The sequence below is a fragment of the Rattus rattus genome, chromosome 5 (assembly GCF_011064425.1).
Source record: "Rattus rattus isolate New Zealand chromosome 5, Rrattus_CSIRO_v1, whole genome shotgun sequence".
NCBI classification, from domain to species: domain Eukaryota; kingdom Metazoa; phylum Chordata; class Mammalia; order Rodentia; family Muridae; genus Rattus; species Rattus rattus.
In genome coordinates this window covers 131,940,791-132,042,461 of record NC_046158.1, presented here as the reverse complement: position 1 = coordinate 132,042,461, position 101,671 = coordinate 131,940,791, and the positions used below count along the sequence as shown (strand labels likewise).

The window sequence follows — 101,671 nt, the reverse complement described above, 5'->3', positions numbered from 1 at the left end:
TAAACCCAGGAGGCAGAGGTGGGCAGATCTCTTGTGAGTGGAGGCCAGCTGGGACTGTGTGGCAAGTTCCAGGCCAGGCAGGGCAGGATAGAGAAACCCTGCCGAGAGAGAGAGAGAGAGAGAGAGAGAGAGAGAGAGAGAGACAGAGAGAGACAGAGAGAGAGAGAGAGAGAGAAAGGGATAGCAGATTCATAGACAACTGTGGCTAGCAAAACCCTGTCTAGGGGGAGAAAAAGCCAAAGTCAGTTAAAGGCTGGTGTGGCTCAGTGGTAAAGCACCGGCCTTGTGTACAGCCGTGCTTGAAGCCTCAGGATTGAGTCAGCACAGCAAACAAAGTAAAGCAAGCTAAGGTTCCGAAGACAGGGGCTTCTTCAAGGAAAAACATTTTAAAGATAAACTTGTTATAATTTCGTTTTTGTTTTCCTTTTCCTTTCTCTTTCTTTTCATTTTGCCCGACAGGGTCTGCGTAGCCTTGGCTGTCCTGGAACTCATTATGTAGATCAGGCTGGCCTCAAACTCAAGAGATCTACCAGCCTCTGCCTCTTGAGTGCTGGGATTAAAGGCTGCGCCACTTGTACCCAGCTGTTTGTTTGTTGTTTGTTTATTTATTTATTGAGACAAAGTCTCATGTAGCTAAGGCTGGCCTAGACCCCTTCGATCATGAAGCATCCACCTCCTGGGTATTTGGATTACAGACAGCTCCCCTCCCCCACCTATGAGACTAACCAGCCACTGTCTGATTAGATTTAAGTACTGATCTGCACGGTGAACCCCATACCTAACACTATCATCAGGCCATAATGATATATCTATATATGTCTGTCTCTATCTATCTATCTATCTATCTATCTATCTATCTATCTATCTATCTATCTATCTATCTGTCTGCCTGTCTGTCTATTTATTATGTTTGTCTATCTATCTATCTATCTATCTATCTATCTATCTATCTATCTATCTATATCTATTTATATATGTCTATTTATATATGTTTGTCTATCTATCTATCTCTATATCTATCTGTCTGTCTGTCTATCTATCTAAAATATCTATCTGTCTGTCTGTCTGTCTATATATAACAACCTGTGGTCATAGACCCTGGGAAAACCTACGACTGCTACTCTGCTATACAGGCACAATATTAAATTGACTGCTAATGGCTTACTGTTATACACATAGGTTAGTGCATTTCTCAACCCTCGCCTGAGAAGTTTCTATTCACAACAGATGGCAGCTGACACAACTGGTCAAGGCACAGAGAATAAGAGACTGCAGAATGCTCAGTCCTAAGTAGAGCATCTTCATCACGTCTCCTCCCACGGCTCGGGGACCATTGTGGAAGAGGCAGTGGAAGACCGTGAGAGCAAAGGCAACGGCCAATGACAAGGCACATGTTTCCTAGACGCAGCAGGGCAGCTGCACACATGAGCTCACAGTGGTTGTCACAGCAATCATGACACCTGGACAAACTTGTCCCAGACAAAACTCTCAGTGTAGGAGGGGAGGTGGCATCAAGCCCCACCCCTAGCTGAGAAGGTACTGACCGTTGATAGCTGCTGGGAGAGGGAGAGTCAATTTTCCTTAACAGTGTGGTCCCTGGTGGGGAAGACCGCGCGTCTAAGATTATATGAGGAACACGAGTTGGACTAGATGGGCTAAAAGAAGGATAGATCCAGAAGTAGGGCAAGGGGTGAATATGCTAAAAACATCCTGTGACATTCCCAAAGAACTGATACAAAAACAAGATAATAACAAAAACAAACAATACTAAAAGGGCCTTGTACTTTTGTACTTGTTAAGTACTTTATCTTTTTTTTTTTTTTTGGATATTTTATTTACATTTCAAATGTTATTCCCTTTCCCAGTTTCCCCACCATAAGCCCCCTATCCCATCCTCCTCCCCCTTCTTCTATGAGGCTGCTCCCCCACACAACCACACACTCCTTCCCACCTGCCTGCGCTGACATTCCCCTACACTGGGGGGGGGTCCAGCCTTGGCAGGACTAAGGGCTTCTCCTTCCATTGGTGTCCAACAAGGCCATCCTCTGCTACATATGCAGCTGGAGCCATGGGTCTGTCCATCTGTACACTTTGGATGGTGGTTTAGTCCCTGGAAGCTCTGCTTGGTTGGTATTGTTGTTCTTATGGGGTTGCAAGCCCCTTCAGCTCCTTCAACCTTTTCTCTAACTCCTCCAACGGGGACCCCATTCTCAGTTCAAAGGTTTGCTGCTAGCATTCGCCTCTGTATTTGTCTCACTCTGGCTGAGCCTCTCCGGAGACAGTTATATCAGGCTCCTGTCAGCATGTACTTCTTGTTAAGCCACACTCCTAGTCCCTATAAAAGTCCGTTTTTTTCCCTTTTTGTTTTCCAAGATAGTTTCTCTGTGTAGCCCTGGCTGTCCTGGAACACACTCTATAGACCATGCTGGCCTTGAACTCAAGAGATCTGCCTGCCTCTACTTCCCAAGTTCTGGGAATGGTGGCATGAGCTACCAACACCCAGTTGCCTAGCAAGTTCTTAATAAACTAAAACTGAGTGACATGAAGAATAGGAAGGATACTGGGGCAACCAGTCTAGGCGAAATCCGTGTCTTCAATGTGAGAACTTGGGAAGGTTCTTGATTACTATTTGGCCTTGGGCAGACCCTTTCCCATCTGTACCTTTATTTCCCCATCTGTACAATGGGAACTCACCCTATGGGGTGGGGCTGATGTGGGGCTTAAGAATATGAAGCACTCCAACACCTGGAATGCGGTTAGCATAGCAGTAAGAGTGGCGATTACTGTTGGTGTATTTCTTACATGTCTGTGGTACCCAGTTCATACAGCTGCCTCCTAGATGGGGCCACGCGTGAAGGTATATTCAGGCTCACACATGGAAGTCTTTGCATTTGCGTGTATATGTACTGCCTTGATAGTTTTAATGTCAACTTGACACAAGCTACAGTCATCGGAGATGAGGAGACCTCAACTGAGAGAAAATGCTGTCCTAAGATAGGGAAGCCTGTAGGACATTTTCTTAGTGATACTTGAAAGAGGGCTCGGTCCATCGTGGCTGGGGCCATCCCCAGACTGGGTCCTGGGTTCTATAAGAAAGTGGTTAAGCAAGCAATGAGGAATAGGACAGTAAGCAGCACTCCTCCATGGCTTCTGCATTAGCTCCTGCCGCTAGGGTCCTGCCTAGTTTAAGTTTCTGCCTTGGCTTCCCTCAATGGAGTGACTCAGGATGTGTAGGCCAAACAAACCCCTCCTCAAGTCACTTCCGGTTGTGGTGTTTCATCACAGCGATAGAAACCCTAAGACATGTGCCGTGTGCACACCTGAACGTGTGCATTGCAGGAGAAACTGTGCACAGGAAAACCCCAGGTCCTTCCCCACAGTGAGTGGGTAAATAACACAGCTCCCTCTTTCCGGCTCTTCTCTACTCTGTGCTCATCCCTAGACTCCTTCGTCTCAACCCTGCTGGGGTTTCCCATTCTTTCTGGGACCCAACCAGATCTAGAGGTCTTGAGGATCTCCCTGGGATCTCAAGTCAGGCTACAGGGAAGCGGCTTCCTCAGTTCTGGGCAACGAGCTGGAGAACTTTTACCATGAGAGCAGACACACCCCTGGGTGTGAAGACCCTGCCCACAGTATGGACTCCCTGGTTTTTTGCCCTGTAAGTTTCAGTGATCTTAAGTCTCGGGGGGGGGGGGGGAAGCTGGCTCTTTTTCCCCTCCCCTCTCCCTTATCGAAATAAGACATTTGAAATCATATTATTTTAGTGCACGTAGGTGTGCATGCCACAGTGTGAAGGTGCACGGGGAAGTGGGAGACAAATTACAAGAACCGGTTCTCTCCTTCCACCATGTAGGTTGAGGTCCAAACTCTGGTTTTAAGGTGTGGCAGCCAAGTGCTTTTAATCCAGAGTCGGCTTGCTGAGCCTCTCTCTCTGAGACAGAGCTCGTCATAGCCAAGACTAGTCTTTAACGTCTAACTTTGATTTGTGAATTTTGTGCAGGGATGAACGCATGCTCCAGCACAATGAAAGTGTAAGAGGACCAATGGTCAGGGGCTGGTTCTTTTCCTCTGCCACTTGGGGCCCCAGGTCATCGCACTCAGAGGCAGGTGCCTCTACCTACTGAGCTGTACTGCCTGGCTGGCGGGCTTAAACTTCTGAACCTCTGGCTGGAATTATAGGCATGTACCACCACACCCAGTCCTAAGGGCTAGCTTTGAAAAAAAAAAAAAAAACACCCCGTTTCCTTCTACCAACTTCCGGTCGTCTGTTTTCTGGTTGGAGTGGTGAGCTGTAAGAACCCGAAGATTATTCACATGAATGAAGCCATGAGAACATTGTCAGGACACGCCAAGGGGCATCTGGATGGCCTCGGGTCCACTCTACGGCACCCACTGGTGTTATCTCCCATGTCTCTTCTTTCTCTCAGAATCAGGGCTTCTCTTTGTGTAGCCTCTGCCTGCCTCTGCCTCCTGAGTGCTGGGATCAAAGGTGTGGGCCACCACCATCTGGCTCTCTCCTTTCTATCCATCCCGTAGTCTCTGCCCTGGCTTCCTGACCTTGTTTATTTTAATGCCCATTAAGGATGATGACACTTTCCTGCTCAGAGTTCTCCCTAGGGTCCCCGCTGCCTTTAGAATAAATTCTAAGTTCCTCCCTTGGTCTGGCTTGGTGCAAGGGCTGTTTATTGCTCCCCATCTCCTCCCACAAGCTTCTGGCTTCTCTCCCTCTCTGCTGGACCCTTTTCCTCTTTTGGGCTAGGACTCACTCTTGGAGAAAGTAATGAGAAGTGGGGGCAGGTGGGGGGAGCTTTCTCCCCTCACTTTTTCTGTGTTTACTTGGAGTCTCATTTCTTCTGTCTCCCTCTAAGGTTCTTGTTACCATTGGTTTTAGTGATGGGGCTCGAGCCTGAGTTCTGCCTCCCTCTTCTAGATCAATGCTCTACTGAGCTCAAGTGCTAGCTGCTGGATCAAAATAATTAAGAAATTTGACAAATTATTTTCTTGAATCTAAGCTTGTGGGTACCCCATGGATTTCTGACTCTTTTTAGATGCATTATTTGATGTGTATCAATGTTTGGCCTGCATGTATGTAGGATGTGTGTGCGTGGTGCCTGTGGTGGTTAGAAGTGGGTGGTATCAGGTTTCCTGGCCCTGGAATTACAGATGATTTTGAGTTGCCCTGTGGGTTATGGGACTTGAACCCAGGTCCTCTCTGTCAGCACCAAATGCTCTTGACTTCTGAGCCAACTCTTCCGCGGTGGATCAAAATCTTTAAAAACATGAATAGAAGACTACATGCGTAGAAAATTTCTTGTAATCTTAGCCTGGTATACAGAGCTCCATCCGGGCCAGCCTGGGTTACATAGCAAGACCCAATCTCAAACCAAACAACCCACTCCCTCCAAATTCCCCTACCCTCCAAAATGGAAAAGGAAAACCTTCCAAGTGCAATTCTTTTGAGCATTTTTTACCTCCAAATTTATCTATGTTTTGAGACAACAGAATCTTACGTAGCCCGAAATAGCCTCAAAATCTGCACCAGAAGCTAACTACAGACAATCCTCCTGCCTCAGAGTATTCTAGGAGTACAGGAGTGTGTTAGCACACTTACTTTCAATTAACACTTTTTTTTTTTCACATCTTAGGAGACTCTTCCGTAATATCTTTTACAGAGGATATTCTAGGTGTCCATGTTTCCAAGAACTGTTTAATCCTAGACACTCTTGAAATAGAGAAAAACGCAGCTCAGGGATGAAACAAAGGATTCTTCCTCTGTGTGAAGCTTTTGCCCAAGACAAGGCCAGGCCTCAAGGCTGTTCTAGACCCTTGCATGCATTCTTTTAACACAGTGCCGGCATGATTTTGCACTGCGCCAGGTGTTGGGGGTGGGGTACAAGTCCCTCATTTTCTAGGTAAGAACATCAAAGGGTGCGGGGGTGGGGTGGGGGATGTGGAGGTTTAGCTCAGCGATAAAGCGCTCACCTAGCACGTTTCAGTCCCCTGGGACTGGGAAGAAAGAAAAACACAAATAGAGAAGGTAAAGCCAGCCGAAATTCCAAAGCTTGTCCTTGGGCCACAGTGACCCTGCCCTCCCGGGTGGGACGGACCCGGACCACGCCCCCAGGGCGAACGGCTTCCGGCAGCGGAGCTGCGCAGGCGAGCAGCCCAGCTGGCGGCCCCCGCAGTGCGTAGGGAGGAGGCCCAGACTCACTGGAGCCAGGCGCTGGCCGGGCCCTACCGCCTGCGGAGTCCAGGTGTGGCCTTGGCGGGGGCGGGAGAGGTGGCGCTTTCCTTCCCGCTTGCAAGGCCCTTCCTGGCGCACCCCGCAGGATGCTGCTCCTCCCGTGGCCGGCAGTCACGAGGGGCGTCCATAGTTGGAGAACAGGAAGGAGGCGCAGGCTGCCGCTGAGACCCCAGCCAGCCTGGCTTTTTTTTTCCTGGGGTGGTGGCGGGGCCATTTTGTTTGCCATTTTGTGCAAGGGCAGCTGGATGGCACAAGCCCTTGCTTTGCCCACCAGGGTCGGGGCAGGCAGCCCATCTCCTGTGGCATCATCTCTTGGCACATCCACTCAGTTATTTCAGTCAGTCTCCCCAGAGGAATGTCATCTTGCAGGCTGTCAGCTCCGGAGAGCCACCATTTGTGTTCCCTGCTATGTCCTCCCTAGCGACTTAGCTGGTGTCTGACACGGCATGGAAACAGAAGGGCTCCGGACTTTCCAAAGGGGGACCTGCTCTGAGAGGAAGCTCTCATCTCCTTAGCTAAAGAAAGGGATTTCATCCTAGAAACCATCGTCATCCTCTCCCTGTCCCCATATCCCTATGCTGTCCCCAAAGAATCAGGAATCCAGCACAGTGGTAAACACAAGCTTAGAAGCCAGACACCAAGGTTCAAACACCTCCCAGGCCAGCACTGACTCACTGCTTCAGTTTCCTTATCTGTAAATATGGTAGGTGCCCTGTAGGATTGTTACAATTAATCTCCCCACTTGGCTTTGAGGCAGGGGCTGGCTTTGAACTCTTTGCAGCCAAGGGGGATTTTGAAATGATCATCCTGTCTTAGTCTCCAGAGCTCAAGATTAGTCACAAACCAGTATGGATCAATCTTGCCCTTTTTTGGGGGCTGGGGGTGGGAGCTAGTTCTTATCATGTAGTGCTGGCTGGCCTGGAACTTGCTTTGTAGACAAACCTTATCTCAGCTTGCCGCCTCTACAAGCGCAGGGCTGGCAGGCATATACTACACAGGTTTAAGCGAGCATTTCTAGAACACTACACAATGCTGGCCACATGCTAACCTGGTTTAAGTATGGAGCATGGGGTCTCTTGCGGGGATGGTCTTACCCCTCACAGCCTCCTCCTACTGGAAAAAACAAGGCATATAGAGGACACCACAAACTAGGGGAAATCTGTTTGAAAGCAGCTTCCGAAGAACCCACCCCTACTTCAGGGTAAGCCTGGCACCAGGCCCATCTGAGGCCCTGCCCAACCACCCATCCCGCCTCCCAGTATGCAGGCCCAATGCGTGCCCGGCCTGGTGCCATTTTTCCATGGGGCTCAGGCGGTGGTGGTTCACATCTGGAGTCTAGACTCAGAGGCTCTGCCGGCCGGGCCTACCGCCCAGGCTGGGCCCCGCTGCCCGCTGTTTGCTCAGCTGAAGCTGGTTAATTGGAACTGGAGTGGCCTCTGTGGCTGGTTGGCCAGGCAAGCCCTGATCGGTGCTGCAAGGTCTGTGGAACATCTGGCAGGGCCAGGATGGTCATTAGGTGGCAGGCGCCCGGCGCCACTGCCACCTCAGCCTCTGCTGGGGGTCGGCAGTGACTCAATGAGGCCTTTGTGGGCTGTGGGCTGTAGAGCCAACCACACTGTGTGCCTGGGCTGCCTGCCTCATCTGCCACCCTCAGAGGGGCTTTGTTCCAGGACCACATGGCCTCCCCCTGAAGGCAGTACAGGCCTGCAGAGACCCAAGAAGGCCCTAAAGAGACCCCCTGCCTACAGAAGCCTTTCAGGCTTTCCTCCCCATAGAATCTTAGACTCAGAGAAGTCGGGTGGCTAACTCAGAGGGGCCCAGCATACCAGCCGCAGTGACTCGGTCCTATAAGAGGATGTTGAGCTGAAGTCAACTGCTTGAGGTCACATCACTGTCTGAGGGTGGGCTGCCCCATTCCTTCTCCGTACAGTGGGGCTGCCAGCACATGTAGCTTAGAACCGTAAGTACAAATCAGAATCCTGTATCGACACACTTGGTCTACGTCAGACACCGGGGAAGACTCAAGCCCGCATTCTCACTGTCCAGGCTCTGGGTAGTCTCTGTTCTCTGGCCACTTCCAATCTGTTAATTTTAGCCATAAACCTGAACCCTAGCCAGGGATAGCTCACGGGTCATGGTCATTTACTGTCTCAGTTTTCCCACCTGGGTAGGTGGAGAGGGGATGAGCTGCCCTCTCTTGTCCCTTGGGGACTCTCTTGAAGGTCAGGAGTGAGGGAAACTTTGGCTATGGGATCTCTAACTCCTGCCTGACCTTGGATGGCCTCTTCTATTCTCTGGGGCTTGTTCCCTTCCCAGTGCAGGCTTTCTGAAGACCTGGGCTGTATTTTGATTTCCAGCCAGGGAGGAACTGTCTGTCCATAGTTACACGGTCCTTGGCTGAGGTGGGGTGCCCTGTGACACTCTCTTCATCCCATACCAAGGCCAACAGGGCACATACAGCACTGCCCGCCACCTTCACTGTCCCCAGGAGTTTGGAAGAAGGCAGGGAGGAAAATCGCTGGCTGGGGAAGAAGGCTCACGGGAACCCTCTTCTGGCCTGAGGTGGACACCCAAGAAGGCACTTGCAAAGACCTAGTGAGTTCAGCACAAGACACGGGGTAGAGTTGCTGAGAACTCCCTGGGGAGCACAGTGGCCTAAGCGGCCATGGGATGAGTTTTAATGCGAGACAAAGTCAGTCCACAATACAAAAATCTAAAAACCACACTCAGTTCCCACCTGGCTCCTGGGGAAGGAAGCAGCAGAGGGTTTCCTTTGCCTGCAGGGGATGAGGAGGAGCAGAGGAAGCCAGAGAAAGGGGAGAGGGGACAGGCAGCAGAGGCCCGCTCCCCATCCTGGAGCCACCTTCGCCTCCTGCAGGTGTCCTCTTGTCTGTGTCGCCTACAGGTCATCCCCTGCCTCCCTGGTCTGGCCCTCAAGGGTCAGGCAGCGCCGCCTCATTTCTCCTTCTTCTCTAGCCTCTTGGATGCCGACGCCTCTGTTGATTCCTCTTTGGATTCAGTCACGGCTGCTGGATCTTTAGGGTTAGACTCCTCATAACTGACCGGAAAACAAAGGAACACACTTAAGAGGATGCTGGGGGCAGAGTCTTCTTTGCCCCCTCCTTTCGATCCCAGGGAAGGTCATTGCATCTCAAGCCTACCCTCTGCCAGCACCTGGCCCCAGCCACCTGTGTGTCCTCATGGGCACCCTGCTTAGCTTTCCCTGTGCCCCGTGCTGCCAAGGGGCTGCAAGGGCAGTGGCAAATGGGGAAGGCTGGGGCTGGACTTGTGTGGATCAACTTTAAGCTTCTGTATCTTCTGCTGGAGAGAAGACAGTAGCGGGGGACGAGACTCTGGGAGACCAGCTGTGTCCAGAGTAAACAGCTCTGCCCTGGTGGGAACTGTTCTGGTGACCAGCACAATGCTACTCTAGGGTAGACACATTAGCTCTCATCAGGGTCTCTGCTTACTAAGCAACTATGTCCACTCAAGCCCAGTACATATTTCCTGGCTGACCAGGGGGGCAGCAAGTACCTGCTTGATGAATAAAGGAGCACAGAGGAGAGAGCCGTGTGTTCAGAGTCATAGGCTTAAGCGAGCAGTCATAGGTCTACTACAGTCTGACAGGGCCACACATGCTCATCTCATGTGACTCCCACCGTCGGCGAGTACCCTGAGGTTCTGGGCCACCTGCTTGCCTTGGGCCTGGGCAGCAAGTGCTGATGGTTCCTGCCACCAGCCCCAGGGACAGTCCCTGACTTTCCACTAAGGCTGGAACATCTGCCCTACCTTAGGCCCAGGACAGTGGGGAAGCGGGCAGGTGGGCACCCGCTGGGCATTACATGGCACTGGGATTCTGCGGGCGCCGGCGACGAGGGCCAGCTAGCTTCTGCTGCATGGAGTCGGCCAGGCTGGCAGGGGAGCCCGAGACTGTGGGAAAGTGAGTGAGCCTCGGCGTATGAGGCAGGATTACGGCCGAGGACTCGTAGCTGTGTAAGAGACAGACAGAGAAGACAGAACAAGGAGATACAGAGGAGAAGGTCAGGGAAAGACAGACATCCTGCCCTAGGGGCACAGAGCACCACTGTTTTGGTCCCACGGCTTGTACTTCCACTTTGCCCAGTGTAAAGCAGCCTGTGTGCAGCACTGCAAAGCGCACCATGCCGACAACAGAGAAGCAGGGCATGCTGGGATGGGCTGAGCAAGCCGCCAAACCCGGGTCTCTAACATATGCTGTTCCACAACATAGCAAGTGCCAGGGTGTAGCTCAGCAGGAGAGCACACGCTTAGCCTAAGTGAGGTTCTGGGTTTGAACCTTGGCCTCTAACACACCACATGTGGGAAAAAGCACCAGAGTGCAGAGAAGGTGCTGGAGAATGATACTGGTCTCTGCAGGTCTGTGAGAGCTGGCCTCTCCTGCAGACTGAACAGGAGCGTAGCCTCCCTTCTCACAGCTGTGCTGTATGTGCGCGTGCGCAGGTGCGTGGAGGTCAGAGGGTGATTATGTCTTCCCCTCTAACTTTACACCCTACGTTTGGAGCCAGGGTCTGTTAATGAACCCATGGCTCACCTACTGGCGAGACTGGGTGTCTAGTGAACTCCAAACATCTGAATGTCTATTCCCTCGCAAAGCCAGGGTTACAGATGTGTGCCACTCGCCCCTGCTGGGTGCTGGGTATCCAAACCCAGGTCTTTATGCTTCTGCAGTAGGCACGTTTATTAACAGCCATATCCCTAGTTTGTTTTTAAAAAGTCGATTTGTGTGTGCCATGGTGCTTGTGGAAAGCTCAGAGGACAACTTATGAAAGTTGCTGCTCCCCTTCTATCACCATTATTTTAATTCTTTGGCGTGTGAGTGCTTCGCCTGCATTTATGCATGAGGCTGCAGAAGTAAGAAGTGTGTGGATCCCCTGGACCTGGAGTTTACAGAAAGTTGTGAACTGCCATGTAAGTGCTAGACTAAAACTACGTCCTCGGTAAGCACAAGAAGTACTCTTGGCTGCTGAGCCATTTCCCTAGAGTTCTCTAAAAAATTTTAACTTTTAAACTTTTCTTTACTAATTTAGAGACAGGATCTTACTATGTAGCCCTGGCTGGGCTAGAACTCAGACACACACCTGCCTCTGTTTTCCAAATGCTAGGTTCAAGGGCATGCACCACCATGACAGGATTAAGGTCATGTTCCACTGTTTCGTTTTGTTTTTTGAAACAAGGTTTGACTGCTCCATTTCTGACTTGGGCCGGTTCACCCTTTCTTAGGTAACCTGGTGGCCCCTGCTCCCAGGAGGCCACCATATCAATGCCTCATGAGCATAGTGTGACTTACAGTTGAGACCCTGCTGGGTCAGCCTCCCCAGCAGCTGGGACTAAAGGCACCTGGCTGAAACAAGGTTTACTCTGCCTGCCACTCAGGCTGCCAGCCTGCGGCTTGACCTTAATCCTCCCATCTTAGTGGAGGCTGGTCTTGCAATCAGTGGTCCTTGTGCCTGAGGACAGGGTTAAAGCATGAAGTATCATAAGGCACAGGCTCAGCTGTGAATATTAAAAGAAACATTCATTTTCTACCCACTTGGCCAGCTGGGTGCTGAGCGTTCAAGCACAGTTCTTCACTCTTGTGCAGCAAGCGCATTAGTGACCGAGTGCTCTCCCTAGTCTGTCTACAGGTACTGTGGTGGTATGAAATGGAACGGCCTCCATAGTCATCGGCAAGTGGCTGAAAAGAATTAGGAGTGTGTCCTTGTGGAGGACATGTGACATCGGTGGGCCATGAGGCTTCAAAAGTCCATGCCAGCCCAGTGTCTTGCTCTCAGCCTGCGGACCAGGACAATGCTCTCAGCTCCTGCTCTATACCCCATTCATCGTGTTCCCTGCCACAACTAACGGACTAAGGCTCTGAGGTAAGCAAGCGCCATAATTAAATGCTCTCTTCCACCAGAGCGCCCTGGCCATGGTGCTTCTTCACGGCAATAGAACAGTGACTTAGACCGATACAGATTTATCCATGTGTGCCACGGTGCTTGTGAGCGCAGAGGACAACTTACGGGATTTGGTGAGCATGTACACGTGTGTGTGTTTGCTCTAGCACATGCACTGAGGATAGGCTTCAGATCCCTGTGGAGGGCTGGTTGTGAGCTGCCCAGTGTGGGTGCTGGGACCCATACTAGAGTCCTCTGAGAAAGGAGCAGGTACTCTGACTATGGAGACACCTCTCCAGCAGTAGCAACCGTACAAAGTGTAACCCATTCAAGAATGAATCACATGAGTTTTCAAAGTGGCAGTGAGAAAGAAATAAAAGCAAAAGACGAGGCTGAGAAAGGCATGGAGGACAGAAGAGAGGACTGCCTGCTCGCTTGCTTTTCCCCAAGGACCTTCTGGGTAGGGTGGGGCTTGCCCAGGAGAGCATTTAGGGAAACCCGGCCTCAGAGGGGGAAGGAGGCAGCTTCTGCCCTGGCTGGGTGCTCAGAGCTTAATTAAACCACGGGGATACAGGGGACTGGTTTAGAGATCTCTCCACGCAGGATGTACAGAGAGAGGGATGGAAGTGCTGACCTCAAGCACCAGGTGCTTTGCCAGAAGATGGGGTGGGCGGGCTTCCAGCCGGCAGGCCGAGCCCGGAGCTGGGGATTCCAGGCAGGGCAAGCATGGGGAAGGGGTGAGTCATCTGTCGCTCTGAGGCAGCCAGGTGCACAGGAGGCCCTGGCAGGCACTTGGGGGACAACTCGAGGCCAAGCGGGTGGAGTTGGGTGAAGGCCCCCGAGTGGGCAGCTTTAATAGTAGCCGGCAGCTATTTCTAGGTCTCTGGCAGATGGGGTTGGTGGTGCCGGGGAGCAGACACCTGCTGGGAGTCATGCAGGCCCTGGGGTAGGGGTGGGGCTGTGCACAAGGTGTGGCAGATGTGGTAGTGGCCGTGGGGAAGGGGAGGGCATATGAGAAAAGAACAGGCTGTAGGTTATGGCTACAGAGGCAGCTAGAGAGGGATGGACAGATGCTTTCTTGTTAAGGGCACCTTGTCCTAGTACATGCAAACTGATGTTGGGGGGTAGGGGTAGGGGTGAGGGAAGACATGTCTCAAGTCACCTGGTGACAGAGCTAGCCTGTGATCCAAGGCCCTGGACAATGGGCAGTCTGGAGAGAACCTCTACCAGCCATTCATCTAACACACAGTAGGCATGTAGGCTGCCCTAGGCTAGACCTCCTTTACTCCTCGGGAAGGTCCCACAGCAAAGCACAGGCCAGGCAGCTAGTCACCAACAGAGAGGCACAGGTGGTGGACACTCCCTCGGAGACAATGCTCACGTGACCAGGCAGGCTGTGTGCAGGTGTGCTCCATCCCGCCTTACCTGAACATCTCTGCCACTTCTCCCTTGACCAGTGCCACCAGGACAGGAAAGCCGATGCAGGCAGGGACCAGGTACAGGAGGGCCGGCTAGGACAAGACAGAAGCTAGTGAGGGAAGGCACTGACTCAGGACCTCCCAGTACCCCAGCCCTTTTCTGGAGTTAACTGAGGGATAGCTCAGACCTAGGTTTTCAGAGTGAGTCAATGGCAGAGCCTAAACACAGGGCTGGAGTCAGAGCCCAGGGCTCCTCCTCTCTGGCAGGAAAAGCACGCACTGTAAAAAACTGGATGCAGGGCTCTAAGGTTCCTCAGGAGCCTGACTGGTAGTGAGTGTCTGAATCACAAACACCAGTTCAGTGCTACTGCTTCTCTGGCTGGCTTTCTTCCTAGCAGCCTGCAGCCAGGCTGGGGCAGAGCCTTGCATCTGGGAGACACAGTGACAGAGTGAGAACAATGACAGTAGCTACCTGTGGCTGCAGCCAGTCTAAATGCGACTCCTGCTCACTGGCTTTTACACTCCTGTGCCCCCCACCTCTCCCAAGTCTGTGCTAAGACCCTGGGAAAGCTGGGCTGAGAGAGAAGGAAGACAGTCCTCAGGCATGAGGCCTTCCCTGGTCCTTCTAGCTCACCTCCATGCTGTGACTACCCCCTTTGGGCAGAGAAGGTCTAATGTTTTGGGGACAGCCCAGGTCTCCATTCTGAGAGTTAACCGGAGAATGGAAGTCCCACATACTAGACCCTGAAGTCATTCCTTGCCTATTACCTTTGAAAGGTGGACATCACACCACAGCACCGTTGCTACTGGAGACCCCATGAGATGTGACCCTTGTCACCTCTTCCAGTCTCATCTGATCTACTTTAGTTGTAGCCCCAGGACCTTGGCATGTGCGGTTTCAGCTGCCTAGGCTACTCTTCATCCCACTGCCTGGTTCCTTCTCCTCAGACCTTGTCTCTGTGGAGACGCTTCCACTTGCATGGCTTCAGGTCCCTGGCAGTGTGTAAGTGATCACTGTAGGCAGAATGGAGTCCCTGTCCCCTGGTGGGTTGTGGACGTGGAGGGAGCAAGTGTCTTCTTCCCTGGTCAGTCTCTATGTCTGGCATTTAGCAGAGAGCTGTGGTGTGTGTGTGTGTGTGTGTGTGTGTGTGTGTGTGTGTGTGTGTGGTGTTGGGGGTGGGGGTAGGGGCACGAGGTGTACTCATGGCTTCTCTTTGCTCACGAGTTAAGAGATAATTTATCTTGGAGGTAAATGGAGTGAGATAACAGACGTCAGTCTCAGTATGAAGCCATCCTGTGACCCAGCAGCAGCAGGTCTCTCTTTGCACCTGAGGATGAGCTTCAGGGGACCATTTTTTGGCCCTGGTCTGGGAGGATAGTGAGTCACATTACTTTACACAGATCACCCTAGAATCTAGTAATATGCCTAACTATCCAGACCTGAGTTCTAAAGATGGCGTTCCTGAGGATCACAGCAGGGGAAAGACCTCCCCAAGGTCATGGAAGGTGTGTAAGGCCAAGCTGGGATGGGACCTGGGAAGTTGGGCTTCTTTCACCGGTACTGGGTCCTTTTGGGTTTTTGAGGTCCATGACCCAGGCTGTGAGAAGCAGCTGGAGGTACTCTAAGTCCTAAGCAAACTCATGAGAAACAAGACACGTGAAGCGATTTAAGCTTTCAGGACACAAAACTAGAAAAATGGGCAGAGGTCTAGCTTAGTGGCAGACTGCTCACCTAAAGTCTAAGCAATGCTGGGGTTTGATTCCCAGCACTGCCACAGGTGGGGTGGGCGGGGCAGCTAGAGAAAGAATAAAATATCCTGTAAGTAGAAAGGAGAAGTTGGGGGCTGGGGATTTAGCTCAGCGGTGCAGAGCGCTTACCTAGGGCGAAGGCCCTGGTTGGTCCCCAGCTCCAAAAAAAAAACCAAAAAAAAAAAAAAAAAAAAAAAAAAAAAGAAAGGAGAAGTTGGACATTGTGGTGCACACTTGGAATTCTAGCACTAAGGAGACTGAGGCAAGAGAATTACTCTGAGTCTGAGGCTAGCCCAGCTAGACAGGGAGAACTTGCCTCAAAACAAAACAAAAAAACAGGCAATGAACCAACCAAACAGCTAAAACCAGGCTGGGTGTGGTGGTGCACACCTTTACCCAAGCGTTTGGGAAGTAGAGGCGGGAAGACCTCATGAATGATAGTGTACTCTCACACAGTAAGTTCCAGGCCAGCCAGGGAAACAGGAGACCCTGCGTCAAACAACCATCAGCCAAACCTAACCAAACGCAACCAAATCACACAGCCCCTGTGACTAGGAGGAAAAAATAACGTGAACAGAGCAGGGATGGAAGGTCGAACTCCAACAGCAAACTTGATTTGTGGGGGCCGGAGGGATGGGCTCAGGGGTGAAGAACGCACACTGCTCTGGTAGAAGACCCGAGGTTGGTTCTGTAGGCTCACAACTGCCTGTAACCCCAGCTCCAGGGACTCGGACGCCCTTTGCTGGCTTGTGCAGGCACCTATACTCATGTACACAAACCCAACACTCTGTCACACAGCAGTAACAAACTAAGGACAAACCAGTGAGCAAAGTGGGGATGTGAGGGTGGGGAAGGGCCGGTCAGGAGTGACAGCAGGGCTCTCCTCTACAGCCCACGCATTCTCTTCCCCAAGACAGCCTTGGGCAGAATGTAGGACTTTCAGGGGAGTATGTGTGGACTTTAGTCTTCCCCAGTGGCCTTCTTACCAGGGAGCTGGTGGCCTCAGGCCCATGGGAAGGTTTCTTTTAAGACAGAGGAGGTTTGCTATTGTCAGAGGGATACAAGCCTGCCTTCTTTTTTCTTCTCAATGTACCCAGGAAACTCTTCAATGAGTGTCGAGGAGAAAGAGAGATGTACTATTCAGGGCAGTGAGGTAGGGACCAGGGCTTTCTGAAGCAGCTTCTCACACATGTAACCCAGGCTCCCTGGAATTAGCTATGTAGCTGAGGCTGACTTTGAACTTCTGCTCCTCCTCTTCCACCTAAATGCTGGGGTCATAGGCATGTACTACCATGCCTAGCTGGGAAGGCTTTCTAAAAGGCTAAGTGAACTGAAGGCCACACAGGGGACATCTACCTAGAGCAATGTTGTCGCAGGGGCTGCTTATGTCTTCTTGGAGAAGCGGACACCATTCATTAGGCTCCACCTGCGCCCTGGATCCCCTCTTCAAGGACTTTCAGGGAGATAGCCATCTCGATGAATCAAGACCAGGTGCACAGGCCTGGGCATAGTCTGGCTAGCTGGATTACCTGGTCAAGTCTGTCCTTCTAGGCCTCTGGGCCCTCCCTGTACCCTGCATGACAGCAAGAATCTCCTTCCTCTCCAGGGGAGAAGGCAAGCCCGCCACCTGGTGGCTGCAGGGGGAATGAATGTCTCTGGCCTACTCCAACGCAGGGCTGGGAGCTGTAGTACAGGCCTTGGAGTTGTAGTACAGGCCTTGGAGCTGTAGTACAGGCCTTGAAAAGGCCTCTAAGCCTTTCCGGATCTGGCCATCTGTAATCCTCTCACCAAGCACATGCCATGCTCCACTGACACAGCAGAGGTTGTACCAAACATAAATGACTGAATGAGAAGGCTCTACAAACACTTTGGATTCCTCTGCTTATGAGCCACACCCTTGGATCTTTGTCGAAGGTTTAAGCACAGGCCCGGAGCTCAAGAATGGGATCTTGTGATGAATTCTAAGGCAGCTCCCATGTGACGGTATTTTGGAGGTGGGAGGAGTGAAGAGCAACAATATAGTAGCTTCCCCCTTATCCTCAGGGCACCTCAAAACTGTACAGCATGGCATGCTGTGTGTGCCTACGTCTGTAATGGTTAGTGGTGTGCAGTGTGATATTCTGGATCAGGAAGGCCTCATGTAGACAGTAAGAGTTATCTTGGCATTTAAAACTGGAGTTTTCCATTCAATATTTTTGGGCTGTGGGCAACTGACCTCACAAAAAAACAAGGTATCTAGGTGTAGTCTGTCCCACCTTTAAGCCACTCCCCTTTCTGCTTTCATTAACTTAACGACTAAGGAAATTCGACCGCGGAACTCCCAGAGAGGCGTCTGGTGGCTTCCCACTGGGGCTTCCTCGGCCTCTGCACCGAGGCTGTTCTTGCAGCCTGGGCCTGGTTTTTATGCTGTCCCAGGTCAAGGCCGAGCTCTACTCCCCAATCACTGGGTGGAGCCTCAGCTCCAGCTTCCTTACCACCTTTCTAGGACTCAGGTTACAGAGCCTGGCTCGTGCCCTGTGTCGGTCAGACAGGAGGAGAAGCAATCTTTCTGTCCAGTCCCTAGTGGCTTCCTCTCTTCAGACCCCTAAGACCCCATGCTGTCCACCGAGCTGGCTCAGTATCTGCCGCCTACCGTGGTGGGAGGAGGTCCTCCTCCACTTGGCGGAAGCACCCGCTCACTCGGTCCTGCTCTGTTCCCTGCTAGGCTGCCTGGGACGCCATCGTCTCTTCCCCAACCTCCTCCCCCATACCTGGAATGGCCAAGTGACACACTGTCTGCTTAGGGGTGACAGGCAGAAACCAGGCGGAGAGCTCTGGCAAAATGTCTGCTCTCCCAGTGAAGACAGTGGTGTGCTGAGAATGCCTAGAGCAGCAGCTGCCCTACTGCCACAAGTCAAAGAGCCAAAAAGCCACTGTTTGCTGCCACCACAGGGTCCTGACTTCTGGGCTGCTTGTGCATATGACAGAGCGACTCACTGTAAGGTCTGTACTGTCGGGGGAGCACTCTAGACACCGCGAGGGACGCGCTGCTCACCTGGGCGTGCTTGAAGATGTGCATGATGAAGATGGTGAGACCCAGGCCGAAGATGTATGCAGCGAAGCTGGTGTAGAAGTAGGTGTGGGTGTTCTTCTTCAGGCTGCGGGAAGGTGGAAGAGGAGGTTAGAGGAGGCACATTCTGTCTGCAAAGACTGGAGCTGCATATGTGTTGATGTGGAGTCTCTGCTAGGAGCCTGGACAGCCGTGCACCCTGTACTTCCCTGAGCTATGTCTCTGTCGGTAAGTTACTTTTCTTCTTCCATGTTCAGTTTATACCTTTGCCAAAATGGGAAAGCCATAAGGCCATTTGTAAATAACAAATGTAAAAATCTAGAAATGACTCTAAGAGTTTTAGCCAGCGCAAATCTCTTAGGGGAAAACCAGGCTGGCCCTAGGTTATCCCCACAGAATGTAGGTTTGGGGCAAGGCCCAGGGAGTCTGACTGTTGGGGACTGAGTCGGGCACTGTGCGTGCTTGGCAAGTGTTCCTTTGAGCTCCAGTCCAGCCTTAAGTTTAGATTCTACAACAGCCTGTAAACAGTCCAAGGAGGGAGAGCGCAGGGAACAGCTAGACCTGAACACAGTGGCCCAAGTACAGCCTGACAAAGAGTGGCTGCAGCTGGCTTTCCCCAAAGCCACCGAGGTCAGCCTGTGCTCAGCGCGCTCCCTGAATTGGCACAGCAGACCGGAGAGGGAACTCTTGCTTACCACCATGGAATGAGGTTGAGGCTGACAAGGTCAGACTGGCCTCCAAGGGCACAGGGCTACAAACACCAATCTCAACTAAAAGGATCTTTCCCCCTTGGCAGCGGCGGGAGGGTGGGGGTGGACTTCAAACTTCATTCAGGTGGAATGAGAATTTCTCTGGCAGGACATGGGTGGAGGTCCCTTTTCTGAGCTCCTGAAAGCTGGAGAATGCTGGAGAAGCCAGGCCAGGCCAGGCCAGGCCAGGCCAGGCCAGGCCTTCCGGTGCTTACCTGATGTCGAAACGGAGCAGCAAGGCGATGAAGATCCCTGAGGGGAAAGGCACAGTTAGAAGGCCAGGACTGGGGTGGAGGTGGGGACATGGAGTGGGGTACCCGACTGATGGACCGGACTGGCCCACCTCCAGCACCTTATTATCACAATGGGCCGTCTAAACACCGAGTGTCCCACTGACCAGGCACAGTGTAGACCAAGTAAAGCCACAGCTCCTAGAGCTCAGCCAAGGGGGCAGGACAGTAGGAGAACGACACCAGTCATGACAGATTCCGGCAGGATACCCAATCTAGGCCTGTCCTAACTGAAAGATGGACGTCTCGTGATATAAAAGGTGGACTGCAGTGGGCCCTAGTCTGAAGAGGGCTTCACAGAGGGTGACACAGGCCAGGGAAGGAAAGCAGGTTCTGAGGAACTAGCACGGTAAATGTGGAGCAGGAGGGAGACAGCGCAGAATGGCCATGCAGCAGGCCCAGGTCTCCATTCTGAGAAAGGAACACAACACGCTGGGAGAATTCTGGGAGGAGAACCACCTAAACAGATCTAGAAAGAGCCCTGTGGCTGCCGCCTGGTAGGAGGTGGAGGACTGGAGCTAGAGGCAGTCCACTGGGAAGTACCACAGAAGCCCAGGAATGCAAACTCTGTCCCTTAGCACCCGACCTACACTTCAAAACAAAGTCCAGATGCCCCAGAATCCAGAGTCCCTGAGACACAGCTAGCCAGTGCAACCTGTGTGCCACACACACATCCTTAATGGACCTCCCTCCTCACGGGCCTTTCAGGCTCACCCAGGACAGGGTCTAAGTCTCACTTAGCTGAGGACAACCTCTCAAGAGCTGAAACATTCTGTGTCCATCAAAAGCATCAACTACCAATCATGATCAATAGATATATTTACAGTGCTGCCTTTGGAACCCAGGCCCACTATTGTGCACGCCAGGCAAGGGCTCTACCATTGAGTTATGCTCCCCACCTCACATCATCAATTTTAAAGAAGGAAATGAGTCGTCCTCTGAGCACTGTGAGAGGAGAGATGGGTGGAGAAAGCTGACCAGAGCTGCCTTTTCCACAGTGTTTGGGGCTCAGCGCCCCCTGGTGCCTCACACTGGTAACAGCTCTCCAACTAAAGCAGAGGCAGAGGCTCTGCTAAAACTATTAACTGCTGGCACCTGAGGGGTTTCCAACACACTGCTCTCTGGCCTAGAAGATTCGGAGACGTGTATAGATGCTGGAGTAACTAATACGGAGAGGATGTATGTACTCCTAAAGCCCAGAACCAAACACACCAAGTCAATAGTGGGCATCTGTCTGTAAGGCAGTGGTTCTCAACTATGGGCCACAATCCCTTTGGTGTCAAATGACCCTTTCACAGGGGTCACCTAAGACCATTGGAAAATACAGCTGTTTACAATTCATAACAGCAGCAACATTACAGTTATGAAAAATAGCAATGAAAATAATTTGGTGGTTTGGGGTCACCACAAGATGAGGAACTTTATTAGCAGTTGAGAACCACTGATGTAAGGCACTGGTCCTAGGGGTGGGTTTCCATCATTCTCCTTAAAAACAGTTCTGGCCACCAAGCCAGGCATCGAGCTAGGAGGAACACAGGACCACATTCTAGGACCACAATCTGTTCTGCCCCTGGTTGTCGTCACCACCATCACCATCACCATCACCACCACCACCATCACCACCACCACCACCACTACCACCCCCCCACCACCACCACCCCCACCACTGAGATGTCTCTATCCACTGCCAGGGGGCTTAGAATTAATCTTTAAAAAAAAAAAAAATTCATGTGCATTGTTATTTTGCCTGCACACACGAGTGTCTCTCTCTCTCTCTCTCTCTCTCTCTCTCTCTCTCTCTCTGTCTGTGTGTGTGTGTGTGTGTGTGTGTGTGTGTGTGTGTGTGTGTCTGTGTCCATTCGTGTCGGATCCTCTGGAACTGGAGTTAAGTTGTGAGCCGCCACGAGTGCTGAGAATTGAATCTGGGTATTCTGAAGAGCCATCTCTCCAGTCCCACTTTTTTCTTCTTTAATAAGAGTCCCATGTTGAGCAGCTAACCAAGGCTAATTCGGAATTCCCTGTGCCTGGGGTTACTGGGGCTAAAGGCACATGTCATCATCTCCTACTACGGGAATCAGATCTCTCCCATGTTAATTACCTGGGAAGCAAGTCCCTGTTGACTTTGGTATTGTATACTGTGGGGAATTGGGGGAGAGGTGTGTGGGATATGTCAAACCCAATCTCTTAGACAAGCGGAATCATTTCTTTGGGCCTGTTTCTTTAACCTGGAATACAGAAATTCCATCTATTCACCCTGTAGAATCAGAGGCCCACTGCTGAGGGCAGTGTGACTTTCTATCCATCCTTTAGAGGAACTAGGTTGGACAGATCCCAGACAGGCGAGTAGGGAGAGGGCCACAGATAAGGACACAGTTTCAATTGCTTCACCCCTTGACCTTTAGACTAAGGCCTGGCAGGCTTTTTCTCCCATAAGCAGAGCTCCCTCCAGGTTGGCCATATATGTTCAGGCCATTCTTATGTTAAAGAAACCTGCCGTACACCACCAAACCACAAACACGCACTGAGGGAGAATCTGACCTTGCTCATTCCCAATAGGTAAGGCTAGCTTCCCAGTTAGTCCTAAAACTCTGACATACCAAGCATCTCTCCAACCCTCCACCACCGTCCACTCCCAGCAATTACCTGGGATGACAATGTCTCCAAGTCCCAGCATGGCAAAGTTGTCTGCTTCAAGACCCTTCTCCAGCAGATCCTGAGGGAACACCACTGCAGGGAGAGGCAGGGGCGAGATGGGAAGGGTCAGAGAGAACTCTGCTTCCCCAGCCTCCAGCCCTGTGAAGTAGGACTCAAACATATTTGTGCTTTGGGTGTGCAGGGAGATGACAGGGTGCACACAGGATGAAATGGCAGCTCTTACAGCAAGGAGGACTCTGGGATCACCTAGCCACAGGTTTCCTTCATCCCTGTCTTTCCTTCCAGGTGCCATGGGACCAAGCCAGGGCTGCCATGATTGGACAGACCACCACGCATCTCTCAAGGTCACCTCACCCTCTTTTTCTCTGAAACCACCCCGTAAGGTCCTTGAGCTTGGATATCTCAGGTGATTCAGGGTCATCTAGGGTTGAGACTCCACGTTCATCTGCGTTCTCCATCTACCTTGCTGGAGCACAGCAGTTTGCTTTTGAGACAGACCTGGCTATGAAGTCCAAACTGGCTTTGAACTTTCATTCTTCTCAAGTACCAGGATTTCATTCCTGCATGTTCAGCCAAAGAAACCAATGCTTTAATTTTTTAAAGATTATTTATTTTTATATGTGTTGGTGTTTTGGCTGCATGTATGCCTGAAGGTGCTAGATCCCCTAGAATTGGAGCTCGACAGTTGCGAGCTGTCATGCAGGTGCTGGGAATTGAACCCTGGGTCCTCTGGAAGAACAGCCAGTGCTCTTAACTGCTGAGCCATATCTTTTTTTTGGGGCGGGAGGGGTGGTGCTGGAGATTGAATCCAAGTCCTACCGGTGAGCACTTCACTACTGGCCACACCTACAGCCCCCTAACATGACCTGACCAGTGAAGCACGAAGGAAGCCTCCCCAGTGCCCTTGGGGGTGGCAGGGGTGGGGTGAGGTGCACCCCTTCTCGAGGAAAGAGAAACAGAATCCTCCTTCTCTGCCTCTGGACATGTCCGGGTGAGGAGTCAGTGCTGGAATTGTGGTGGTTCTCGGGGACCATGGGAGGCTGAGCTTAAGCATACTGGGAATGGTAGGGTGGGAAGGCAGAAGTAACCTCGGTTTTGGTGATTTTAGAACGGCATCCCATCCTTGAGCTCATCTACCCAGGCTTACTGTAACTGAGATAACAAAAATGTCTCCTTGTTTATTTAGGCCCTGAAATCTCAGTACTTTGGAGGCAGAAGCATCAGGATCAGAGGCTCAAGTCACCTCAGGCACACAGTGAGTTAGTTCTAGGATTGCTTTGGCTACCTGAAATGCACCTCAACAAACACCCAAAGAAACTCTCCTTCTTCAAAGACATTGGTACTTAAGGTTTTTCATTTTCTCTTGGGTGGGAGTTGAAACAGGGTTTCTCTGTGCAGACCTGGCCAGCCTTATCTACAGAGTGAGTTCTAGGAACTCTGCAGACCAGGCTGGCCTTCAACTCAGAGATCTACCTGCCTCTGCCTCCCAAGTGTTGGGATTAAAGGCCTGTGCCAGCACACCCAGCTACCGCTGGCTTTTCTAATACTGTTATATAAACACCAGTCACTGTAAAGAGCAGCACCGAGGTGTGGTGCAGACACCAAGAGTTGGTAGACAAACAGCACCTGGCAGTCAGGGAGCAAGGGAACCCCAGTGTGGTGCAGTGAACGTGGAGGCCCTGCAGGCCCTGTGATACTAAGCACCTTGCCCATGTTTGTTCCCGTTCCTATATATTTCATGCCACATGAAGTCATGACCAAGTGGCCCATGGCCAGGGTCTGTGAGGAAGTCTGAGTTCAAGAAAAGAGACAAGAAAAAAGATCAACGAAGAGGAAATAAAGAGGCCCTGACACCAGTGATGTAACATCAGCAATGATGACCCAACTGGGTAGAGAGGAGGATGGCTTGGATGTGAGAGTGGTCACTTACATTTTATTGGTGCCTCAAAGGACTTGGCCACAGTCACCATCACGTTGGTGCCAAATACCTGGAAGGAGAAGACATGAGTCTAAAGGGGGAGCGGGTGGGTAAGAAGAGGCTCCCTAGGCTTCTAAATGCAGTACTGCGGAGGCATAAGAGAGTTGAGCAAGGAACTGGGAGAGCCCACTGCAGACCTGACTGATATTGAAGTGGCCCTTCATGTGGTTCTGGGCAAAAGAAAACGTGAAGGAGAAAGACTCTAACTGGCCCAAGCAGCTAGATTCCACCAGGTGGCGGTGGCACAAGTCTTTAATCCCAGCATTTGGGAGGTAAAGACAGTTGGATCCCTGAGTTGGAGGCTAGCATGGTCTGCAGGGCAAGCTCCAGGACAGCCAGACTGTTACAGAGAGAAATCATGTCTTGAAACACTACCACCACCTCCAAAAGAAGAGAGACAGAAAGACTAAGACCATAGGTAGCATTCATTCAAAGAGGTCTTCTGGAGCTAGGGAAAGGATGCTCCAGTTAGACAAATCTCAGACCCTTTTCAGCAGTACCTCAGAAAAGTGAGTATACAGCCAGAGCACAACTAACCTTTGTCCTTTTTGCTGGGCCATTCACCAGCATCCACCACTACTCTCCAAATGTCCCTGAACCTCAACTCAATTGCCCCAGAGACACAGGATTAAGCAGTTTCCCTGGAAAGACCACCTGAGGGTATCTGAAGGCACTAGGTTCTCTGGATTTATAGATGGACCAAAAATAGACCTGTTTTGGGGGACAAAACTTCTATCAGACTGCCACTTGCACCAGAGATTCAGGGAAGCCAGGAAGCGGCGGACCCTCTGAGCTGGACGTCATGTCCCTGCCTGACTCACCCAGAAGATGTCATAGATGAAGAGTCCTCCAAGCAGAATACAGCCAGTGCTCACGTTGTTCAGGTGCAGGAGCTCTACCCCATTAAGGGAGAAGGCCAGGCCAAACAGGTTGTTGGCAATCCAATGCTGAAGAAAGGTGGGAGTGAGACCAGCTTGCTGTGTCCCATCCTGCCCTATCACCCCAACCTCCCCTTCTGAGCAGACTCTGACTACTTACCTTCCTTAGAAGGTACCAGACACCAACGACGCTGCTTAGGCCCAGGCACACCAGGTCCTTAGTGTCAAACTCATAGTTGATGATCTCTGGGCAGAGAGGCCAGGTAAGTCCACTCCCCAGAGCGAGCCTGTCCCCCCAACCTGTCAGCCCTTGGATGGAGGAGGGCATGGCTGTTGGCATGGTCAGACAGGCCCATGGGCTCAGCCTTGGCTTGGTTAGACTGGTGGGGGGAATTAGGATGGGGAAAACTCACTGGAGCCATCTCCAACCCCTCAACTTTCTGGAGGGGGAACATCAGCCCAGATCAAATGTAGGATGTTAGAGTCATAAGCTCTGCCACCTGATGCTGGGTGTCCCTGTGAAGGCAGTGCCTTCTTAGGAGTTTGTTTCCCTATCTGTAAAAGGTCAACAGTACCTTCCTCATGAGGGTAAGGAGTAAGTAAGGCTGTTCTTACAATGCCCTCATCACAGTGCCCGGAACACAGTGGGTTCCCAACTAATGGTACTTTTACCAAGCTCAGAACAGCTCAAGATTTTAGGAAATCAAGTGAATTGCTGGCAATGCTTCACAAGCACAGGAAGGAGGAAAGAGACAGAGATGTAGAAAAGAGGCAAGAGGGAATCTCAAAGGCTGCTCTCATCAGGAGCACCTTGGTAGAGACCCTGATGTCAGACCCACTCTGGATGCTTCCGAATTCCCTAATAAGGAAGCTCAGAGAGGTGGTGGAGACTGCCCTAGGCCAGAGTTCGGCCACTTTTGTCAGGACTCCGGCCACTTTTGTCAGACTCCACAGTGCAGCAAGCTGCTTGTTTCCCAATTTCTGCTCTCTTATGGTTACAACACCCCGATTTTGTTTTTTTAAGGCATCTTGAATTTATTCAGCACAACCACAGAGGTATTGTCTTCATGATGTCACATACAGACACACACACAGATACAACACAATATTTATATTTAGCTCAAGTGTATTGCGTCTAAGGCTCACTTATATGTCTTCATGTGCCACAGCCCGTCATTTAGATAATGGATATTCTCAATGCCGATCCCCTTGTTGATCTTCTCAATGTCTGCTGCTGCCATCTTCATGACTCCGACACACAGGGCATGCTCTTTCCCTTCTGCCATGACCGCCACGATGGTATCTACTGCAGCAGTGTAGAGCTTCGCTCCAGGAGATGTTAAACCCGGACACATGATATTTGCACCACTGAGCACAAATTTGATGGCTCCTTTGTCGACCTGCTGGTGTGGCAGGATAAACGGGTATTTGTGAAGTAATCTTAGCGTTGGATAAAAAGGTCCTTTTCTCTGCCTGAAAAACAGTAATTCTCCGTTGACTGTAAGGATTTCCATGTGTTCATGGCATCTCACTATTTTGACGGGATCTTTCTTAGGCATGATTTGATTAAGCCACGGCTCGATACCTGGAAACTGCTCAGTCAGTTGGCTCTTAATACCCTTAATAACGGAAGTTTTCAGTTGGATGCAGTTGGACACACTTTCTTTCTCGTCAAATTTCTTGAACATGATCTTGGTGAAGGGGTACCGACAGGTAAGAGAGCTGAGGCGAAGCGCGGATCGCTGACCGTCCGAGTCCGTGGTCTACAGGAAGGATGGCACCGGCATCCGTGCCGGCCGTTGTCGCTAACCGGAAGATGGTCCGACAGATTGCGCTTTACGGCTGTGCAAAACCAATGACTTCCGCTCTACTGACCACCCACCACGTTTCCTCTGACCCCCACGTGGTTGCCCCACCGGTTCTTCTTCCGACTTCCGGCTCTTCTCCGGATTTCCGATTGCAAGAAGGGCGGGGTCTGGACCGGAAAATGCGTCAGAGCATCCAAATCTAAGGATGGACAACCACTTCGGGTTCGGACTGGACATGCGCCAAGCTGCGGCACAAACCTCTCGCGGCACACTTCTCGCGGCACTATACGGCTCCCCCCCCCGGAGCTCGCGAGCCAATTGGAATGTTCCTGTCTTCCCTCAGACTGCGGGATGGTTGCTATCCTAGATGTCTCCGGAAGGTCCCCCGAGTATTATAAAGCTTCGGAACCCTGAAGGGCTTTACGGTTGGTTGTTAAAAAAACAGGCATGCCCAAAAAAAAAAAAAAAAAAAAAAAAATCCAGTATTTATTTGGCAAAGATGTACTTGACGCAGAGATGAATCATATCAATGTTTTGGGGACAATGCAGAATGAGTTTGGCAACCAGGAGAGAATGGAATACATTCCACAGGCATTTCATTTCATGTGTGTGAATTATCTTCCATTTGGTCCAAGCCATTGTTATTCTTGTCACCTTGTTTGATCCGCACGGTAACATACGTATCTTCGCAGTTATCTCTTTGAAAGCTTGTGTGAAACAATCATGATAGCCACGCTAAGAGCTGTCTGGTACGGCTTTAACTAGGGGGCTTATATGAGCCAGGCACTGTGCTGAATGTTTTCTGCTTATTGTTTACTCCCTAACAGAAGAAGGTAAGGTACTAAATTATTTTTATTTTACAGATGGGGTAACAAACATCCAGATTCCCATATCTAGGTGGTGGCAAAGCTGGGCTATGAACCAGGGCCATAAGAATTGAGTTTCTCCTTTAGTACTGGTTTCTTTGGAAGACCCAGCATTGGAGAAAGAAAAGGGGGAGACATACTTCAGGGGAAGCGGGCAGCACTGACCTTCCTTGTTTTCCCCAGAGCCCTGAGTGAAGAGCAGCTGATACTGGCGATTTGGGAAGTTGGCTGGAAAAAACTTATTCATGAAGGGGCTGAAAAGAAAGACAAAGCAGGTCGGCAAACTCAGCCCCTACAGATGACCCCAGCTCTGGCAGTCCCCACTAATACTTATTTTGGTTGATAACCTGCAAATACCCTTTGGTGCCTTGGTAGGTACACTGTTCCCACTCTAGAGATTTGTAGTCTATCAGAGGATGACTTGACCAATGTCACACGGGCAGCCAGGATCTGAACTGAGATTCAAACTGAGGATTCTGAACTTCTAGTGATTTGTTTCATGTATTGGCAAAGTAGACATAAAACTTGGTCTGAAAAATTTGGGGGAAGAATCAGAATTTCCAAGTGTGGCCCATGTGCCTCCTGTATCTGCCTGTTTTGTCCCAGATTCTGTCAGTTCCATGATACTGATCAGACAACAGAATTTGGGTTTTTACAAATGTAGCTGAAATCTACCAGCCGGGTGAGCCACAGCCCCCAGGGTGGGAACATCTTCAGTTTTATGCCTATTATGAGGTCTCTGTTACTCAGGATGAGCCTAACTTTAAAAACATTTTTACCTAGGCAAGGCAGGGAACGGAGGGGTTTTTTCCCAGATTACATTAGAGCCAGTTGAGCAAACCAAGGCCTCTTGGTTGTGGGTGTGAGTGTTGCAGTCCTGTCTCCCTGGGCTTTGGTTTCCTTACCTATGTGTGTGAGAAGCTTTTTGCCTGTTTCAAAGAAGTCTGTGAAGATGAAATGAAGCAGGAAAGATGTCCAGCTCAACGCTGGCCTGTAGCAGGGATGTTTAAGAACATATGTCATAGAAGACATCCCAGAATGGTTTCCCAACTAAGAAGAGAACCAGGGAAGGTTTGGAAATATCTAGGTCACAATGGATAAGAGAGATGCCCCCCCGCCCCCGCTGTGGCTTGGAGAATATGAATTTAAGAACTACCTCTGGGCCCCAGTTTCCATTTGTTAAACAACTGATGCTTTGCAGGCTGTGTGAAGTGATTGGTAAATGAGTATCACAGGCAAAGAGGCAGGCACAGGGCTCACAGTGGGCATTCATGGAAGGCAGAAGCAGCCAGGATGGCCAAAGCTGGGTGCTCAGTTTGCTGAATCTCTTTTGAGGGAGGGCGAAGGCATGGTACATGTGCAGACACAAGCAGAGGCAGAGAGCGGTTTGAGGAGCTAAAGCACTCACCCTGCCTAGCCTCTTAGGAATTTGGGGTTTCATTTTAACCAGCAGAGTAGACTGGAGACACGATTCCTAGGTTCAAGTCTTATCTTTGCCACTTCTCAGAACTGTGACCTTGGCAAAGTTACTCAACTGCTCCAGGCAGTTCTTTCCACATCTGAGTTAGTAGATACCTTATTACAATCACCATTGTAATATCTCTCAGAGGATTATTGTTTGTGCTAAGATGGAGTCTCTTATTCACAGCTCAGACTGGCCTCAACTTCGCAATGATCCTTCTGTTTCTATCTCCTGAGTGCTGGATTACAGGAAACCCAAGTCCGATACTCTCAGGGACTGTGAAGAGGACTAAGCTAATACTTGGTATTTTATGAGTTCATCTGCAGCTTCCACTTTAAGTGTTAAATGTCTGTGCTGATTTCTGCATGTATGCTACACCACTGTGCCACACATTTAGGCCTTAATCATTCTGAAATAGTTTCACTCAGTTGCTCAGGCTGGCCTCCATTTTTTAATCCTCATGTTTTAATCCCTCTAAGCTGGGATCACAGGCAAGCGCTGAGGAAAAGGGTTGCTGTAAGATACAACACAGAAAAGGACTCACATGATGTAACTGGTGTGAATCTGTGAACCTGAGGGCCAGGGCCCTGTCTCGTTCACTGGCCTATTCTGAATGCACTTTTACTTCATGCACAGTGTTTTGTGGACTCTCCATCACTCAGAAGAAACTTAAAGTTCATTGTTTCCTGCTGAGAAATGTTCTGGTGCCTTCACCTCTGGGGGTAGACAATGAGGGCTAATGAAACTGGTGATGTGCCCTGTTCTCCAGAGGTGGAAGCCTGGGGCTTTTTCTCTGTGGGCCACTTGAGTAGGGCAAGAGCTCAGCCACAGGTGATAAAAATAGGCCAAGATTGCTTTGGCAGATGTGTGGAATCTGGCTGGGTTGGAGTTTTGGTGACTGTATTATGTGAAGGCAAGATGTCCCCTGCCTGTCCCCAAATACTGTGAGCTGTGGTCTGGTCTGAGTGGGGTGGCAACAGAGGTGGAGGAATTTAGGTGTGGCCTGGGCCAGCATGGCCTGGGATTTGGCTCTTACAATCTTTAGCAGGCATTTTAGAGAGATGTGGAGAGGTGAGTCTGTTTTCTCCAAATTCTCTCTTCCCCTTAACTGTGGCTACAAAGCGATAAAGAATTCTAGTATTGTGGTCAGACAGCCTGGCGACCAAACTTCTTTGCTTTTATTAACTGTGAATCTTGGAAAAGCCATAGTAATTCTTTTGAACCTCAACTTCCTTGTCTCATACCCTCAGACCTTCTGGTACAAATCAGAGGAAGGTCTGACTTATGGATATAAACAGCTCATGGAAACTCTTAAACACTGTAGTTTTCTTAACCAAAAGACTCGAGAAAACACACCTCCAGTGAGTAAGAGTCAGTTTAATTTTTGGATCAACACTCTTAAAAAAACAAAACAAAACAAAACAAAAAACCCCAAAAAACCACGATTAACTTATATCCCCCCTTGTAATAAAATTTGTTGTGAATTTCTTTCTCATGGTAACCTTACGCCTCAGTCTCTCAGGTTCCTGGGTGCCACAGCAGATTACTAGTGTTCTGAATTTTGTTAAGAAAATGACTCATGACTGGGGATGTGGGTCAGTGCTAGACCACATGGCTAACCTATGGGTGGCCCTAGGTTAATTCCTAACACCAAAGAAAAAGCAGAAAACAAAACTTAGGGCTGGGAAGCTAGGAAGAAGAAACTGCCTAAGAATGTACAAGGCCCCAAGTCCAACACCCAACACAGAAGACAACCAAACCAGCTTCTACCTACAAGTTTACCATGTACCACATGCTGTTTCATACACTATCTCATAGAACTTAATGTAGCTAAGGATGAGCCTGGGCTCCTGCTCCTCCCCGTCTCTGCATCCCAGTACTAGGATCAGAGTCCTGAGCCCACACATGAAGCTTCTACGTGTGCGCCCCTACCCCCTTTTTTCGAGACAGGGTTTCACAGTATAGAGCTGCTGGTGATTTGCCTGCCTCTGCCTCCTGAGTACTAGGGTTAGAGGTGTGTGGTGCTGCCTGGCTTCCCGCGGAGTTAACTGCTGACTTTTGTTTGTGGTGCTAGGATCAAACCCAGGGCTTTATTTACCCTTACTAGGCAAGTGCTTCACTAAGCTCTGTTCCCAGGAGATGGTTGGCTTTATTTTGTGTTGGTAATAGCAATCGGTAACATTCCTGAATTGGTTAGAGGGCAGAGAGACAATTGGCTATTCTGAGACATGTGGACCTCAACAGTTTGTGGGCAGTGGGATATAGGGCTGCTGGGATACTGTGAAATAATCAGCTCTCAAGCATATGCCCTTAATGGTGCTTTCAAAGAACATGCTCTCCCGAGTGGTGAAGCTAGGCTATGGGAAGAACAGGGAAGACGGCTCTGGCCAGACTCGGAGTCCTCATTGGCGTGAAAAGGAAGGAAACCCAGGGTTTCAAGGCGATGACTCCTATCCTTGCCTCAGGTCCTCATGAGTGCTGACCTGCCATTCTTGCAGGTAATCCTCTGAGAAGGGCGGCAGTATTTTCAACGCAGCTAGAGAAGGTTCTACAGGTGAAAATGGTTCTAGATTTACTACGAGGCCCATAGCTAAATCCCAGCTATGTAACACCGGGCCGATCCTGAGCTCACTGTGGGCCTGCTAAGACTTCAAGGTGTGCGGAGACAGCAGCAGCCCATTCGACACTTCCTGTTTTTAGAAGGCTTTGTATACTATGGACCGATACTTGGAGGCCAGGCCTACATTTGAGATCACACTGCCTGCCTCCATCCTGCCAGCTTACCTGGAGGAATAAGTCTCACTGTTCCTTGGTGCACATTCCGTGCTCACATCATGTAGCTCTAAATACTCTAAAAAGAGCCTGAAATTGGTTCTTTAATGTACAGAGACCATCTAGCTCCTGATCTGGCACCTCCTTCTACCTCTTCCAGGTTTCCTACCTCTCAAACCTGAGTTCAAGTTGTGTTCCTTCCCTTGGGCAACTTTTCCTGGCCACTCCTCAGTCTGTCTGTGGACTACTGCTAACATGCAGACAGGAATGGGCTGGATGCTTTTTATTGTCCATGCCAAGGATAAGACTCTTACTTGGTGATGTGAAAAAGTACCAACAGAGTTTACGTGTGCAGGCTAGCTCTGCAGAGTGAAGGTGGCCAATGGCCCCTTGTTTCCATGATACTGTCCCAAATCATTTATGCCTGATGTGAGCAACTGGGTCTGAGCAGAGTGGCCTGTGTCCACAGACCTGGGCTTCCACCCTCATTTTGCTGTTTACCAGCTGTGTGATCTGACTGAATGTCTTAATCTAACTTCAGCTTCACTAACTTACCCAGGAGCAACACCCAGAGTTAAGGTGTCTAACAGGTGATCATAGCAGTCCTAACAAAGGACAGCTGTACTTATTGACGGAGAGACATTTTGTACACGAAAGGCACCAGACCAGTTTTAAAAAAAAAATAAAACAAAAAAAACCCCACACACAACCCACAACTTTGAGGGACTAAAGTCAGATAGGTTAACATGGAGTACAGAGGCTGGATTTAAGGCCAGGCAGTCACGTTCAGGGCCTGCCCTCTAACCCTCTGCAGGTAGGTGCCTATCCCATGAGGAACCAAGCCTAGTACTTGTAAGTGGTCCTGATATGACACACATCAGCACTGTGATGACTCTCTGACACTCCTGCCTATGTTTTCTCTAAGACTAGGTCTTATATGGTAGCCTAGGAACTTGCCTCAGCATCTTGAGTACTAAGAGCCACCATACATACATAGCCTTGCACATCCTTATAAGGAGTCTGTGGCCCTGAGAAGTTCTGGGCTCCATCCTAGGTCGCATATAGTGCCAACATGAGGGGAAGATTCCCTTAGATTTTATAGGCAGGATTTAAACCTGGCTTTGAATGACACAAAAGATCACGTTCCCATCCAAGACCCTGTACTGGCTCCTGAGAAGCAGCTTCAAGGGCTGTGGAGAGATGCCTTCTGACCTGATGGTGTGGGACAGGGCCAGGATCCCCAGCACGAAGAAATACATGGACAGCAAGAGGTTGATGTACTCCTGGGAGAACAGCTGAGGAGGAAATACAAAAAGAAGCAAGTCAGGGTTACCAAAGCCTGAAGAATATCCTGGAGGTTGGTCTCATTCTGTCCCTCTGCAGTTAGGGGCAGTCAGGACGAATTTCAGACTCCAGGACCTCCATTTTCACAGCTATGGTGAAGAGCAGTACCTCAGGTCCCACCTTGATGGGTTCTATGAAAAAGTGTCTAGATGCTTACACATGTGATTTCATTGGAGGAGGGCAATTACTATGTGTGCCTAAGGCCTTAGATGGCAGTTCCAGAGGAATAGAAGAGTCTGAAATCAAACCCAAGAGCAGTGTCAGAACCACAGAATTTGTTCTTCAATGGTTCTCCCAGCTCAAACGTCCAGGAGCCCTTTTGAAGCGGCCCCCAGGTCCTCCAGCATGATAGTTTTGAAATAACTACACACTGTGTGCTCCACTCTTCCTATTGACTCTTTGAGTGACACCTTCCCATGCCTGCAATGGCAGCTGTAAGTTGGGACACCAGGCCCTGACAGCCGCTTCATCTTATCATTGCAGGTCAAACAGAAACAGTCTGCCACAATGCTCCAAAGCTAGCTTCCTTCTGGAGCTTGGGAAGGCTGTGCTGAACTGATCTGTGCCTGTTGCAGCGCCTCTGCTACACTGGTCACCAAGTTCTCTTAAACGTGGGTGTAGGGCCCACACGACTTGAGAAGACTCAGTTATCTGCTGAACGTGAGTCTGATCATGTCGCTCTCCCTCCAAGCCTTTGTGCGCTGTTCCCTAGTGGGAAGAAGGGCTTGACCACCTCTGGATGGAGTCTGTAAATCACTCTGCCCTGCATACACACTGCCAGTTTCACCCATGGCAGAGCAGACTCATTCCCCTTCCTAGGCATCCTGGGGGTGTGTTCTTGAGCTGATGAGACAGCTTTCTTTCCCCCTTACCTAGGCCACTCCAACTCTGCCTTCATCAGCTTCCAGCACTGAGAAGCTTTACTCAGGGAACTGGTTGACCCTTGCCTAACAATTTGGCTGCATTTCCTGACTGTCTACTATGTGTAGAGCACTGTGCCAAATACTAGCCACACAATGAGGAGTAAGGCAACTTCAGAGTTCATATGCAACGGGAGAGAAAGAATTGCAAACAATGCTGGGGGCCAAGGCAGTGCCAGGTTCTGCAATACCATGACAGAGAGCCCAGGGAGAAGGGGTCCTGCATGAGCCAGCAGAGGGAGCACTGTGCCCTGGTCTAGAGGCCTGGGGACTGAGGAGAAGCAAGAGTCCTGCCTGTGGACTGGATGTGCAGAGAGGTGTTGGAAAGGGTAGGAACAAAGGGACTTGTTCCTGGCTGAGCAGGTGGGTGGGTATGAGATGGGTTCTGGCAGGAGGAGCTTGCAATGGCCTGATTCCATGCTTTACACTTAATCTGCGAGACTGGTGTATGTCTTCACCATTTCACAAGACGCTTTTGGGTTTTATTTGACTCGTAGACTAGTGGAACTAAGTTTGGTGGCAGTCAGTGGTCACAGAACCCAATGGGAAGGTAAACACCTTGGAGGGCAGTTTGATGCTATCTGGGGTGAGGCGCAGTTCAGTGGTACAAAAATGTGCTTGGCACGATAATGCCTCGGTTCTCTGCAGTTCCACTGCTGCCACCAGTACTACCCACAAAGGGATCTGGCATTGTCCATCTGACTGCAAACGGAGACCCTGTTTGACTTAGAATCTTACTGCATACTTGAGGAAGACATATTTGTGCACCAAAGTATTTTGTGCCACACTGTGGAATGAACATACTCATATTCACCATGAATGAATTGCTAGCAGTGCCACTATGAGAAGCCAACACTGGGCCCGAGCCCCTGGGGTGCATGAAACAACCAGGCACATCTGATTGTGTTAGTACAGGGCAACCAAGCAACTCACAGAGCCCTCCAGCCCTTAAATAGTTAACGTCATCTAGGACTACCAGTACAGATTCTCAAGAAACTACGGGAGAGGATGTGGCTTGTTGTACCTTTCCTTAGGTTGAAGAACACAAACAGACAGACTGGTTTGGTTACTGTGTTAGTAATGGAATCTAGGGCCTTGTATTCTATGACTAAGCTACACTCCCAGCCTTGAAAAAAATTAGTCATTTAAAGAACTTTGCAATTGCAAATTAAAGCTATTCTTGACTAATTTTCAACAAACAGAATGAGTTTGTGATATACTAGTAAAAACATGAAGAGTTTAACACTTTGCTTCTGATGCCAAGGCACATTTACCGAAAGCCTGAAGGGAGTCACAGCATACAATGACTACCCTGTTGTGGGACCTGCTTCTCTCTCAACAGCCTCTTCTGTGTAAGGAATGCTAAGTGTCCAGTGTCCATTACTTTCACACTCAGAGAACAGTATGTATACGTGGAGAGCAGAACAGGCTTACGGTGCACTTAGCTACATGAGAAAATGCTCATGGTATTTTCAAGGGGAAGTGACCTCTACAGATGAGCTACACTGTGTGGCCACAGCTATGGAGAGAGCATGGGAGGACCATGGAAGACACACCTCTGAGGGGAACTGGGCATGGACCTGGAAGTTGGGTTTTGTTTCTCTTTTTTTAACTTTTCTCTGTTTGCCAAGTTTTCAACATTGAGCCTGGTTAACTTTTATTGGGGAAATAAACCTCAATTTAAAAACAAAAAATAAACAAAGGTGATCAGTGTGGCCGAGGTATGTCTGCATCAAAAGCTCACTCAGACCAGCCCAATGCAAGGAGACAGAAGTGGTACAAGAAAGAGTACAACGCTGGGGAGACAGAGGGCTGCTGGAGGGAAAGGGAGCAAACACCAGCCCTGGCTTCTGCCGCATGCCTCACTTTTGATGCTGTTTCCATGCAGAAAAGTTATCTAGGTAGCAAAGGACTTACTTTGAAAAAGAGGTAGAGCCCCAAGAGTGTGCAGCTGGCGATGATGGGGAAGCGGGCAGCGTCTCGGCTGGTGATGGTTTCTGGCATGTCCGAAGAGCTCTGGAGAGAGAGGGAAGGGGCAGCTGAGCCACCATGGCTCCTGGAACACGAGGCTTCAGCAGTCATCGGTCTCCCTTCGTGCTGGTGCACTTTGATATCTCGGGGATTCCCACATTCCCTGTCTCGAGGCTTTAGCTAATGCTAATTCCTCTGCTTATGATGACAGCTGTTATTATAATTGGCAAAAATTTGGCATGAGAGCCGACAAAAGATAAAATATTTACACAAAAAAGAACTGAATGTTAAGCACAGCACCTCAGTGCTGTGAGTATGAGAAGTAAGTGAAACCGGAGTAACAGTGTAGCATGCGGATTACACCAGTTTTACAGAATTTAAGTCAGTCTTGTGGAATACACTCCTACACTTGTACTAAAAACATGGGCTTGGTGCTACACCTTCAACCCCACTCAGGAGGCAGACGTAGGGCCTCGGTGAATTCAAGGCCAACCTGGTCTACATAGTGAGAATCTATTCTAAACCCAAAGCAAAACAAAAGCCCAAATCTTTATTGCTTTTAGGGAGCCAGTCCACACCCCGTTGGGAAGCCCTTCAGACGGCCGTATTCAACCCCCTTTTCCAGAGATGGGTGGATGTTCTTGCAACGGACCTGCTGTCTGGTCTCCTTCGGCCTCCTGATTGGTTGGCCTACAGGTGTGCACTGCGGCACTTGGCTCTTCTAGTTTCTATGACAGCACCTAAAGTCCTAGCAACGCCAGATTAGACTCCTGATCTAATAGCTCTCTTAACAGGAGCCGGTCTCATCACAGCACTGGAGGTTCCTATCATGGTATCCGCCCTGTGAACGAGGTCTCGGCATTCCTTCAAGAGAGCCCCTCCAGCAGCTGTGGAGTCTCACTAACAATTTGGCTCATCAAAAACATTAGGAAAGCATGACAGGAGGGCGGCTATATGGAGAGAAAGACTGAATCTGAGGAGCTCTTGTGTGCCAAAGCACAAGACTGCAAAATGCCAAGGAGCCGGCAGCTAGGCAGCAAGCCTGTGAAATGACCAGAAAAGGAGCCTTAGAAGACAGATGTGCACAAAGCCTGGGGAAGGTTACTTGGTGGGATGTAGAAGGTAAGTTTACATAAGCCCAATGACACAGGGAGCACGTGCCTAGGGGATCATGTTTAGATGTGTGAATGTGTGTTTTAATGGGTGCATGTGTATACCCCTTTTACAGAGACAGGGCCTCTCACTTGAACCCACAGGACCTCAATTTGGATAGTCGGGCTAGACGGCTTGTTTGAGGGGTCTTGTTTAAATGCTGGGATTAGAGGTGGCCTGCCACATGCCCCACTGATGAGATCTGAACTCTCGTCCTCACTCTTGTGGACAAGTGCATTACTGACTCACTTCCTCAGCACTAATCCTTATCCTTTAAAACTTTCTGTGGCAGTGGGGAGTGAATCTGGAGCCTCACCACAGCTCGGCAAGCACTCGACTTCTGAGATCGACAGCCTGTATGGTGACAGAGGTTCAGACCATGTGTCAGGATTTCATTTCTGATCTTCCTGAACGGTAAAGTTCATGCTTTGTAGCATACCAACCTGACAAGCCATGGGTAAGTGAAGGCCAACAGGTTTTTCTGAAAAGATAATTGGTGATATATGCCAAAAACCTCACATTTGGCCAAACAATTCCAAGTCTGGGAACCTTCCCTACAGATAGTCATGGTTCTGAGTCTCAGTTATTCCTCTGCCAAAAAGGGCGACAGACTTCAGCTTTACTTACCTCAAAATGGGTGTGTGTGTATACGTACACGCGTGCTTGCTCGTGCGCGCACATGTGTGCTGAGAGGCTGAAGACTAAGACACATATGGGGCATGAGAAAAGGCAAACTAAAACTGTGTGAAGTAAACAGGAGGGTCCTTAACATGTTCCCCCATGCCACCCACAGGGCTGAGGGGCTGCCCAGGCTGCAAGGTAGGCTCCCCACTTTGAATACCTCCATGGGTGGCCAGAAGGGATAGAAGCATGGGCAATCCCGACCGGGAGGCCCAGTTTCTTTCCTTCTTTCCCCTGCCAGTCCGTGGCTTCTGCTTTTGGTAGCAGTGTGATAACACTTGGGTGGCACCTCGCTACCATGCACCTCCAAACCAGAATACATTTTCCGTGTAGCAGCAGTATGGGCACAAAATCAACAGGACAGCTCCTATCTCAGTGAGTCCCCAGGCAAGTGGGCTGCAATCCTGACAGCTTAAATAGCCTGCCACAATGCAGTGTGATGTGGGGTAATGCAGACACACGTGCTTATCCATGGGATGAAGGCCAAACAGTTAGAGCTTGCCCTGAGGCCAGGAAGCCTAGCAGACTCATTTCCTTGACTGCAAAATCAGGACTCCAGTGTTTGCAGTGGAGTCATTACTGAAGTCTATGTGCTATTTCTACCGGTATGTACAAGGAATCACGGGTAAGCCAGCTCTATTTCTGCAGCGAAGTAATTGCCACAGGTGGCTAGAGCAGATGCCATTTAAAGCCTTGACAGACAGTTTCAGGGTCTGGAATGCAACGGAGGACCAATAAAGGCCAACTGTGTGGAGGTGTTTGCTCTGTGTACACAGTGGAGCAGTTCTCAGGCAGACTGCACAGAGAGGCTCGGGGCTCGAAAGCACATTCAGGGCTTTGTGGCTTCCCTACAAACCAGTGCTATGGCTCATTTCCACAAATTCCTTTCAGTTTAGCCTGGTCCCAGGGCAGGAAGAAGCTTCATGTTATTCGATGACAAACCAAGGTTGGACAGATGCTTCACCAAACAGAGGAATCTGGTCTCCTCTGTGGGTGTCTATTATAAATACCTCACGCTTCAGTGTTGAGTCAGAGTGGAGCCTTGTGATCTGACTGGTAGTAATACAAGAAGGAGAGCATTTACTGAGCCCTTTTTATGTGCCAGGCAGTGTCCCAGGGCCCCTGCCCGAGCAGGTACTTCCTTAATTCATTAAAAATGAGGCTCGTGGTTAGGGATTTAGCTCAGTGGTAGAGCGCTTGCCTAGCAAGTGCAAGGCCCTGAGTTCGGTCCCCAGCTCCGGAAAAAAAAAAAAAAAAAAACCAACAACAACAAAAAAATGAGGCTCGAAGAAGCAGAGTATTTTGCTTAGTATGACACAGATGGTGAGTGGCTAAGCCAGGGATCAAACCCAGGTAAGCTGGTGGCCTCACCCCTCTCTATTAGCAGACCTCTACCGTTCCTCTCTGGAGAGGAAAGGCTTCTGTTGGCAGCCTGATGATGCCAAAGAGGCCTGTGGCTTCCCCAAGACTCAAGAGTCCTGAAGAAAAAGAACAGTTCATTTGTTTGTTTTTGAGACAGGGTTTCTCTGTGCAATACTGGCTGTCTTCGAACTCTCTCTGTAGACCAGACTGGCCTTGAACTTAAGAGATCTACCAGCCGCTGACTCCTGAGTTCTGGGACTAAAGGCCTGAGCCACCACTGCCAGGCTGAACATCTTTGTGGTTACAAAAAAACCAAACCAAACCAAAAACCCTTACAACTTATTAAGATTCACTACTAATTTGATTTGGGCTTTTAAGCCCAACACAGCAAGAATTAACGGGGAGCTGTACAAATGGCTGAGACATTTAGCTTTCAGTTGCCTGGGTATTTAGACACCTGGGTGGAAGCCAGAGCAATGGGGAGCCCGATGCCCAGCTTGAGCCCTGGACGGATGCTTCCTGACCACACCCAAGATATCCTGGAATTCCCGGGCCACTCGATTACTGTCTACCTAGACTGAGGCCCTGGGGACACCTGCGGTTACCTCACATTCACTCTTTGCCACCATTCTGTCTCCTGGCTATGTCCTAAACGCATTTTCTCCCCACATATGCCCTGCACCACACAGCTGGCTTCACCAACTGCACCTGCCATTTTGCCTCCTTCCAACCGATACCCTCTCTAAAGCCTGCACCGGGCTGTAGTTAAGTACCTATGAGCTCTACAGCAGGCCATCTTGTAGAAGCTGAGGATAGAGATTCGTGTAGTGTTTGACTTGATAAGCCAACTTCAAGAAACTTGCCCTACGAGTTATGAAAATAATAATTTTAGCATGGTTTTTAGTGGTTAAAGACTAAAAACATATTGTGGAGGTCTCTAAATTAGTGGCTTTCAAATTTTTAGAGGTCATCAGAACCACCAAGAGGGCTTTTCAGAGCCCACCTTGAATGTCTGATTCTGAATCTGCATTTCCTGAAGAGTCCCGTCCTTTCAGAACCGGTGCCACGAACAAACTCTGGGTACAGTGGGAATGGTGCTCACATCTGCACTTCTAGCTCCCAGGAAGTTAAGGCAGGAAGAGTGTTTAGTTAGAGACCACACTGGGCTGTTTGCTGAGTATCAGGCCAGCCAGAGCAACACAGCAGGATCCAGCCTCATATAAACAAAAACAAAACCCATTCGCACTTCCTGAAAATCCAGATCCACTGACACACTTGGGTGTCTGAAGGAACAAAATCTCTACTGATGGGTAAATAAGACGCAGGCACAGGAGCCGCTGCTGGGGTGGGAGGGAGGTAGTCATATCTACCTGTGGGCCTTTGGCTAGTGTAACAGGGACCTATCTCACTACAGAAAGGCAGAGGCGCTGTAAACAGAAAATGACTACTTCACACTGCTAAATGAAAACAAGCTGGAGGGCAGCGGGTACCGAATAACCCCCTTCAGTGAGGCTACCTGTGCGCGTATACAAACGCCAGTGTCTATTCGTATACGCGCAGAAAACGTTCTAAAAGGCAGGCCCGCTGGGGAAAGAGCTTGGTGGTAGAGTATATGTTTAGCATATAGGAGGTCCTGGGTTAGATCAGGAGTGTCACAAAACTGGAAAAGTTCTGGAAGCTTCCGTAAGTAGCTGTGTGTGCGTGTTTCCAAGGAGGATTTTATGTTCTGGCAGCTGCCTGAATGTCACACACGAGCTTTCTAAGTACCCATTTTAAGTGTTACTTTACCTTCAGTGGTCTTTTCCTCAGAAAGGTTGTAGGGTCCCCGAGCATCTTGTCACATAGCACCCAAGTCCCTCTCCTGAGCTCCTGTCATACTTCTCTCCATTCCCTCTCCTCAGCCTGAAGAACCCTCACTCACATGGGCAGACACCTGTTGCCTCTTCCGGGCTACAGCAGAAGTCGGCTGATCATACATTCTGCGTCTCATCCCAGCAGCCCTGTAACGGTGCCCAGTCCTGTTGGCTGAGAGACTCCTCTTTGCTGAATCGAAAGCCTATTAGACCTATCAGTCAGCTCCTGCTTGGCTGGAAGTTGTCCCCTTAAGGACACAGGTTTCTGACACCCCTACAGGGCGACTTCTTTTGCCCAGGATTTCACAACACACTCTGCCTTTTGTAGATGCTGCAGACCCCAGGGGAACTGTCCTCGAGTGCACTCTCTCGGCAGGCTGTGGTGTCAAATACCAGTTGGAAGTGCCAAGCTCCTGGGTCCCCGCTCTGCCCTCCTCTCTTGGACAAGGTGGACAAAGGAGTCATTTGGCTCTCATCGTATCTCAGGTCACAACACTGCTTGTGTTTTCAGTGGCATCTGCACGGATGGTGGCCTGGTCTAGAAGCGGGCCCACCTGATGCATCTCTAGCTAGCTGCCAAGGGACCTGCAGAAGCCATTCTTTGATCCTCTGCTCTTTACAGACAGAATGATAAACCAGCTCTTGCCTGCTGCTCAGAGTTGTGAGCATCAAGGCAGATAAAGGCTCCATACGTTAGAGCATCCTGGCTACTGGGACTGGGAAGTCACTAACAAATGGGCAGGTCCTTTGTAGTCTAAATCATCTAAGGCCTCCCCGTGGGCGATGCCTGGAACAGATAAGAGACATTATGGTTCCCTTTCTTCTATCCACGCCCTCTGCTCCAGCTACTCTAAGTCACCCGCTGTTTCCTGCAGTGCCTCCTTCCTTCCTTCCTTCTTTCTCTGGTACCTTGCTTGCTTTTCCCAGCTTAAGAATGCCCTCTCCTGGCTGAAACTGCACATCTCATGTGCTCAGCCACAGATGCTCTGCCTTTCTCTATAGCCCACCGCAGCTGCTGCCTTACCATCTTCCTGAATTCCTTGGTAACAGGGCTCTGACCTACTCATCTTTGCGGCATCCCCCACCATTGATAACAGCTCGAATTCAAGAAACCCTGCTGCCTGGAATGCATTTTCTGCAAAGACTAGTCCATGTGCAGACCAAGGAGAGCCATTCAGTCTAGGGGCTGCTCAGCCTTGGGCCAGGCTGTCCTGCCTCTCTCTTGTCCTAATCTGTTTCAGAACTTGCCTTGGCACCAAGCATCAGCCTGACTGGACTGGCTAAGGACACCTCAACTCTGCTTAGAAGAGGCAGAGGAGCAAAGAAAATGGGTCACACCCAGTTCTCTCAGCCCGGGTCCAGACTGAGTGCTCTCTCTTTATCTGCCCAGAAAGGTCCAGCAGGAGGCTCCTGTCCTCTGCCACATGGTGTTTTGAGAATCGCAACTGAAGCAGTTTCAAAAGTGCCAGCTGCCCTGTGCGGCTACCCTTTCTGGGGAAGGCAGCTTCCTCTCCAGGCCACCTTCAGGTTTGGTGGGGGAGGGGCAGTGGGGAACAGTACGGTTAAGGTTAAGAGGCTGTTGGAGAGAGGATGCCAGAAAGGGAGAAGTTGTTACTTTCTATGGGCCTCAGAAGCTTAATATAGGGCAGATTTGGGAGGGGGTATGTGTGGAAGGTTCTGGAGTCCCCCTTGATGTGCAGAGACAGACTTCACAGAAGCCCAAGGAGAGGGCCCACCCCAGTCTCATTAACAGTCCAAATGTAGTTACTATTCAGCAGGTAGGCTCAATCTGCAAAGGAATTTGTTCTGGGGGGAGAGGCTACTGGGAGGTAGTCACCGTCTGGGCTTTAGCCTGGAGAGATGCAAGGCTGGGTGGTAAGCAGGGTGAAGAAATCAACCAAACAAGTCTAAAGACGGGAGAACCAAGGTAGATGGGTGGAACACGTTCTAAACAAAAGACAAGAAGTGCAGCTGGTGCTCTATCCCTCCACCCCTTTCTCCCCTGGGCAACTGGGTCTCTGTAGCCCAGCTGCTCTAGAATTTTTGATTCTCCTGCCTCAGCTCCCTGAGTGCTAGGCTTATGGCATGGCAGCGGGCTTCTATTTTATATAAAGAACTTTACATTTGCTTATTTAATGTGATCGTGATGAGGTCAGAAAATAACACGCAGTAGCCAGGATATCTCCTTCCACCATTTGCATCCCTGGGATTTCACTGAAATCATCAGGCTTGGCGGCAAAAGCACCTTTAACCGCTGCGCCACCTCCCCTCCCCTGGGTTTTGTTTTTGAGGCAGAGAGAGGGTCTGATTTAGGAGTTCCTGGTGGGTATAGTCGCAGCTGTGATTCCAGGGCGACAGAAATCAGGGCCTAAGGATGGATCTGGATGCTACAATTAACTGTGGGTGTGGCCAGGCATGGCTCCTTAACAGAGGATGACAAAAGATGGTGCCTTTCAGAGCCATGCCTGTAAGGAACACTGAGGCTGACCCAAGCCCTAGGATGGGGTGATTGCCCCGGGTGCAAACACTTGGTTGCTTAATAGCTATAGCATCAGGTGGGTTCGGGTCCAGCAGGCTCAGAGTCTGCGCCTGCCTTTGTGTCTGGGGTCGAGCCGACAGGGTTTCCAGCTGCGGCATGAAGCTGGGGGTTTTGGGGGGAGGGGAATATGGCAGGGTCTGTTTGAGGGACGCTATCTGGGGACGATGCTAATCCCCGCTTCTGGGAGTGGTCGGATCTTGGGACACCAAAGGCCAGGTCACAAATGTGAACCCAGATGGAGGGAATGGTGATCCATATCGGGGTGGGTGAGTGACGCGGGAAAGGGGGACAGCTATCGGGGTCTTCGGGGACCCATCCGTGGGGGCTGTGACCAGGATGGAAGTTGAAGGCGCTGGCTCTCGCCCTGATCCTACCTTGCCGCGGGCGCAGCGCACCGAACGCAGGGCGCCGAAGAAGATGGGCAGCAGCGCCATGAGCAGGAGGCTGCCGTAGGCCAGCGCAATGCCCTCGGGTGTGGAGGGCGGCCGCGTCGTGCCGTTGGCTGGGGTGCCAGCCTCGCTGCTGCCGTTGTGCGGGTCGCTGAGGGCCGAATCCATGGCGAGGCTGCGCTCGGGCTCCGACTCCAGCTCCGGCCGCCGCAGCACGAACGCAGACGGAGAAGAGGCACTGCGGGGAAAGCCACGTTCCCCTAAAGAAACAGGAAGTGACGTGCTCCCTTGCCTTTCCGTGAGGCGCAGTGAACGCGCGCGCGTTCACGCTACCGCGCGCCCGATCGCCCTCTGGTGGCGGTGAGGGAGGGGCGGCATGTTGCTAAGCAACTTGAGGCCGACCGGTAAAGAAGCTCTGGACCACTATGGCTATAATCCATCCTGAGATATGAGGACCCATCCCTTAATCCTAGGCTATTTCTTCAGTGCCAGGCTATCCATCTCTCCGCAAATCCTCATCCTTCATCCAAGAAGTTATGCATGCATTTACCCGAAACTCAACTGTTCATTTGAGCCTTAAATATGTATTGGGGTTTCCCACTTACCCTTGTCACGCTTCTAAGGTCCAAGGACACTGAAGAGAACAAGCAAAGGTTTGTCCTTTCACGAAGCTTGAATTTTAGTGTGCAGGAATTGGGAGGGGGAAGGCGGAGAGAGTAAAATGAACAAAATATATTACGAAGTCTAAAATATGATTATCTGTTAGAATAGCTTTAAAATGTAAAGATGAAGGCATATTGATATGACTTAGAAACCATGTTGATGCAGACAAATTAGAGAAAATCGAAGCAAAATAGGATGGGTGTGTAAAAGGTTGCAAATGCATTATTTGGCTATCACGTGCCAGGCAATAATAACCCTTCCCACTCTGTAACCCCAGACAGCTTATAAACTCCGTGGCTCTTATCCTAACTGGAAGGAACTTTTTGGGGGGTACTTTTAGTATTTTTTTTAAAGATTTATTTAATTTATGCGAGTACACTGTAGCTGTCTTCAGACACACCAGAAGAGGGCTCCAGATCTCATTACAAATGCTTGTGAGCCAACATGTGATTGCTGGGAATTGAACTCAGGACCTCTGGAAGAGCAGTCAGTGCTCTTAACCCCTGAGCCATCTCACCAGCCCTAGTAATTTTTGTTTTTTTTTTTTTTAAAAAAAACAGGCAGCTTCATAAATGCACATGACAATAATCCAACAGTACTAAAGGGACTATTGAAAGAAAGATTCTTTTTGAAGGTCCCTCCCCCCTTAAAGGAAACTACTCTTAGTTGTTATTTTATTTCATGTATGTGGACTTTGCCCACATTTATCTGTGCAGCAATTGCTTGCCAGAAGAGAGAGTCAGATCCCCTGGAACTGGAGTTACAGACAGTTGTGAGCCATCCCATATGTCCCAGAAATTGGAACTTAGTCCTCTGAAAGTGCAGCCAGTGCTTTTAACTGCTGAACCATCTCTCCAACTCCAAAGTAGTCAGTCTTAATAGTTTCTTGTGTATCATTTTTTTTTGAAATACGATTTCATATAGCCAGGGCTGGCCCCAACTTTTGTAAGTAGTTGAGGATGACCTTAAACTTCTGACCCTCTTAAACTCCCCAGGTCTGGGATTACAGGTGTACACCACTATTCTTTGGATGTGCAATGTTAAAGATTGACCCTAAGCTCTCAGACATGCTAGGCTTGCACCCCACCAGCTGAGCTACAGTCTTAGGCCTCTTGTCTATCATTCTAGAACTTTCCTTGAGTTTATAAACACATGCATTATTCATTTACTAATCTATTAAACAAATCACAATTGCATACCTAGTGTACAAGAAGTGGTCCGCTCAGGTGTGGGGTTCTAGTTGTTAAGAATGAAACACACAGAGCTAGGCGTTGAGCGATTGGAAGGGTCCTGGTAAGAGGTTGTTCAGAAGCCTGATGTTGAAAGATGATGGGGAAGCAGAACAAAGCTAAGAATTCCAAGCAGAGGATAGATTAAGGTGTTACGTGTACCTATAGGGTATGTATTCTTTTAATATCTTTTTTTTTCTGCTGAATGGTACAGTGTATGAAGGCAGAAACAAGGTCACTAATATTCAGTACTGAATTTCAAGCACCTGAAATAGTGCTTGTAACATAGTGTGCAAGGGAAGTGGAGAAGTGCAGGATACTCCGGGCTGACCTCAAACATGTGATTCTTTGGCCTCAGGCTTCAAAGTGCTGGGATTACAGATGCGTACCACTTTGCCTGACTCTAGTCAATAATTAATTATTGGAGTTCTAAAATGCTTCTTTCACACAAATAGAAAATCTGTTGGGACTTCTGGTGATGCCCAGTGGCCCTAGCCAAGGTCCATTGTGAAAGCAAAAGAGAAAGTTGTGTCCTGCAGGTGCCTGGCACTGGACAGAGTATGGGCCAAATAGAGGACCTCACTCTGAGTCTGAAGATCTGTGGTCCTCCAGTTCAAATCTAGTAAATGCTATCACAGAGGCTTAGTACACAGAAGCTGCAGAAGAGAGACATCTACGAAGAGACTCAACTCCATTGTGGCAGAGCAGGCAAAGTGAATTTGAAACTGAGGTTTAGTAACTTGACAAAGTACAGATGGTAATAAAAACAAAATCCCATGGCCTGCTTCAGGTTAAGAAGGTAACTCACACTAGACAATGGATTTACTCTTATTTTCTCACGATCCCAAAATGATTTCAGAGACACAAAGTTGTCCATGCAGGTCACAGAGTCAGACATGGAAGAGCGGGGCCTTGACTGTAGGTCTATAGGCCTTCAAAGGTTCTGTGGCAACAGCCCAGCTACACAGAAGGCTAGGGAGCGTGACATGAGCCCAGCTGTTGATAGTTCCATTGCAGAATGTTAACCAGGAGCCAGGCATGGTGTTTTGGGAAGACTCTTCATCTGATAGCTTGGGACTACAAATTGGAAACAGTTTGCTTTTTACTTTTATTTTTGCTTGTTGAGACAGAGTCTTACTAAGCAGCCGTGGCTCGCCTGGAACTCCTATTGATCTGTCTGCCTGTGCTGCACACAGGGCCTAAGACTGTTTTGATTTCTGTTGGGTGGAGCCTTGGATTCGGTTAGGTCTACGACGTATCTGGCCTCTTCCTCCACCCTCCTGGACAGGAAGTTGTGACCAAGTTAGAAAGTCCTGGAGCTGACCCAAGTTCAGGCAGTCACTCTCGAGGCTTCTCTGTGGACAGTTGGGTTCCTGACTTGGAGATGCTCTGTCTTGCTATCCCCTGGAGAGAGTGATAAAGAAGTCAGAAAAAGGGGGAGAGTGCCTGCCCCAAGGGGGAGTGTTCTATGTAGGATTACATCTGTGGAATATATGCTTAAAGGCAGAGTCTAGAGTCTGGGGTGGTTAAATTACTGAACATTCATTCTAAAGACAGGTACAACCACATCTCATTTCTCTATGGGCAAACCTTACACTCCCTCTTTGTTCTCGACCTATGCTCATCTGCATAGACGAGGACACTGTCACACCTTGTTCAATGTACTTAAATGTACTTCCTCCAATAGCTAGCAAAGGTCATCAGTGGGTATAAAATCATTTGGGGCAGATAGTTGAGGAACAGGATACTCATGGAGCCTTACAGTGTCACCTTCCAGATGACTCTCTATTAAGCAGCCACAAAGGGAAGTGTGCCCTTCCAACAGAGTAGTCTCGGTTAACTGAACGATCAAACTTAGTACAAGCCAAACTGGGACGAAGTGACACGATGCTGTGCAACATGGACCACATCACCTAGGTAGTGCCAAACACAACATACACCCATGCCCTGCCTGCATCTACTTATGGAGAGAGAGCTGGAAAAGCCAAAACAGTTCAGATCCTATAAGACACATAACAAACTCATTCTCAAAAAGAAATAGTGGCGATTATTATAGATGGAAGAGGCTGAAAAGAAGAAAACTCTAAGGTTGGGAGTCATGGCATATGCCTGTAACACCAGTAACCTTAGCACTGGAGAAGTAGCTGGAGAGTCAGAAGTTCAAGGCCAGCCTTGGTCTTTAGAACTGACCTTAATACAAAACAAAAACGAAAGTTCCTTATCAGTCCAGACACCCTTGGCTGGGATGTCAGTGCATTTCGCCGTCTATGGTGCACACTAACACAGTGTCTCTAGCCACGGACAGAAATCTGGTGGCCTCTCCAGCTCTCAGGAGCATGCTTAGTTCTTCTAGAATCTGTTGGGGATTCTCTGTCATTTTTTATCAAGGAAAACTGAAACTATGCAAACAGGAATCCAGTTTGTGTTTCCCCATCTCCCAACTGACAAAAAATAAAATTAAAATAAAATTAAAAAAGGAAAAAGAAAGAAAGAAAGAAAGAAAGAAAGAAAGAAAGGGAAAGAAAAGAAAAAGAAACTAAATTCTTCAGGCTCTCCCCAAACATTCTGAAAAAGAGTCCCATCCCCAAAGAAGCATGTGCAGGAGAAGCAGTGGAAAGCCCACCCCTGGCAACCACAGGGATGATGGAACAAAGAGAACCGACTTCTCCATCTTTGAATACTGCTAGCGTTTTACTTTGGTATTGTGCATGTAGGACCAGGCAGGTGTGCTTGTTCAGTAGGCTTGTTGACAAGGTTATGGTTGTATACTTTAATAATACAATTATATGTTGCTTCTTTTACCTATTGTGAAGCATCTTGTTGCTAAAACGTATTATCACATCATATTCTAACTCCTCACCCTACTGCCTTTGAGATTTACATATTTGTACAGATGCTGGTTTTATGGGCTTTTGATGGCTATAATGGGGCCATGTTGTCATTCGTTGCCCACCCTTTTTAAAGATTTATTTATTTATTATATATAAGTACACTGTAGCTGTCTTCAGACACACCAGAAGAGGGCATCAGATCTCATTACAGATGGTTGTGAGCCACCATGTGGTTGCTGGGAATTGAACTCAGGACCTCTAGAAGAGTAGTCAGTGCTCTTAACCGCTGAGCCATCTCTCCAGCCCGAAAGTTGTCATCTTGAAGTGCTCCCCCCCCTTGATGTTTTGACAAAATACCTGACAAGAAGCAGCTTAGGGAAGGATGGATGGGTCCATTTCTGCTCAGTGCTCACAGGTACAGCCCATCCACAGGGCAGCAGGAGCGGAGACCGCTCTGCTCACTTTGTCCCCAGTCAGGAACTGAAGCGAGATGCATGCCAGGCCTCAGCTCACTTCCTCTTAGTTTGGATCTGGCCATGAGATGGTGCTACCCACGTTCAGGGCGGGTCTTCCCTTCTCAGTGAAACCTCTCTGGAAACGACCTCATGGACTTTTCCAGAAGGGCCATTTCATGGTGATTCTAAATCCAGTTAAATCCATGATGAAAACTAACCAGTGTACTTTGTTCTCTGAGAGGCTAGGATTGGCAAGTGGGGAGCCTGGGCTTCTGTTTGAAAGGGCTAGAGGCCGAGGGTGAAACATTTTAGCAGCGGAGGGAGTGCATTGAACTTAAATTGAAGTAGAGAATCAAACCCTTACACAGAACAGGCCCGGCTGGAGCTGGGCCTCAGAACTCCCAGGTGCCTGGGTGTCCCTGATGCCAGGATTGTGTGTCCCCACCCCTGCTCTGCTCATTTTGTTTACTCTCCTTCCCTAAAACACCGTGGACTACAAATGTCAGACCCCAGGATTTGAGTTGAGGGTCAGGGGAATTTCCAGGGTGCCCAATTGGAAGTCCTTTGGGATGGGCAAGTCATCTTACAAGGCTGCGTCTGAGGTTGGGGGGGACCCCAGCCATTTGAGGTCTAACTTAAGAGGTTGGAATTGTCAGCTGCAGTCAGGTAGCAGCCAGAGACGGCTCCACGCAGTCACCAGCAGCAGCTGCAGGCATTCTTTTACTGGAATTCTTGATTCGATACAGAAAAGCATTTCAGGACAAGTCAGTAGGAAGCAGAAATGGAATTCGCTAAGGGAGATTTTAACATAGATTTAGATTGCAGTATGGGAGTTAAGAGAAAGAGATCCAGCACCAGGTGTGGGTAACGGCTTCCAGAGACAGACATGCGTGGTGTCTCAGCAGTAGCCATACATACAGTTTTGGTGGCTTCTGAAGTTGTATTGCTTGAAGGCTCTCCAAGGAATCTTTATAAAAAAAACCTTTTTTTTCTTAGCATCTGGAGGGATGGGTCAGTGGTTAGAGCACGTACTGTTTTTGCAGAGGACCCACATTCTATTCCCAGCACTAATACTGGGCAGCTCCTAACCACCTGTAACTCAGCTCCCTGGGATCCGACGCCCTCTTCTGGCCTCCTCTGGCACCTGCACTTACGTGCACAGATGCAAAATTAAATAATAAAATTTTAAATGAAAAAAACAAAACCAATCTTTTTGGTAGTGACCGTAGGATAGTGTCTGAGCTGCGCTGGCTAGGATTACAAGCAGCCAAAGTGGTGAATGATCTTAGCAGCAGTGGGTCTGCTGGAGACATAGCCCCCCCCCCCATGTCCCTTCCTGGCTGCAGCCCGAGCAGTTCTTTCACAAACTCCTCCCCATGCAAAGTAGATTCCTGCCCACGCTCTCTGCAGCCAAGAATTTCAGAACTGGCGAGTGTAAGACAGAGTTGGAGTTATTGAAAGAGGTGGCAGCACAGATTCCAAACAGGAGGGTTTGACTGACTGAAGGGTTGTGAGGAAGGAGCCTGCAGTTGTTTTCACTGTGGGTGGGGTGGGTGTGTGGGTGACCCTGAGGCTTTTAAGGTCAATTAACTTGCAACCAGAGTCAAAGGTTAAAGGGTTTCCCACTGTAAACAGGTTTTAGGGTGGACGTCCTGGGCAGTTGTTTGGCTTTAGGAATGGCAGCAGGGCAGGTGGTATATCCTTCTGACCCCAGTTTGTTCATTGTCTTTGACATTTTGTTAGAGATGTCTGTCTTTAGGAAGACATTAGGAAAGTGTCATCTCTACCGGTAAATTTGGCTTTCCCCGGGTGGTGTATGAGTGTATGAGTGTGCTGTGTGCGTGTGCACACGCGTGTGTGTGTGTGTGTCTGGAATCTCCCGATTGTCAGCAGGAAAGGGATGATGGGCCTCTTTGGTTTCATATGCCCCTTGTTGCCTTCCTATCTTGCCTCCAAACCATGAATCGCAAAGTTTAAAAGGGAGTTAAAGCAAGCCTTTTGCTGTGAGTGAAATTTAGTGGAGCTCCCCCCCCCGCCCCCGGAGCTGGGGACTGAACCCAGGGCCTTGCACTTGCTAGGCAAGCGCTCTACCACTGAGCTAAATCCCCAACCCCTGGAGTTTAGAGTCTTATTTGGCAGATTCCAAGTCTTCAGGTTTGCAGCTGGGAAAAGAGGAAGACCATACTTGGTCATATATGCTTAGGCCTTAAGCATGGTCCGTTGTTATTTTAACCTAAAACATGTTTTTGTTGTTGTTGTTGTTTGAGACACAGTCTTTCTATGTAGCTTTACACAGCCTAGCACTCTCTATGTAGACCAGGATGGCCTTGAAAGAGGTGCTCCTGCCTCAGCCTCCTGAGTGCTGGGATTGATGAAGGCGTGCTCTTTATTTTAACATTCTTATTCGAAATATCCATGAAAAGAACATTTTCTCTATGTTGCCAGCCTTACCAGCAGATGCTAATTGCTCAAGAACTGTTGCTTCTCATCTGGTGGGCGGCTTCACCAGTCTCTGGAGGGAGGGGATATTTTTCCTTCCTATGTCCCCTTAATTTCTCCATCTTTCCATCCTGCCTCAGCATGACAACACGTTAGTCACAAACTGTTAGCCTCACATATATCAGGTTGGAAACATTCTCCTGGCACCGGTGTTTTTCCTAGGGAGAGGATTGTGTATGGGAAAATTCTTTGGTAACCTGCTGGAGGGAGGGGAGATCCTGAGCATGTTGGCTAGCAGGGCTGAAATGGCCACTCTGCTTTGGAGTAGAAGCAAACAGGAATTTGTGGGAGGGAGGGAATGGAGGGGAAGAAAAGACTGGGCTGCGGAAGCAGAGAGGAACCAGTGAGATGCCCTGAGGAGGAACTCCACTGACAGGGGGCATTCTCTGGTTGTGTGTGTGTGTGTGTGTGTGTGTGTGTGTGTGTGTGTGTGTGTGTGTGTATGTGGTGTGTATATGTGTGGGGTCTGTGTACGTGTGTGTGTGTGTGTGTATATGTATGTGTGTTTTGTGTGTGTGTGTGTGTGTGTGTGTGTGTATGTATGTGGTGTGTGTGTATATATGTGGTGTGAGTCTGTGTACGTCTGTAGTGTGTATGTGTGTATATGTATGTGTGTTGTGTGTGTGTGTGTGTGTGTGTGTGTGTGTGTATGTGGTGTGTGTGTGTGTGTGTGTGTGGTGTGTGTGTGTGTGTGTGTGTGTGTGTGTGTGTGTGTGTGTGTGTGTGTGTGTGTGGTATGTGTGGTATATGTGTGTGTGTGTGTGTGTGTGTGTGTGTGTGTGTGTGTGTGTGTGGTGTGTGTGTGTGTGGCATATGTGTGTGTGGTGTGTGGGGATGCCTTGTTTATGACATCCTGATTGTGAGCCTTCTTACAGCTTCTCCAACACCTCCAGTACCCTGGTGGGAGGCCCCTGAGCACCCCGGTGCCTCCTTTCTCTACGTGGTGTGGGGAGCTTCACACAGAGGAGAAGAGATTCTGGGATGAGAGGGAACTGTGTGTGTTCTGCCCAGTGGGGAGATGTGAGCCATCACATTGGCATTGGCCAAGGCCAGAGTGGAAGGGAGTTCATGAAGAAAAGAAAGAAAGCTATGTCAGCATGGCCAGGTATAAAGCAGTATGGACACCAGACGCAGCTAGGAAAGAAAGGCACCTCTGTTAGACTTCTGCTTAGGGAGTGGAGTGAGGGCAGGAGCACACTGCTCACCCGGAATTGGTACCTGCCACACACATGGAGGCTCACAGCTTCCTGTAACTCCCATCTCAGGACATCTGATGCTCTCTTCTGCCCTCTGCAGGCACCAAGCACACATGTGGTGTACATGCATGTATGCAAGCACACACACACACACACACACACACACACACACACACACACACACACAGCAAAAGAATCTCAAGGCTGGAGAGGCAGATCAGCAGTAAGGACACTCACTGCTCTTGCAGAGGACCTGAGTTCAATTTCCTGTGTCCACATGATGGCCCATAACTTTCCAACTCCAGGTCCAGAGAGCTGCCTTTTTTTTTTCTTTCTTTCTTTTTTTGCTTCTTTGGGCACTGGCATTCATGTTGTGCACATGTATGTATACATGCAGGCAAAGCAGTCATACGCATAAAATAAAAATAAATAAATCTTCAAGGCATATAAAGGAGAAATGAAGTTGGGTGAAAAGAGCCCCCTGAGGGGGTGTGAGAAGGATGGGGTGTGTCAGCGCATCCCCATTCTCCAAGGGCTTGCTCTGTGGCTCCAGCTAGCCCTGAACCCTTGATGTCTTGCTTCAGCCTCTTGAGTGTTGGAGCTGCGGTGCTCACCATCGTACCTGGCTGGGCTCTGGGCTGCTGACTTACTGCACTCGACAGCGAACTAGGTAAGAGTGAAGTAGGGAGTCCTCTAAATGTCTGTCTGGAGTTCTTGGAGGCAGAGGCTCCCCTTGCTTAGTGTTCTCTCTTGCCAGCAGAGGGCAGTCTAGGCCGGTTAACAGATATGACCTCCCAGGGGTGGCTGTTTGCAACGTGAACCCAAGGGAAGGCCGCACTTTGTGATGGAGAAGCCTGAGCCACAGGCCTGTTCTAAGACTGAGGCTCAGCTTTGGACTCTAGGCTGAATCTAGTCAGAGAAACCTGGGCCTCATCAAGCCCAGCGCTGCTGGCAAATCCGAGCCGTACGATCTCTCTGGGAATGTTTCAACAGCCTCCATATTCCTCTCCCACAGTTCCTCCCCAGCGTGCCTGGTGTGCTGTTAGAAACCCTTCAGTGGTCCTCCATGCCTGCAAGATGTGCTGTTTTGTTTGTCCTGCCATCAGGAGAAGGGGAGCATGTGGCTCCTCTAAGTATCTGAAAGACCTAGCCATCTCCACCCTGTCCTGCATGGATGCATGTCCACCATGTTTATGCCAGGTGCCTGAGGAGGTCAAAAGAGAGCATCAAACCCCATGGACCTGGAGTTACAGATGGATGTGATTTGGGGGTGCTGGGAACTGAACCCAGGTCCTCTGCAAGAGCACCACACGTTTTTAACCACTGAAATAGCTCTCTAGCTCTAAGTCATTATTAAATAAAACAACGAACAGGCAATTTCCCAGAGCGCACTGTGGTCTCTGTATCTCAACCTTCATTCCTCACCCTACACAGCTGTGTTGCAGGGTACAGAATCGCACAGGTTAGAGGTGGGAAGAGAATTTTTGGTGAGTCTCTGAGGTCCACAGGACAATGTCCATTCTTTGGATTGGTAATTGGTCCTTTTTATGTCACCTCTGGCTTCTCTCTCTAGCCTGATTTCTCTTGTCCCCAGACTTTCAACTTGCAAAAACTACTCAGTTAATGTAGTTTTTGTAATGTTAATGTAAAAACTCCCCACTTAGTAAAATTCATTCATTCATTCATTCATTCATGTGTGTGGGGGTCATGAATGACATGGTGCATACAGGAAAGTCTTTGGGGTTGGTCTTTTCTTTTCATCTTTACACAGGTGATGCCCACTCTTGGCTGTCAGCCTGGCTACATCTAGAATGAACGAAAACCCGAGTCACTGGGCATACCTGTGAGGGATTTCTTTTTTTTTTTTTTTTTTTTTTTTTTTTCCGGGGCTGGGGACCGAACCCAGGACCTTGCGCTTCCTAGGCAAGCGCTCTACCACTGAGCCAAATCCCCAACCCCGGGATTTATTTTCTTAAGTAAACATTAGAAGTGGGAAGGCCCATTTTAAATCCAGATCCTCTGAGGTGGTAAGAGCCACCTTTGATCTGGGCCACACCTTCTGCCGGCAGCTCTAATGTTGGCAAGTCAGTTCCTTCACTGGCAGGAGAGCCTAACTCCTCAGGATTCTGGCACATTCTGAAGACCAGCTAAGACACTGTACACTGTATACAACTAGATTCTTGGACCTTCCTTTACTAGACAGACATTGTTAGGGTAGCTTGACCACAGCCTGTAAGCCGTTCTAATAAATCCCCACCCCAGGTCATTCTGTAAGTTCTGATCTCCTAGAGAACCCTGACTGGTACACGTGGGTCCTGGAGGTTGAACATAGGTGTCTACACCTTCACGGCAGCTCCAGCTATTGATCATCTCCCTCTATCTTTTCCTCATTGCTTTTTTTTTTTAATTTACTTATATTTTTCAATATTTAATTTTATTTTAAAGACCTATTCATTTTATCCTAAGTATACAAGTATTTTGCTTTTTAAGTATGTATGGGCATTACACGTGCCCAGTGCCCGTGGAAAGCAGTTAGAGGGTGTTGTATGCCCTGGAGCTGGAGTTACAGACAGCTCTGATTCATCATGTGGGCGCTGGGGCTTCCGGAAGAGCAGACAGTGCTCTTAATTGCTGAGCCATCTCTCCAGCTCTAAACACGAGCATTCAATTTTTTTTTTCTGTTGATGTTTGAGGCAGAATCTATCTAGGTAGGACTGGTTGTCACAGAACTCAATATCTGAACCAGGCTGGCCTCAAAATCCACACAGATCCATCCACCTGTCTCTGCCTCTTGAGTGCTGGGATTAAAGCATGTGCCACCATTCCTGGAAAGATTTTCTAAAAATCAATCAATCAATTAATTTTTATTTATTCTTGCCTCATACATTATATCCTGACTGAAGTTTTCCTTCCTTCCACTCTTTCTAGTTCCCACCCCATCAACTCCTCCTTTTCCCTTCAGAAAAGAGCAGGCTTCCCAGGGATACCAACTGAACACACACAACGAGTTGCAATAAGACCGGGCACAAAACCTCATACCAAGGCTGGAGGCGGCGGCAACCCAGTCGGAGGAAAAGGGTCTCGGAAGCTGGTGAAAGAGAGACACCTCCTACTCCCACTGTTAGGAGTCCCACAAGAGCATCAAGCTACACAACCGTTACACATGCAGAGGACCTACAGTCCCATGCAGGCTCCGTGATCGCCGCTTCAGTCTCCGTGAGCCCCTCTGAGCCCTGCTTAGCTGATTCTGTGGGCCGTGGAGATTTCTCTTTTTATATTTTATTTTTAAATTTACTAATACGTGTGTGCCCGTGTGCAGTTTGGTGCATTGCGTTCATACAGGTGCTCGTAGAATCCAGAAGAGGGTATTGGATCCCTTAGATGGTTGTGAGCCACGTGATGTGGGTGCTAGGAGCCAAACTCAGGCCCTCAGGAAGAGCAGTAAGAGCTCATAATGGCAGAGTTACCTCTCCAGCCCTATTTACTGATCGTTTTTAATTTTTTTTTTTCGGAGCTGGGGACCGAACCCAGGGCCTTGCGCTTGCTAGGCAAGCGCTCTACCACTGAGCTAAATTTTTAATTTTAAAGGCAGCATCTTGCTATATAGTCCAGGCTGGCCTTACACTCATGATCCCTTTACGTCATCAGTGCTGAGATGACTGGCATGAGCTACTAGGCTTAATGTAATTCAAAAGGAACCCAGGAGGGTAGCAGGCCAGCTCGTTAAACCACCACCACCAGTATTGCTGGATAGTACTGAAGTTCGGAGCCCTCACCTGCTCTTCTTCTGTCCTCATCTCTAGCTTTCTGGTGGAGAGACGGAGCACCAGATGGAAGGATTTGGTACAAAGCCAAATAGGAGATCGAGCTCAGAGTCGGGTAGGCTCTCGGCCTTTGGCCTCCTAGCCCACAGTTTTTTCCATAACTAGCCAGAGGTTCTGCCAGGCACCAGCCACCATGTATACTGACTACTCCAAATAACTTCCTGTTTCTGAGCACAGTGTTTGGGAGTTCCAGCATTGGAAGCCATTTCCTTTGGAGGGCAAAGGGAACTGAAGGCCTCTTGGTCTTCAGGGAGCCCCAGTTCATGTTGAAAACTCCTGTGATGAGTCTTCTGATAAGCCCACGTCAAGCTCGTTCCCAGGAGGGTGAGCTGGCTGACCAGCAGCCAAGGGCGAGATGAGATGCCGTGGGAAGGAGATCCTGACTGTGGGCCTGAGGAATGTGGGAAGCACCAGGCAGGCAGAACAGCAGGGTGGGGAGAGTGTTCATCTCAGAAGGTCAGACAGCTGTGAGAGCCTGGGTTGAGGATGCAGGAAGCCTGGCTTTACCACCAACTGGCTTTAGGTCAGCATGCTACGGTGCTGGCTTGCTTCTGGGTTTTTGTAGAGGATCTTGCATGCTAGGAAGCTGCCAGCTCTTGGTGGTGGTTGCCATGACAACTATCTCTGTGCTATAGCAACCAAGGAGACAGTTGCCATGACTATGGCTGCAAGGTACAAGAGACAAGTGATTGGCTAGCAGTTCCACCTTGAGGCATATTCTCCCTCCCCTCCCATTCCTTCTGCTAACAGTTGCTAAAGTTCAGTGTATGTGGCCAGACACAGTGGTGATCAACTGAGATGTCAGGCAGCAGGGACCTAGTGTACCAAGACTTTGGCATAGGCTGACATTCTGTATAATGGTAAATCTCTGCTTTATCTGTGCCTTAGTTCCCTATCTAGATATTTCAAAGACTGTGCAAGGTCCCTCCAGTTGTAAATTGAGGTTGCCTCTAATTGGGAACCAAATGGTTGTTACGAAAGTAGTGAAAAGTGTCCCAAGGACCCTTTTGGTCCTTACTGCCCCAATGACACTAATGTGTCACGTGTGTAGTGCCCTCTCTGTGGCTGTGAGGAGGCCTGGGGAGAGGGGTCCTTTCAAAGAGCCTGGAGTGTTCATTGTTTCAGGTGAGTGGCACTAGGACCTCCAGATAGAGCCATTAATAATTATCAGAACCATATACAATTTTTCTTTTGGATAGTCTCTGCTTATATCAACATGGCGGCCTCTAACTTCTGATCCTCCTGCTTTAGCCTCCTGAGTCCAGATATATGTCCCTGCATCCAGTTTATGCTATGCTTTGAATTGAACCCAGAGCCATGAATGTTAGGTGAGCGCTCTATGAACTTAGTCACACCCACCTGGCCCATAGTATGACCACATGTTTGTATCGAGCACCAGGCTAACAACAGCCTTCCTTGTGTCTGTTGTAGAAGAGATCATGGGCACTGCACTTTCTGATGTCAGAGAGATCAGGCTGCCTCTGGTTTAGCTTATGGTTCTCAAGTCTGGCCTTGGCACAGAGATAATCACTGCCCTTCTTCCTGGTCTCCGCAGCTTGGCTTTCTGGGTTTCAGGGATGGCTGATGGTTTTAGAAACAGGCGGGGCACAGCATGAAATGGCAGGGCCCAGGAACCCAAAGAGGAAGCAAGGAACTTGGATGCTTCTCCCTGGGCAGATGCCAGATCTGTTGCCTCCAGGATCTGCCCTTCCCCCTGCAAGCCGGACAGTCCCCACCCCTTGCCTTTCATAGCAGGACTTTGCAAACAGTCTCTCCGGATGGACACTGGACACGGCTGCGCCTCCTCCCTGCACACTTTCCGTTCCCAGACTGAGCCTCAGCCAGGGCTCCTCAGGAAAATTGGCTGAAAGAGACATTTTCCATGCTCTTGACTCCTCTGGCTGTGCTGGCGCTCTCCAGCATCTTCTCCCATTAGCGACCCACACCCAGAAAGAGAGGATGCTGTCAATCAACTCGCTGTTATTCATCCACCACTAAGTTTGAAGTCATTTCATCTCTCTGGGCCTCAGTGTTCTCATCTATGAATAAATTATTCAGGCTGCATATGGTGGTGCAGGCCTGTGGTCTCAGCACTGGAGAGAAGGAGGCCAAGAGGAGAAAGTTGAGGCTAGCCTGGGTATGGGAAAAGTGCTTGCTGTGTAAGTATGAGGACCAGATTTGGACCTTCACCACTGACAGGTAGTCATGACAGCCACAGCAGGATTCCAGGACTCAGGGAATTGGAGAGAGGATTCCTGGGGCAAGCTGGTTAGCTAGCCTAGTCTAGGTGGTGAGTGCTGGGTTCAGTGAGAGACCCTGCCTCAGTATATAAGGTGGAGAGAGATTGCAGAAGACAACTGATGTCAACCTCCGGCTTTCATGAACACATTCACATATGTACACCAGCACACACACAACCGTCCACACATACGTGAACAGTTATGCAGGTATACACCCAGGTACAGCACATGCATAGACACATGCTAAAAGAAAAAGAACCTATAAAATCCATCCAAACAAATACACACACACACACACACACACACACACACACACACACACACACACACAGAGAGAGAGAGAGAGAGAGAGAGAGAGAGAGAGAGAGAGAGAGAGAGAGAGTTGGCTCAGTTGGTAAGGTACCTGACACACAAGTACAAGGAACTGAGTTCGGATCTCCAGAATCTAAATCAACAGTTGAGCACAAAGACCCAGCCCTGTAACCCCCTAGCCTTGGGGGTAGAGAGCAGAGACAAATGGATCCCTGAATCTCATTGGCTGGACAGCTTAGCCAAACCACTAAACTGCATGTTCAGTGAGAGGCCTGACTCAGAAAGTAAAGGTGAAACCAGGTAGTGGTAGGGCTCGCCTTTAATCCCACACTCGGAGGCAGAGGCATGTGGATCTCCATGAGTTTGAGGCCAGTCTGGTCTACATAGGAGTTCCAGGAAGTCAGGGCTATACAGAGATAAAGAAACAAAAATAAAGGTGGACAGTGAGAGAGGAAGGACATTTGATGTGGACCTTGAATCATCACATACTTGCACACACATGTTCATGTATACCTGCACATATGATACACACACCATATATCTGCCCACATCACACACATGCATATACCATATATTCTACACAGTGCACCTACCACACATACACCACAAACACACATACATGCATATAATACACACCACACATATACACACACCATACACATACACAAACCATATTATACAACACATACCACACACATACACACCACACATGCATACAACACATACAACCACACTCTCTCATACACTCACCACGCACCACATATACATACACCACATACAAACATACATCCTTACAACACACACATACCACATGCATGCAACACACACACACACACACACACACACACACAAACAAACACACACACAATGAGCTACCTGGGAAAGAGTTAGAACTCAGACATTTCTTTTTCCTCTTTTTTGTTTTTTTCCAGACAGGGTTTCTCTGTAAAACCCCAGCTCTCCTGGAACTCACTTCATAGACCATTCTGACCTTGAACTCACAGAGATTCACCTGCCTCTGTCCCTGCCTCTGCCTCCTGAGTGCTGGGATTAGAAGCAGGCACCACAACCATGCCTGACAAGAACGCAGACATTTGATGTTGTGTTTTGAGACAGGGTCTTTCTATACAGTTAAGGTGGTCTTTGAACTCAGTATCATCCTGCCTCTGGGTCCTGAGGTTACAGTATGTGGTACCACGTCCAGCAGCATGTTTGAGACAGGATCTTACTATATAGCTTAAATGAACTGCAACTTCCTATGTAGCTGAGGCTGGCCTCAAACTCTCCATCTTCCTATCTCGGTGCTGGATTTTAGGGATATGCCATGATGGCCATTTTATTTTTAAAAGATTTACTTATTATTTTGATTTTATGTGTATGAGTGTTTTGCCTGCATGCATGTACCTGCTTGTGTACCTGGTGTCCCTGGGGTCTGGAAGAAGGTACCAGATCCTCTGAACTGGGGTTAAGGGTTAAGGATGGTGTGAGCAGTCACGTGGGTGCTGGAAACGGAACCAAGTCCTCTGCAAGAATAGCAAGTGTTCTTGACCACTGAGCCATTTCTTCTCTCTGTCTCTGTCTCTGTCTGTCTGTCTGTCTGTCTGTCTCTGAGACAGGGTTTCTCTGTGTAACTGTCCTTGCTGACCTGGAACTTGGCTTTGTAGACCAGGCTGACCTGGACCTCACAGAGATTCACCAGCTTCTGCCTCCTTAGTGCTGGGATTAAAGGCATGAGCCACCACAATCAACTTCTACTTCATTTTTTTAATTTTTTAACTAGGTAATTACAATTAAATTTTAGATTAGCATATAAAACATCACAGTAAACACTGTTTCAGTCTGTGTAACGCCTACTAAACACAGTCCTTTTTTTTTTTTTTTTTTTTTTTTTTCAGAGCTGGGGACCGAACCCAGGGCTTTGTGCTTGCTAGGCAAGCGCTCTACCACTGAGCTAAATCCCCAACCCCAACACAGTCCTTTGTAAACCTGAGCAGATCCCACATTTCAGAAGCCAAATGTCTCCCCTAATCTCATCTGACTCTTGGTTAAGCAGGAGGTGACCGCAAGCCCGCTGTTCAGAGGAGGCTCCGGTATGCAGGAGAGGACTTCTCTAGCTAGGCAGAGAACAGAGTGCAGTCGTCCACAGTAAAGCACAAGTCGGCTTTTAGAAGCTGTTCTTTCAAAGCTTTGCTGGGCTTTGGGCTAGCTGAGGGCACAGTCACAGAGGGGAATATTGCCCAACTCTTGTAATCCAGGAAATGTCATGTAAACAATGGGACACCCTCCTGACAGTTTCTACTCATCCCTTTCCCCAACAAAATGAAAAAAAAAAAAAGGCCTGGTGCTGTATGAGGTGGGCCTTGGTGTGGGAAATCCAGCACAGCTCTCATGGCAGACAATCTAACAACTGACCTGTAAAATGTACATATCTCGGGTAGCCAGCTTGACTCTCCTAGTTTCTCCTATGTGTTTCACCCAGATGTCAGTGAGTGAATGATGCATGTTACAGTGTATCCATACTGTGAACTATTTCTCAGTTATGAAAAAGATCATAAGAAAGAAAAACACTGCCAGGCCGAGAGGAGAAATACACATCCACAATTATAGTTGGAGATTTCTACACTTCTCAGCGTGGATTTTAAAAGGAGGCATATAGTTACTTTTAATCAAGGGGGAAATTGATTAAAATTGATGGGTACATGGAAGACTTGACCCGCATGCCACGGTGCCCAAGTAGAAGCCAGGAGACAACTTTGTGGAGTCAGTTCTTTTCTCCACTTTATTTATTTTTTATTATTTTAAACTATGTGTCTGTGTGTCAGGGGTGGGGCGGGGCATGGGCATGTGTATGCAAATTCAGCTGCCTACCGGATCCCCCGGAGCTGAAGTTACAGGAGTTCGTAAGCTGCCTGGCATGGGTGTGGGAACTGAGCTCGGGTCCTCCAGAAAACCCCATGGTCTTACCCACTGGCTCAGGCCTGGCCACCACATCCCGACCAGTTGAGGAAAGGAGAACCTGCTTTCAGTTGTAGCTCTCTCTTCTTTTGTGACGCTGCAGGCAGCCTCGTGGATAAATGCCCCTTTTAAATTTCTTACCATCTGTTTTCTGTTGTTTTGTTTATTCTTGTAACAAAATTATTACTGTAAATTCAAGTCCAGTTTGAAATCCTTAAGAGCAAACAAGCGTTTAGTAGACATCTGCCCCGCGGCCCAGAAAACCTTCCTGCACGTGTCATTGCCCCGAACGGGGCAGATTCTCCTTAGATCAGTCTCTAGCTAAATGTAATCAGAATATCTTCTTGATCCCACAGAGGAGAACAACGCTGTAGTTCTCTAATGTGGAAAAAGTGGAAAAAAAAAGTCCAAACATCTTCTACATGGAGTAGAAAGAAAGGATAAATCTCACCGTTGATGGTGGATAGGGGCATGGGGGAGGGCATAGAGAGGACATGGGAGAGGGCATGGGGAGGACATAGGGGGAGGGTATGGGGAGGGCATGGGGAGGACATGGGGAAGGGCATGGGGAGGACATGGGGAAGGGCATGGGGAGGACATGGGGGAGGTTATGGGGGGAGGGCATGGGGAGGACATGGGGGAGATTATGGGGGAGGGCATGGGAGGACATAGGGGAGGTTATGGGGGAGGGCATGGGGAGGGTATGGGGAGGGCATGGGGAGGACATGGGGGAGGTTATGGGGGAGGGCATGGGGAGGACATGGGGAAGGTATGGAAGAGGGCTTGGGGACGGTATGGGGGAAGGCATGGGGGGACATGGGGAGGACATGGGGAGGACATGGGGAAGACATGGGAGAGGGCATGGGGAGGTTATGGGGGAGGGTATGAGAGAGGGCATGGATGGGGAGGGCATGGGGAGAACATGGGAAAGGGCATGGAGGAGGGCATGGGGGTGGGCATGGAAGGAGTTCTATGGCACATACCACAGTTCTGTCCAATGGCCTCCATTTCCTTACAGAAATCACCTTGTTTGGAACAGTGGGGATGAAGCAGGTGTGGTAACCTCATTCCTATTCTCTTCTGCCCTGAAGTAGCTTCTCCAGCTTCCCTCAAAGTTGGAGGTAATAAGATTCGTTTTGGCCAGTGAGCTATAAACAAAAGTCTCTTGGCAAACAATTTCCCCCTTGATTAAAAGAAGGATGGATGGAGGGATGCAGAGGGAGGGAGGGGGGAGGAGGGAGAAGGAGGAGGGAGGGAGAGAGAGAGGAGGAGAGAGAGAGAGAGAGAGAGAGAGAGAGAGAGAGAGAGAGAGAGCTCTTTCTGCCACGGCTGGTTCTGACTACTTGCTTGGGATACCAGTCTGAGGCTGGGATGCTTGGAAGTGTGGTAATCACATCATAGGCTCGAGAAAAAGCTTGAGAGAGCAACGGAGCTGCCGACCAGGCTCCTCACCTTTTAGGGCTGATGAGTCAACCCGCAGCTGCCCACCTCTGGAGACCTGGGTAGAAAATGTTCTTAGAAGGATTCGTATCATGCATAGCTGCGGGCAACTTCATAGATAAAGCATCTCTGAAATTTCATACCGCATGTTCTCCATTGTTTTGATTTATCCTCCCAATGAAAATGTATTATTGCTGTAATTCCAAATTCAGCTTGAAATATACACTGCCTGGCATTGGGCATCCTTGATATTCCAAGGGGCAGGAAAGAGGCAGTGTTGGGAAGAGGGCTAGTGAGGAGTTCACAAGAGGAACACACTGTTCCTTGTGATCATGTCCTAGCTGAGAGGAGAGGTCTTACAGACTGGGGGCAGCTGGGCATCCATTTCTCATCTCTGTTTGGGTTTTTATCTGAGGCTGTAAAATGCTAGTCTCTGGTTAGACTTCAGATGAAGGATGTGCCTACACGTACATCTGTGCGTCATGTATGTACCTGGTGCCCACAGACGTATGGAGATACATATCTTTAATTCCAGCACTTAGCAGTCAGGAGCAGGAAGATTCTGTTTCGTTCAAGTTCAGCTTGGTTTACACAGTGAGTTCCAGGCCGACCAGAGATACATAGTAAGACTCTGTCTCAAAAAAACAAAACAAAATTAAACTAAAAACAAAAGCCTTGAGGGCTGGAGAGATGGCCCAGTGGTTAAGAGCACAGGCTGCTCTTCTAAGAGGGTCTGTGTTCAATTGCCAGCACCCATGCGGCAGCTTACAAGTGTTTGTAACCAGTTCTGGAGGATCTGATGCCCACTAACAGCCTCTGTGGGTACCAGGCACGCATGTGGTGCATAGACACATAGAGGCAAAGCCTTCATACACATAAAGTGAAATAACTAAGGTAAGTACATTAAAGATTTGAGATATTCCACAAAAAGATCTGACTCCTGATTTTCTTAAGAAAATGGAAGTATCTGTGGTTCTGTCCTCCTATCTGACAGCCCAGGGGCAACAAGCAGCTCGGACCTCTCTTCCCTTTAAGCAGGTGAACTTTTCTATTCAACTTGGAGAGGGAAGGGTTTGCTTGGGCTTACAGTTTCAGATGAATAAGAGCCCATTATATCGGGAAAGCATGGTAGCAGGCAACCCTGGGGGCTGGAGCAGTGAGCTCATATCATGAACACCAAGCTGAAGCAGAGAGTGAGAGAGTGAACTGCAAGTGGGGCAGGCTCTATACTCTCAAAGCATGCCCCAGTGACACACTTCCCAAGGCCACGCCTCCCAAACCTCCCTAAACAGCTCTACCAAATAGGGACTAAGTGTTCTAATGCCCTGTGGGGGAGCATTGCTCATTTAAACTATAACATGGGACAGGTTGTTCCGAGTCAGATGCTCTCTAAAGTCTACCCATGACCTCCATAATTTATGTGACTTAACTCTGTGAACGTGTGTGTGTGTGTGTGTGTGTGTGTGTGTGTGTGTGTGTGTGTGTGTTTGGACTTTTGTATAAGCCTGGAAGAGCCATTAGCAAGGAGTCATTAGCACCTCACTACCCTGCTGAGGTGGGTGGGGTGTTTATCGACCTGGTAGCTCAGACTGTGGGAAATGTCTTGTTGGGTGAGGAGGCTAAATGGGAGACAAGTCTTACTTCTGTGGGTGTGGAGTGGGATTTCCTGAAAGGTGAAGAGGGAGAGATTTGCTCAGTGCAGGCACCAAACACCTGTCAGAAGCAACTTAAAGTAGGAGAAATTTAGTTTGGCTTGCAGTTTTAAGGACACACAGTCCACCATGGCAGAGAAGACATGGCTAGCAGGAGCAGCTGGCTCTGAGGTGATGGGAGCTTGCAGTGTTAGCTTCTCACATGGCTTGGACCAGGAAGCCGAGCTGGATTACACCTCTTAGGGCTCTCTCTAGTAGCCTTTTCTGGTTAGCTAGACCTTATGGTCCAAAAGTCCCAGGGCCTCTTAAAACACCACCAGAGCCTTTAGGCTGAGCGTGGGGGAAACACTTCAGACTACCTCTAAGCATTGCTTCTGGATAAAGGGATGGGCTCGAGGAAGAGAGACGAGATCAGTCTCTGCGGATAGTGACCCATTTCTAATACCCCCCCCCATGTCTTCTCTTCATATCCCTTGCGTCTTAGGGTTTCATTGCTGTGAAGAGACACCATGAGCAAGGCAACTCTTATACAGCAAAACATTTAATTGGGGCTTACAGGTTCAGAGGTTTAGTCCATTATCATCAAGGTGGGAACAAGGTAGCATCTAGGCAGGCATAGCCCTAGAGCTGAGAGTCTACATCTTGTTCTGAAGGCAAACAGGAGAAGACAGACTCCTTAGGCAGCTAGGAGGAGGGTCTCAAAGCCCACACCCACAGTCATGCACCTCTTCCAACAAGGCTGCAGCTCCTAATAGTGCCACTCCCTGGGCCAAGCATATTCAAATCTCCACACTTTGGAACACGGCTAGGGTGAAGGTGTGAATGAATAAAAGTCCATTCATCACTTTTCTGCCTTCATTTCTCTACCTCATTATGGTGGAGACATAAGTAACTCTCCACAATTTCCAGGTCTAAATCTCTAGAATCTGTTACATTACATGGTGAAGACATGTTGCCTTACACCTGCTTACCAGACAGATGACTTTAATCTGAAGAGGTTGGCAGCTGGGGAAATGGCCATGGGCAACGAATGAGGACCTTTGTTTGGCTCTCCAGCACTGATGTAGTAGCCTGGTATGATGCTGTGCATCTGTGACCCCTACTGGTGGTAGGCAGAGATAGGCAGGTCCTGAGGAACCCCTGGCCAGCTGGAAACAGTGAGGGCCGGGTTCTGTGAGACTTCCTACATTAGGCGAAGAGGCACAGAGGAAGACCTCTCATGACGTCCACCTGGAGAAATGGACCAGTGGTTAAGAGTACTTGCCACTTTTGCACAGGTCCTGAGTTTGATTCCCAGCACACACATTGGGTGACTCAAAACTGCCGGTAACATCAGCTCTGGGGAATCTGATACACTCTTCTGGCCCCCCTGGGGACCAGCGCCAGGAAAGTGGCATACACACACATACGTACATAGTTAAAAAGAAAATCTTGCAGGCATGTTGACCCACATTTAGTCCAGCACTCAGGAGTCAGAGGCAGCTTGGTTTCTGTGAGTTTGAGGACAGGTTGGTCTACATAGGGAGTTTCAAGTCAACTTCAGGGCTGCCCAGTGAGACTCTGTTTAAAAACCAAACCAAACCAAAAGCAAACACTACATCTATTTTGTTCTGGTTTTGAGACTTATTGTGTGACTGGCTTGGAAATGGCTTTAGAGACCTGACTGGCCTCAAACTCATGGAACTACTCTTGCCTCTGTCTCCTGAGTGAATGGCTCAAAACAAACACAAACAAACAGAAACCCCAAACAAATAAACAGCCCTGAATGCTACCTGACACATTCATGTATAGTCATGAGTACCAGCATGCACATATGTTTGTATATTCACACACACACACACACACACACACACACACACACACACACACACACACACACGAGACAAGGAGGCAGTCCCATGTGATCCGTGCGGGCCTAGTGTAATCTCAGGGTGGAAAGGAAGGCAGCGGAGTGGTCAGAGAGATGGCGCATGTGCTTAGTTTGACATTGTTGCCTCTGATGATGATGAGGGAAGCTGTGAGCTGAGGGACGTGCTTGCCCTCTGGGAGCTGAAGAGGAGGAGGAAGTGCCTTCTTTGCAGGGTACTGCCTTCACGATGCTGTGTACTGAGTCTCACCAGACCCGTGCCCCAATTTCACCCAATTGTAAAATAGTACACCTATGCTGTTTGTTGGGAAGCCACTGAACGTATGGTAATTTGTTGTAGGAGCAGTAAGGAACAGATATTCCGAACCACTTGGAGAGGCCACATGTAGATGGAGACCATTGCCAACTGCCTGTGTCACGTGGCATCACCTCCTGCTCTCAGCAGAGAGCCCAGGCGCAGCTGGATCTGTCAGTGACGACGGGTGCAAGCACCAAGCTGCTGACAGCAGACTGGGGAGCTCTTATCAGAGACCTTCACTCGGATAGGGTTGGATCCTTGACTTCACGTAGAAGGGAGTTTCAGGATGAGCCCATGTGGAGCAGAGTCGGAGCGTATTAAAATGGATTTAGTATTAGACATTAATGGACATACACTCAGAAAAAGAATTAGAGACACCCAAGAGGGTGGGTGTGGGCTTCTGATAGTGCCTTATCTCCACAACAGCATATTTATGGTTTTAGTGATGTCTGAGGTTATCATCTTCAAAAGCTTGCTAAGGAATTTAAATACATTGTCAGGTGATTTCTGGGGTGCACTGGGACGGGGTTACAGCTGCTGAGGTAAAGCCCAGCTCACAGGGCTTCAAGAAACAGGTCAGCTTTACCGAAAGCAGACGTTAACAGCTTTGCTTGTGGGATCCTTGGAAAATATTCAGACATCTAGCCAGGCCATACTTGTGTGCATGGTTCATTGCTATTTTAACTTCTTAATTTGGCTTAATCGCTATGTAAAACGAATATTGTCTTTATATTGGCCACCTTTACAGCAAATGGTGCTAATTTTGCTGGAAGCCTTGACTGTCAGCTGGTGAGAGGCATCAGCCAGACTCCAGAGAGAGGGGTCCCTTTCCTTCCCATGTTCCCATCATCTCCCCAATCTCCCTGTCCTGCCTCAGACTCACTTTTTTCTGGGTGAGTTCCTGACTCACAGTTTCTGGGCATGAGAAATAGTGGTGTTTAGGCTTCTGCACTTCAGCGCAGCTTTAACTCCGCCCAGAGTGAGGAGTAGTGACCCATCTAGCATGGCTCCCTCTTTTCTTGTCTGACACGTAGCTTTCCCTGTACGTAACTTTTGTTAAGTTTCCTTATTACATCTGTTTGTTTGTTTGTTTGTTTATTTTGTGTGTGTATGGTTCTCTTCTTCCACCGTGTGGGTCCTGGGGATTGAAGTCACTTCTTCCCGCTCAGAGGTGGATACCTTCGCCTGCAGAACCATTTTACCAGACCCCTCAAAACAGCTCGCTCAGGGACAAACCCGATTAATCCAAGCCAATGATTGGTTCGAAGGTGGTCATGTGACTATGCCCTGTTCAATGGAAATCCTAGCTTGCTAGAAGCCTCTGGGAGAGGCTCCCGGCTGGTGAAAGGGATGTGTCCGGGAAGCAGCACTCTCAAGTCCCCTGGATAGCGTCATGATCATATTTGATATTTGGAGCCAGGGTGGCGGTGTTGGCACCTCAAAGGTAGTCAGCCCAGGTAAGCTGGGACTCAGAGAGGAAAGATGGAAAAAGGAAAGTCTGATAGAAGTGCTCATAGCAGCACTGTTTGTAATAGCAAAAGAAGTCCAATGGGAAAATGAAAATAGTCTTGTATGTTTATAAGCTACACAGAGGAATAGTATACAGCTCTAAAAAGTTTAAACTGTAGTTAATTATCAATGCAAATGAGTATCATAAATACAATATTGGATATGAAAAGTTATGCTGAAGGATATGGATATCTGTATCTATATATACATATATATATATGATATATGATATATATATATGATATAGATATCATTTGAATAGTCTAAAAGCATGCTTCCAAGAGTATATACATGGGAACAGATAGAATGAATCGAACAAAGATATAACTACAAATTACACAGTACTAACCATGAGAAGCATCATGCTAAGGAACAATCACTGAGTTCTCATCTGAGAGAGGGAAGAGTCGTCCAGAGGTGGCAGACGACTTCAGGGAAACGACAGCTTCCACACTTAACAAGGCTAACTAACGCACACATGAACTCCCAGTGTATGCCGGCGATCCCAGCAGGGGGAAGGGGACACGGTGCAAAGCCTCACCCCTACTCAAGAAGCTGTCTGCAATTAATAGCTGCTGGAAAAGAGGAGAATCAGTTTTCCTCAGTGGAGTGACTGGGATCAGGCTCCATGTTCAGGGACAGCTAGCCAACACAAACCAGACTCCATGTTCTGTGCGTGTATGTGCTTAGAAATATTTTTAAATATTTTATTATTTTATGAGTATGAGGGTGCCTACATGTATGTCTGTGTACCACACGCACGCCTGGAAGAGGGCATTGGATCCCCTGGGACTGGAGTGAGTTACTGGTGGTTGTGAGTCACCGTGTGGGTGTGAGGAGCTGAACTTGGGTCCTCTGTAAGAGCAACAAGTGCTCTAACCACTGAGCAGTCCCTCCAGCTCCACCACCCCTCCCCCTTTCTTTTTTCAGGAGAGAGAAAGCATGGCATTGGGCAGATAGGGAGAGGTGATCTGGGAGGACTCGGGGTAAGGAAAGAATATAAGACACATTAATGAAATTCTCAGTAAATAAATAAAAAACAAAACAAAAAAAGAAAAAAAGAAAGGAAAAAAGGAAACTCCACAGGCCCATCCTTAGGCCAGTCTGATGGAGACAGTTCCTCATCTGAGTCCTCCTCGTCCCGACAGCCTCTAGTTTGTGTCAACTGACAAAAATACTAACCAGCATGATGTCTTTGCTATCCATAAAACTGAATAAGCCTCTCCGTTTTCCCCCATCAGAAAAGGGGGTGAGGGGAAGAAGGGAGGCCAGAGACTCATTTCCCAGAGGAGAGAACTGAGCTCTGAGAGATGAAGGGAATTACCCAGTCGTTCCAAATGCTTAGAGGTCATTTCATATTTTTAATTTTAATTTTTGAAGTATTTATTTATTTATTCATTCATCTTTTTGTTTATTTGAGCAGTCATATCTGCAGGCCAGAAGAAGGCACCAGACCTCATCACAGATGGTTGTAAGCCATCCTGTGGTTGCTCGGATTTGAACTCAGGACCTCTGGAAGAGCAGCCAGTGCTCTTAACTTTGGAGCCATCTCATTTTTATTTTTTGAGACAGGATCTTTTTATGTAGTCCTGGATGTATGTAGAACAAACTCACAGAGATCCTCCTGTCTCTGCCTCCCGGGTGCTAGGACTAAGGGTGTGCATTGTGCACTTGGCAACCCCACTTCATTTGTGAATTGGAATTATCACTTCCGGAAGGAAGGCAGTCTGAGTGAGGCCTGGAAGTGCACGCAAACCAAGCTTCCTAGATGGGATCAAATGTTTTTTCCTAGTTCTAAAGCCTGTACTTTCTACAGTCCTGGAACCATACACACACACACACACACACACACACACACACACACACAGCTTCCTAGATGGGATCAAATGTTTTCCTAGTTCTAAACCCATAAATACCACACTCATCCGTGAAGCATGGGACACACATTTCATACCACACACACACACAGTCTCATCCACATACACACATAGGAATCACCACACACACACACACACACACCACTACACACCACACACACACACACACACACCACATACACACACACACACAAACACACACACACAAACACACACACCACACACACACACACACACAACACACACACACACACACACCACACACACCCCACACACACACACACCAAAACCACACAAACCACACCACACACCCACCAAACACAACCCACACAACCCCACCAACACACACAACACCACACCACCACCCCACACACACACACCACACCACCAACAACACACACACACACCACACACACAACACACACACACACCACACATACACACACACACACACACACCCCACACACCACACACCACACACCCACACACACACACACACACACACACCACACACACACCCCACACACCACACACACACCACACACACCACCCACCCCCACACACACACACACCCCACACACACACACACACACACACACACCCCACACACACACCACACACACACCACACACACACCCCACACACACACACACACCACACACACACACACACACACACACACCACACACACCACACACACACACACACACACACACACACACACACAATCACCCCTTCCCTTGAACTTGGACCGCATGGCAGTGAGAGAAACCACACACTTCGGTGAACCCCAAGCTTCCATCCCATCATGCGTGTTATTTTTAACTGAACTCTGAACCGAAGGGGACAGTGCTCAAATTGAGATGGAACTTGTGTGTTTTTTCAAGCTGTTAAGAGGGAATGTTCAAGTAGTTCTTGAGACAGAAACCACCATGTGACAAATTCCACCATAATCTCCCCCTTTTGTATATTTTGATTTGTCCCAGGTCGCATAAGTGGCCAGAGTCTAGAGACACTTAATCTCCCTGAAGGAGCGGACCGGGAGTTGTTTCTTCCCACATCTCCCTCTCTTTTCCACTCCCAAGCCAGACGCTTGCACATTTCCACTTCTGCCTGGGGTTCTCTCCATGCCCCAGGCCTTCCTTCACAGCACAGATGAAGATGGGTGAGCCGGTTCCTCTGAGACCCTGAACTTCCCGCTACCCAAGGGCAGGAAGCTGTGGATGGAACTTGCTCCCTTTGGGGGCTCCAGGCAGAAGCCTCACGGTTTGGGTGGAGAGCCCCAACTACTAACAGGAGCCTCTGTATTCTGAGCAGCGGCTGGGTTGTCTCAGGAGCAGGTGGCCTTCATCTATTCTGGATCGAGCCAGCACAGTGCAGCAAGATGGGGACTCTGCGGAGCCTCGGGGCCCCCGGGGAGACATTCCTCTTCCCAGCCTTTATCATATTTTTCCACAACATTACTCTCCCTTTGAGGTGCAATGGCCCAGCTGGAGGCTGAAGGCTTTCAAAGCTGCCTTGTTCTGTGCCCCTCCCCACTCCAGGCAACTAGGTGCAGAGCAAAGACTCCTCTCTCCACGACTTCTCTGGGCTTGGGGTAACAGCCTGCAGTGGGATGTAGATGAGCTCCAGCCACTGTGGGACAAGACTGATAGTTTGGTTTCTGGTGCTATTTGCTCGCTGTGCAACCTTGGCTGGGTTACTGAACCTCTCTGTGCTACAATTTCTCCACCTTAAAACTGGCATGGTGGCCAGGACAAGGACAATGCAAGAAAACCCACAGAATCGACTAACCTGGGCCTACAAGGGCCCCCACACTGAACCACCAACCAAAGAGCATGCCCAGGACCGACCTAGGTCCCCTAGACATATGTTAACATGTGTAGCTTGGTCTTCATATAGGACCCATAATAACTGGAGTAGGGGCTGTTTCTGACTCTGTTGCCTGCCTTTAGACCCCTTTTCCCTAACTGGGCTGCCTTGTCTAGGCCTCAATAAGAGAAGATGAGCCTAGTCCCACTGCAACCTGATATGCCAAGGTGGGTTGATACCCCTGGGAGACCTTCCCTTCGGTGAGGAGAAAGGGAGAAGGGATGACAGGAGGGGAGAGGAGAGGGAGGGACTGGGAGGAGTAGGGAAGCTGCAATCAGGATGTAAAGTAAATAAATCAATTTTAAAAACTGGCCTGGTGATGACATCACCAGTTTGGAGGATGTAATATTTTTCCTGCGGAAAGCGTACCTTGCACATAGCAAAATGTGTGAAAAGTGCTAGTTAGGGTGGAAGTCTGCCACTGACCTGACAACCTTCTGAGGCCCGGTGCATTATGGGAGCCCTCCTTTATTAGCAAACGTTCTCCTTCTCTGATCTTGTCTGGAGAGTCCTAAGCCCCCGCCCTCTCCTCCACCTGAGGATTGCCACGTGGTCTCAATTAATTTATAGGATCAATTTCCTTTCTTTGGACAAAGCCTGCTCAGCCAGCATCTGAGAGTCCTAAAAGGCTTCCCCATGCTAAAGAGGCATTCTAACCCTAATCCCCCAGCCATTGACCTTTGTCCATCCTGGATGTCCCTACCCTCAGTCCCCCCAAAGCTTTATAAGCCTTCAGTCACCCCAAGTTTCCTACTGACTGCGGGTCCCAGTGTGGTGTAGTCACTGTATTACCCACAAGACTGCCACCCCTACCCCCCACTTCCCCACCCCCCCAGTCAATGTCTCCCCCCGCCCCGCTGATCCCCAGGGACGAAGACCCACAGCAAAGCAATACTTTTCTGTTATTATCCCAGGACCTTGAACTCGGACCCTCTCCTCTCGCCGTCTTCAGTTTCTTCAGCATCCAGGATGCCTCCTGACAGTGGCTGAGTCCAACTGGCCTTGGGTCTATTTCTCAGGCTCTCTTGGCCTCAGCGTGTTCATCTGTAAAAGCACCTACTGAGGAGGGGGTAGGGACCTCAGAGGGATGAGAAAACAGGTACCAAGGCACGGGGCTGGACCCTGACACACAGAAATACTTCAGAGTTAGCTGTCTTGTTTGTTTCTGTGGGGAAGGCCTCCCTAAGTCAGGGTAGGTGGTAGGCTGTGTGGTGCATATGTTGCCTTACTCATGGACACCTACTGCCTGGACCGGAAGGTCGTTTGACAGGTCCACGAGTATCTGTCTGTAGAGGCCAGCCACTATTACAGCCGCAGGTGCTGTGCTGGAGACAGAACGGCGTGTAACCTCACCCTCGTGAGCCTCCATTTCTTGGGCTGAGAACGGCAAGTAAACACAGGGACATAAAGATATGCAGATGGGGAAACTGAGGCCTAAGGAAGAGAGAAATTTTCCTAAAGCCTTCCAGTGGCATATCCAGGCAGAGGCTTCCAGGCAAATCCTCAGTTTAGACTCACTTCCGCTCAACACTGGACTTCTCCAAGGTCTTAAAATGCAAGAGCGTGCGTGTGCAGAGATCTCAGGTACCGGGCCTCAGCAGACCTCCATTCCACATCTTGTTGTTTTGTTTTTTCAAGACAGGCTTTCTCTGTGCAGCCCTGGCTGTCCCAGAACTTGCTGTGTAGACCAGGCTGGTCTCCTCCCCAGTGCTGGGATTAAAGGTGTTTGCCACCTGGGCTCACCTTGTAGATTTGAGACAGGGTCTCTCAGTGGGACCTACGGCTCACAGAGTAAGCTAAGATGGTGGTCCTTCGAGGGTCAGGAATCTGCCTCTCTGCCTCCTGGGTGTCGAGGTCACAAACCTGTGCCATGGTATTTAGCTTTGTGCCTGGGCTCTGAGGAACTTGTGTCTTTGAACCTGTGCAGCACCAAGCCATCTCCTCAGCCCTATTTAATGTCTTTTTTTTTTTTAAATAAGCCATTCTTTATTAGTGTTGAGGGCCTGGTGACCTTTACCCATTCCCATTTGCCTCCCTTCTGGAATCCCCAGTCTGCCTGTGGTGCAGGACCAAGACGCACACATCCAGCCCCACCCCATATCCTCTTGGACTTGAATGCAAGAGAGCGGCTATGGTGTTTCCCCAAGTATCTGGGATCAGGAAGCACAGTACTTTGTGGGGTGGTGAGGTTCTTTGGGGGTGTGTGGACAAATGAGGTGTGAGAGGTACTCACCTGTCTCCTTGATGTTGGAAGAGAGGAGGGCAGAGGCAGAGGGTTATGGTGCGGCATGGTCTCCGAAGCCCACAGTACACTCATTTGATATGTCTTGAAACAATTAATCCTCGAATCAGGTTTGGGGCAGGGACTTGCCAAGCATCTTATTTTATAGTGGGGAGGGAAAATGTAGCACAGAGACGAGGAGGTAACAGAGTTCTAATGCAGACTCCTGGCTGCAGGCTCTCGGCTGTCAACATAGCCACACTCGCTATCCTGGCTTCCTTTCCATTCTGAGTGGCTTCTCTTTCCTTGTGGGTGAATTGAGAAGCCCTCCCTGATGACCCCTAATCTCTGTGACTCCCTTATGCGCTTAGTTGTTCTCTAACGGACCTTCCCACCATCCAGGGTGAGCTCCAGGCAATCAGCAGTGTCTCCCCGGGGCCTGGCTCTCTGCCTTGGCACATAGTAGACCCTCAATAAAACCCATGGAGCAAAAACCAAAGGCCCACTGGGAAACTCTGGTCGGCCTCCTCTCTCCGGTCTCGGTCCAGGCAGCTGTTTTCCCCTCCCCCTCCCTCGCACCCGTCCCTCCATCCGGCCTGCATTTTTCCGGGTTTGATATCATTTTTTCCACTCTCCCGGCTGCTGCTGGTGGCCTCTGCCAACTTTCCACAGTTACAGCCTCCCACCCCCATTCTCGACCGCAGGCCGGAGACAACTTCAGGGGCGGGGAGACCCTCCTCCGCTTCCTGGGCATGACTGCTGACCAGTGAGTTGGTGGTGAGCATCGGGGAACTGGGCACCTCAAAGCACGATTTTTCTGTGCCCCATCCTCTGGACTGGGTCACGTGTGATTTCCGTGTAGGGTCCAGGAGTCTGGTGGTGGGCAGCTGGTTGGAGGCACGGGTGTCTGAGGCAGGATGGTCTAAACAGTTTGCATCTTGTTCTCTTCTCCAAGTTGTGACAGTCCCTCCTCCCCCATCCTCCCCGAGATGGAAACTCCTGACCTGACCCCTACACCCAGCTGGGTCCTCAGCCAGGCGGGAAACCTCAGTATGTCCTTCATCCCTCACAGCCAAGGGAGGTCAGAGGAGGGGGCTGGGTCCTGAGGGCCCGGAACTCACTGACTGTGATTCTGGAATATCCTCTGCACGTCTCAGGGCTTCACTTTCCACATTTGGAAAATGAATGCACGGATCTAAATTAGTGTCCATCCCGGGATTAATGGACTGAGTTCCATGGAATCCATGCCCGCCCCCCTTAAATTACATGTAACATCATGTAAGAAAATTGGTATCCTCCCTTTGCTTTGAGATGGCTACATAGACCAGGCTGGTTTTGAAGTTTCGGGGGGGGGGATCCTCCTGCCTCTGCATTCCTTGAAAGTTAGAATTATGGGTATTTATTTAACGTCCACCTCCCTTTCCTGGTAGGCTGGATTGGCCTTGAACTCTAGACTCTTCTGCCTCAACTCCCTGAGTTCTGGGATTATGGGCATGCACCCCTATTCCCACCTCCCCCCATAGAATTTTACCCCACTCCCACCCCCTGCAGGGCTAGAATCAAACCTATGACCTCACATGTGTTAGGAAGCTTGACCTTCAGTCATACCTCTACCTCCTGTCACTCTATGTGTCTATAGGTCAGAGGTCACCTGCCTACTGTTTTTCTTTTTTCTTTTTTTTTTCTTTTTTTCGGAGCTGGGGACTGAACCCAGGGCCTTGCGCTTGCTAGGCAAGCGCTCTACCACTGAGCTAAATCCCCAACCCCACCTGCCGACTGTTTTGTTTTTGTTTTTGTTTTTGTTTTTTCCCCACAGACAAAGCCCCTGACTGGCCTCAAGCTCACCAAATAAGGCAGGCTGCCCAGCCGGAGTTCCAGGGATCCACTAGTTCCTGCCTCCGAGGTGCTGAGATTATAGCCTGAGTTTTGCCTGAGTTTTGGGGATGGAACTCGGGACTTCTCCTTAGCTCTTCATTTACTGAGCTAATCACCCCACCCCCTCCAGAAGAGAAATGTGGCAAGGGGCTCACAGGACCTGGGATCTCAGTGGCTTCACTTAGAACAGCTGTGTGATTACGGGGTTCTGCTTTCCCTCTCTGAACCTCCTTTTTAGAAGCAGCCAGAGGAGGTTAGGGGCCACACTTCGGTGTTGTACAGACAGAACACACATATGCACAGAAATAACAGGGCTGGGTGTGCAGCTCCGCGGTAGAACTTCCTAGCATGTGTGACAGGTTGGTAAGTTGGCACAGCGGGCTGGCATAATCAGCAGCTCTTACAGTGCCAGTCTAGACAGGCGACATTTTGTGGCTCTGGAATCTAAAAAATAAATTAAGGAGGAAATAGCAGGCCACTCAGAACTGTACTGTGAACGTGATCCACAGTGTGTCCGTCTCAAAGCCTTGAGGTAGAAACTAAACCGGGAAGTTGGGAGGAGGACCTGAGCATATAATTAATTCACGGACTTTATTGATTGTCCAAGACATCTAGGCCAGCAGGCCAAAACAGTCTACAGTCAAGTTAGACGTTTGGGGAGGAGGTGGATGCCTGGAAGAACCCACTGAGAGACATCCACACATCGACAGGACATCCCAAACTGGCTTATTGTGCTAAATTCTGAGAGTTGGTCACAGCCCAGGGACAAGAAAGCTTTTTTTGTTTTTTTGTTTTTTTTGTTTTGTTTTTTTTAACAAAAAGACACCCACCCTGTAAAAAAGAAAAACAAAAAGCAGAAAACCTTGTGCCTAGCTAGGGTTTATAGCCCCATAGTCTGTCTATTCATCACTTTGCCAGGCAGCAAGGGTCCCCAAAGCCCTAGCTCCTGGCAACGTCCTGGCCATCCTGGCAACAGTAGAGGTCAACCACGAGAACTCTAATGATGCACCTTTTGTCCTTAGTGGCACCACAGTGTCCTATCACCCCCAGAGAGACGCTGGCCTCAGAGCACAGCCAGGTTGTGGCAGGACTTGGAGCGGGCTTTGAGTGCCCGGCGTCGTGCGCTGCGTGCTGTCAGGCGTGCCAAGAAGCGGCGGGCACGCTGGCCCAAGCTGGCCCGCCGTCGAGGTGAAGGTGTCTCCGGGGCCGCATTGTCTTGGCGGCGCAGGCGCAGTTGGCGCACCACACCCTCGAAGAGCTCTGTCACGTTGTGCTGCAGAGTGGCTGAGGTCTCGATGAACTTGCAGTCGAACACCACAGCGCAGGCGCGGCCCTCTGAGGGGACAAAGCCATAGCCAGAAGGCAGAGGTAAAGATGGAAGAGATGTGTTCAGACTCTCAGGAAGCAATTTCCCTGGTGTCTACTTAGTTGAGGTGTCAGGGGACCAAGGGGCAAATCATAGGCTCAGTGTAGGGACGTATACTCAGAAGAATAAAGCTGGGAAGATTTGACCTTGTAAGTAGGGCCATTTTAAGACCCTTATGGGTCCCGCTAGAAATATGAAACTTATTAAAATATTCCTCGCCCATTGTAAATATAATTTATACCTAACTTTAAAAGTTTTGGTTTGTAGTTCCTGGCCAACACACTAAGTGTTTCATATAAAGCTTGAATTTACAATCTCCCCAAATTTATGCCGGAGCCACTAACGGCCATTTTCAGCCTTTGAGAGAAGCCGGTAGACACTGGGTGGGGGTGGGCAGGTCGTCTCTGATTATCAGCTATGGGGCTGAAACCGGGGAATTTTAAACAAAGGTCACAAGGCAAGCTGTGGTTCTGGAAATCTGTTCGCTGTCAAGGAAGAATGATTAAATAGGGTTGGAATGATTGAATAGAGACCTGCCTAGACAAAGGGGAGATGCCAGGCCAGGACAGACGCTTGGTATGTGGAGGGGAGAGAAGGGGTCTCTAGGGCTTGGGTGCCGATTTGGGAGGTGAGAGAGGACCGGACAGAGAAGTCGTTCCTAGTAGGACAGACTAGGCTGGAGGGCACAGACCTTCTCTGAGGCAAGCACTGGAGGACGGGCAGTCAGGCTGAAGGAGACTCACCTTCTACAGAGACTTCTCGGCAGCGAGCCAGGTCGGCCTTGTTGCCCACCAGGATGATAGGCACATGGGCGGCCTGGTGCGTGCGCCTCAGCTGGATTCGGAGCTCCGAGGCACTCTCAAAGCTGCTGCGATCTGCGATGGAGTACACGATGACATAGGCGCTGCCCGCCTGCAGGCATGACTCCTGGCTCCAGCTTTCATCCTGCGGGGGAGGGACCCCAGGCCCATCCTCAGAGGGTGCCTATCCCTGGCTGGGAAAGAGGCTCTGTTGGTCTGAAGGGCAGAGTAGGAGAGGTTCTACTTGGAATGGTTTTGGTGGACACATTCTATCATAATGCCCCGGGGCTACCCGGGGAAAACCATGGATTCTCTTGAGCCTCAGTTTCTTTCCTCAAAAGGCTGATGGACACTCCCTTATTTCCTTCCCACTGACTGTGGGGGCTCTGTTCTGCAAATAAAGGAATACCTTTGGCTGTTCAGACTCCTCACCTTTCTCTTCCTCCTTCTTCCACCTCATCTTTCTCTGTTTGTTTGTTTGTTTCTTTCTTTCCGGACAAGGTCTCCCATTATATCCCAGAGTGGTTTTAATCTTGAAGCAATTCTCCTGCCTCAGGCCCTGGAGTGTGTGCCCCATCAGGCCTGGCTCATTCAGCTCTATCTAGTGTGTAAGAAGAGGATGGGGCGTTGTCTGCAATCCAAAATTAAAGGGAAAAAAAAAAAAAAAAAGGAAGAGAAGAGAGGGTCATTGAATGGGTGAGAGTGTTGGCAGGGAAAGTCTGGGTATAGTTCCTGGATCCCACAGTGGGAGGAGAGAACCAACTCCCAAGGTTGTCCTCTGACCTCACACCCACACAAGGCGAGCCTGCATGTGCACTCACACACAAAACTGATAATAGAATAAAGTGTGTGTGTGTGGAGGGGGAGGGAGATAGAGACAGAGATGGAAACAGAGAGGGAGAGGGAGAGGGGGAGGGAACAGAAGAATTCAGGGAGACTTTTCTCAGTATAGTTTTGGATAGCTGAAAGGTCACCTGTGGTGGGTGAGGACACAAGGGGACAGGAATGGAAAGGGACACTTAAGAAGCAGAGCTCTTTCTAGTCATTTTACCAGGGAAAGGACAGAGGCAGAGTAACAGACGGCACTCTGGGAGGGTAGATTTCAGGCCTTTAATGAGGTCTGGTTTCTGTCCTCAAGGCTCATGTTCTGGGAGGCGGGTTATGGGATGGGGTAGAGTGGGGGAGGGCCATGCGGAGGGACTACACAAGTGGTGGAGGACAGAGAGGTGGCGTGGGGTGTTAGGGGAATTCTGAAGAGTATGGGGGAGTTCCCCAGTGAACCTGTGGGCAGTGTTTGAAAGGAGGAAAGAAGGCTGGCCAGGAGAAGGGAAGAGTCAGTCTTAATGGCTGGGGGGGGGGGGGCTGAGTGTGTAGAAAGAGAAGGAAGGTGCTAGAAAGTAGGACAGATGAGCAGAGAGGTGTCAGGTCCCTGGTGGGGGAGGGGTGCATGCTCAACAGCTGTATTGATGGTTTCTCAGGCCAAATAACTTTTGAGTAGAATCAGACCTAGAGCAAAGCGCACTGTGTAAAGTGTTTGCCACCTGCCCCTGAGGATCTGAGTTTGATGGAATTTGATTCCTGGAATCCACATTAAAAAAAAAAAACCAAACATCAAATATCTACCCCACCCCCACCCCCCAAACCTAGGTGCAGTGGTGAGGTCAGAGGACAAGTTTCAGGAATTGATTTTCTCCTTCTACTGTGTGGGGTAAATCTCTGTCAGGCTTGGCAGCAGACACCTTTCCTCAGCTCAGCCATCTTGCAGGCCCCATGCCTGGCTTTTGATTGGTCTGCCTAACTCACTGACTACTTCATGGGGTAGCGTTATACTGCATTCAGAAAGCAATTCTTTCTCATACTGGTCCTTGAGCTCCCCGAGGCTAGCACCTTGTCTGTCTCCTTCACCAGGGTCTTCGGCATCCTGGCCCACTGGAGACAGCCAGCGAGTAGACAGTAATGGGGAATTTAGCACAGCCCTGTATCTGGCCTGGATTCCGGAGTGACGGCAACTAGGCTTTGACGTAGCCTTTTGTAAATAGTCAGTGACTGTTATCTGAGGTTTATGGAGTTGTTTTAACTGAAGGATCCTCAGAGCCTTTGCATAACTTCGTCCCATACCCGGCAAACCAGGGAGTCTTGTACGGCTGAGAACTGCTTGGGTAATAATTCCTTCAGACAACTCCGAGATCAGAGGCTTTGGTATGCAGAAACTGCCTGGGTAAGCGTGCCCTTTGTGTAACAATGGAGAGGCTTCGGTGAGGTGATTCGGAGTTCAGTCCATCTGAGACTGTCTCACCCTGCTGCTGAGGAAGCCGTAATCCATCCGGAAGTGTCTCTCTTTCTCTGATCAAGCTGCATAACTAAGAACACCAACGTAAGACTTAGGATGGAGGGTCAGTAGCTCCCAGGGCGGTTGGGGACATAATCCTAGTGTAAGCTGTGGCGTTTGTAGATCTGGGCACGATTTACTTGCTCAGGAGAGCTTTGGACACAGCCCATCTGAGCATCAGCTTCTTCGCTGACAGAAGGGAAGAAGAGTGGTGGTATAGCTTTACCTGCCCATCGTAGTGTGTGTCCATTGGTTTCCATGGCCTCTGGAGAGGGTGCTCGGAAACCCCGGTTGCTGCTTGGAGATCATCGGAGGGCTCACTCTCACCTTCTTTGTATTTGTCAAAAAGGAATCAGTCAAGGCAGACATGGTGATGCATGCCTGTGATTGCAGCACTGGGAAGGCTGAGGCAGGAGGATCAAGAATTTGATGCCAGGGCTGGTGAGATGGCTCGGAGGGTAAAGGTGCCTGCTGCCAAGCCTGATGACCCAAGTTCGATTCCGGGAATTGGTAGAAGGAGAGAACTGGTTCCATCAGATTGTCTTCTGACTTCTACATGTGCTTGTATCCCCCTCTCGCCCATACAATAAAAATCTAAAACAGTGGTGGTACAGCATGAGGCCCCATCTAAAAGAATACGACGGATCTGTCTACACAGCCCCCTTATTCCCTCTTAGGTTCTATCAGCAGCACTGAACACTGCCCACTTATTATTATTTTTAAAACGGGGTTTCCATACACAGCCCCAGCTGTCACGGAACTCACTATGTAGCCCAGGCTGGCCCCAAACTCACAGAGATCCATCAGCCTCTGCCTGCCCAGGGCTGGATTAAAGGCATGTGCCACCAGGCCTAACACTGTATTCTAAGCTTCCTTTATGGGGCTTAAGTTTAGGGGAAAGGTGACACAACGAGTCACTCTTCCGTGTTTCCTGTGCCCACTAGGTGACCTTGTGTCCCTAGCTGTGAATATAATACTTGGCACATGCCAGGCGGGTGCAAGATAGTGGGTTTTGTTGGTTGAACCCCTTTACAGAGAGAATATCTCCACCGAGGTTTTAATTTCTCCCCGTCACTTTGAGACAGAATCTCATGTAGCCCAGGCTAGCCTTGAACTCACCATGTAGTCAATGATGGCTTCCAACTTCTGCATCCTTTTGCCTTTAGCTACTGGGATTAAAAGCATGTGCTATCATGGCTAGTCTGTGCAGTCCTGGGGCTCTGACTCAGAGCCTTGTAATTCAGAGCAGGCCAGCATGTACTCTGCTAACTGAGCTGTATTCCCCAGTTCATCTCCAGTTAATTTATCACAGTCCCACACTACGTTCGGATATCTGTGTGATGAAAGGAAAGAGGCCCATTGCAGGCCTGTTCTGGAAGGGGACGGGAGGGATGAGGGGACCCCTGGTTTCCCTTTTTCACTACCTCCCCAGCTGTCACCCCAGACAGTTCCCGTGTCCTGCTTAGCTGCAGCTCTCTTCGAATTCTATGCTGGGCTCATCCTTCACAACTGCTTTGGGGTTTTAAAAGTCAGCCAGCGGCCATGTGGCTAGGGCACAACTTGCTCAGTGTTGAGACACAGAGCTGGCTCTAGGCCCTGGGTTTGATACCCAGAAGTTTTTTATAAACAAACAGTAGTAGTTATAAAAGCATCTGATAAGGCAGGAATGCTTGACCCATTTATCAGATGAGAAGACTGAAACTCAGGGTAAGTCTATTAATTGCACAAAGCTAGGAAGGAAAAGGAAGGGATGTGTGTCATCCTTAGGCATTTCAGGGCCAAATGCGCTGCTTATTTTTGTTTGTTTTTTGTTTTTCCTGATGTGGGAGTGCTGTGAGGATGAGGAGTATTCAAAGGGAGAAGTGCATTCTGGGATGTCTGCTGGGAGGGGAATCAGTGAGAGCAGAGCTCAGGGCTACAAGGTTCTTCTGCCTTTAGGAAAACTTTAGGTTTGAGGGGCGCTGAGGCAGGCCCCTGCCCTAGGTCCCGCTCTGGATGCTCCAGAAGGAGACAGGTGTCTAATATTAATTCTCCTGCCCCCTCCCCTAACCAGTGCGTACCAGTTTCTCAGCCTCCCAGGTGTCCATGACCACCAGTGTGGTGTCCTCTCCGTCCACCGACAGCGTTCTCTCATACACACCTGCAGTCAGGAGAGAGAGAGTCAAATGAGTGTGGAGGAGACCACTGGAGACAAGCTTCCCTTCCCTCCCTTTCCTTAGGGGTAGGGAATCCTGTCGTTTCTGGTGGTCAAAGCTCCGCCAGGTGTCCATGTGTCACCAGCTGTCAGCATAGTACTTGGCACATAGCAGGCAGTTGCAAGAAGCTGAGTCTTAGCTGAGTGACTGTGGGCTGGCAGGGTAGCCTGGGAATCCTCCCCAACCTGCTCTGACTCTCAATAAATGTGCCTTCAGGCAGATCGTGTTATCTGGGGCCTCAGTCTCCCCACCTATGACACACAGGTGTGCATATGTACATGACTCCCAGGAACGTCAACACTGGAGAACAGGCCTGGCCCGACAGTCTCCGTCTTTGCTCCGTGTTTAGCCACTCCTTCCCTATATACCCTGTATCCTCAAAGCCAGTTCAGCAGAGGCCTATCTTCATGTCATCTGTCCTGGTGCTGTGTGCTAAATGCATTGAGGGGCGAGAGGGGAGCAATCCAGAGCTCACAACTGGAGATCTGGAAGTCTCAGTTTGGGAAGAATGTTAGTTTTGTTGTAGGTCTTGGTGGCTGACGGATGGGAGGGGGTGGGGGTTGAGAGTCAGGGGGTCTTGGGGCTGGGAGTTTCTAAGCTGGGCGGAAGCCCATCATTTCTTGTCACCCATAGTTTCTGATTTTTCTCCCCTCGTGACATAGAGATAAATCATGTACCTTTCATCCAGTGTCTCTCCTCTAGGCCCTGTCTAGGCTGTGTCCTGCACAGCCCTAGGTGAGCACCATTTACTTCGTAGCATGCATGAAAGGTGCCCTTGTAAGATGAACCGTGTGTGACCTGCACATCTGTTCTCTGCTATCCTGTGCCCCTGGTGACCGGCTTTTCTGTCCTGTGGCCACAGCCCGGCTTGTCCCACAGGGCTCCTACCTCCCAGCGGCTCGTGAAGATCTCGTTCTTGTTTCTCTGCAAAGAGGCTGGCCAGGCTAGTCTTCCCGACACCGGGGTCTCCAAGAAGCACCACCTGCAAAGTGCCTCCCAAGAGCCTTCAGAGTCGCTGGATTCAGAGGACCACCCATCCTGGGCAGGGGAGGGTTTCCGAATGGGAGGGTTGAGGGAGGCTGACTGACCCAGTCGGGGATGCTGGGATTGAGCAGGGGGTGCTGTGCACAGGCGGCCAGGCTGGTGGCCCCTGGACGACAGGGGTAGTGGTGTGCTGGCTCGACGTCGAAGAGTGGTCTTTGCTTCCTGCTGGGTGTTAAGAGTCATCCTCTGTGAGGAAATCTCTGGCTTCCCTGGCTCCTTCCTTCCAAAAGAAGTAGGCTGGGCAGTAAGTCCGTAGCCCGGAGTCCCCTTCTTCGGGCCTGATAAACTGTGGAAATAATTTCCTCCAGAGTCCTCTCTGGTTCAACTGGGAATAGACTCTTCAGCTCCTTGGGTTCGGAGATTGCTGGTTTCAGGCCTAGAAGGGGTGAGGGAATAGGCCGTGAACACTCACAGATGCGCACTCAGACGCAGATTCCCAAGGTCTGAGGATGATCCCTTTCCCGGTGCCACGGACAGGCAGTGAGGGCTACAGGAAGCTGAAGCATCTATAGTGTACTCATCCTGCCCACCCAGACCGGTGCCCACCCTTCGGTATTTGAGACCCTCCCCAGGGAAAGCATCAAACCGGCCCCTTCCCCCTTCCCCCTTCCCCACTGGTCTTCTCATGTTTAGGGATGGGGGACACCGAGGAGGGTTGAGGTCTCTGGGAAGTTTTATTCCCGCTGCCTGAAATCCCCGGCGAGTTTGAAGAGGAACTGCCAGGATGCACTGATGCCCTACAAGGGCGAGGGGTTCCGGGGATCTCCTGGCTGTAACCCGAGTGTTCTGGTGCCATGGGAACGGCGTGCCCGGCCCGCCTCTGCGTGAAAAATTCAGGAGCCGCTGGCGCCATGGCCTCCAGCTGTTGTTGTGTGGGATAGGGGGAGCCGCGAGGTAGCCGGCAACAGGTTTGGTGACAGAAAAGGGTGCGGGGAGGAGAACCCAGAGGGGAGCCCAGTGGGTTCGGAACTCAAGTGCCCTTGGAACTTTCTCCACTCGCGTTCCTGGATGTGAGTCCCGAGTTCTGGGACACGCGCAGGGGGTGATGGTGGTAAGGGTCCCTTGTGCCAGGCTCTCCCACCCGTGTCCCCCATCCCCACCTACCCCTGCTCCGGACACGGGTTCGAGGCCTCCGGTCCTCGGACCACACTGCATGCAAGGGTCCGGAGAACTCCGCCAGAAGAGGCAAGTTTACCTTGACACGCGGAGGCTCCGAGTCCCCGCTGCCCCAGCTGCTGGGTATTCCTCTGTCCCCCGGCCGCAGCACGTAGCCCCTCCGGCCCGGCCCGCCCGTTTCAGCGCCACCCCGCCCCGTGCGGCCCCGCCCTGTCAAGGCAGCCCGGGTCCCCGCCCTGTAGACCTCCGCCTTCAGTCCTCCCCGTGAGGTGGGGGGGTGGCTATGTAGGAATGGGGTGCTGGAGAGGGAGTTTATTCTTGGGTCTGGATGTCCCTCTGTGTCCGCCTCAGTTCCCCCCACTTACGGGGCACATCAACTTCAGTCCTGGACGGAAGAAGCCTCTGGGGGAACTTAGTGTTCAGAGTCACAGGTTCCACCTTCCAAGGGAGGCGACTCCGCAGGACTGGGCTCTGGGCTAAGGAATCTGCTTGATGCAGATAACTCGCAGAACACACTCCGAGAAAGCTCTGGGTGGAGGGTTAATTTTGGAAAAGGGCTTGGAGGAAGCAAGAACCTATACAGTCTGTAGTAAAGAGTTTGGAATGTCTGATTCTGATATCTTTAATTCACTCATCATCCATTTGCTTATGATTAGAAGGGACTAAGGTATCTGTCCTTTGGTTTACGGTCCCCTTTAAAAAAAATAATACTTAAAAAAAAAGACATATATTTGTTGGAGGGAGAGGGAAGAGCGTGCCGTGCCTTAGCACCTGACGCAGAGGACAACTTGTACAAGATGCCTCTCTCTCTCTACCATATGGGTTTGAGGGATGGAACTCAGGTTGTCCGGCTTGGCAGGGAGTGCCTTTGTCTGCCGAGCCAACCCACTGGCTCTGTCTACCAGTTATCCATCATTTAAACTTTTGAAGGCATGTGGGAGCAGGAACGATACTGATCTGGGTAAAGGAGAATGAAACTGACTGCAAGACCAGGATTCAAGCTCTCTGAGCAGGGAGCCCCTTTAGCTCTTGAGAGGTTAAAGTGTGTGCATGGTGGTGGTAGAGACCTGGAGGCTGGGCAGTACCTGTGGGTGGGACTCCCAGTCATGCCTGAGGGGCTCCAGTTTCGGAACAGATCCAAGCAGCCAGCTAAGCTGCCTCAGCCCCCACAGGGCTTGGGACAATAGCAACCCTGCTCTGGTCTGACTTCCTTCCGCAGCCTGGAGATCAGGCTGTGCTCAGAGTTTAAGAAGACTGCAGAACGATGGCTTCCAGGTGTGCCTTGCCTTGGGTGACCCCATTTTACAAAGCAACAGTTGGCTTCATTTTGACTGGACATGCAGAGTTGCATGTGGACTCTAACGCCCGTCCAGCACCACCCGTGAGGCAGACACCAACAGACAACTTAGTCCTGTGAGGGAAAAAGCATCCTCCATTAGTGCATCAAATCAGACTGGGACCATATAAGCTCATCGGTGTATGAGAATTGCAGCAGAAAAACAGACAGGGGGATTTACAGAACGCCAGGTCAATAAAGGGCATAGCACCCTCACCTGAACCCCACAAAAAGGACCAGAGATGTAGCTATGGCAACATCCCCGCAGACCTGTCATGTGACAACCTGCTGTGTGTGTCAAAGGACCAATAGCTCCCAGCAGAGTCTCCATTGTTTGACTGGGGTGCTTGAATTACTATTCATTCATCCACTGTCCATCTACTCATCTGCTTGCCTCTCTAGTTCACAACTCAGCCCTGTGTCTGGGCTCTATGGGCCCGTAGCAGCTCTCTACTTGTATGGTTAATATCTTGTCGAACCTCTGGCAGTGACGTCTCTGGTCCAGTAGTCTGCCTTCTGCCTGCAGGAATATCCCTTCAACTCTGTGGCTGCTTTAACCCTTTGTTGAAGCTATTCTATAACACTCACACTCACACACACACACACACACACACACACACACACTCACACAGATACCTGTATGGACAGATACATGCATAAAACTGTAAAAAGTGTAATATTAATAATTAATATCAAAATAAAAGAATCTGAGATTGCCAAGGGCCAATTACAAAATTGGGACTGCTGGAAATGGACATAGCTTGTGAATTTATTGTTTTTCAGTAAATTCTGGCACTGGGAAAAACACACAAATGTGATCACGCTTTTAACATGTAGCTTGACTGTCCTGGTCTCCCTGTCCTACCTGTAGGATGAGCTGTGCTGAACATGTGCTTTCCACTCTTCGAGAGTGTGGTGGCCTGGTTTCCAGCCCTATTTCTGTGACTCAGTCACTGTGTGACCTTGGACATATCGACTCCCCTCTTTGGGTTTCAGTTTCCTGGTTTAAAACTGTAATTTGCCAGATGTGGTGCACATCTGATTTCCAACCCTTGAGAGTTGAGGGAGGAGGATTGTGAATTCCAGGCCAGCCTGGGCTACATAGTAAGTTCTAGGCCAGCCTAACTGTATACCCTGACCTTGTCTTAATAGGAAGTAACCTTGCTAAAACATACAATCAACTGAAAGGCTTTTGTCTATGACATAAAAGTGTGAACTTGGCAGTTAAGACCTCAGGGTCTGTAGTTGTTTCAGAGTCTTCTAAGTAGGTCTCGCGGCTGTGACCTGCCCTCTCAAGCCCATTCTGCTCCTTCTGTCCGGGCTACCCTTTCCTACTCAGCTTTCATGATGTAACCTAGACGCTTACGCGCTAGATACCAGGCTAAGCTCTGTGCATGTTACCTTGGTGGCTCGGTTGGTCTGTAGCAGCGCCTTGGAAATGCCTGAGAGAGTTCCACAGCTCTTCGACTGAGACATTTGGGGCAGGCCTGTTGAGTTTGCATTTCTCTCAGGTAGGAGTACGAGTTTGCTGCTCCAGGGACCACATTTTGAGAACGTTACTTCATTCAGTGCTCTGAAGGTAGTTACTACTTTCTGTAAGGAATGTGTTCTTCCATTTTCAGTGTGGGCCTAGGGGTTGGAAAGAGGTCTCAGCTGCTGCTCTTGCAAAGGACCCAGGTCTGGCTCCCAGAACCCACATGGTGGTTCATAGCCATCCCTAACTCCAGTTTCAGATCCATTTCCCATTTGGACTTCTGTAAGCATCATACATCATCCTGGTGCATGCACACATATAGACGAAACATAAAAAAGTGAGTAAATCTACTGAAAATTAAAAAAGAATTTTTAAAAAGGGAAAAGGGCACTTTCCATCATTTTGTAGATGGCAGCCTGGGTCTCTTCATACTTAGGTGACTTATTTAAGGTCTTGCAGAGATCAGGGGGTGGGTTGGTGACTTCTGTCATTGTTGCGACAAAATACCTGACAAAAGTGACTTAAGGGAGGAAGGGTTCTTGGTTCACAGTCTGAGGGTGCACAGTCCATCAGGGTAGGCACTAGAGTGTGAGGCAGCTGGGGAAAGAGGGAGGGAGGGAAGAAGGGAGGAAGAGAGGGAGGGAGGGAAGGAGGGAGAGGGAGGGAGGGAGGGAAGGATAGTGGTGGTCAGCTCACTTTCTCCTTTTTAAATCCAGTCCAGGATGATCCTGGCCCTGGAGTGGTTGCCTACTTTTAGGGTGTGTCCTCCCACCTCCATTAACCCAGCCTAGACACTTACAGACTTGCCTAAATGTTAACCTCCTAGGTGATTGCTGGATGCTGTTTGGTCGTCAATCAGTATTGACCATCACATGGGAAGATGCTAGGTAGAAGTGGGCCTTTCTCAAGTGTTTTCTTACTCTCTCAGGCTGGGAAGAGTCGTCCATGTTCTCCCAGTCTCTCTGTCCTTCTGTCATGAGCCCCAGAGCCTTGCACAGCCACTGGAGGATTCGGCTGACTAGTCCATGCAGAGGTAGCCGTGAGAGCTGAACAGCCTTGGGACCACGTGGCCTCACCCTCCCACCTGGGCTTGCTGCCCATGACTCTGCAGCCCATAAAAGCTGGGTATGCAGCAAGACTGTATGCTGGGCTCCTCTCCTGATTTCTTCCAGGCAACCTCCCTAGGAGCTTGGTGGCCATGGCAAAGTGGATTCTGCTCATTGTGGCTCTCCTGGTCTTGGGTCATGTGCCATCAGGTAATCACTCGTGTGTGTGTGTGTGTGTGTGTGTGTGTGTGTGTGTGTGTGTGAGAGAGAGAGAGAGAGAGAGAGAGAGAGAGAGGCAGACAGACAGACAGACAGACAGACTGACTGACTATGATTTCCTTAAGGGATTATTAACCTCTGAGAGCTTCCGTTTCTCTCCACTTGTACAACAGGGATTGCAACAATACCATGTGCAATCATACAGTGTTGTTAAGAAAAGTGTTAAGAGTGTGCCTGATGGGTGGATTTACTTGGACAGTAAATTATTCTCTTAACTATCGGTCTAACCTGTGACACATGGGCTCACCTAGAACGAGATCTGTAACCTCCATTATCATCCATGCTCTCATTCATGACTTGTGGGCTAACAAACGACCAGAGAGCTGACCTATGCAATCTGTAGTCCAACTTGTGACCAGTGATCTAACCTGTGACCCACAGGCCTCTCTGTGATCTGTGGTCTTCTTCCACGCAGGGAGCACTGAATTCAAACGGTGCTGGAATGGCCAGGGGGCCTGCCGGACTTACTGCACAAGGCAAGAGAAATTCATCCACCTGTGCCCGGATGCTTCTCTGTGCTGCCTGTCCTATTCTCTCAAGGCTTCACCCCACTCAAGGGCTGGAAGTGTGTAGCTTGTTCAAGAGTTGCTGCCACCTCTCGCCAATAAAGTTCATGCTCTCTCTGTGTTCTGCTTGCATGATCGAGTTCATTTCCTGATAGGGAAGGAGGATGAAGTCAAAGATGTGGGAGTGATGGTTGGAGGAACAGGTGCTGGGGGGAGTGAGATTAATGATCACTCTGAATGTTCCGGGCTTGACTAACTCCAGAAAGATGATCCATCCTCCTGAAATCTTCCTTGGGATCCTCATCCACAAAGCAGGGATTGGATGGGTAGAACTTTGCAGAAAGAATGTCAAAAGCAAGGTAGAGCTCGTGATAAATTAATAAATGTTAATGATAACACAGTCAACAACATGCATCTGCCACCCAGGACACGATGGTTAGCTTGGCTGCAAGGGAAGGGTTCACTGGCAATGCTATTACTGATACATCTTGGCGCCGTGTTTTAATAAGAGCTTTTTCTTTCTTCATCTCCTACTTGGTATTCACGAGTCTGCCTAGGTAAGTGTGGCCCTAAGAACTTGACTAGACAGTTTTCTTACGAGTAGGAAGACACACAGAGGAAGGCCTGTCTCTTCCGGGATGAGGGCCAATGATGCAGGAAGGTGGGGGAAACGACCCTAGCAGAATGAGACAGGCACATAGGGAGGCACAGGATTCAATTCCTGTCTGCCTTTTAGACTGTGTTAGATGGGAAAGCAGGAAGCTCACCTTTCAGGGAACCCTCCTCGTTATAAAGGAAATCTGGAGGTGTGGGGATGTGGTTTTGTTTTGGAGTGCTTGTCTAGTATACGTGCAGATTTATGTACAAGCAACAGGAAACACACACACACACACACACACACACACACACACACACACACGCACACACACACACACACACACACACGCACACACACACAGGAAGATTTCAGGCCCCATGTCCTGTTTAGAGAAGGCATGGGGAATGACTGGTAGGGAGTATGTTGGTAATTCAAACCATAATAGTCACAGCTCTTAACGACACAGCGCTGGGATGTAATAGTATGGGCAATGCGACACATTCTCTGGAAACTTCTTGGCTGACTTCTGCTTGCATCCGCTGTGCCACCTTACTGTCTCACGGTCACTTCCAGTTTAAGAGGCTTGGAGAAGAAGAATTCTGCCTTTCAGCTCCCGAGGACACCTGAGCTTGTGAGAAAGGGGGTTAGGGAGCTCCCCTGTCTGCCCTCTTCTCTCTGGGGTTGAGTCCACAGACGGAAAGGAACATCAAGGGCAGAGGCTCTGGTTCATTTTTCCTGAGATTTCAGAGACAGGAGCTGTTCTGGGTGGCGGTGGCCCAATGGTGTGTGTGGGGGCGTGAATTCCATGAGTGGATTCATAGTGGTCAGATAGGTGAAGTTTGTGTCAGTGAAGAAACCTGGTGTGACAGAGGGGCAGTCTTGGAGGACACCTGGTCTGAGAGTGTGAAACCTTTAGTTTCTGGCTCTTTAGGATTTGCAGATGTGCCAAGGCAGCTGGAGAGGACGACAGACAGACCCACGGAGCTCAGGAACAATACTCCATTGCCGAATAACTTCTGTCTCAAAATGAGCTGTGTGGAGGTTGGTGTCCTGGCTTCCCGCCCTGTTTCTGTGTGGTCTACACGGGGGAACCGAAGGTTAGCAAGTTGTTAAAGGCTCACCAGGGTGGGCGGAAGAGCTACACAGGAACACGGACAACTAACTCCAGCAGGTCAGCTGAGCCACAGGAGTGACACGAGGTGGCATTAGCTTGGGACAGCCATGAAGAGGGAGAAGGAGATCAAGCCATCCACACCTTAGTGGACTCCAACCAGCCAGTCTTTCCCATCGCCTGCCGTATATAGGTAAGCAGTAGGAAGAGAGGAGGACTCTGGAAGACTGAGCTCTCATTCCGACTAAACCTTCTGGTATAGGAAACCCCAAAGGGACACTGTGGTGATTCGAGATGTCAACTTACCATGATGTAGATTCAACTTGGAAGAGACTCTCAACGACAAATTATCTAGAGCTATCTAGACTGGCTGTAGGCATGTCTGTGCAGGATTCCCTTGCCTATTAATTGAGCTAAGAGACATTATTTTATGGCCTGGACCCTGAACTCTTCAAGTTTGGAGAAAACTAGGAGGAGACGTGCACATAAGCAGGCAGTGTGGATGTATCGGTCTCTGCCCTTGACTGCAGATGTGATGGGAGCAGCTGCTTGAGTCCCCGCCCCGCTCAGCAATGGGCTGTAACCTAGAGCTGTAAGCCAGTCAAACCCTTCCTTCCCCAAGCTGCTTCCCTATGTGGGAGTATTTGTCACAGCGACAGAAACGACACTAGAAACAGATGCTTACTCATGGGCTAGGCTGGACCAAACTAAATTTAGTCTGGTGCCCTGAGTGCATTGCCCCCAGTGTTTCAGAAAGAATAGAGCAGCCAATGCTCCAAGCGCAGCCTCAGATGTCACACGCGTGGCTTTGAGACTTTGCTTTGAAGTTGGTGATGACTTCTAAGAGTGGGGGTAGAAGAGACTCAAGTTCTCACCCCAGCTATGCCATGGGGATCAGGCTGTGGGACCCAGAGCCAGTCACGTTTTGAGCCTGGTTGTCAGGTTTCTTTGCTGTCAGGTGGAAATCACCACAGCCTATACTGGGGTAGCTGGTGGAGGATGGGGGGTCAGAGAGGGTGGCTCAGCACCTTTGAACGGGCCCAGTAACACAAGCCACTGCGATCTGCCGTTGCTTCTGAGCAAGAGGCATGCTCTGGCTACCTTCTCAAAATAGTTTTATCGCTGGAAAACCTCCGGAATAGTACGGAGAGTTTCCATGGTTTCCTCAGACACTGACTGTGTTGAATAGTTTTCTGTCAGCTTGACACAAGCTAGAGTCTTCTAAGAGGAGGGAGCGTCAATTGAGAAAACGCCTCCGTAAGTTCAGAGTGTAGGCAAACTTGTAGGCATTTTCTTAACAAGGGCTGGATCGGGGAGGGCCCAGCCTGTTGTGGGTGGTGTCAGGCCTGGGCTGGTGGTCCTGGATTCTGTAAGAAAGCAGGCTGAGCAAGCCTTGAGGAGTAATCAGTAAGCATCACTCCTCCATGGCCTCTGCATCAGCTCCTGCCTCCAGGTTCCTTCCCCGACTTCCTTCAGTGATGAACCACAATGTGGATGTTTAAGCCAAAGAATCCCTCTCCTCTACAACTTGTTCGTATATCGTTTCAGCAATAAAAAATCCCAAGACAAGTTGTTACCAGAAGTCGGGTTTTGCTGTGATAGTCCTGACATGTTGTGAGGAGGATTGTGGAAGGACTTTGGAACTTTGGGCTAGAAAAGCCATGGAATATTGAGACCTCAGTGGGATGGCCTGTATGATCTTGGATGATAAGAATCTTGAGGGGCTGGAGAGATGGCTCAGTGGTTAAGAGCACTGACTGCTCTTCCAGGGGTCCTGAGTTCAAATCCCAGCAACCACATGGTGGCTCACAACCACCTGCAACCATGTAATCTGATGCCCTCTTCCGGTGTGTCTGAAGAGAGCGACAGGGTGCTCTTCAGACACACCAGTGTACAGTGTACTCATATACATAAAATGGATAAATAAGTCTTTTAAAAAAAGATGGTGTGACTGGAAATTCATATTAAAAAAGAATCTTGCGAGCAGTGCATAGGAAGGAAGTGGCTGTGAAGTTTCAGAGGAAAGCAGATGGCTCTGTTCCGCTGGGGCTGAAAAAATTGGCTATGATCAACAAGAAACCAAAATCACTAAAGTAAATCTTTTACTTCGCCGGGACAATGGATGCTGCTCAGCTGGGGCTGAACAGTCAGCAGGGATTGAGCTGTGCGTAAGCATCACTGAGGTGAACTCTTCTGGGAAGCGTTTCCTGAGGGTTAGTGCAAGCTGTGGTCCAGAGGTTGCCCATGTCTACCTCCCGCTGGCAGCTGAACTTGGTAGTGTAAGAGTCGCCTGGGTGGCATTGGCTTCAAAGGCATGAGGGGGTCATGGGTTGCAGCTGAGCCTTGGCACTGTGTGACAGGGCTGGAGCCCCTGAAGAGAGCCCAGGAGAAGCTATTGGTGAAGGTGCAGCCCAGCTGAGGCAAGAGACCCCAGCATTTTGGAGATGCCAGTACTACAGGGAAACCAGCCACTAAGAACAGCAGCCGTGGTGGTACAGAGCTACCTGGGAATGTGAAGGACAAGCTGTGTGCGCCTTCAACGGTGGGGCCAGAGAAGTGACCAGAGCTCAGGAGATTGTGAATGGATTCCACATTATTTACACACTTGGATATTGAGTTATTTACACACTTGGAGTTTGGCTTTGTTCGGATTGTGACTGTACCTGGTTCTGCTCCTTTTGCTGTCAAATTTGTAAGTAACTTACAAAATTAGACTTACGGGCTGGAGTGATGGCTCGGCAGTTAGGAGCATGGACTGCTCTTTCAGACATCTTGAGTTCAAATCCCAGCAACCACATGGTGGCTCACAACCATCCGTAATGAGACCTGATGCCCTCTTCTGCTATGTCTGAAGACAGGACAGTGTACTCATATACATGAAATAAATAAGTAAATAAATGAATGAATAAATAAATACATCTTTAAGACATTAGACTTATACTGGCAACTATTTTTGTAAAGAATCTATGAATTGTGTAAAAATCTCTTTTGAAATCTAATAAAAATTTATTTTAGCCAATTTTGAAGTGTGTTGACATAGTTTATTTCTTATTGTGTATGAGTATATTATGGGAGGAGAACAAGAGAGTTAATTTCTTTCCTTTTGAAGTGAGAAAGTATTTACTTCATTTTTAAAATTATATTACAGCCCACAGTTGAAAGACTTTGGATTTTTTTTTCTTTTAAAGGAGATTGGGGGCTGGAGGACGACTCAGTGACTGCACTTCCAGAGGTCCTGAGTTCAATCCCCAGCAACCACATGATGGCTCACAACCATCTGTAGTGTGATCTGGCGCCCTCTTCTGGCCTGCAGGTGCAATGCAGATAGAGCACTCATAAAAATACATCAATCAACAAACATGTTTTTAAAAAGAGACAGACTCTTTAAAGTGTTTGTGTTTGTAAAGACTAAGTCTTGTAAGTTTGAAGATGGCTTAAATGGTGATGTCAAATATTAATGTGAAGTCTTGAGGAAGAGCAAGAATAGAAAGACTGGGGTTTAACGGTGATTTGTGGGTTGAGCTGACAAAGAGTCAATCATGTAGGTTAGTTTTATGTCAACTTGAAATAAGTAAGTCCTCTCAGAGGAGGAAGTCTCAGCGAAAACAGTGAATCCATTTTTCATCCTTACCACCTTAGCGTGCAACTCCAAACTCGGTGAGCAGTTTGCAGGTAAATTTTAGGTGTGCTGGCTTGGGGTTTTGTTTTTTAATTTCACTCCTTTGTTTTCCTAAGACAAAGGTGCTTGTTTATGTAACCACACAGAATGTAGACCCAGTTGTTAACAATGAAAAAAAAAAACTCATTGTTTAGTCCTCGGAGCTTACCTAGATAAACACCATCTCTCAGTTGTAACATTTGTTTGATCTCCTCGACCCCAGACTAGAGCTTCAGCGCTAGCCTATGCCTCACAGCCGCTAGAGTGTTTTGCCTACCACACGCCAAGCCCTGGCTTTGATCCCCAGCACCACACCAGTTAAACATGACACGGGCGAGGTGGAGGTAGGAGGCTAAGATTAGCTACACAGACAGTTCAAAGACAGCCTAGGCTACTCGAGGAAAAGAGAGTTCATCATGATTGAGTCACTGACATCTGTCACTCATCCCGCCTGCTGTGTTATGGAGTGTCCCTCTGTTTGAGTTGCTGCTGTCTACTTATGACTAGATTAGACAGCGTACCTATTTTGGCCCGAATGTTCCAGAAGTGATGCTGTATCTCTCTTCTTGGGTCATATCAAAGAAAGCCACAACAGACAGATTGGATGGATTTCTAAACCCTTTCCTATGTTTAATTTTATACTTACTTTAAAATATATATTTGTGTTTGGTGTATGAGTATGCATATGTGGTTATGTACACATGAGTGTGTAAGTGTCCTTAGAGGTGAGAGGCATTGGATTCTCAGGAGCTGGAATTACAAGCAGTTGTGAGCTCCCAGTTGTGGATGCTGGGAACTGAACCCTGGTCTTCTCTCTGTGAGAGCAGTGTATGCTCCCAACCGCTGTGCCGTCTCTCCAGCTCCCTCTAGTGCTTCGAAAACAACGTTTTCCCTAATTGTAAAAAAGTAGAACGTGTTTGCTGAGAAAAGTTTCAAAATGGAGATGCACAAATGAGAGAATGAAGACCGGACTATGTTTATTATACAGAAGAACAAGTAAAAATATGTAAAATGTAGTTTAAAAGTAAAATGAAGTCAAGCAGTGGCTTTATGCCTTTGTCATTCCAGAATATATTGTCTATCTGTCTGTCTGTCTGTCTGTCTGTCTGTCTGTCTCTCTCTCTCCATATATATAAATTCTAGACAGGATCTTTCTGTGTAGCCATGTCTAAATGAAATCCAGTCTGGCCTTGAACTCACAGAGATCCACTTGCCTCTGCTGGAATTCAATGTGTGTGCCATCAGGCCCAGCAAAACTTTTTCAATGAAAGATGTTTAGACTTAAAATACCTCCCACAGAAGCTATAAAATCTTTCATTTTTTTTATAATTCCAGTAGTATGGTGAAGACCCTTTGAGAACCTTGCAGCATGCATTTGTAATTCCAGCACTTGGGAGGATCAAGGCCAGCCTGGGCAGCTCTATTTGAGACAACTTTTCTTCAAAACTTCGGTCAGTGGCCCATCAAGGAGTCTTACAGGCAGATACTGCCCTCTAGTGGTTTCCTGGGGAATCTACCAGGTACATTTTTGATGGTTGATTCTCTACTGGTAAGGGACTGGGGCTAGGGACCTTAGTGGCTTGAAATATGTAGTGCTGTCTAGGAGAATGAAATATTGGCTTATCCCCCAGACTTGTAGATGAGAAATCCAGATGCAAGTATTTCTTGTCAACTGAATTTTCCTGGAACAAAAATACTGCACAAATCGTGGCACCATCCTACGCTGTGCACATGAGTGTGTAGACATCCAAAGAGGCCAAGATAATGTCATTGGATTCCCTGAACTGGAGTTTGTGAGTTGTCATGTCGGTGCTGGGACCCCAGCTTAAGTCCTTTGCAAGAGCAGCAAATGCTCTTGATCACTGAGCCATCTCTGCAGCCACTGGGAGACTCTATCACTACTGTTCATGGCTTTAAAAAGGTTTATTTTTTTTATTTGATGTCTATGAATGTTTTCCCCATATCTGTACCTGGCTCCTGCAGAGGTTAGAAGAGGGTGTCAGATCCCTGGGGCTGGAGTCACATACAGAGGTGAGCCACCCTGTGGGTGCTGGGAACTGAAGCCTGATCCTCTGTAAGAACAGCCAGTGCTCTTAACCACTGAGCCATCTCTCCAGCTCCTGCTGCTGCTTCCTCTTCTTTTTCCTTCTCCTCTTCTTCCTCTTCCTCTTTTCCTTTCTTGTAGCCCTGGGGATCAGATCCAGGGCTCTGTCCATGTTGGGCAAGTGTTCACCACTAAGCCACTGCCTAGCCCCTCATTGCTGCTTATAGGTCAGTTTAGATTGATCTATTTTTACAGGTAATATGTGCCTGACGATCAAACTCAGGTCATCAAACGTAGCATCACGTGCCCTAAGCTGCTGAGCCAGCTCCCTGCCCCCTCAGACAGTTTCTTAATGACCCTCTAGACTTCATTAGTACCTCTATAATGTCTCCATTTGAATCTCCAGTTGTATTTTTATAACTTAAAAATTACTTATTATCCTTGTGTGTTCAAGATGCCCATGGCGTGCTTGTGAAGGTCACAGGACAATGTCATGGAGTTGTTTCTCTCCTCTGACCTTCATGTGGGTTCCAGGTATTGAACTCGAGTCACCATGCTTCTGTGGCAGGCTCGTCCAGCCACAGAGCCATCTGGATGACCCTCTCATCAGAGCCCTCTGGCTTTCTTTCTTGGTTAATTTGGCCAACAATTTGTCAGCCTTGTTTATCTTTTTTTTTTTTTAAATGTGTGCTCACATTTTTGTATGTAAATCCCTCGGTGTGTGTGTGTGTGTGTGTGTGTGTGTGTGTGTGTGTGTGTGTGTGTGTGTGTGTGTGTGTGAAGGTCAGAGGTTGGCTTTCTGTGTGGATCCTCACCATTTACTTTGCCTGAGACAGGACCGTTGTTATTTTTCCACTGCATACACTGGACAAGGTGGCCCACGTGCTTCTGGGGATCTCCCGTGACGTCTGCCTCCCATCTCTCTGTAGAGGCTGTTGCTATACATCCAGCTATTACCTGGGTTCTGGGAATCTGAACCCTGTTCTCCCATTTGTGAAGCCCTCCTGTTTATCTTTCCAAAGAACTAGCTCTGTCTAAATAATTCTTTGCCTTGTTCTTTTAGCTTCTTTCTAACCTTTCCCCATTGTGATAGTTTGAAAAGGAATGTCTTCCACAGACTCATGTGTTTGAATGCTTGATCCACAGGGAGTGGAATTACTAGGAGGTGTGGCCTTCTTGGAGGAAGCGTGTCACTAGTGGGCAGACTTTGAGGACTCAGAAGCTCAAGCCAGTTCTCTGTCTGTGGCCTGCTGATTCAGATATAAAACTCTCAACGACCTCTCCAGCCCCATGTTTGCCTGCATGCCACCATGTTTTCCACCAAGATGATGATGGACTAAACCTCTGAAACTCTAAGGCAGCCCCATTAAGTGTTTTCCTTTATAAGAGTTGCCATGGTCCTGGTGTCTCTTCACAGAAATAAAACCCTAACTAAGACATCCATCTACCAATTTTGAGTTTGACCTGTTCTTGTGTTTCTAAGACCTCATGGCACATCGTTTGGTTATTTATCTGAAACTACTGTGACTTTTAAATGTAGGCTCTCAAAATGATGGAGGTCTCTCTTAGCTGTCTTACAAAGTTTTTGCCATGTTACATTTTCATTTGATTCTAGGATGAAAGCATTTTATTCCTTGATTTCTTTAATCACCAAGTGACCGTTGAAGAGGGCATTGTTCAATCCCCATTCACAGGACGATTTCTGTTGCTATTGACTGTAGAGATCCCAGGAAGCCCCCGTGAGGAAAGTCCAGAGTGAATGTGTATTGTTGCCATGGGAACCACCAGGACAAGGACCAAAAGACTCACGGAAAGTTGGCAAAGCTTTTCCCCATATTGGCAAAGCCTTCTCCCTCTAGTCCTAGTAGGAGTGTTTACAACTGATCCGTGTGTGCTAAAACCTGCACCTGCAGCTTCCTTCTGCTGCGTGTTTACCTCCTGAGACTGCTGGCCTGCAGAGCCCTTCTGTGAGACTAGTAAGCTCTTCCGCCTGTGCTGGACACACTGAAACCACTGTCGGTAGTTGTCGCTCCATTAGAGCACACGGCTTATCTAACCGCAGCTTTCCTGTATGTGTGTCTGTCTGTCCTTTCTTCTTTCCCTCACCAGTCCAGTCAGGCTTCCAGGACCAAGGTGCACAGGACGTGGGAATTGATTGTTACTTTTATTTCCATTTTCTGTGTGTGTGTGTGTGTATGTGTGTATGTGTGTGTGCATATGTGTGTGCATATATGTGTGTGTATGTGTGGGTGTGGGTGTGTATGTGTGTGTTTGTGGGTGTGGGTGTGTGTTTATGTGTGTGTATGTGTATGTGCATGTGTGTATGTACAGGTACATGAATGTATGTGTATATGTGGAGGTCAAAGGTCACCCTTTCTCAGCTGTCATTTCTCACGAGCTGCCTGAGGTTTGAGACAGGGTCTGAAGCTCGTGTTTCGCTATGATTCTTCTACCCCATTTCACTGTGTCTGATACTCTGCAGGTCACTCAACTTCTAGATGAGCCAGCAGATTGACACTTTTCTTTCAGCTGTTATCTTTCAAAATATGGTCCCCTTCCCCATTTGCCTCTTCTTCCGGGACTGTGTTTAAATGTACAACTGCTTGCTCACGCTCCCTTTCACTCCCTGTCTCTCCGTGCCTAGTTTGTTTATTTCTATCCGTCTGCCTTTGGGTTCACTGATTCTTTCTCCTGTGGCACATCCAGTGTGCTTTGAAGCACATCCATGGCAGTCTTCATTTCAGACACTGTCACTCTGGTTTAGAATGTCTCAGTTATCTTTAGGGGCTCCATTTGATTAGGATGTACCAATACATGGCCATCCGCAGTGAATCATACCCCCGTCCCCCATTCCTGTCCTGTGGTCCTTTCCCACAACGATCCTGGGTCATCTGCCTTGCTGCGGCCAATAGGACTTTAGCAGATGTAACAGAAGTCTAAAGATGCTGTGTATCAGGGCACAGCTCTCGGGTCTACCCAGCCTCTATGGAGGAAGCAAAGGAAGGAGATGTGGTCACGTGGGAGACTCACATGGCAAAAACAGGACGGCTCACTCAATGCCCGTAACTATCAGTCAAATAGCACACAGGGGCTGTTTTATTGTATTTTAGATTGGGCTTGAACATAGCAATAGAAAAGTGGCCCCTTTAAAATGTATTTTATTGCTATTGTTATTAGGAGAAGGTCTTATTCAGTAGCCCATGCTAGTTTTAGTCCAGCCTCAAACTCTTGGTGACTCCCTGTCTTCTTCAGCCTCCCAAGTGCTGGGATTACAGGCATGAGCTGCTAGTCTCAACTGTTTGGTCTTTGAAATGGGTTCTTCTGTACTCTAGGCTGGCCTTACATTGACAATACAGCAGAAGCTGATGGTGAACTCCTAACCCTCCTGCTAATGCTCCCCAGCTGCTAAGATTACAGGCATGCACGCTGTGCATCCATCCCTCCACCCATTTTATCAGTATTTTATTCTCACTTCCTAAACGTATTTGCAACAGTTCCTTTGAAGGTGGCTGCTGATTCTAGGAAGTGTGCCTGAAATTGACTTGTTTATGTATTATCGATCATTGCTTCTTTCCTTTGTGACTGTCTTCCATATGTATGCACACACACACTTATAATTGTTTTTATGTGGTGCTTGGGATTGAACCTAGGGCCTTATGCATGCTAGGCAAGCACTCTGCCAATGAGCTGTATGGCTACATCTTATAATTTTTAAGTTATGCATGTGTCATAAATGGCACCTGTGCTGGATAATTTTGTGTCAACTCGACCCAGGTTAGAGTCATCTGGGAGGAAGAAACTTCAACTGAGAAAACACCTCCATAAGACTGAGTTGTGGGCAAACCTGTAGGGCATTTTCTTAATTTGTGATTGATGAGGGAGAGTCCAGTCCATTGCGGGTGAGGTCATC

General features: G+C 49.2%; 4 protein-coding genes across 6 annotated transcripts; 1 reads left to right on the top strand and 3 right to left on the bottom strand.

Moving 5' to 3' along the window:
- Window positions 1–8,863: 8,863 nt before the first annotated feature.
- Hm13 (histocompatibility minor 13) lies at window positions 8,864–44,337 on the bottom strand. Of its 3 annotated transcripts, none has more exons than XM_032904438.1 (13): window positions 44,030–44,337; window positions 36,015–36,113; window positions 33,046–33,128; window positions 27,765–27,853; window positions 25,086–25,171; window positions 24,869–24,994; window positions 24,000–24,057; window positions 22,058–22,141; window positions 19,340–19,376; window positions 18,361–18,463; window positions 13,585–13,670; window positions 10,034–10,233; window positions 8,864–9,302 (listed from the first exon to the last, which is right to left on the bottom strand). In XM_032904438.1, exons 1-12 carry the CDS (start codon window positions 44,210–44,212, stop codon window positions 10,083–10,085), a joined length of 1,185 nt encoding a protein of 394 aa, XP_032760329.1. In that variant the 5' UTR covers window positions 44,213–44,337; the 3' UTR covers window positions 8,864–9,302; window positions 10,034–10,082. The 3 variants fall into 3 exon arrangements, with proteins under 3 accessions (XP_032760329.1, XP_032760331.1, XP_032760330.1); XM_032904440.1 differs by having other exon boundaries at window positions 10,087–10,233; XM_032904439.1 differs by lacking the exon at window positions 10,034–10,233 and having other exon boundaries at window positions 44,030–44,336.
- On the bottom strand, window positions 25,935–27,171 carry LOC116902125 (malignant T-cell-amplified sequence 2). The gene has a single exon (XM_032904441.1). It carries the CDS (start codon window positions 26,611–26,613, stop codon window positions 26,068–26,070), a length of 546 nt encoding a protein of 181 aa, XP_032760332.1. The 5' UTR covers window positions 26,614–27,171; the 3' UTR covers window positions 25,935–26,067.
- A 33,094-nt stretch (window positions 44,338–77,431) lies between the features above and the next one.
- Window positions 77,432–84,812, bottom strand: Rem1 (RRAD and GEM like GTPase 1). Its single transcript, XM_032902406.1, is given in 5 exon segments — window positions 77,432–78,194; window positions 78,969–79,170; window positions 83,415–83,494; window positions 84,438–84,536; window positions 84,539–84,812. Coding segments are annotated over 5 exon segments (891 nt in total). The 5' UTR covers window positions 84,777–84,812; the 3' UTR covers window positions 77,432–77,922.
- A 4,647-nt stretch (window positions 84,813–89,459) lies between these two features.
- Defb124 (defensin beta 124) lies at window positions 89,460–90,417 on the top strand. The gene is made up of 3 exons (XM_032902405.1): window positions 89,460–89,552; window positions 89,692–89,775; window positions 90,260–90,417. The coding sequence occupies exons 1-3, from the start codon at window positions 89,465–89,467 to the stop codon at window positions 90,415–90,417; spliced, it is 330 nt and encodes a 109-aa protein (XP_032758296.1). The 5' UTR covers window positions 89,460–89,464.
- Window positions 90,418–101,671: the final 11,254 nt, after the last annotated feature.

Bases quoted from the DNA above. Each gene is read 5' to 3' on its own strand.
- LOC116902125 (XM_032904441.1), bottom strand. From the start codon at position 26,613: ATGTTCAAGAAATTTGACGAGAAAGAAAGTGTGTCCAACTGCATCCAA.
- Hm13 (XM_032904440.1), bottom strand. From the start codon at position 44,212: ATGGATTCGGCCCTCAGCGACCCGCACAACGGCAGCAGCGAGGCTGGC. The intron at 18,464-19,339 runs GTAAGCACCGGA...ACCTTCCCGCAG, and splicing joins CTGCTCCGTTTCGACATCAG to CCTGAAGAAGAACACCCACA. The intron at 9,303-10,086 runs GTAATGCCCAGC...TTTTCCGGTCAG, and splicing joins CCGCAGAATCCCAGTGCCAT to TTATGAGGAGTCTAACCCTA.
- Defb124 (XM_032902405.1), top strand. From the start codon at position 89,465: ATGTTCTCCCAGTCTCTCTGTCCTTCTGTCATGAGCCCCAGAGCCTTG. The intron at 89,553-89,691 runs GTAGCCGTGAGA...GATTTCTTCCAG, and splicing joins GCTGACTAGTCCATGCAGAG to GCAACCTCCCTAGGAGCTTG. The intron at 89,776-90,259 runs GTAATCACTCGT...TCTTCCACGCAG, and splicing joins CTTGGGTCATGTGCCATCAG to GGAGCACTGAATTCAAACGG.